Source organism: Scyliorhinus torazame, chromosome 24 (assembly GCF_047496885.1).
Source record: "Scyliorhinus torazame isolate Kashiwa2021f chromosome 24, sScyTor2.1, whole genome shotgun sequence".
Lineage (NCBI taxonomy): Eukaryota > Metazoa > Chordata > Chondrichthyes > Carcharhiniformes > Scyliorhinidae > Scyliorhinus > Scyliorhinus torazame.
This window is the reverse complement of record NC_092730.1, coordinates 39,272,292-39,416,470: the sequence shown is the minus strand read 5'-3', so window position 1 is coordinate 39,416,470 and position 144,179 is coordinate 39,272,292. Positions and strand designations below refer to the sequence as shown.

The window sequence follows — 144,179 nt, the reverse complement described above, 5'->3', positions numbered from 1 at the left end:
TGCGCAAGGTGGACCGGCTCCTCCTGATGTCAGTGCACAGTCCCAGGCCAGTTATTTTCAGCAAATTCTGGAGTCCTCCCACCGGAGGCGGCGCCAGCGAGCAGGTCACACGCCCCGTACGCTGACATCACGTGTTCTGGGCCCGAGCCAGATTCCTCCATTTTGCAGCTGCCAGCAGTGCTGGTGTGAACTCCAGGGCCTCTGGTGAACAACCCATGAAGAAGCTGAAAACAGGAACAAAGCAGCACAATGATGATTATTTGAGGGGTGGGTTTATAAATTGTGCCACTGCAATCAGGAGTCAAATTTCATGGGTGTTACATGCAGGGAATTACTGGCAAATGAATGTTTAAACCTCAAATTGTCAAAGACGTTTGAAGACTAAGCATGGCGAGTTCAAGGACAAACCTCTGTAATTTTTTTCAACGGATGCAGTGAGATCTTCAATCATCAGCTGAAGTCATTATCAGAAATGTAACAGTGAATAACAAAGCAAGTGAGATCGTGGGGACCAAGCAGGCCCACCTGTCACATTAAAGTCAAGTGAAAATGGTGGGTCGCGAAGATCAGCCGGCGATGGTCGCAAAGGCCGCCCAGCGTGGGTCCCGAAGGATGGCCGGTTGGTAAAAATGGGACCCCGGTTAAAAAGTTTGATCCACACTGCCATAGGCTTCCTTAACCATTGTATCCAGCTGCTCTGCTACCTTAACGTACTGGTGTACATGCACACCAAGATCCCTCCGGTCCTTCATGCCTCCCAGCGTCCTGCCATTTATCATGTATTCTCTTGTCTTGTTTGTCCTGCCCAAGTGCATCTCTTCCAGATTGAATTCCGTTTGCCACTGATCAGTCCATCTGTGTCGTCCTGTATTCGGAGGCTATCCTCCTCAATATTTACCACCCCACCAAATTTCATATTAGCAGCAAACTTACTGATCAACCCTCCTATATTCATATCTAAAGCATTTGTATCAACCACAAACAGCAAGGGCCTCAACACTTATCCCTGTGGGAAACCACTGGACATGATCTTCCAATCAGAGGCTAGGGGCTGGTTTAGCACAGTGGACTAAACAGCGGAACAATGCCAGCAGCGCGGGTTCAATTCCCGTACCGGCCTCCCCTAACTGGTGCCGGAATGTGGCGACTTGGTGCTTTTCACAGTAACTTCATTGAAGCCTACTTGTGACAATAAGCAATTATTATTATTATTAGAAAGACACTCCTCCACCAACAGCCTCTGCTTCCTGCCACTCAGCAATTTTGGATCCAATTTGCCAAATTTCCTTCAGTCCCTTGGGCATGTGTCTTCACATCAGTCACCCATGTGGGACCTGATGAAAAGCCTTGCTGAAGTCCAAGTAGATTACGTCAAAGCATTTCACTCATCTACACACCTGTTCACCTCTTCGAAAATTCAATCAAGTTGGTCAGACATGTCCTCCCCTTAACCAAACCACGCTGACCTTTTAATCTCTGCCTCTACAAATGCAGATTAATTCTGTGTCTCAGATTTGCTTCCAATAGTTTCCCCACCACACAGGTTAGACTGACTGGCCTGTCGTTTCCTGGTTTATCCTTTCCTCCCTTCTTCAATAATGGTACCACATTGGCGATCCTCCAGTCTGCCAGCGCCTCTCCTGTGGCCAGAGAGGAATTGAAAATTATTGCCAGTGTCCCTGCTATTTCCTCGCTTGCCTCACTCATCAGCCTGGGATACATTTCATCTGGCCCTGGAGTTTTGTCTACTTTGAAGCCTCCCAGTCAGAACCTCCTCTCTGTCTATATTAATCTCTTTAATATTATTACAAACCTTCTCCCTGGTTTCTATACCCACACTGTCCTTCTCACGGGTGAACACTGACACAAAGTACCCATTTCGAACCCCACCTACATCCCCCGGCTCCACACACAAGTTACCACTATGATCCATCATGGGCCTTACTCTGCCCCAAGTTATCATTTTACCCTTAATGTACTTGTAGAATAGCTTAACAACTTTATTTTACCTGCCAGTATCCTTTCAGTATCTGGTGCGACCGCATTTGGAGTATTGCGTGCAATTTTGGTCGCCGCATTATCCGAAAGATGTGGAAGCATTGGAAAGGGTGCAGAGGAGATTCACCAGCATGTTGCCTGGTATGGAGGGAAGATCTTATGAGGAAAGGCTATGGGACTGAGGCTGTTTTCGTTAGAGACAAGAAGGTTAAGAGGTGACTTAATTGAGGCATACAATAGGGCAGTACAGTGTCGCAGTGGGTTAGCCCTGCTGCCTCACAGCGCTGAGGTCCCAGGTTCGATCCTGGCTCTGGGTCGCTGTCCATGTGGAGTTTGCACATTCTCCCCATGTTTGCATGGGTTTCGCGCCAACAACCGAAAGATGTGCAGGGTAGGTGGATTGGCCCCACCAAATTGCCCCTTAATTGGAAAAAATGAATAGGGTACATTAAAAAAAAATTTTTTTTTTTTTTTTTTTAATAAATTGAGGCATACAAGATGATCAGAGGGTTGGATAGGGTGGACAGTGAGAGCCTTTTTCCTTGGATGGTGCTGTCCAGCACGAGGGGACTTAGATTTGAATTGAGGGGAGATAGATATAGGACAGATGTCAGAGGTAGGTTCTTTACTCAGAGAGTAGTAAGGGCGTGGAGTTCCCTGCCTGCAACAGTAGTGGACTCGCCAACACTAAGAGCATTCAAATGGTCATTGGATAGACTTATGGACGTTAAGGGAATAGTATAGATGGGCTTTAGAGTGGTTTCACAGGTCGGCACAACATCGAGGGCCAAAGGGCATGTACTGCGCTGTAATGTTCTATGTTCATGTCTTTTTTTGCTCTCCTCATTTCCGTTTTAAGTCCCCTCTTGCACATTCTGTACACCTCTAGCACTTCTGCTGTTTTGAGCCCTTGATATCTGCCACAAGCCTCCCCTTTTAGACCATAAGACCATAAGACATAGGAGTGGAAGTAAGGCCATTCGGCCCATTGAGTCCACTCCACCATTCAATCATGGCTGATTTCAACTCTATTTACCCGCTCTCTCTCCATAGCCCTTAATTCCTTGAGAAATCAAGAATTATCACCTTCTGTCTTAAAGACACTCAACGTCCCGGCCTCCACCGCCCTCTGTGGCAATGAATTCCACAGACCCACCACTCTCTGGCTGAAGAAATTTCTCCTCATCGCTGTTCTAAAGTGACTCCCTTTTGTTCTAAGGCTGTGCCCCCGGGTCCTAGTCTCCCCTGCTAATGGAAACAACTTCCCTACATCCACCCTATCTAAGCCATTCATTATCTTGTAAGTTTCTATTAGATCTCCCCTCAACCTCCTAAACTCCAATGAATATAATCCCAGGATCCTCAGACGTTCATCGTATGTTAGGCCTACCATTCCTGGGATCATCCGTGTGAATCTCCGCTGGACCCGCTCCAGTGCCAGTATGTCCTTCCTGAGGTGTGGGGCCCAAAATTGCTCACAGTATTCTAAATGGGGGCTAACTAATGCTTTATAAAGCTTCAGAAGTACATCCCTGCTTTTATATTCCAAGCCTCTTGAGATGAATGACAACATTGCATTTGCTTTCTTAATTACGGACTCAACCTGCAACCTTTCTACTTATCCAACGCTGTATATCCCTCAATATACATGGTTGACTGGATTTGTTTGTCCCACCCGTTTCTTGATTGGAACATGTTGGCCGTGTACTCTCCCTATTTCCTTGTTGAATGTGTCCCACTGTTCTGTCACAGATTTACCTAATGGTGTCTGCTCCCTATCAACTCTGGCTAAATCATATCTGATCTTATTAAAATCAGCCTTCCTCCATCTGTGAACTTTGATCTCAGGTCCATCCATCTCCTTTTCCAGAACTATCTTGAATCTAATGAAGTTATGATCACTGTCTGCAAAATGCTCCCCCAGCGATACTTCAACCACTTGTCCAGCTTCCTTCCTGAAAATGAAGTCCAAGACCGCCCCTCTCTTGTCTGTCCCTCTACGTACTGGCTTAAAACGTTCTCATGGGTGCATTTTAAGAATTCCGCTCCCTCTGAACTGTTCACACTATGACTACCCCAGTTCATATTGAGGAAGTTGCGATCCCCCACTGTTCCCACTATCACGCCCCTATTACTTTTCCACTTCTCTGAAATTTGCCTCCATATTCACTCTTCTATTTCTCTCGGAGGGTTAGGGGGCCAATGGAACACTCCAGCAATGTGATTTCTCCTTTTTGGTTTTTAAGTTCTACTCATTTGGCTTCAGTATAGTTCTAATATCTGGGCCCCGCAAGGTTGCCTACTTAGCTCCTTACTATCCTCCCTGTACACACATGACTGCGTGGCAAAATTTGTTTCCAACCCCATCCACAAGTTTGCTGACGATACGATCATAGTGGGCTGGATCGCGAAAAATGACGTGTCAGAATACAGGAGGGAGATCGAGAACCTAGTGGAGTGGTGTAGCGACAACAACCTCTCCCTCAATGCCAGCAAATCTAAAGAGCCGGTCATTGACTTCAGAAAGCTAAGAACTGGACACACCACTGTCAGCATCGATGAGGCCGAGGTGGAGATTGTTAGCAGTTTCAAATTCCTAGTGGTTCACATCTCCAAAAATCTGTCCTGGTCCACCCACGTCGACGCTACCACCAAGAAATCTCAACAGGGCCTTTACTTCCTCAGCAAACTAAGGAAATTCGGCATGTCCACATTAACTCTTACCAACTTTTACAGATGCACCACAGAAAGCATCCTAGCTGCTGCATCACGGCCTGGTATGGCAACCGCTCGGCCCAAAACCGCAAGACACTTCAGAGAGTCGTGAACACAGCCCAGTCCATCACACGAATCTGCCTCCCATTCATTGACTCCATCTACACCTCCCGCTGCCTGGGGAAAGCGGCAAGCACAATCAAAGACCCCTCCCACCCGGCTGACTCACTCTTCCAACTTCTTCCATCGGGCAGCAGATACAAAAGTCTGGGAACACGCACAAACAAACTCAAAAACAGCTTCTTCCCCACTGTTACCAGACTCCTAAACCACCCTCTTATGGACTGACCTCATTAACACTACACCCTGTATGCTTCACCCGATGCCGGTGTCTATGTAGTTACATTGTGTACCTTTTGTTGCCCTATTATGTATTTTCTTTTATTTCCTTTTCTTTTCATGTACTTGATGATCTGTTGAGCTGATCGCAGAAAAATATTTTTCACTGTACCTCGGTCCACGTGACAATGAACAAAATCCAATCCAGTTGAAGAGCTTTCTAAGATGTCATCTCTCCTTACTGCTGTAATTCATTCTCTGATCAAAATTGTGACACTCCCTCCTCTTTTACCTCCTGCCCTATCTCTCCTGGAGATCCTGCATCCTGGAATATTGAGATCCCAATCCTTCCCCTCTCCCAACCGTGATTCAGTGACAGCAAATACATCATAACCCCATGTTCTCACTTCATCTGCCTTGTTCGTCAAGACTCGCAATCTCGCTGTGATACATAACGCATACTTACTGTTTACTGCTAAGTTAGTGCTTTGTGTGAGTTTTATCCTCAATGTCCCTGTGATATATAATGCATATTTTACTGCTTCCTGCTCAGTTACTGGTGTGTCAGAGTGAGAGAATGTGAGTGTGTGTGCGCGTGTTTTATTTTCAATATCACTCTATGATATATAGCACATATTTTACTGCTTACTGATCAGTTATTGATGAGTGAGTGTGTGTTTGTGTGTGTGAGAGAGTGTGAGTGATCGCATTATTGTGTGTGAAAGTGTGTATTGCCCTCACTGTCTCTCGTTGATACAGAACACATATTTTACTGCTTACTGCGCAGGTACCGGTGTGAGTGTGCGTGAGAGAATGTGTGTGAGAGAGCGAGCGCGTGTGAGAGAGCGAGCGCGTGTGAGAGAGCGAGCGCGTGTGAGAGAGCGAGCGCGTGTGAGAGAGCGAGCGCGTGTGAGAGAGCGAGCGCGTGTGAGAGAGCGAGCGCGTGTGAGAGAGCGAGCGCGTGTGAGAGAGCGAGCGCGTGTGAGAGAGCGAGCGCGTGTGAGAGAGCGAGCGCGTGTGAGAGAGCGAGCGCGTGTGAGAGAGCGAGCGCGTGTGAGAGAGCGTGCGCGTGTGAGAGAGCGTGCGCGTGTGAGAGAGCCAGCCCGTGTGAGAGAGCCAGCCCGTGTGAGAGAGCCAGCCCGTGTGAGAGAGCCAGCCCGTGTGAGAGAGCGAGCCCGTGTGAGAGAGCGAGCCCGTGTGAGAGAGCGAGCCCGTGTGAGAGAGCGAGCCCGTGTGAGAGAGCCAGCCCGTGTGAGAGAGCCAGCCCGTGTGAGAGAGCCAGCCCGTGTGAGAGAGCCAGCCCGTGTGAGAGAGCCAGCCCGTGTGAGAGAGTCAGCCCGTGTGAGAGAGCCAGCCCGTGTGAGAGAGCCAGCCCGTGTGAGAGAGCCAGCCCGTGTGAGAGAGCCAGCCCGTGTGAGAGAGCGAGCCCGTGTGAGAGAGCGAGCCCGTGTGAGAGAGCGAGCCCGTGTGAGAGAGCGAGCCCGTGTGAGAGAGCGAGCCCGTGTGAGAGAGCGAGCCCGTGTGAGAGAGCGAGCCCGTGTGAGAGAGCGAGCCCGTGTGAGAGAGCGAGCCCGTGTGAGAGAGCGAGCCCGTGTGAGAGAGCGAGCCCGTGTGAGAGAGCGAGCCCGTGTGAGAGAGCGAGCCCGTGTGAGAGAGCGAGCCCGTGTGAGAGAGCGAGCCCGTGTGAGAGAGCGAGCCCGTGTGAGAGAGCGAGCCCGTGTGAGAGAGCGAGCCCGTGTGAGAGAGCGAGCCCGTGTGAGAGAGCGAGCCCGTGTGAGAGAGCGAGCCCGTGTGAGAGAGCGAGCCCGTGTGAGAGAGCGAGCCCGTGTGAGAGAGCGAGCCCGTGTGAGAGAGCGAGCCCGTGTGAGAGAGCGAGCCCGTGTGAGAGAGCGAGCCCGTGTGAGAGAGCGAGCCCGTGTGAGAGAGCGAGCCCGTGTGAGAGAGCGAGCCCGTGTGAGAGAGCGAGCCCGTGTGAGAGAGCGAGCCCGTGTGAGAGAGCGAGCCCGTGTGAGAGAGCGAGCCCGTGTGAGAGAGCGAGCCCGTGTGAGAGAGCGAGCCCGTGTGAGAGAGCGAGCCCGTGTGAGAGAGCGAGCCCGTGTGAGAGAGCGAGCCCGTGTGAGAGAGCGAGCCCGTGTGAGAGAGCGAGCCCGTGTGAGAGAGCGAGCCCGTGTGAGAGAGCGAGCCCGTGTGAGAGAGCGAGCCCGTGTGAGAGAGCGAGCCCGTGTGAGAGAGCGAGCCCGTGTGAGAGAGCGAGCCCGTGTGAGAGAGCGAGCCCGTGTGAGAGAGCGAGCCCGTGTGAGTGAGCGAGCCCGTGTGAGAGAGCGAGCGCGTGTGAGAGAGCGAGCGCGTGTGAGAGAGCGAGCGCGTGTGAGAGAGCGAGCGCGTGTGAGAGAGCGAGCGCGTGTGAGAGAGCGAGCGCGTGTGAGAGAGCGAGCGCGTGTGAGGGAGCGAGCGCGTGTGAGGGAGCGAGCGCGCGTGAGGGACCGAGCGCGCGTGAGAGAGCGAGCGCGCGTGTGAGAGCGAGCGCGCGTGTGAGAGCGAGCGCGCGTGAGAGAGCGAGCGCGCGTGAGAGAGCGAGCGCGTGTGAGAGAGCGAGCGCGTGTGAGAGAGCGAGCGCGTGTGAGAGAGCGTGCGCGTGTGAGAGAGCGTGCGCGTGTGAGAGAGCCAGCCCGTGTGAGAGAGCCAGCCCGTGTGAGAGAGCCAGCCCGTGTGAGAGAGCCAGCCCGTGTGAGAGAGCCAGCCCGTGTGAGAGAGCCAGCCCGTGTGAGAGAGCCAGCCCGTGTGAGAGAGCCAGCCCGTGTGAGAGAGCCAGCCCGTGTGAGAGAGCGAGCCCGTGTGAGAGAGCGAGCCCGTGTGAGAGAGCGAGCCCGTGTGAGAGAGCGAGCCCGTGTGAGAGAGCGAGCCCGTGTGAGAGAGCGAGCCCGTGTGAGAGAGCGAGCCCGTGTGAGAGAGCGAGCCCGTGTGAGAGAGCGAGCCCGTGTGAGAGAGCGAGCCCGTGTGAGAGAGCGAGCCCGTGTGAGAGAGCGAGCCCGTGTGAGAGAGCGAGCCCGTGTGAGAGAGCGAGCCCGCGTGTGAGAGCGAGCGCGCGTGTGAGAGCGAGCGCGCGTGTGAGAGCGAGCGCGCGTGTGAGAGCGAGCGCGCGTGTGAGAGCGAGCGCGCGTGTGAGAGCGAGCGCGCGTGTGAGAGCGAGCGCGCGTGTGAGAGCGAGCGCGCGTGTGAGAGCGAGCGCGCGTGTGAGAGCGAGCGCGCGTGTGAGAGCGAGCGCGCGTGTGAGAGCGAGGGCACGTGTGAGAGCGAGCGCGCGTGTGAGAGCGAGCGCGCGTGTGAGAGCGAGCGCGCGTGTGAGAGCGAGCGCGCGTGTGAGAGCGAGCGCGCGTGAGAGCGAGCGCGCGTGTGACAGCGAGCGCGCGTGTGACAGCGAGCGCGCGTGTGACAGCGAGCGCGCGTGACAGCGAGCGCGCGTGTGACAGCGAGCGCGCGTGTGAGAGCGAGCGCGCGTGTGAGAGCGAGCGCGCGTGTGAGAGCGAGCGCGCGTGTGAGAGCGAGCGCGCGTGTGAGAGCGAGCGCGTGTGAGAGAGCGAGCGCGTGTGAGAGAGCGAGCGCGTGTGAGAGCGAGCGAGCGCGTGTGAGAGAGCGAGCGCGTGTGTGAGAGCGAGCGCGTGTGAGAGCGAGCGCGTGTGAGAGCGAGCGCGTGAGAGCGAGCGCATGTGTGAGAGCGAGTGCGCGTGTGAGAGTATGTGTGTGTATGAGCATGTGTGTGTGTGAGCATGTGTGTGTGTGAGCATGTGTGTGTGTGAGCATGTGTGTGTGTGAGCATGTGTGTGTGTGAGCATGTGTGTGTGTGAGCATGTGTGTGTGAGCATGTGTGTGTGAGCATGTGTGTGTGTGAGCATGTTTGCATTTTACCCTCTATCTCTCTTTGATATATTACACATATTTTACTGTTCCTGCCCAGTTACTGGTGTGTGTGAGAGAGTGTGAGCGTGTGTTTTACCATCATTGTCTCTCTGTGATAGATGATGCATATTTTACTGCTTATTACTCAGTAACAGTTGTGTCAGAGAGTGTGAGTATCAGAAAGTGTGTGAATATGAAAGAGTGTGTGTGTGAGGGAGCGTGTGCAAGTGAGTGTGTCAGTCTGTGTGAGGGAGTGTGTGAAATAGTCAGCATGAGTGTGAGTGTGTGGGGAGAGAGTGTGTGTTTTACCTTCATTGTCTCTCTGTGATATATAACATATTTTACTGCTCAGTAACAGGTGTGTGAGTGTTTTATCCTCACTGTCTGTCGATCAGAAATAACATATTTCACTGCTTACTGCTCAGTAACTGGTGTGTGTGTGAGAGAGATTGTCGGGAGAGCGCGTGTGAGCGTGTTTTGTACCCTCATTGTCCCTCTGTGAAATCAGCAAGAAGTCTTGCTGGAGAGGGATAGGGCCATACGGCAGGGCAAGGTTTATAATTGGGGGAGGGGGGGAACTTCCGGTTGCGGCTATGCGGAGCTAAGTCGCACATTCGGCGGCTCCCGCTAAAACTGACTTTTGGGCTCTTTTCAGGGCCCCCAACGGCACTTTTTCGACGTTTCCCAGTGTGGGAAGGAGTCTACAAGAGCTCCCCGTCAGTATATGGCTTCAACTAGGAGCGGGGTGAAAAAAAAGGTGGTGGTGGACCCGAAGAAGGTGCGAGGGAAGAAGGACAAAATGGCGGCGGGCGGAGACCAGGCAGCGTGGAAGAGCAGCAGGAGGGTATCCAGCGCTGCTTCAGAGAGAATAAAACGGACCTGCTAGAGGCGATGAAGGCTTCTATTGATAAGCTGCTGGAGACACAGACGGCCCAGGGAGTGGCGATCCACGAGGCTCGACACAAGATCTCTGACAATGAGGACGAGATCTTAGGCCTGGCAGGAAAGGTGGAGGCGCACGAGGCGCTCCACAAGAAATGGCAGGAGCGGTTCGAGGAGATGGAGAATCAGTCGAGGTGGAAGAATCTGCGGATTCTGGGCCTCCCGGAGGGGCCGGAAGTGGGGGCCTATGTGGTCACCATGTTGAACTCGCTGATGGGAGCAGGGTCCTTCCAGGAGCCCCTGGAGCTGGAAGGGGCCCATCGAGTGCTGGCGAGTAGGCCCAAGGCTAATGAGCCTCCGCGGGCGGTGCTGGTGAGGTTCCATCGGTTCGTCGATCGGGAATGTGTGTTCAGGTGGGCAAAAAGGAGAGGAGCAGCAGGTGGGAGAACGCGGAGGTTCGGATATATCAGGACTGGAGTGCGGAGGTGGCGAAGAGGAGGGCCGGGTACAATCGAGCGAAGGCGGTGCTGCACAGGAAGGGGGTGAAGTTTGGCATGTTACAGCCGGAGCGACTGTGGGTTACCTACAAGGACCGGCACCACTATTTTGAGTCTCCGGAGGAGGTGTGGGCCTTTGTTCAGGCCGAGAAGTTGGACACAGATTGAGGGTCGGGACGAGCGATTGGGGACTATGGTTGATATGCTATGTTTATTTTTGTTTCGAGGGGGGGGGCTTTTGTATTGCTCCGGGATTCTTTTTCTTTGTGTTTTTTCTCTTTTGGGTCGGTGCAGGTGGCTGGGGCGGGTTGGGCACTGTTTTGGTTGGGTTGGCCGGGGGGGGGCGGGGCTCTTGAAGGTGAGATGGGGCCCCGCGGGGGAGGGGGAGGCCCGAGTCAGGGGTGAGGGGAGAGGGCCTGTAAAAGGAGCTGCGTCAGAGGTGGCGGGGCCTGGTAGGTGGAAAGCGCGGGCTTTTTCCCACGTTGAAGACTGGAGGGGGCGGGGCCGGGGCGGGGAAGCGAGGGTTGTTTTCCGCGCTTAGAACAGAAGGGGGAGGGGGAGAGCCTATGGATGGGGACGGGAGAGGAGGGTGTGCCACACAATGGGAGGAGTCGAAGGAGAGGCGGGAGTAGGCGGGAGTGGCCGGGGTCAGCGGGAGTCAGCTGACTTGCGGAAGTGCAATGGGGGGAGTAAATCAGCTAGGATGGGTCCTAGCCGGTGGTTGTGGGGGGTTGGGTGGGGGGGGGGGGAAATCGAGCTGCTGCTGCTGCTATGGTCAAGGAGGAGCTGGAGCGAGTGGGGGTGGGGGGGATCTAGACGGGGGTATGCCGCTGTGGGGAACGTTTTTGGGGTGAGGACAGGTGTGTTAGGTGCTCAGGGAACCCAGCAAACGACACCCATATGTTCTGGGCATGCCCAGTGCTGGAGGAATTTTGGAAGGGCGTAGCGAGGATGGTATCAAGGGTGGTAGGTTCCAGGGTCAAGCCGGGCTGGGGCTCACAATATTTGGGGTGGCAGAGGAGCCGGGAATGCAGGAGGAGAAAGATGCCGGAATTCTGGCCTTTGCGTCCCTGGTAGCCCGGCGAAGGATTCTTCTTCAGTGGAAGGATGCGAGGCCGCCAAGCGTGGAATCCTGGATCAACGATATGGCGGGGTTTATTAAGTTGGAGAGGGTGAAATTCGCCTTGAGAGGGTCGGTACAAGGGTTCTTTAGGCGGTAGCAACCGTTCTTAGACTTCCTGGCAGAGCGGGAGACATTGGTCAATGGCAGCAGCAACTCGGGAGGGGGGGGGGTCACTTTATTTTTTTGTTTTTGTTATTTACACTGGAGGGTCTGAGGGGTTGTATATACTTGTTGTATTAAGTCAGGGTGTCAATGTTAATTTATTATTTATGTACAGGGGGGAGGGGGATATGGAGGGTTGTTTTTCTGGACTGTGTTTTGTACTTAACCCTTTTTCTTTTTCATTTTGTTCTTGATATTTTATGAAAACCTTTAATAAAAATTATTTTTTAAAAAATAATAATTGTGGGAGGGGTAATGATGATGCGATTAGGCAACAATTCGGAAGCATTAGATGGGAACAGAAACTGTCAGGGAAAAGCACAAATGAAAAGTGGAGCTTGGTCAAGGAACAAATACTGCGTGTCCTTGATAGTTATGTCCCTGTCTGGCAGGGAGCAAATGCCCGTGAGAGGGGACCATGGTTCACAAAAGAGGTTGAATGTCATGTCAAGAGGAAAAAGGAAGCGTATGTAAGGATGAGAAAACAAGGTTCAGTAGGGTCGCTTGAGGGTTAGAAGGTAGCAAGGAATGAGCTTAAAAAAGGGCTTAGGAGAGCTAGGAGGGGGCATGAGAAGTCCTTGGCGGGTCGGATCAATGAAAATCCCAAGGCTTTTTCCTCTTATGTGAGAAATAAAAGAATGACCAGGGTGAGGTTAGGGCCGGTCAAGGACAGTAGTGGGAACTTCTGTGTGGCATCAGAAGAGACAGGAGAGGTGTTGAATGAATACTTTTCTTCAGTGTTCACCAAAGAGAGGGGCTATGTTTTTGAGGATGAGTGTGTGAGACAGGCGGGTAGGCTGGAGGAGGTAGATGATCTGAGGGAAGATTTATGAGCTATTTTGAAAAATCTGAGGGGCAACAAGTCCCCTGAGCCAGATGGGATATATCCTCGGTTTCTTTGGGAGGCAAGGGATGAGATTGCAGAGCCTTTGGCTTTGATCTTTGGGTCCTCACTGTCCACGGGGATAGTGCCAGAGGACTGGAGAGTGGCGAATGTTGTTCCTCTGTTCTAAAAAGGCAATAGGAATGACCCTAGTAATTATAGGCCAGTTAGTCTTACTTCGGTGGTCGGTAGGTTAGTAGAAAGGGTCCTGAGGGATAGGTTGAATGACCATTTGGAAAGATGCAGCATAGAGTACCCAATTATTTTTCCCAATTAAGGGGCAATTTAGCGTGTCCAATCCACTTAACTTGCACATCTTTGGGTTGTGGGGGTGAAACCCCCGCAGACACTGGGAGAATGCGCAAACTCCACACGGACAGTGACCCAGGGCCGGGATTCGAACCCGGGTCCTCAGCGCCGTAGGCAGCAATGCTAACCACTGTGCCACCGTGTTGCCCTCGGTGGTCGATAAGTTCATGGAAAGTGTCCTGAGGGATAGGATTAATGACCATGTGGAAAGATGCATAATCCGGGATTGTCAACAAGGATTCGTGAAGGGTCTTGCCTCACAAATTTGATTGAATTCTTTGAGGAGCTAAGGTGTGCAGATGAAAGTAGAGCAGTTGATGTACTATACATGGATTTCAGTAAGGTTTTTGATGAGGTTCCCCATGGTCAGCTCATGAAGAAAGTAAGGAGGTATGGGATCGAGGGAAATTTGGCCAATTCGATAAGTAACTGGCTATCACATAGAAGACAGAGGGTGGTGGTGGATGGAAAATCTTCAGACTGGAGACCAGTTACCAGCGGTGTACCACAGGGAGCAGTGCTGGGTCCTCTGCTATTTGTGATTTTTATCAATGATTTGGAGGAGGGGGCTGAAGGGTGGGTCAGTAAATTTGCTGATGACACCAAGATTGATGGAGTAGTGGATGAGGTGGAGGGCTGTTGTAGGCTGCAAAGAGACATTGATAAGATGCAGAGCTGGGCCGAAAAATGGCAGATGGAGTTTAACCCCTGATAAGTGCGAGGTGATTCATTTTGGTCGGACAAATTTGAATGCGGATTATATGGTCAACGGCAGGGTTCAGAGGATTGTGGAGGAACAGAGAGATTTTGGGGTTCATGTCCACAGATCTCTGAAGGTTGCCACTCAAGTGGACAGAGCCGTGAAGAAGATCTATAGCGTGTTAGTGTTTATTAACAGGGGCTTGCGTTTAAGAGCCGTGGGGTTATGCTGCAATTTACACGACCCTGATGAGACCACATTTGGAGTATTCTATGCAGTTCTGGTCACCTTATTATAGGAAGGATGTGGAAGCATTGGAAAGGGTGCAGAGGAGGTTTACCAGGATACTGCCTGGATTGGAGGGTAGGTTTATGAGGAAAGGTTGATGGATCTAGAGCTTTTCTCATAGGAGTGAAGGAGGATGAGAGGCGACTTAATAGAGGTTTATAAGATGATGAGGGGGATAGATAGAGCGGACGTTCAGAGACTATTTCCTCGGGAGGATGTAGCTGTTACAAGGGGGCATAACTATAAGGTTCGGGGTGGGAGATATAGGAGGGATGTCCGAGGTAGTTTCTTTACTCAGAGAGTGGTTAGAGTGTGGAATGGACTGCCTGCTGTGATAGTGGAGTCGGACATTTAGGAACTTTCAAGCGGTTATTGGATAGGCACATGGAGCACACCAGAATGACAGGGAGTGGGATAGTTTGATCTTGGTTTCGGACAAAGCCCGGCACAACATCGGGCACTGTTCTGTGCTGTACTGTTCTATGTTCTAACAACACCAGGTTCAAGTCCCACAGGTGGTGCTTCGAAACAAACCTTTTGGACTTTAACCTGGTGTTGGAAGACTTCTTACTGTGCTCACCGTAGTCCAACGGCGGCATCTCCACATCATCTCTGTGATATATAACATATTTTACTGCTCAGTAACAGGTGTTGGAGAGTGTGCGAGTGTGTGTTTTATCCTCACTGTCTGTCTATCATATACAAAATATTTTGCTGCTCACTGCTCAGTTGCTGGAGTGTGTGAGTATGTGAGAGTGGCGAGAGTGTGTTTTACCCTCACTATCCCCCTGAGACATACAATGCATATTTAACTGCTTACTGCTCAGTGACTGGTGTGTGAGAGAGCATGAGTGTGTGTGAGAGATAGTGTCTGTATGGAGAGTGTGAAGGTGTGATTTGCCCTCATTGTTTCTCCGTGATATATGATGCTCACTGGTGTGTGAGAGTGTGTGTGTGTGTATGAGTGGGTGCTTTATCCTCACTGTCACTCTATAATACATAACATATATTTTACTGCTTACTGCTCAGTTAATGGTTTATGAGTGTGTGCGTGAGTGAGAGAGTGTGTGAGATTCTCAGTGATGTCTAAAACCTTGTAATATTCAGTTAACGGTGTGTGTGTGAGAGAGAGAGTGTGTGAGCAAAAGAGTGTGTGTGGGTGTCAGTTTTAAGACCATAAGACCATAAGACATAGGAGCGGAAGTAAGGCCATTCGGCCCATCGAGTCCACTCCACCATTCAATCATGGCTGATTTCAACTCCATTTACCCGCTCTCTCTCCTTAGCCCTTAATTCCTCGAGAAATCAAGAATTGATCAACTTCTGTCTTAAAGACACTCAACGTCCCGGCCTCCACCGCCCTCTGTGGCAATGAATTCCACAGACCCACCACTCTCTGACTGAAGACATTTCTCCTCATCTCTGTTCTAAAGTGACTCCCTTTTATTCTAAGGCTGTGCCCCCGGGTCCTAGTCTCCCCTGCTAATGGAAACAACTTCCCTACATCCACCCTATCTAAGCCATTCATTATCTTGTAAGTTTCTATTAGATCTCCCCTCAACCTCCTAAACTCCAATGAATATAATCCCAGGATCCTCAGACGTTCATCGTATGTTAGGCCTACCATTCCTGGGATCATCCGTGTGACTCTCCGCTGGACCCGCTCCAGCGCCAGTATGTCCTTCCTGAGGTGTGGGGCCCAAAATTGCTCACAGTATTCTAAATGGGGCCTAACTAATGCTTTATAAAGCTTCAGAAGTACATCCCTGCTTTTATATTCCAAGCCTCTTGATGTGAAAGTGTACAAACTCGGCAATCGCATGATGGGAAAAATAGCCAATTGATGTAACCAAGTGTGAGACAGCTGTGTCAGCTAAGTGCCAAGATCAGACCCTGACAAACTAGACAAAGCTAAGAATCCACATAATTGTATCATACAAGGCCAGAAGAGGGAAAATAGTGCCTGACCTTATTAAAACCTGATAACAAAGCCACGATCTAGGAATGTCCTAATAACACAACTTCCTCATGACCTAGGTCCATCTGCGTCAAGGCATCATGAGGGCAGAGGTAAAAACAAAATAGGACCACGTCTTAAACCCTCTAAAGACAAAATACTGCAAATAAGCCGAGTCAGGGTCTTTCCATGACAACATGTTTGATCAGAAGTTATGACTGTATTGACATTTTTGAACAAGGTCTGTTTTTGTAAAATGATACAGCTTTTGTATAAATATTGAATGTTTTCTCCATGTCTTTGCGAGCTTGAGAAAGAATGAGCAGGTTTACCTTAACAGCTCTCTCTCTCTCTAACCTGTAGCCATCTGCATGCAGACTTTGGTCAATAAAGACAAAGTTAGTTTTATCGAAACCAAGGTGTAAAGTTGTTTTTTTCACAGTCTTGAAGTAGGAAAGATTTTAAAAGACGACAGTGGCGCTGCGAGCCCTCACCAATATCCTGAGTGGCTTCCGTGGGGGACCGAACAAGTGATCGATCATGAACCCGGAGAGCGGAGACGGACGGCGCAACAAGGTAAGCTTTAACCTTGGTCTCTCTCTCTCTCTCGGATCGGTGCTGTGACCCCTCGTCCCTGATGGATAACGCTGACAGGTGACGGTGTTCGAATCTAAATTTGACTGTGAGTAATGTTCTTAGGGTCTGGGACCCGGTTGTCGTTCAAAGCCTAAGGTCAGGGACCACCTGCTCTTGTTTTTTTTCCCAGGACAGGGATACACAGGCTTGGCTAGGTCAGGGACCAGATTTGGATTTTTGACTTTTAAATTTACAAGGCAGTTTTTCCCCATTTTTTTTCTTCTCTCTCTCTTTTAACTTTTTTTCCACTCCTTAAAAAATCTTGGGCCAGAGCCTGGACAAAACGGAGGACAATTCTCCCTTGCTTTTTATGTGCAAAGTGTTCACTGATCAGGAACGCAATTTACGCCTTTTTTCATAGAATTTACAGTGCAGAAGGAGGCCATTCGGCCCATCAAGTCTGCACCGGCTCTTGGAAAGAGCACTCTACCCAAGGTCCACACCTCCACCCTATCCCCATAACCCAGTGACCCCACCCTACACTAAGGGCAATTTTGGACACTATGGGCAATTTAGCATGGCCAATCCACCTAACCCGCACATCTTTGGACTGTGGGAGGAAACCGGAGCACCCGGAGGAAACCCACGCACACACGGGGAGGATGTGCAGACTCCGCACAGACAGTGACCCAAGCTGGAATCGAACCTGGGACCCTGGAGCTGTGAAGCATTTGTGCTATCCACAATGCTACCGTGCTGCCCCTTGTCTTCAGCTTTAAATAAGAAATTCGGATCTGAAATTTGGCCACTAGGAGGTAGCTGGAATTTAGAAAACTGCACCGCGGCAGAGACAGCCATTTGGTCTCGGAATGCCAGAGCCAAATGGAAGAAATTAATTACCAAATGGCAAAAAGAATCAGACAGACGACACAAACTGTCCTTGTTAATGAGTTGGAGGGACAATGCACGTAGGAGAGGGATTGCTGATTATAAAGACAGAGAAACCAAAGACTGGGAAACGTTGAAATTCGAATGTGAACTATGGGACAGGAAAGATCCTAAGAATCAAGGGGGGGATAATACTGCATCGGGTGTTAAGCAGGTCGGAATAGTCCATCAGATTAAAAATCAGGAGGATCCTCCCACTACCTCTGGCATGCCGTTGTTTCCCTATTTGATTGATACAGAGGAGGAGGAGGAGGAGGAGGAATTAAATCCCACGATGCCCCCATGGCCACCTCTTCCCAGCTCCACGGTGCAGCAGCCCCTTTCTCACCCTCCCCCTTGTAACAACCTTGCTGCCGATAATCTGCCTTCTGCTATTTCTCCCACTGCAACACGCACTCGCTCAAAAGCACCAACCACCTTCCTCGATCAGCCCGTTACCTCTGTTAATCAGGCTTTCCAAGAATTAACTATCAGTACCGCACCGGTAGAGGAGCCTTTTCCACCACCGCCTCCCCCTGCAAATTTTCCAATCCGACGTCTCGTTAACCCTCGAGCGACTGATGACGACGACCAATTTATTGAGACATGGCAGGCTTTTAAACCTCAGGAGCTCCGTTTGATCATGGCTCACTGTCCGTCACATAAAACGGACCCAGAGGGCTTTACTGAATATCTGAGGAGAACTGCGACTGTGTATGGTGCTACCCCTAGGGATCAGTATTCCCTTATTTTTTCATCCCTTCCCCCAGATTTAGGTGAGAAATGGAAACGGGAATTAGGGGATCATGGGACCACATGGGATGCGTTTAAAACCAACAATCCATCAGATGAGGCTCAACTCGCTTTAATGTTCCCAGCACTTAAGCGTGCTCTCCGTAAACCTGTAGATATCTCCAAAATTCTTGATTGTACACCCACTCCGAAGGAGGAGGGTCCTGAATTTTTTGACCGCTTTTGTGGAATTTACACTCTTTATTCCGGTGATGAGACTTTTAATGCGGGCTTGAAATCTCCCCAGTTCAATGCGCTGCTTATGCAGGTCGTGCCTGACCGCATAGCAACCAGTATTAAAACTAATAATATGGATTGGTCTGATAGCTCCAAATCCCACATGCGACGTGCTATCTCTTATTACTGGAGCAATGGCCATGACAGAGCAGCTTTCGGAAGGGACCCTCCTACACCCAAAATAAAGTCGGAGTTTGTCCAGCGACCCCCTCGCAGAAACCCCCCACCCTATGAACGTCACCATGGCCCTCCCCGGCCTTGACCTCCAACCCGAGACAGTGTCACTTGCTTTAATTGCAGACGGACGGGTCACTACGCTAGGGATTGCCCTGCTCCACGCAGAGACAGGGCACTCCCTCCACAGCGGTATGCTCCTTTCACTGACTCCCACCCCTATTGACTGGCCCGCTCCAATTTCCCGGTTCTCTCTGGCGACCACTCTGAGGAACACACAGCTACAATTCACATTGAGGGTATTCCCGTCCCCTTCCTCATTGATACAGGGGCAAATGCTTCTACGTTGAATTTGACGTTAGTTAAACAGTATTGTTTTCCTCTCTCAGACGAATATGTGGAACTTTCTGGTTTTATGGGTGAGAGGGCTACATACCAACTCACGAAACCCCTTCTGGTTCAATTTAATGACCGTCAATGTTGTATTCCCTTCACTGTCACGCATACCCTCGGTGTTAATCTTGCTGGCCGTGATCTGTTATGTCCCTTACAAGTTGAGATTGTTTGCCTTGACGACGGCGTCACGATCTCCACGGCTCCACAAGTCCAGCCTCGAAATTTACCCCTTTTTTTCACTCCCCAATGGTGGTCCGTTGATTTTGATCCCTCCAATTTTTCACCTCCCTTGCATGTTCCTCATCCACACGTGACCCTTTGCTATGACTAGTGGCACCTCACATTACCCTCACCGTCAATGCAGGCTACAGTGCCAGGTCACTGGGCTTTCTGATTGCTACCCTCCAAGGAAAATGTGATCCTTTTTATACTGGACGACAGACCTTCCCTGAAGGCACGTTACAGTATTTTTCACAGCCCTTTTGTGTTGATGGTACATTGAACCACCATCGGACCAACCGTTCCCCATCCCCAGAGATTCCTGCAGACTTATGGGCTGCGTCCAAACACGAAGTTGGTCTTACTAATGTGCCTCCAGTTCTCATTAAGGTTAAGTCCGGTGTGCCCCTGCCCTCCATTTCTCAGTACCCTATTCGCCCTGACGCTGAGGAAGGAATCTCCAGCATGATACAGTCCTTCCTTCAACAGGGAATTTTGGTTCCGTGCAAATCGCCCTGTAACACCCCTATTCTTCCCGTTCCTAAGGTTGGGCGGCCGTCTGAATGGCGTTTGGTCCACGACCTCCGCCGTATCAATCAGATCGTTGAACCCTTGCATCCCCTGGTCCCTAACCCGGCTACAATCCTCAGTAATATCCCGCCTGAGGCAGCTGTCTTTACCCTTGTGGACTTACAACACGCCTTTTTTGCGATACCCCTTGCCGCTGAATCCCAGTATTTGTTTGCCTTCACATTCAAAGGGCACCAGTACACTTGGACTAGGCTACCGCAAGGTTTCATTCATTCACCGACACTCTTCTCACAGGCACTGCACTCCCAATTAGCTACTTTGACACCCCCGGGGGTATCTACTATTATACAGTATGTCGATGACTTACTCCTTGCTAGCCCTGACTTTGCTTCTAACGAACGCGACTCCATTTATCTGCTCACCCGTCTCCCTTCCTGGGGATATGTAATACCACCTAATAAAGTACACAAAGGACAGAGGCAGGTTAAATTTCTGGGCGTTCTGATAAGCGCTACTGAACGTTCCCTTACGCAGGATCGTATTACTCCCATTTTGCAAACCGCACTTCCTACCTCGCCAAAGCAGATGAGAGCCTTTTTAGGTTTAGTGAACTTTTGCAGACAATGGATTCCAAATGTGACTGCTCATACCAAGGAGCTTACTCCTTATTCCTCCCAGAATTCACCCCTTAAGTTTGAACTACCCGATTTAGCACAGCAATCTTTTGTTACTCTCAAGAACGCGCTGGTTTCCGGCTCTAGGATGACCTCTTTATGACAGGCCCTTCCAGTTGTATGTTAGTGTCCTTGACCTATGTGCCACGGGTGTCTTGACACAGGAACATGGTGACCAACGCCATCCGATTGCCTATTATTCTACTAAATTGGATTCAGTAGCTTGTGGTTTGCCCCCCTGCACTCAAATTCTCACTGCTGTACATGTGTTAGCTCAGGCAGCCTCTAATCTAACCCTTCATCAGCCCGTGCATGTGTATACCTCACACTCTGTTGTGGCTCTCCTTCCATCTCAGCAGACCCAGCATCTGACACAGGCCTGCTTGAACCGATATGAGGTCTCACTATTACAGAACCCATATCTGTCTTTCCATTACTGTTCCACTTTAAATCTCGCAGCATTCCTCGAACATCCCCCTAATGTACTTGTTGATCCACCACATGATTGTTTGCTTAGGAATCACTTCCTTACCGCACCTCGTCCCGATTTAACTGACCACCCTCTTGATAATCCTGATCTCACTTTTTATGTTGATGGCAGTTCTTCTATTTCCCAAATGGGGGTCCCGCAATCGGGATATGCCATTGTTACAGACACTGACATTCTGGAAGCAGCTGCTTTCCAGATTCCAGTCTCGGCACAGAAAGCTGAGCTATTCGCCCTTACTAGAGCTTGTGTTCTGGCCAAAGACCAAAGTGCGAATGTGTACACAGACTCTAGGTACGCTTTTGGTGTCATCCACGATTTTGGCTGCCTCTGGCAGCAACGTGGATTCCTTACCTCTGCAGGCTCTCCCATTCTAAATGCTCTTTGGGTTAAAAATCTCCTCGTTGCTATTCAACTTCCTCGTCAATGTGCTGCGCGCACTTCCGGGGACACTCCTGTGCAATTAGGAAACGCCCGTGCGGATTCAGCCGCTAAGGCAGCGTCTGCATCAGCCTCTATGGTTGTTCCCGCAGGGGGTACACAGGCTTTAAATCAGCTACCTATTCTAGCAAAAAAGGGCATGCCAGAGTTAGCTGAAATTCAAAGGTTACAGAGGGACGCCTCTGATTCTGAGCGCACACTATGGAAGTCAATGGGGTGTTCGCACTCGTTGACACAAAACCTCTGGCTTACCCCAGTAGGTCAAGTTTGTGTTCAGATTCGTTATCGCCGATACTTATTGATTATTTGCATTCTTGTACCCATCTTGGCAAGGAGGCAATGGTACAGCTACTTTTGAAAACTTGGTGGCACCCAGATCTGAATACAGCAGCACAAATGCTGTATTCAGATCTGTATTCAGATCAATGTCTTATTTGCATGAAAAATAATAAGGGTAAAGGCATCAAATGCCCTCCCGGAACAACCCCCTTGCCAGATGGTCCTTTTGCCTGCATACAGCTTGATTTTATTGAATTACCTAAAGTACAATGCTATAAATATTGTTTAGTGATCATTGATGTATTTAGTAAATGGATTGAAGCCTTCCCCACCACCAACTGTACTGCACATACGGTGGTAAAATTACTATTGACAGAAATTATTCCCCGATTTGGGATTCCCAGAACGATGAGCTCAGACAATGGGACACATTTTGTGGCTCGAATCAATTCTGAATTATGCAAAGCACTCAAAATTAAACAACAACTGCACTGCGCGTATCATCCACAGGCAGCAGGAATTGTAGAAAGAGCAAATGGGACCTTAAAAGAAAAATTATCTCAATTGACCGAAGAAACTGGATTAAATTGGCTAAAGATATTGCCTTTGGCACTGTTTCACATGAGGGTTACTCCACATTCGCGGTCCGGACTGTCAGCTGCAGAGATAGTCTACGGTCGGCCAATGAGCACTCCCTGGGATGCCCATGAAGAACCCCTAGAGGGAGTAGACCTCCAAGTTATGGGAGATAAAATGCTGAGTTATTTGAAGCAATTAACATTTTCTTTGAAGTTTCTCCACTCGCAGGTAAAACAGGCCCATCTCCCAGCAACAGCCGGAACAAAGATCCCTCGATATCCAGTAGTCAAACCAGGAGACTACGTGCTGATAAAGAATTGGGACAGAGAGAAGTTAGGGCAACGCTGGAGCGGCCCTTTTCAAGTATTGCTGACTACACCGACTGCCGTTAAACTCGAAGGACGTTCGAGTTGGGTACACCTATCGGATTGTAAGAAGATTGGTTCCAGCCCCAACGAGGACGCAGAATGAGGATCTTCATTATCACATTTGGACTATTTGGACTAATTGGTCTTAATGGCCATTCGACAGTAGGCGAACAAACTGACAAAGAGCTGCGTGCTAATAGCTTTCTATATATGTCATATATTTATGCTGACAGATTGAATGTAAGTAACTGTTGGGTTTGTACCCGTATCTCCATCCATTCCAAGGAGGGGCTACCTCTCCAATCACTCCCATTCCACTTAGCAGAAACAGTTGAGTGGATACTGCGTCAAAACCGAACACAGGGGTTCGGTGGAGATATGAAAATTTGGAGATCGGCTGGCTATGGGATGACTAGATTTTTAGCCTGGTATCAACCTGGATACCCCCATGTTTCGAATCCCCCTGCCCTTACCATCCCATCGAGCACTGCGCAGGGATCCCTATGTTTTAGTAAATCAGGAGAAGGACCATCAATGGGGCAGAGTAGGTGTAATCTTACAACTGAATGGCAGGGACCGATACCAAACATCTCCAACAAGGGTATGTTTGTTCTTGATTGGTCCAGGGTGTGGAATAAAACATCAAATAGCTCATGGACGCAGAATTCCCAGGTACCCTGAATGACAATGGCTGAGAATTTTACGGCCTATAACGGGACCTATTTCATATGTGGCACTAAAGCATACTCCTCCTGGCTTCCCAGAAATTGGACAGGGTCCTGTTATCTAGGATATGTCGTACCCTGCGTGCACCACCTACTCTCCCTTAAACAACACTCCTCACGAATCAGGAGGACCATTAGTAAAACCGAGGAGTTCTTTATGACCGCCTTTCCACAATACGGAACAGGCAAGGCAGCAAACAAACTGATCCTTATGGCCTCGGCATTGGAACAACTGTCGAACATAACGGCAGCAGAATCCAGCGCAACCGGACGGGCACTAGCCGAGGTCTCGGCTGAGGTGGTGGCTGTCCGGACTGTGGCATTATAAAATCGAATGGCTCTGGATTATCCGTTAGCCTCGCAGGGAGGAACGTGTGCCATTATACGTCAGGAATGCTGTACTTATATCCCAGATGCCTCTGAAAATATTACCAACCTAGCTGACCATATAAGAAGACAGGCGGATCAACTTCAAGAAATTGGCCAAGAATTTCACAATTATAACCCACCAGGTTGGTTAGGTTGGCTGGGACACGGATTGTTCGATTGGATCTTTAAGGCCTTCATATTATTACTAGTATTACTATTAGCAATAGGATTGCTTGGATGCTTGTGTCAATGTATTTACACCCGCCTCCTGAATATCCCTATTTGAACAAATTGAGTGGTTGTCCTGATGGGACAACAGGAGGGAATGTGAAAGTGTACAAACTCAGCAATCGCATGATGGGAAAAATAGCCAATTGATGTAACCAAGTGTGAGACAGCTGTGTCAGCTAAGTGCCAAGATCAGACCCTGACAAACTAGACAAAGCTAAGAATCCACATAATTGTATCATACAAGGCCAGAAGAGGGAAAATAGTGCCTGACCTTATTAAAACCTGATAACAAAGCCACGATCTAGGAATGTCCTAATAACACAACCTCCTCATGACCTAGGTCCATCTGCGTCAAGGCATCATGAGGGCAGAGGGAAAAACAAAATAGGACCACGTCTTAAACCCTCTAAAGACAAAATACTGCAAATAAGCCGAGTCAGGGTCTTTCCATGACAACATGTTTGATCAGAAGTTATGACTGTATTGACATTTTTGAACAAGGTCTGGTTTTGTAAAATGATACAGCTTTTGTATAAATATTGAACGTTTTCTCCTTGTCTTTGCGAGCTTGAGAAAGAATGAGCAGGTTTACCTTAACAGCTCTCTCTCTCTCTAACCTGTAGCCATCTGCATGCAGACTTTGGTCAATAAAGACAAAGTTAGTTTTATCGAAACCAAGGTGTAAAGTTGTTTTTTTCACAGTCTTGAAGTAGGAAAGATTTTAAAAGACGACATTGCATTTGCTTTCTTAATTACGGACTCAACCTGCAAGTTTACCTTTAGCGAATCCTGGACCAGGACTCCCAAGTCCCTTTGCACTTCAGCATTATGAATTTTGTCACCGTTTAGAAAATAGTCCATGCCTCTATTCTTTTTTCCAAAGTGCAAGACCTCGCACTTGCCCACGTTGAATTTCATCAGCCATTTCTTGGACCACTCTCCTAAACTGTCTAAATCTTTCTGCAGCCTCCCCACCTCCTCCATACTACCTGCCCCTCCACCTATCTTTGTATCATCGGCAAACTTAGCCAGAATGCCCCCAGTCCCGTCATCTAGATCGTTAATATATAAAGAGAACAGCTGTGGCCCCAACACTGAACCCTACGGGACACCACTCGTCACCGGTTGCCATTCCGAAAAAGAACCTTTTATCTCAACTCTCTGCCTTCTGCCTGACAGCCAATCGTCAATCCATGTTAGTACCTTGCCTCGAATACCATGGGCCTTTATTTTACTCAGCAGTCTCCCGTGAGGCACCTTATCAAAGGCCTTTTGGAAGTCAAGATAGATAACATCCATTGGCTCTCCTTGGTCTAACCTATTTGTTATCTCTTCAAAGAACTCTAACAGGTTTGCGAGGCACGACCTCCCCTTACTAAATCCATGCTGATTTGTCCTAATCCGACCCTGCACTTCCAAGAATTTTTCTCCTCATTGTCTCTGTGATACATAAGGCATATATTAGTTTATGCTGCTCAGTTACTGATATGTTTGAGTGGGTGTGCATGAGAGAGAGTGGGCGTGCGTGCGCGAGAGAGAGCGGGTGTGCGCGAGAGAGAGCGGGTGTGCGCGAGAGAGAGCGGGTGTGCGCGAGAGAGCGGGTGTGCGCGAGAGAGAGCGGGTGTGCGCGAGAGAGAGCGGGTGTGCGCGAGAGAGAGCGGGTGTGCGCGAGAGAGAGCGGGTGTGCGCGAGAGAGAGCGGGTGTGCGCGAGAGAGAGCGGGTGTGCGCGAGAGAGAGCGGGTGTGCGCGAGAGAGAGCGGGTGTGCGCGAGAGGGAGTGGGTGTGCGTGAGAGAGAGTGGGCACGCGTGAGAGAGTGTGGGTGTGCGTGAGAGAGAGTGGGCGAGCGTGAGAGAGAGTGGGTGTGCGAGCGAGTGAGCCTATGTGTATTTAACCCTCATTGTCTCTCTTTGATATATAACACATATTTTGCTGTTGCTGCTCAGTTACTGGGGTGTGTGGTGAGTGTGTGAGAGAGAGAGTGAGAATCTATTTGACCATCACTGTCTCTGTGATATATGATGCATATTTTACTGCTCACTGCTCAGTTACTGTTGTGAGAGTGTGTGAATATGAGAGTATGTGAATATGAGAGTGTGTGAGAGAATGTGTCAGTGTGTGTTTGGGAGTGTCTGAGTGTGAGAAATAGTCTGTGTGAGTGTGTGTGTGTTTTACCTTCATTGTCTCGGTGATAAAAAACACATATTTTACTGCTCAGTTACTGGTCTGCGAATGTGTGTTTTACCCCCCACTGTCCCTCTGCGATATAAAACGCATATTTAACTGCTTACTGCTCAGGGACTGGTGTGTATGTGTGTGTGTGTGTGTGAGAGAGTCTGTGAGAGAAGGAACAAGAGTGTGAGAGAGAGAGCGTGAGTGTGTGTGAGAGTTAAAATATGTGAGTGTGTGTGCTTTACCCTCACTGTCCATGATGTATAACACATATTTTACAGCTTACTGCTCAGTTACTGCTGTGTGACTGAGTGAGAGAGTGTGAGTGAGAGAGTGAGTGCGTTTTACCCTCACTGTATCTCTCTGGTATATATCACATATTTAATTGATTACTGCTCAGTGACTGGTGTGTGTGTGAGAGGGAGAGTGTGTGTGTGTGTGTGTGTGTGAGAGAGAGTGTGTGAGTGAGTGAGTATTAACCTCACAGTCTCTCTGTGATATACAATTAATATATTCTTGATTACTGCTCAGTTATTGATTTGTGAGTGTGTGGGAGAGACAGTGCGTGGGTGTGTGTGAGAGTGTATGAGAGACAGAGTGTGAGTGAGTGTGTATAAACCTCTCTGTTTATGTGTGCGATATATGACATATTTTACTGCTTAATGCTCAGTTATTGGTGTGAGAGTCCCTGTGATATACACTGCATAGAAAGTGCTTCCTGCTGAGTTACTTGTCAGTGAGCATGTGCATGAGAAAACGCGAGTGTGTGTTTTACCCTCACTGTCTATTTATGATATATGGCATATTTTACTGCTTCTTGCTCAGTTGTTGGTGTCTGAATGTGTGAGAGTGTGTTTTCCACGGTAGCTGTCTGTCTCTGTTATAAGTGTGAGGGGAAAAATTAATTTGATTCTCTAACTCCTGTCTCTGTGCTTGCCTTTGTAGCTGTCTGTCTCTGTTATGGGATTCTGGGTTTAATCTCCGTCTGTAATATTATTTACAGATACACGATAGGACAGGTAATCTCAGTCTGTCCACCTCTCTGATGTGCAAGATTTTATTGTGTTTTCTGTACTTGTCAATACCTGTTTTGTGAGTTAAGGGTGAACATTCTGTTCAGTATTCATCCTCCATTATTACTTTTAGTGATAACATTGATATGTTAAATGATCTATTTCCATGTCTGTTTCATGAGAATGACACTGTACCATTATATCTGAGATTGTGTGAGATATTTGGATTGGAATTTAATATTTTGTTTTGGGAGGTGTCTGGGTAGAAGTTTATGATTAATTCGGCCCTTTTCAATCAGCTGTACTATCCGACCTTTCACTTGTACCAAAGGTTCACAAATTGTGAGAATGAAGGATGGCCTTACAATTTGATAAGTGTCCCTTTGGAGAACAATGTAAATGCATCATTTTTCTGTTAATGCCTTATTCAAGTGTTTTGCTTCTGATATATTTTAAACTAAGAAAGTTACAAAAAAGTGCCAATGGATACTTGCACATTGATTGCTGAATCTATAGCCTAATTAATACTATACTGATTACTTTATAGTGTTCAATTCTGGTCGCCACACTACCAGAAGGATGTGGAGGCTTTAGAGAGGGTGCAGAAGAGATTTACCAGAATGTTGCCTGGTATGGAGGGCATAAGCTATGAGGAGCGATTGAATAAACTCGGTTTGTTCTCACTGGAACGAAGGAGGTTGAGGGGCGACCTGATAGAGGTATACAAAATTATGAGGGGCATAGACAGAGTGGATAGTCAGAGGCTTTTCCCCAGGGTAGAGGGGTCAATTACTAGGGGGCATAGGTTTAAGGTGAGAGGGGCAAAGTTTAGAGTAGATGTACGAGGCAAGTTTTTTACACAGAGGGTTGTGGGTGCCTGGAACTCACTACCGGAGGAGGTAGTGGAAGCAGGGACGATAGGGACATTTAAGGGGCATCTTGACAAATATATGAATAGGATGGGAATAGAAGGATACGGACCCAGGAAGTGTAGAAGATTGTAGTTTAGTCGGGCAGTATGGTCGGCACGGGCTTGGAGGGACGAAGGGCCTGTTCCTGTGCTGTACATTTCTTTGTTCTTTGTACAGATGAAACGCTGTTGTCAAAAGTTGATCTGACATTCCATGAGAGAGTAGGGGTGAATTGTGGAAAATTATGCCACCTGTCCTCTCGTGTATCTGTAAATAATATTTACATGTTCTCCAGAAGTCCAGATTTACTTGAATTTCTTCAATTGGATAATGAGGACTGTTGGATTGGACATGTTCATCTGGGACTTGAGGTCTCTGCGAATCTGACTGCTTCTGCTCTGTGACGGTGGAGCTGATATTGTGTCTGTGTCTCTGCAATGTTGCATTAATATTGTACTTACAGTCAGTTAGAAGGAGACAGCTGCACATTCATGTTGCTGAGGAATCATCATCATCATCTTGGAACTCATCTTTTCATCTGTTGAACTAGGAAGAAGAAAACAAATTTCATGTAAGTTAGGGTCAGATGAGGCCAATGATAGATCAATCTATTCTTTCAACTGATAATCAGTAAAAGAAAGAAAATACTCTCCAAATCCTAACCCAGAATCAGACAAATAAGCCAGGCCCAGAAAGAGCTCTCCCTTCCCCCCGCTCACTCCAAGTCCCGGAACAAGATCGTGCTCCGCTGCGCCTCTTGCAAACAGCGCCCGATTCTCCCTGAACTCCCCCCGAGTCAGTAATGATCTCTGAGCCTCTTTGCTCACACTCCCAGATGGAGGTGCTGCTGCAATGAGAACGCTGTTTCCTCGCTGACCTGAGCCCTGACATTGACATTTCCCTCAGCTTCAACAAAGCGATTCCACTCACTGACCAAATGGAGAATGTCTAGGTGAGCGGCTGCGCACGCGCTTAATCTCAGAGTGACGTCTCTGGGGCGTGGTTTACCGGGCATGCGCAGATCCCCGCAGCAATTCCGCATTGAGAATCAATGGGAATATTCCCCATTTCACTGTCATCACATGTGGAGCAAAACCTCCTGTAGAGCCCGTGTTGGGGGGACTGTGTGTATGGCTGCAAGTGGCCCTGCGCCCTCCGGCTCAACCAATCACCTTTGTAGCTGTGTGTTTGTCCCAATGAGAGATTCAATTTGCAGTCATTGCCTGCAGCTTGTTTGTTATTACTCTGTCACTCAGCCCCTCAAACTCTCACTTTCTGCAAACTACCATTTCACTGAACCACAGAATTACTACAGTGTGAAGGAGGCAATTCGGCTCATCGAGTCTGCAGCGACCCTCTGAAAGAGCGCCCCAGCTCCGCCCACTCGTCGCCTTATCCCCATAAACCCGTAACCCCACTGAACAGACACACCCTTGGACACAGCGGGAATTCAGCATTGCCGACCAACATAACCTGCACATCTGTGGGAGGAAATCGGAGCACCCGGAGGAAACCCACCTACACACATGGGGAGAACATGCAAACGCCATACAGGCAGTCACTCAACGCGGGTCCCTGCCACAGTGAGGCAGCAGTGGAAATCACTGTTCCACCTCCGGGCTTACTCACTCCCCTAGTTCACTCACTCTCCCGGTTCACTCACTCCCCTGATTTACTCACTCTCCCGGTTCACTCACTCCCCTGGTTCATTCACTCTCCTGGTTCACTCACTCCCCTGGTTCACTCACTCCCCTGGTTCACTTATTCTCCTGCTTCACTCACTCCTCTCGTTCACTCACTCCCCTGGATCACTCACTCTCCTGGTTCACTCACTCCCCTGGATCACTCACTCTTCTGGTTCACTGACTCCACTGGCTCACTCACTCCCCTGGTTCATTCACTCTCCTGGTTCACTCACTCCCCTGGTTTACTCACTACCCTGGTTCACTCGCTCCCCTGGTTCACTCACTCTCCTGGTTCACTAACTCCCCTGGTTCACTAACTCCCCTGGTTCACTCATTCTCCTGGTTCACACACTCCTCTGGTTCACTCACTCCTCTGATTCACTCACTCCCCGGGTTTACTCTCTCCCCGGGTTTACTCACTCCCCTGGTTCACTCGCTCCCCTGGTTCACTCACTCCCCTGGTTCACTCACTCCCCTGGTTCACTCACTCCCCTGGTTCACTCACTCCCCTGGTTCACTCACTCCCCTGGTTGACTCACACTCCTGGTTCACTCACTCCCCTGGTTTACTCCGGTTCCCTTGCTCCCTCGGTTCACTCGCTCCCCCGGTTCACTCGCTCCCCCGGTTCACTCGCTCCCCCGGTCCACTCACTCTCCCGGTCCACTCACTCCCCCGGTCCACTCACTCCCCCGGTCCACTCACTCTCCCGGTCCACTCACTCCCCCGGTCCACTCACTCCCCCGGTCCACTCACTCCCCCGGTTCACTCACTCCCCCACGTCACTCACTCCCCCACGTCACTCACTCCCCCGGGTCACTCACTCCCCCGCTTCACTCACTCCCCCGGTTCACTCACTCCCCCGCTTCACTCACTCCCCCGGTTCACTCACTCCCCCGGTTCACTCACTTCCCCGGTTCACTCACTCCCCTGGTTCACTCACTCCCCTGATTTACTCACTCTCGCGGTTCACTCACTCCCCTAATTTACTCACTCTCCTGGTTCACTCACTCTCCTGATTCACTCACTCCCCTGGTTTACTCCGGTTCCCTTGCTCCCTCGGTTCACTCGCTCCCCCGGTTCACTCGCTCCCCCGGTTCACTCGCTCCCCCGGTTCACTCGCTCCCCCGGCTCACTCGCTCCCACGGTTCACTCGCTCTCCCGGTTCACTCACTCCCCCGGTTCCCTCACTCCCCCGGTTCCCTCACTCCCCCGGTTCACTCACTCCCCCAGTTCACTCACTCCCCCGCTTCACTCACTCCCCCGGTTCACTCACTCCCCCGCTTCACTCACTCCCCCGCTTCACTCACTCCCCCGCTTCACTCACTCCCCCGGTTCACTCACTCCCCCGGTTCACTCACTCCCCCGGTTCACTCACTTCCCCGGTTCACTCACTCCCCTGGTTCACTCACTCTCCTGGTTCACTTACTCCCCTGGTTCACTCACTCTCCAGGTTCACTCACTCCCCTGATTTACTCACTCCCCTGATTTACTCACTCCCCTAATTTACTCACTCTCCTGGTTCACTCACTCTCCTGATTCACTCTCTCTCCTGGTTCACTCACTCCCCTGGTTTACTCACTCTCCTTGTTCACTAACTCCATTGGTTCACTCACTCTCCTGGTTCATTCACTCCTCTAGTTCACTCACTCCACTGGTTCACTCACTCCCCTGGTTCACTCACTCCCCTGGTTCACTCACTCCCCTGGCTCACTCACTCCCCTGGCTCACTCACTTTCCTGGTTCACTAACTCCCCTGGTTCACTCATTCTCCTGGTTCACTCACTCCCCTGGTTTACTCACTCATCCTGGTTCTCTCACTCCCCTGGTTTATTCACTCTCCTGGTTCACTCACTCTCCTGGTTCACTCACTCTCCTGGTTCACTCACTCTCCTGGTTCACTCACGCTCCTGGTTCACCCACTCTCCTGGTTCACTCACTCCCCTGGTTCACTCACTCCCCTGGTTCACTCACTCTCCTGGTTTACTCACTCTCCTGGTTAACTCACTCCCCTGGTTCACTCACTCTCCTGGTTCACTCACTCTCCTGGTTCACTCACTCTCCTGGTTCACTCACTCTCCTGGTTCACTCACTCTCCTGTTTCACTCACTCCCCTGGTTTACACACTCTCCTGGTTTACTCGCTCCCCTGGTTTACTCACTCTCTTGGTTTACTCGCTCCCCTGGTTTACTCACTCCCCCGGTTCACTCACTCCCCCGGTTCACTCACTCCCCCGGTTCACTCACTCCCCCGGTTCACTCACTCCCCCGGGTCACTCACTTCCCCTGGTTCACTCACTCCCCTGGTTCACTCACTCCCCTGGTTCATTCATTCCAATGGTTCACTCACTCCCCTGGTTTACTCACTCCCCGGGTTTACTCACTCCCCTCGTTCACGCACTCCCCTGTTTCACTCACTCCCCTGATTTACTCACTCTCCTGGTTCACTCACTCTCCTGGATCACTCACTCTCCTGGTTCACTGACTCCACTGGCTCACTCACTCCCCTACTTCATTCACTCTCCTGGTTCACTCACTCCCCTGGTTTACTCACTACCCTGGTTAACTCGCTCCCCTGTTTCACTCACTCTCCTGGTTCACTAACTCCCCTGGTTCACTCATTCTCCTGGTTCACACACTCCCCTGGTTCACTCACTCCTCTGATTCACTCACTCTCCTGGTTTACTCACTCCCCGGGTTTACTCACTCCCCGGGTTCACTCACTCCCCTGATTCACTCACTCTCCTGGTTCACTCACTCTCCTGGTTCACTCCGGTTCCCTTGCTCCCTCGGTTCACTCGCTCCCCCGGTTCACTCGCTCCCCCGGTTCACTCACTCCCCCGCTTCACTCACTCCCCCGCTTCACTCACTCCCCCGCTTCACTCACTCCCCCGGTTCACTCACACCCCCGGTTCACTCACTCCCCCGCTTCACTCACTCCCCCGCTTCACTCACTCCCCCGCTTCACTCACTCCCCCGGTTCACTCACTCCCCCGGTTCACTCACTCCCCCGGTTCACTCACTCCCCCGGTTCACTCACTTCCCCGGTTCACTCACTCCCCTAATTTACTCACTCCCCTAATTTACTCACTCTCCTGGTTCACTCACTCTCCTGATTCACTCTCTCTCCTGGTTCACTCACTCCCCTGGTTCACTCACTCTCCTTGTTCACTAACTCCATTGGTTCACTCACTCTCCTGGTTCATTCACTCCTCTAGTTCACTCACTCCACTGGTTCACTCACTTTCCTGGCTCACTAACTCCCCTGGTTCACTCATTCTCCTGGTTCACTCACTCCCATGGTTCACTCACTCCCCTGGTTCACTCCCTCCCCTTGTTCACTCACTCTCCTGGTGCACTCACTCTCCTGGTTTACTCACTCCCCTGGTTTACTCACTCATCCTGGTTCTCTCACTCCCCTGGTTTATTCACTCTCCTGGTTCACTCACTCTCCTGGTTCACTCACTCTCCTGGTTCACTCACTCTCCTGGTTCACCCACTCTCCTGGTTCACTCACTCCCCTGGTTCACTCACTCTCCTGGTTTACTCACTCTCCTGGTTTACTCACTCTCCTGGTTCACTCACTCCCCTGGTTCACTCACTCTCCTGGTTCACTCACTCTCCTGGTTCACTCACTCTCCTGGTTCACTCACTCTCCTGTTTCACTCACTCCCCTGGTTTACACACTCCTGGTTTACTCGCTCCCCTGGTTTACTCACTCTCCTGGTTTACTCGCTCCCCTGGTTTACTCACTCCCCCGGTTCACTCACTTCCCCGGTTCACTCACTCCCCTGGTTCACTCACTTCCCCGGTTCACTCACTCCCCTGGTTCACTCACTCTCCTGGTTCACTTACTCCCCTGGTTCACTCACTCTCCAGGTTCACTCACTCCCCTGATTTACTCACTCCCCTGATTTACTCACTCCCCTGATTTACTCACTCCCCTAATTTACTCACTCCCCTAATTTACTCACTCCCCTAATTTACTCACTCTCCTGGTTCACTCACTCTCCTGATTCACTCTCTCTCCTGGTTCACTCACTCTCCTGGTTCACTCACTCTCCTGTTTCACTCACTCCCCTGGTTTACACACTCTCCTGGTTTACTCACTCCCCTGGTTTACTCACTCTCCTGGTTTACTCGCTCCCCTGGTTTACTCACTCTCCTGGTTTGCTCACTCCGCTGATTCGCTCACTCCCCTGATTCACTCACTCTCCTGGGTTACTCACTCCCCTGATTCACTCACTCTCCTTGGTTACTCACTCCACGGGTTTACTCACTCTCCTGGTTCACTCACTCTCCTGGTTCACTCACTCTCCTGGTTCACTCACTCTCCTGGTTCACTGACTCTCCTGGTTCACTCACTCCCCTGGTTTACTCACTCTCCTGGTTTACTCGCTCCCCTGGTTTACTCGCTCTCCTGGTTGAGAGGCAGCATGGTTTTGTGAAGGGGAGGTCATGTCTCACTAACTTGATAGAGTTTTTCGAAGAGTTCACAAAGATGATTGATGCAGGTAGAGCAGTGAATGTTGTCTATATGGACTTCAGTAAGGCCTTTGACAAGGTCTCTCATGGAAGACTGACACAAAAGTTGAAGTCACACGGGATCAGGGGTGAGCTGGCAAGGTGGATACAGAACTGGCAAGGTCATAGAAGGGAGAGAGTAGCAATGGAAGGGTGCTTTTCTAATTGGAGGACTGTGACTAGTGGTGTTCCACAGGGATCTGTGCTGGAACCTTTGCTGTTCATCGTATATATAAATGATTTGGAGGAAAATGTAACTGGTCTGATTAGTAAGTTTGCAGATGACACAATGGTTGGTGGAGTTGCAGATAGTTATGAGGACTATCAGAGGATACAGAAGGAGTTAGATCGTTTGGCGGCTTGGGCGGAGAGATAACAGTTGGAGTTTAATCCAGACAAATGTGAGGTAATGCATTTTGGAAGGTCTAATGCAGGTCGGGAATATTCAGTGAATGGTAGAACCCTCAAGTGTATTGAAAGTCAAAGAGATCCAGCAGTACAGGTCCACAGGTCATTGAAAGGGGCAACACAGGTGGAGAGTTGTCAAGAAGGCATACGGCATGCCTGCGTTCATTGGCCGGGGCATTGAGTACAAGAATTGGTCAGTCATGTTGCAGCTGTATAGAACCTTAGGCCACACTTGGAGTTCAGTGTTCAATTCTGGTCGCCACACTACCAGAAGTATGTGGAGGCTTTAGAGAGGGTGCAGTAGAGATTTACCAGGATGGTGCCTGGTATGGAGGACATTTGCAATGAGGAGCGGTTGAATAAACTCGGTTTGTTCTCACTGGAACGGCGGAGGTTGAGGGGCGACCTGTTAGAGGTCTATAAATTTATGAGGGGCATAGTCAGAGGCTTTTCCTCAGGGTAGAGGGGTCCATTACTAGAGGGCATAGGTTTAAGGTGCGAGGGTCAAAGTTTAGAGTAGATGTACGTGGCAAGTGTTTTTACACAGAGCACAGTGGGTGCCTGGAACTCGCTGTCGGAGGACGTGGTGGAAGCAGGGACGATATTGACATTTAAGGGGCATCTTGACAAATACATGAATAGGATGGGAATAGAGGTATACGGACCCAGGAAGTGTTGAAGGTTGTAGTTTAGTCGGGCAGCATGGTTGGCACGGGCTTGGAGGGCCGAAGGGCCTGTTACTGTGCTGTACTTTTCTTTGTTCTCCTTTCGATTGACACACTTCTCTGGTATCACCATTCTCATGATTCACACAATCTTCTGATGAATACACTCCCTGCTTTATACATTCCCCTGTTGTACACACTGCCCTGGTTTACACACTCTCTGGTTTACAAACTCTCAGGTTTACATAATTTTTAGTGTGCACATTCTCATGGTTTTGCACACTCTCCTGGTTTACACTCACTAATTTTAAACACTCTCCTGGATGGAAACTCCCCTGGTTGTAAACATTCCTCTGATTTCCTGGTGCCCGGATTGTGGAAGTGCCTCCCCTCCACACAGAAAGTCCAGCTCTATGAGTTCATCCTTATCCTTGTTTCTCTGTCACACTCTCTATTTTTCTTGTCTTTCTCTCTCATTTTCAATATGTCATCAGGAGTGTTGTGGACACAGTGATAACACGTGTAACACTGGTCCTCACTGTGAACACTGGACACAGTGATAACACGTGTAACACTGGCCCTCACTGTGAACACTGGACACAGCGATAACACGTGTAACACTGGCACTCACTGTGAACACTGGACACAGTGATAACACGTGTAACACTGGCCCTCACTGTGAACACAGCTGCCGTGTTGTGGGTGAGTCGGTCACTGTCCCACCTCCACACAGAAAGTTCGGCTCTGTGAGTCAATCTTTATTTTTAAAATTTGCTGTTGGGATCAGAATGGTCAGAATGTGTGTGTCACTGTGAAAATCTCCACTCTCAGAGGGGGTGGGATTATGCTTTAACTGGGTGTCCCTGCTTGTTGAGTTTGGGGTTCAGTGTTACCCGGCAGTGCAGGAGGATCACATCAAGCAGGAAAATCTCCACTGATAGAGAGGAGATCAATTTTATTTTCACCTTCACGAAAGGTGGGCCATCAATGAATTTAGTTTTTAAAATATGACTGGCTGCTGCCGGGTATTTAGGTAAACAGAAAACTCAGAGAGTTGAACAGTAATTAAGACACGGATTGGGAACAAGTGTTGAGAAGAGGGAGAATTCTGCCCTGGGAAATGTCATTTCCAAACCTTGTGTGTGGATGTGAATATTGTGGAAGAGAGAGTGTGTGAAAGGGGCGGGCCAAACAGGAGAAACCAACTGTGTTTGTGTGTCCGCTCTGACCAGGAGATCTCCCAATCCCTCTGGGACTAAATGGAAATATTTTTCATTCCAACAATCCCCCTGTTCCCCATCTACTTTTCCAAGTTGGATTTCAGGGCAGTTTCGATGCTGCTTTCCAGATTTCTGTGGAAAGGTTGGGAAAATGAGAGTGATCGGGTGAGAGAGCGCGAACAGTGCATCAGTAAAACGGGTTTAAATGCAAAATGGAGCCTTCAAATCGCGTGAAACCTTTTCTACAGCAAACATGAGAGTGTGAGAGACAGGAAGGAATTATCCTGGGACACTGTGGAGCTGGAATTTGAGTGGAATTGGAGAGTTTGGGACGAGAGAAAAACACAGAGAGGCAGCAGCAGCCTGGAGCTGAGAGCAGGTTGTCTCCGCCCCGTCCGCTCGCTGCCTTTAAGTTGCTCAGTGCCGCCACCAGAGGCTTCATTTCTCACCCACATTGACGGAGAGATTTTGTGCAGAGTCTCGGACATGAGCGATAGTGCAGCCGCCGAAACGGCTCCTCCAGCCGCCGCCCCAGTCAAGGCTGTCAAGAAGCAGAAGGCGGTTCCCCGGAAGAAACAAGAAGGTCCCGGGCTGGGCGAGCTGATCCTCCAGATTGTGGCGGAAAGCGGCGATCGCAAGGGGGTTTCCTTCCAGGCCATAAAGAAGGCGCTGCGGAGCAAAGGGGTCGATGTGGATAAACGGGGGGCCCAGATCAAGCAAAGTGTCAGGAGGGAATTGGCTAAAGGCACCTTGGCTCAGGTCAAGGGCACGGGCGCCTCCGGCTCTTTCAAGATCGTTAAGAAGACAAGCGGGGGGAAAGTGATGAAGACCGGAGCAGGCAAGAAACCATCAGTGAAGAAAACAGCAGCCAAGAAATCTCCCAAGAAACCAGCAGCCAAGAAATCTCCCAAGAAAACATCAGCCACGAAAACTTCAGTGAAGAAACCAGCAGCCAAGAAATCTCCCAAGAAACCAGCAGCCAAGAAATCTCCCAAGAAACCAGCAGCCAAGAAATCTCCCAAGAAACCAGCAGCCAAGAAGGCGGCAACTCCCAAAAAGAGCGCGAAGAAAGCAGCCCCGAAGAAAAAGTCACCTGTGAAAAAGACCACTGGCAGAATAAATCCGACCCAATTGAAGGCCAAGCCCAAAGTCAAATCAGCAACGGCTAAGAAACCAGCAAAGAAGTGAAAGAAGGCGAGCAAATTGTAAACCTCTGAACCCAAAGGCTCTTATCAGAGCCACCCACATCTCTCAGGAAAGAGCTGATCCCCCGACCAATGAATCGCTGTCCCGGTGCTGGGAGCAGATTTCAGATAGAAATGTCAATCCAGTATTACCGCTCACTCGCTGACATGCTCTGCACCGGGCCTCTCCCCCCATTCTGCACTAAAACACAGGGATGTTGCTGCCTCTTCCTAACCGGGGATGTGTCCGGGGGAACAGTCACAGTTTGTGTTAGTTTCATCATTCACAGATTCAGGGGAGAGTCTGTAAAAGAGGTAACAGGGCGGAGAAATCCCGCCTCACAACATAAACACTTTATATCAGCTGGAAGGGGTGTTAGTAAAATTCCCAACCCGTCTGGGAGAGGAGTTGTGGGGATGGAATCGGAGCTGGGGTTGAAATAGGAGCAGATAGTTGGGCTGGTTCTAGAAAGGAGTGAACTTAGGCGGGAATATTACTGACAAGTCTGGATTTAATAGATCTGCGTTTCTAACTAGCTGCTGTCTGATGTTGCAGTTTGTACGTGTTGTTCAGCGCCCTCTTTTCACTTCTGTTTGGAATATAAAATGTGGGTTGGAGCAGGCAGGAGGCGGAGCTGGATGATCAAAGACATTTCACTGCTCTGTCTGTCACTCAGTCCGCTCCCGCCTCTCTCTCAGTCAGGTCGGGGCGGGCTGTATAATAAGGGAAAGAGCAGCAGCTCGTCTCATTCAGCAACGATTTGACTGAACAAGCATCATGTCTGGCAGAGGGAAAGGAGGCAAAGGACTGGGTAAAGGCGGAGCAAAGCGGCACCGCAAAGTGCTTCGTGATAACATCCAGGGCATCACCAAACCAGCAATCCGCCGCCTGGCTCGCCGTGGCGGGGTTAAGCGCATCTCGGGTTTGATCTATGAGGAGACTCGCGGGGTGCTGAAGGTTTTCCTGGAGAATGTGATCAGGGACGCGGTCACCTACACTGAACACGCGAAGCGCAAGACCGTCACCGCCATGGATGTGGTTTACGCTCTCAAACGCCAGGGCCGCACTCTCTATGGATTCGGCGGCTGAGAAAATCAATTTGACAATTTAACAAAATCCAAAGGCTCTTTTAAGAGCCGCCCAAATCCTCACAATGAGACCACTGACCTTAGAATGGTAGCAGAATAACTCATCGAGCTGCTTTAGCGACTCATAGCTTGGAAACCTCGATTTCCTGTTAAAACGGGTGGCGTTAGAGCAGGAAATCCTTTCCGAGCATTGATTTCTGTTTTCACTCTTTTGAAGAGCCGGTGCAGATTCGATGGGCCGAATGGTCTGCAGTATAAATTCTATAATTCGGCGACATAGTTGTACAGTCTGAAACACGAAACCATTCTCCGAGGTCAAACCTGTAACTGCGCACAATGAACACTGACATTGATCAGAGACACTATTTACATAACTGATCTGTAAACACCGCCTCCTCCTTCCATCTCCCCCAGAACAGTCGCTGAACGAATCAGCCAATTTTCCCTTTAATACCTATCGCTCTTTGCATTGAAAGAACCGATATCGCTGATCAGATAAAAATGAGACAGAATTCCGCCCCTCAATAGGAGCTTTATCCCAGTCTGTTGTAGAAAAATCGGAGTGAATCTGAATTTGATCCGGGTGCTCAGGCAGTGGGTCGAATCTGAGACAAAAATGGGACCAGGAATCATTGAGAAGTTTTTCACATTTACAACTTGAGATTGAGTTTTGATTTTTTCGGTTTTGTCAAATATCCGTTCCTGGTCCCTGTGAAATTGGCGGGCTTTTTGAAATTGATGGGGTGTCAGTTGCAGGTCCACCAATCAGGCCCCTGATATTCTTCCCAATCATCGCTCTTTTCAAACTTGTCCACGGGATCGGGCTGCATCCAATGAGGAGAAGTGGGCGGTCACTATAATGTCTTAAATAGGCAGCGAGAGAGCGGCTCCAGCATTCTCAGCGTGTGCGTTTCCCCCAGTTTCACATCATGGCCAGGACCAAGCAGACAGCGCGCAAATCGACCGGAGGCAAAGCTCCTCGCAAACAGCTGGCTACCAAAGCGGCCCGCAAGAGCGCTCCAGCCACGGGCGGAGTGAAGAAGCCCCATCGCTACAGACCCGGCACTGTGGCTCTGAGGGAGATCCGCCGCTACCAGAAATCCACCGAGCTGCTGATCCGCAAACTGCCCTTCCAGCGCCTGGTGCGAGAGATCGCTCAGGACTTCAAGACAGACCTGCGCTTCCAGAGCTCCGCCGTCATGGCCCTGCAGGAGGCCAGCGAGGCTTACCTGGTGGGGCTCTTTGAGGACACCAACCTGTGCGCCATCCACGCCAAGCGAGTCACCATCATGCCCAAAGACATCCAACTGGCCCGCCGCATCCGCGGGGAACGCGCCTAAAACTCGGCTTCAGCACCAACAGCAACAAAGGCTCTTTTAAGAGCCACCAAGTCTGTCAGGAAGGGAGCTTCACCACCCAATACTCATTTGACGTGATTTCGAATATAAGCATGGGCTTTAGGAAGCTTTATTGAAATCACATACCAGAATTAATAGCATGGAATGCATTTATGAAATGAACATCGCTTATTGTCACTAGTAGGTTTCAAATAAAGTTACTGTGAAAAGACCACATTCCGCCGCCTGTTCGGGGACGCTGGAAGGGAAGTAGCAGAACAAAATATAGTGTCAAAAAATAATTCGCTCTTTTTCAGATCAAGTGAGTGGCTCTGAAAAGAGCCTTTGGGTTATTAGATTAAAGAATGGTCGCTTCACTTCTTGCCGGCGCCAGCGCTGGTTTTCTTGGGCAGCAGCACGGCCTGGATATTAGGCAGCACCCCGCCCTGAGCGATGGTCACCCCTCCCAGCAGCTTGTTGAGCTCCTCGTCATTGCGGACGGCCAGCTGCAGGTGCCTGGGGATGATGCGGGTGTTCTTGTTGTCCCGGGCCGCGTTGCCGGCCAGCTCGAGGATTTCAGCGGTCAGATACTCGAGCACAGCAGCCAGATAGACCGGGGCTCCGGCCCCCACACGCTGGGCATAGTTGCCCTTTCTCAGGTGCCTGTGAACACGACCCACCGGGAACTGCAGTCCAGCCCGGGAGGAGCGAGACTTGGCCTTGGCCCGAGCTTTACCGCTGGTCTTTCCTCTTCCAGACATTGTCACAATCTCACAAACGCTTTCACACAGAATGAGGAAACCTGCCCACATTCACTTCTCTTGTAGCTTCAGGAGGAATGGCGGTGCACACATTGCTGATTGGTTATCTGAACAACATTGCGGAGTCTGCTTCAACGTGACCAATCAGATATCTGTTTGAAGCACCAATCAGGGGGATCCCGGGTACTGAGGTCGGAAAGTTTGGGCGCCAAATGTTCAGATTCCAACCGAAGATTGATTTCAAAGCTTAAAAGAGCGCGAAAAGATTTAAAAAAGAGAAAATTGAATAGGGACCGTAAAAAATGTGAATACATCGATGAATTTTGAGTGTAAGAATGTTGGATTCTCTCTCTATCCCTAGACCACAGTTTCTCTTCATCTGTCAGTTTCTGATTTCGTGCTTTCTCTGTAACTGACAACAAACCCAAAATAAATTAAAGCAAAATAATGCGTTGTTGCAATAGTGAATTAAGGAGAACGTGCTGGATAAACTCAGCATGTCCGGGGGCATCTTTGTAAACGTTTTGAATCTGCAGAACGTGGATTTAGATCCGAAACTGTCTTCAAAAATTTTTACAATTTGCAGTCCAGTCGGGTTTAATCTGGCTGCTGTTTAAAACGCTCTCAGTCGCCGACAGAATGTCAAATATACGGCCAAGTGAAAATTTTATAATTTGTTTCCATATTGTATACTGCTTCCTCAGTGGTAAAAGTGGAGTGAGCAATTTGGAGCTCGTGTCAGTATTGAAATGGAGTTTTCCCACACCACTGGTGTGCTCTCAATAAACTGATCGATTATTGAGTAAACCTGAACATAAATGGAAAGGGAGGTTTTTCGGAACCTGAACACAAATTGAAAGGGAGGTTTTGGAGTTCTATTGTCTCTCCAAATCTAGCGACAGGGACCGAATATGACCAAGTCAGAAACCAAAGACACACAGCGTCACCGAGCAGTCACAAAATGATGGGACTTTATTATCAAGGCACGAAGGATGTTATGTTCCAGTGAAACGGTATTTGAACGGATTTGGCTATTCTTAAACTGATACTTGAAAATATGATAGTTTGGCTGCTTTGCAGAAATTGTGGGTGGCTCTTAAAAGAGCCGTTGGGTTTTGATGAGTTTGAGAACAGTTTTACTTGGAGCTGGTGTACTTGGTCACCGCCTTTGTCCCTTCCGACACGGCGTGCTTGGCCAGTTCCCCGGGCAGCAGCAGGCGCACGGCGGTCTGGATCTCCCGGGAGCTGATGGTGCTGCGCTTGTTGTAATGGGCCAGGCGGGAAGCCTCACCCGCGATGCGCTCGAAAATATCGTTGACGAACGAGTTCATGATGCTCATGGCCTTGGAGGAGATGCCGGTGTCGGGGTGAACCTGCTTCATCACTTTGTAGATGTAGATGGAGTAACTCTCCTTCCTGGCTCGTCTCCTCTTCTTGTTGCCCTTCACTGGTACCTTCTTCTGGGTTTTCTTAGCGCCCTTCTTGGGAGCTGGAGCTTTCTTGTCCTCAGCCATGGTCAGAGCAAACTGCAGACACACAATAACTGAGAATTGCCACACAACTGTTCTTTTCTCGACTAACTCAGTGAACTATGTTAATGAAGGATGGGTGAGAGACCAAGTCACCATTGGTGAATTTAGAATGCTGAGACATCTACGAGCATCTGATTGGTTGTTTCAGGTACCCAATTAGAGCAACTGCCCCGCCCATCCACAAACTTCTGTGGCCAGTCAGATTCCCCTAATTGACACATTGCTCTGACTCTGGGCCTCCCTCTGCCGGCAGCAGCACATTCTCTCTGCTGGTAATAACACGTCACTCTCCAGGGGCTGTCCCGGGTGCCGGCTATACCGCGCATGCGTGCCCACTCAGCCCGATCAGGCGGTGCGCATGCGCGGTACACAGCGGGCCGGACCGCCTCCTCCTGACGTCACCGGGCTGTCCAAGGGCAGCTTCTTTGAAGCAACAGCAGGTTGAAGCGGCGCCAGAGAGCAGATCCTCCATTTTGTAGCTGGCAGCTGTGAAGAATTGAAAATGGACGGTTTTGTAATAAGGAAGAGAGGGTCAGAGACTCAAACAGGCCCGGATCACACATCTAAATCTGTGGGAGAGAGTCGCTGAGGAGAGTCCACAGCAACACAAAGCAGAGCTGGGGTGAGCTCCACGGCCTCTGCTCAACAACCCATTAAGAAGAAGCTGGAAACAGGAACACAGCAGAATAAAGGTGATATTTGAAGGTATGTCTTTATAAATTGTGCCAATGCAAATCAGGATCCCCTCTGGCTGATTTGTTTGCTGATGAAACGTGGAAGCTCTCTATGCCTTACCTTGCAGACATCTTTTCAATTCTAAACACACTGAACCGCAAATTGTCAGGGAAGGAGGATGATTGCTTTTGGCGCGGTGAAGAATTTGATGCTTTCCAAAAGTAATTGAACGTTAGGCAACTGCGCGTAGAAAGCCAAACCTACTACATGTTCCCCACACTGCAATGACATCTCGAAGAAAACGGTTAGGATGGGAACTGTCGATAGACTGGCTGCACTGAACAACAGTTTATATCGCTATTTTCCAGAGGAGAAGTTTCAGATTTTGAGAGAGAATTAGTTGGTGAAAACTCCCTTTGAGTTCGAGACCCCAGACTCAATTTACTGATTTATAGCTGACTCCAAATGTACAAACTGAGCTTCTGCACCTTACCTGTGACAGCACATTAAAAATACGGCACAACTCCATGAGGTTTTCAGAATTCTGGCATAGCGTCTCCGAGGAGTATCCAGTACGGAGTAAAACAAGCATTCTTTTGCTATTACACATCACAAGGATCTACATGTTCAAGGTTGGATTTTTCATCCTCAAAAGGATGAAGACAGCACACAGGAACCAGCTGAACTCTGCACCTGATACACGCACTGCCCTCTCCTCTAAACCTGATTGGAGTGAGATCATAAGGACCAAGCAAGTTCACCTACTGGATTAAAGGTAAGAGAACATAGTGGGTCACGGAGGTCAGCTGGTGTGGGTCCCAAAGGCTGGCCAGCATGGGTCCCAAAGGATGGCCGGTTGGTTAAAATGGGTCGCAGGTTAAAACAGTTTAAAAGTACTGCTCTGTAAAATTCTGCTGATTCAGTTCATCCACTTTTCCTTCATTTACCAGGACTAACTGATCGAATGTCATTGATGTAGTACATATGTTACAGATAAGAATATTTATAACTGAAGCAGAATGGAAAAGGCAGTTTCAGACATCAGGACAAGACCAGGTCTCATGCTACAAGAAGAGACCTGCACACTGATACATTGTTCGAATTATTATTGGTAAACATGCAGTTACTGAAGAAGAATTTTAAAATCCAGGTTTGGCAGTATGTCATGGTGCTCATTACAGAGAAAGTGCTGCAAACTGCTCCGAACTGTTTGTCAACAATTCAAGTGGAGACTGGAGAAGCTTTCAACTGGAGCTGAGTTCATAGATTTCATCGAGCCTACAGTGGCCATTCGGCCCATCAAGTCTCCAACGGCCCTTGGAAAGAGCATATTAATAATAATAGATTGTCACAAGTAGGCTTCAATGAAGTTACTGTGAAAAGCCCCAGTCGCCACATCGCGGGAGGCCGGCACGGGAATTGAACCCACGCTGCTGGCCGTGTTCTGCATTACAAGCCAGCTGCTTAGCCCACTGTGCTAAACCAGCCCTCCCCAACTACCTAAGCTCACACCTAAACCCTATCCCCACACCTCCACCCTCCCCGGAAACCTTCCCTCACCTTTTTTGGGCACTAAAGACAATTTAGCACAGCCAATCCACATAACCTGCACATCTTTGGACTGGGAGGAAACCGGAGCACCCAGAGGAAACATGGGGAGAACGTGTGACTCAGTTGACTGTGTAAACCAGGGGAGTGTTCAAATCAAATTCAATTTCAAATTGGAAAGGGGTGAAAATGAAGCCAGTCAGTGAAATGTTAGTTTGCAGAAAGTGAGAGTTTCAGGGGCTGAGTGACAGCGTAATAACAAACAAGCTGCAGGCAATGACTGCAAATTGAATATCTCGTTGGGACAAACACACAGCTACAAAGGTGATTGGTTGAGCCCGAGGGCGCAGGGCCACTTGCAGCCACACACACACAGGGTCTCAGACTTGCGGGAGTGGAGCAGCTGCTTTGCTGCTGGAGGTGGGAGTGAGACTACCTGTGGCCTGTTGCTGCTCCCTCCCGGGGTGAAGGCCCTGACCTCTGTCCTCCCACCCTTCTCCCTGAGGTGGGACCCCATGGGGCCTGGTGCTGTTTCCCCTCCCGGGGTGAAGACCCTGCCTTTGGTCCTCCCGCCCCTCTGCCTGAGGTGGGAGTGGGACCGCTTGCGGCTGCTGTTAAGAAAAGGACTTTGTTTCGGGCCCCCACAGGGCTGAAGAGCGCCGTCTGCCCACCATTCCCACCCCCTGTGGCGGGTGTGGGGCAGCTTGGGACATTGATTTCGGCCCCTCCAGGGCTGAAGAACGCTGCCCCGCTTACAGTGACTATCTGCTGTTGCCCTGCAGCTCCTTCCCTTGTGGCACCTGCTGTTGTGGGGCCACGTCGTTCCCCATGTACCCTGATCTCAGTTACAAGGCCATGCCGTACCAGGGCCAGTAACCCAGGGGCATCCTCCACTCTGCTGGGGGCAGGGCGGACAAGTCACTCTGCGGGGAAGACAGCCTCCTCGCCCTTCCGCCTCCTAACGCAGCAACTTGGGGTCAAATGTTATGCCCACCCAACCATGGCCATCGAGGCGTGCACTCGTGCGATGGCCGGGGTCATCAGCCCTTTGGCCATCGTAGCCGCCTCTAGGATGTACGGTAAGGCCGTGTTTTTCCTGCGGGCCGAGCAGGCGGTCTACCGTGTCCTGGAAAGGGGGCTCACAGTGGGTGTGGGACACGTGGCGCTGGACCCACTGGAGGCCACTGCCGAATGTGTCGTTCCTTCAAACGTCCCGCTCTACCTCCCCACCGAGCTCCTCCTCCCCCATCTCAACTTCCTGGGGGAGGTCTGGTCCGGGGTGGCGCCGCTGACACTCGGCCTGCGGGACACTTCCCTCTGTCATGAATACTCCTTCCGGCGTCAGGGTTTTGTCTGCCTGACCCGGGAGGAGGTCATGGAGGGAGGATTTGTGGCTCCCCACCAAGGGAAGGATCACAAAGTGATCTGGTCTGCGGATGGCATGCGGTGCCATGCCTGAAGTGGGCTGGGGCATATTCGCCGGAACTGCCCCACCCTAACGGCCACTGCCAACACCATCTCCAGGCCGGCCATGGCTGGCACTGCCCCCCTCTCCTCTACCACCTCTGTCTGCCCAGCAGCCGGCCCCTGACAACACCTCGGCTGTTGGCGGCCTAAAAAGGCCAAACGGAAGACGGCGCGATGGTCGGACCGGGCCCACCCACACCTTGGCCCCATCACGAGTACTGACCCCGTGCCCGTCCCAACCAACACAGAGGCCGCAGCCTCACCTCGCGATGCCGCCGCCACCTCACAACAACATGAGGGGCCTGGAGAGACCAACACACGGGCTCCGGAGGGCGGTGGGGACCCTGTGTACAGTCCCGAGCTGGATGCTGTTCCGGCCCCACCACAGTACCAGGGGCTCGGCGATGCGGAGGGGGGGGGCATTGCAGAGGGTGGGGGGGGGGGGATGCTGCCGAGGGCCCTCCAGCAGTGGTGGCCCCGCAGCAACATCAGCTTGCCCCCCGCAAGCGTCAGCGGCCTGGGTTGCAGGTTGTGGTGGATCTCGCTCCCCCCTCCCCAGGCGAGCGGGGTTGAGTATCTCCTGTGTTTATTTCCATCACCCTGATGCCCAGCCCCGTTAAAAAGGCCAAAGCAGCCTCCAGTGCCGCCGAGGCGACCGAGCTGCCATCGTCCCCCGAGCAGGGAGGCCTGGGGGCGGGCGGAGACGAGACCCCCCACCCCCAATGCTTACATTACTCCCCAATTACCTTTTGTTCATCGCTGGGGGCCGGCGGCAGCCATCAGAGCCCCTATATCTTCGGGTCGTGGGTGGGCGACAGGGAGGAAGGCTCCCCGCTCACAAGGCCCAAGCAGACGATGCGAAGGTGCCCAGAATCCATCCCGGAGCTGTTCCCGGGGATCTTTCCGGGTCTGTCAGAGGGCCCGGCATCGACGGCGGGGTCGGTGTAGCCACGGACTCTGAATCGAGGGGGGGGGGGGGGGCCTGCGAGGAACCCGCCTGAGAGATCCTGGGGTGGGATCGACTCGGACGAGAGGGAGCAGCGCCAAGCTGTTCTGTTCCTCGCGGGGCTCCTCAGGGAGTGGAGGGGGCAACAACCCTCTACTCCCTCTGAGCAGAGTTATGGGTGATTGGTGAAGGACACACGCTACAACTGACTTGGAGGTAACCATAGCCAGCCTCAACATCCACGGCAGCAGGGACGCGCATCACCGTTTCCAGTGCTTCTCTGTCCTCCCGGACGCAAAGTACGGGGTGTGCTTCCTGCAGGAAACCCACGCCATTCCGGGGGACAAAGCTAAGTGGACCCTGGAGTGGCAAGGGGGAGTCTTCATGAGTCACTTGGCCCCACGTTCGGGCGGGGTGGCTATCTTGATGATTTCTCATTTTCAGCCGGAGATCTTGATGGTCAAGGAGCCAGTGCCAGGCCGTCTGTTGCATTTAACGGTCCTCGACGGGGACGTGGTGCGTCACTTTGTGAATGTATACGCTCCCTGGCCGGGCCGCAGCAAACAACTTTCTTTGACAAAGTGTCCACTCTTCTTGGCACCATTCCTGTGGGCGAGTGCATCATCCTTGGAGGGGATTTCAATTGCACCCTCCAGGACAAGGACCGTGGTAGAGTCCAGTGCAGCACGCAGGCGGTGATGAAGTTAAGGGACCTGGTCAGGTCCTTCGACTTGGTGGGCGCCTGGAGAACTCTCCATCCTGAATCGCAGGTGGACACATTTGTGGGCCCTCTGTTGGGAGCGTCCAGAATCGACCGTCTTTACATGTCTAGGACGTACTTGCCCAGCGTTCAGACGGCCTCTGTGGAGCAGGTGCCGTGCTCGGATGACCACCTGGTGTGGGCGGGGCTCTGCCAGCTCCGCGCTCAGGCACGATCCGCGTACTGGCACTTTAACAACCTGCTGCTGGAGGACAAGAGGTTCCTGAAATTGCTTCGCCATTTCTGGGCCGGCTGGAGAAAGAAGCAGGGTGGCTTCCCCTCCTTGAGGCTATGGTGGGACGTGGGCAAGACTCATGTCCGCGCCTTCTGTCAGGGGTACACAAAGTGGTCGATGCCGGGGCGGAAATCCACGATCGCCAAATTGGCTGAAGAAGTCTTCCATCTGGAGTCACGTCTCGCTCAGCCCGATGAGGACCCACCCTGGGGCTGCTGTACGGGGAGAAGACTGGCGTGCTGCGGGACCTGCAACTTTTCGGGTCCCACGGCGCGTATGTGAGGTCACGGATCCGTCTCCTGACAGACATGGACCGTGGCTCCCCCTTCTACTCGTTGGAAAGAAGATGCAGGGCCAGTCGGCCGACGACAGTCCCTCATCTCGGATCCGGAGGGGGTCAGGACCCTAATCAGGGACTTTTATTCTGACCTCTTTACTGCAGATCCGTGCAGCGAGGACGCTTGCAGAGTTCTGTGGGAGGACCTGCCGCAGGTCGGCCCGGAGGGCGTCGGGGTCTCGACCAAACCGTCAATCATCAAGACCGGCGCCCTCGACAGCAAGACCCCAGGGCTGGACGGGCTGACCGTGGAGATCTTCAGTGCGTGCTGGGACGTCCTGGGGAGCGACTACGCGGGGGTCCTGGGGAATGTATCGTGACCGGGGAGATGCCCCTTTTGTGGCGCAGGGCCGTTATTGCCCTGCTGCCCAAGAAAGGGGATCTCCGCCGACCCAAAAACAGGCGAGCGGTCTCCCTCCTCAGCACGGACTACAAAATAATTGCCAAGGTCATGTCTTTGCACCTTGGCCCTGTGCTGGACCACATGATCCACCCTGACAGTCCTATACCGTCCCGGATCGCACCATTTACCATGATGCACCCTGACAGTCCCACACCGTCCCGGACCGCACCATTTACCATGATCCACCCTGACAGTCCCACACCGTCCCGGACCGCACCATTTACCATGATCCACCCTGACAGTCCCACACCATCCCGGACCGCACCATTTACCATGATCCACCCTGACAGTCCCACACCGTCCCGGACCGCACCATTTACCATGATCCACCCTGCAGTCCCACACCGTCCCGGACCGCACCATTTACCATGATCCACCCTGACAGTCCCACACCGTCCCGGACCACACCATTTACCATAATATCCATCTGGTCCGGGACATCCATCATTCCCAGACGGCTGGGATGTTGAGCGCCTTCCTGTCTCTTGACCAGGAGAGGGCGTTCGACAGGGTGGGGCACGAATATTTGCTCGGGCCTCTGCGAGCCTTCTGGTTCAGGACGCACTTTGTCACCCGGATCCGATTACTGTACACTGCCTTGGAGTGTCTGATTAAGGTTAACCTCTCCCTGACGCGCCCCTTCGCTTTGGGAGAGGAGTGCGTCAGAGCTGCCCCTTGCCCGGCCAACTTTATTCTCTCTGCGTGGAGCTTTTCCTGCGCCTCCTGTGGAGGAGGTTGTCGGGGCTGGTTCTGCGTGAGCTGGGCATGGCGGTGGTCGTTTTGGCTTAGGCTGATGATGTGCTGCTCATGTTCGTTGACCCCGGTGACCTGCGGAGGATGCGAGAGTGCCAGGCTGTGTACTCCGCCTCATCTTCTGCTGGGATCAACCGGGCTAAAATGTTCCGGACACCTGGTCGGTCCGTGGCAGATGGACCCCCTCCCAGAGGAGCTCAGGCCTTCAGCTGGAGCCGGTCCAACATCGACTTGGACCAACATCCTCGACCTGGGAGCCCACCTTTGCCCGGCAGAGGAAGCCTGGCCGGTGAACTGGCAGGAGTTGGAGACCAAGATCACCGCTCGCCTGGGACGCTGGCCAGGACTGCTCCGAGTGATGTCCTACAGGGGTCGAGTTCTCATCATAAACCAGCTGATAGCTTCCATGTTGTGGTACCGGCTGGTCACTTTGACCCCTCCCCCTGACTTTGTGACAGGCATACTGAGAACTCTGATTCGGTTCTTCTGGGACAATGGATTGCACTGGGTCGCTGCGGAGGTCTGGAGTCTCCCGCTTGCGGAGGGCGGTCAGGCGCTGGTGTGCCTTCGCATCCAGATCACGACTTTCCACCTTCAGACTCTGCAGCGATACCTGGACGTTGAGCCTCCTCCACGATGGTGTGCCTTGGCGACATATTTCTTCTGCCAGGTGCACGGCCTGAACTACGACGTTGACCAGCAAGGTCTTCAGAATTCTTTGTTGGCGCTGCCCGTCTTGTACCAGGACCATCTCAAAGTCTGGAACAGAGTCCCCACGTGCCACAGCTCTCTGCTGTCAGGAGTAGTGGCTCTCGTAAAGGAGCCGCTGCTCAGGAATCCGCACCTCCGCCAATATCCATTCCGGTGGCTGGCGGAGCGGAGGGCTGTGGATGTCGGGGTGACCAGGATCTGGGACGTGCAGGGTGGCAGAGTAGTGGACTGGATGACGCCCTACGAGCTCGCCGAGCACTGTGCTGTGTCCACCCAGCACGCGGCCAAGCCCATCCGAGGCCTCAAAATGGTTGTGCTCGGCCCCTTGGACTCGAGACGGCGCAGTTGTGCGGTGGCATCCCGTCTGAGCGGACCCCTGCTCGGACGGAATGCCACGTTGGTCCCAGGCCCCGGAACCCCTTCCGGGCGCCGGTACCCCACAACCCCAGTCGCTTCATGTAGACACCCCCCGTGCCTTTTCGTACCGCGCAGATGTGTTTCCTGTACGGCCTGCTGCTGCACACCTTCCACCTCCTTGCCTTCGCCCGCCATCCGGACACGGCTTGGCGTGCCTTGCTGCAGTCCGGCAGCGGAGGTCCCAACTGGAGTTCCCTCTACGGAGGCGTCTTCCCTATAAGACTTGGGGACCTGGGATGGAGGGTGCTGCACAAGGCAGTGTCGTGCAACCATCGGTTAAATCACCACACGGCCTCCCCAGAGACCTGCCACGTTTGCGGCCTGGTGGAGACCGTGGAGCATGTGTTTGTTGTCTGTCTTAGGCTGCACTCCTTTTTTAGTTTTTTTGACAATATTGTTGTTGAGATTTTCTTTGCACTTAAGCCCCACGCTCCTGATCTATGGACATCTGGTGTGGGAAGGTGGGGAAGCGGGGAAGGCGGAGGACCTCCTTGTGAACCTGCTCCTGGGCCTGGCCACACTTGCCATTAATAGGTCCAGGCAGCGGGCGACCGAGGGGGTCGTCCGGCCTGACTGTCTGCCCCTCCTCCGCAGCCTCGTTCGCGGCCGGGTGTCCCTGGAGTGGGAGCTTGTGGTGACCACGAGCACACTTGAGGCCTTCCGTGCTCGGTGGCCACCGTAGGGGTTGGACTGCCTCATCAACCCTGATTTTCACACTTTAATTTAACGGGTTTTGTTCCGTTTCCGTTTCCTTTCTGATTCCTTTTTGGGCTCTGCTCCAGTTGCTTTCTTTTTGGAGCACCCCCCGGTTTGCTTTTGTCCCTCAGTTAATTTTTGTATTTTTTCTTTAGTTGTCACGCCGTGCATCACTCCAGAATAGTCGGTGGATGCAGGGTTTTAATTCTGCTGCGTGGAGATAAATGCAGCAGGTCATCACTCACAAGGGAAAAAAACACAAGAAAAAAAAACCAACACAAAAATATTATGACAGTTGTTAAACCCAATAAAACCCCCCACACACAGTGCCCCCAACACGGGCTCTATAGGAGGTTTTGCTCTATATGTGATGACAGTGAAATGAGGAATATTTCCATTGATTCTCAATGCGCAATTACTGCGGGGATCTGCGCACGCCCAGCGTAACCCCGCCCCCTGCCTGTCGTCACTGAGGGTGAGAGCGCATGTGCAGCCCCTCCAGCCCAGGAACAGCGTTCTCATTGCAGCAGCACATCCATCTGGGAGTGTGAGCAAAGAGGCTCAGAGATCATTACAGACTCGGGGGGAGTTCAGGGAGAATCGGGGGCTGTTTGCAAGAGGCGCAGCGGAGCACGATCTTGTTCCGGGACTTGGAGTGAGCGGGGGGGAAGGGAGAGCTCTTCCTGGGCCTGGCTTATTTGTCTGATTCTGGGTTAGGATTTGGAGAGTATTTTCTTTATTTTACTGATTATCAATTGAAAGAATAGATTGATCTATCATTGGCCTAATCTGATCCTGATTTACAAGAGAGATGGTATCTTCCGCCCAGTTCAACAGATGAAGAGATGAGTTCCAAGATGATGATTCCTCAGCAACGTGAATGTGGCGACTTGGGGCTTTTCACAGTAACTTCATTTGAAGCCGACTTGTGACAAGAAGCGATTTTCATTTCATTTCACATGGTTAGGTGGGGTTACTGGGTCAGGGTGGAGGCGTGGAACGCTCTTTACAAAGATGGGCTCGATGAACAGAATGGCCTCCTTTTGCACTATCAATTCTGTGATTATCAGTTGAAAGAATAGACTGATCTATCATTGGCCTCATCTGACTCTGATTTACAAGAGTAATGCTTTCTTCCCCCTAGTTCAACGATGAAGAAATGAGTTCCAAGAACAAGGTGATGATTCCTCAGCAAAATGTATGTGCCGCCGTCTCCTTCTATCTGACAGTAAGTACAATATTAATCCAACATTGCAGAGACACAGACACATCATCATCTCCACCGTCACAGAGAACAGAAGCAGTCACACTCACATTGACCTCAAGTCCCAGATAAACATGTCCAATCCAACAGTGATACACGAGAGGGCAGGTGGAATCATTTTCCAGAATTCGCCCCCCCCCCGCCATATCATGGAACGTTGGATCAACTTGTTGTGATAATAGCTTTTCGTAAAGTAATCAGTATAGAATTAATTAGGTACAGATTCAGCAATGTGTAAGTATCCATTTGCCCTTTTTTGTAACTTTGTTGGATTAAAATGTGTCAGAAGCACTTTAACCTCACAAGTTGTGAACCTTTGGTGCAAGTAAAAAGTCAGATAGTACAGCTGATTTAAAAATACAGAATTATTCGTAAGTTTCTACTGAGACAAGTCAGAAAACAAAATATTGGGGGAATGTCCAATTCACAGAACAAGCATGTCTTTCGGGACTTGTGGGAGGAAACCGGAGCATCCGGAGGAAACCCACACAGTCACAGGGAAAACGTGCAGACTCTGCATAGGCAGCGACCCAAGCGGGAATAAAACCTTGGAACCTGGCACTGTGAAGCAATCCCCTGATTTACACAATCCCATGGTGTACACCACGCTAGTTTCACACACTCCCCTGGTTTACATGCTCTCCTGGTTTCTCACTCATCTGGTTTGAACACTCAACTGCTGTACACACTCCTCATTTTACACACACTCCTGTTGTGCATCCTCCCCTGGTTCCATACACTCACCTGGTTTATACACACCCCTGGTTTATACACCCCCCTTGCTTTATACACTCCCCGGCTTTATACACCCCCCGGCTTTATACACCCCCCGGCTTTATACGCCCCCCTGCTTTATACGCCCCCCTGCTTTATACGCCCCCCTGCTTTATACACCCCCCTGCTTTATGCACCCCCCTGCTTTATACACCCCCCTGCTTCATACACCCCCCTGCTTTATACACGCCCCTGCTTTATACACGCCCCTGCTTTAGACACTCCCCTGCTTTAGACACTCCCCTGCTTTATACACTCCCCTGCTTTATTCACCCCCCTGCTTTATACACCCCCCTGCTTTATACACCCCCCTGCTTTATACATCCCGCTTTTAGATACATCCCCCTGCTTTATGCACTCCCCTGCTTTATGCACTCCCCTGCTTTATACACTCCCCTGCTTTAGACACTCCCCTGCTTCATACACTCCCCCTGCTTCATACACCGCCCCTGCTTTATACATCCCCCCTGCTTTATACATCCCCCCTGCTTTATACACCCCCCTGCTTTATACACCCCCCTGCTTAATACACCCCCCTGCTTTATACACCCCCTGCTTTATACATCCCGCTGTTTGATACATCCCCCTGCTTTATGCACTCCCCTGCTTTATACACCCCCTGCTTTATACACCACCCTGCTTTATACACCCCCCTGCTTAATACACCCCCCCTGCTTAATACACTCCCCTGCTTTGTACATCCCCTGCTTTATACACCCCCCTGCTTTATACACTCCCCTGCTTTATAGACTCCCCTGCTTTATACACTCCCCTGCTTTATTCACCCCCCTGCTTTATACACCCCCCTGCTTTATACACCCCCCTGCTTTATACATCCCGCTTTTAGATACATCCCCCTGCTTTATGCACTCCCCTGCTTTATGCACTCCCCTGCTTTATACACTCCCCTGCTTTAGACACTCCCCTGCTTCATACACTCCCCCTGCTTCATACACCGCCCCTGCTTTATACATCCCCCCTGCTTTATACATCCCCCCTGCTTTATACACCCCCCTGCTTTATACACCCCCCTGCTTAATACACCCCCCTGCTTTATACACCCCCTGCTTTATACATCCCGCTGTTTGATACATCCCCCTGCTTTATGCACTCCCCTGCTTTATACACCCCCTGCTTTATACACCACCCTGCTTTATACACCCCCCTGCTTAATACACCCCCCCTGCTTAATACACTCCCCTGCTTTGTACATCCCCTGCTTTATACACCCCCCTGCTTTATACACTCCCCTGCTTTATAGACTCCCCTGCTTTATACACCCCCTGCTTTATACACCACCCTGCTTTATACACCCCCCTGCTTAATACACCCCCCCTGCTTAATACACTCCCCTGCTTTGTACATCCCCTGCTTTATACACCCCCCTGCTTTATACACTCCCCTGCTTTATAGACTCCCCTGCTTTATACAACAACCTGCTTTCATCCCCCTGCTTTATACACTCTGCGGTTTTTTCACTCCCCTGCTTTATAAATCACCCCGCTTCATACACTCCCCCTGCTTCATACACCCCCCCTGCTTTATACACCCCCCTGTTTATACACCCCCCGCTTTATACATCCCGCTGTTTGATACATCCCCCTGCTTTATACACCTCCCTGCTTCATACACTCCCCCTGCTTCATACACTCCCCCTGCTTCATACACCCCCCCTGCTTTATACACCCCCCTGTTTATACACCCCCCGCTTTATACATCCCGCTGTTTGATACATCCCCCTGCTTTATACACCCCCCTGCTTTATACACCCCCCTGCTTTATACACCCCCCTGCTTTATACACCCCCCTGCTTTATACACCCCCCTGCTTTATACACCCCCCTGCTTTATACACCCCCCTGCTTTATACAACCCCCCTGCTTTATACACTCCCCTGCTTTATACACCCCCCTGCTTGATACACCCCCCTGCTTGATACACCCCCCTGCTTGATACACCCCCCTGCTTGATACGCCCCCCTGCTTGATACACCCCCCTGCTTGATACACCCCCCTGCTTGATACACCCCCCTGCTTGATACACCCCCCTGCTTGATACACCCCCCTGCTTGATACACCCCCCTGCTTGATACACCCCCCTGCTTCATACACCCCCCTGCTTTATACACCCCCCTGCTTTATACACTCCCCTGCTTTATACACCCCCCTGCTTTATACACCCCCCTGCTTTATACACCCCCCTGCTTTATGCACTCCCCTGCTTTATGCACCCCCCTGCTTTATGCACCCCCTCCTTTATGCACCCCCTGCTTTATACACGCCCCTCCTTTATGCACCCCCTGCTTTACACACTCCACTGCTCTACACACTCCCCTCGTTTACAAATCCCACTGCTTTATACGTCTTCCTGCTTTAGACACTCCCCTGCTTTGTACAGTCCCCTGCTTTATGCATCTCCCTGCTTCATGCAATCCCCTGTTTTATACACCCCCCTGCTTTATACACCCCCCCCTGCTTTATACACCCCCTGCTTTATACACCCCCCTGCTTTATACACCCCCCTGCTTTATACACCCCCCTGCTTTATACACCCCCCTGCTTTATACACCCTCCTGCTTTATACACCCCCCTGCTTTATACACCCGCCTGCTTTATACACCTCCCTGCTTTATACATCCTGTTGTTTGATACATCCCCCTGCTTTATGCACTTCCCTGCTTTATACACCCCCCTGCTTTATACACCCCCCTGCTTAATACACCCTCCTGCTTTATACACCCCCCTGCTTAATACAACCCCCTGCTTGATACACTCCCCTGCTTGATACACTCCCCTGCTTGATACACTCCCCTGCTTGATACACCCCCCTGCTTGATACACCCCCCTGCTTGATACACCCCCCTGCTTGATACACCCCCCTGCTTGATACACCCCCCTGCTTGATACACCCCCCTGCTTGATACACCCCCCTGCTTGATACACCCCCCTGCTTGATACACCCCGCTGCTTGATACACCCCGCTGCTTGATACACCCCCCTGCTTGATACACCCCCCTGCTTGATACACCCCCCTGCTTGATACACCCCCCTGCTTGATACACCCCCCTGCTTCATACACCCCCCTGCTTCATACATCTCCCCTGCTTCATACTCTCCCCCCCCGGCTTTATACACTCCCCTGCTTTATACACCCCCCTGCTTTATACACCCCCCTGCTTTATACACCCCCCTGCTTTATACACCCCCCTTCTTTCCCCCCCCTGCTTTATACACCCCCCTGCTTTATACACCCCCCTGCTTTATACACCCCCCTGCTTTATACACCCCCCTGCTTTATACACCCCCCTGCTTTATACACCCCGCTGCTTTATACACCCCCCTGCTTTATACACCCCCCTGCTTTATACACCCCCCTGCTTTATACACCCCCCTGCTTTATACACCCCCCTGCTTTATACACCCCCCTGCTTGATACACCCCCCTGCTTTATACACCCCGCTGCTTTGTACACTCCCTGCTTTGTACATCCCCCTGCTTTACACCCCCCCCTGCTTTATACACTCCCCTGCTTTATAGACTCCCCCCCGGCTTTATACACTCCCCTGCTTTATACACCCCCCTGCTTTATACACCCCCCTGCTTTATACACCCCCTGCTTTATACACCCCCTGCTTTATACACCCCCCTGCTTCATACACTCCCCCTGCTTCATACACTCCCCCTGCTTCATACATCCACCTGCTTCATACACCCCCCTGCTTGATACACCCCCCTGCTTGATACACCCCCCTGCTTGATACACCCCCCTGCTTGATACACCCCCCTGCTTGATACACCCCCCTGCTTGATACACCCCCTGCTTGATACACCCCCCTGCTTGATACACCCCCCTGCTTTATACACTCCCCTGCTTTATACACCCCCCTCCTTTATACACCCCCTGCTTTATACACCCCCCTGCTTCATACACTCCCCCTGCTTCATACATCCCCCTGCTTCATACATCCCCCTGCTTCATACACCCCCCTGCTTGATACACCCCCCCTGCTTGATACACCCCCCTGCTTGATACACCCCCCTGCTTCATACATCTCCCCTGCTTCATACACTCCCCCCCCCCCGGCTTTATACACCCCCCTGCTTTATACACCCCCCCTGCTTTATTCACCCCCCTGCTTTATACACCCCCCTGCTATATACACCCCCCTGCTTTATACACCCCCCTGCTTTATACACCCCCCTGCTTTATACACCCCCCTGCTTTATACACCCCCCTGCTTTATACACCCCCCTGCTTTATACACCCCCCTGCTTTATACACCCCCCTGCTTTATACACCCCCCTGCTTTATACACCCCCCTGCTTTGTACACCCCCCTGCTTTGTACACTCCCCTGCTTTGTACATCCCCCTGCTTTACACCCCCCCCTGCTTTATACACTCCCCTGCTTTATAGACTCCCCCCCCCCGGCTTTATACACTCCCCTGCTTTATACACCCCCCTGCTTTATACACCCCCCTGCTTTATACACCCCCCTGCTTTATACACCCCCCTGCTTTATACACCCTCTGCTTTATACACCCCCCTGCTTCATACATCCCCCTGCTTCATACACCCCCACCTGCTTGATACACCCCCCTGCTTGATACACCCCCTGCTTGATACACCCCCCTGCTTTTTACACCCCCCGGCCTTTTACACCCCCCGGCTTTTTACACCCACCGGCTTTGTACACCCCCCGGCTTTGTACACCCCCCGGCTTTGTACACCCCCCCGGCTTTGTACACCCCCCGGCTTTGTACACCCCCCGGCTTTGTACACCCCCCGGCTTTGTACACCCCCCAGCTTTGTACCCCCCCCAGCTTTGTACCCCCCCCAGCTTTGTACCCCCCCCAGCTTTGTACCCCCCCTGCTTTGTACCCCCCCTGCTTTGTACCCCCCCCTGCTTTGTACCCCCCCCCTGCTTTGTACCCCCCCCCTGCTTTGTACCCCCCCCCTGCTTTGTACCCCCCCCCTGCTTTGTACCCCCCCCCCTGCTTTGTACCCCCCCCTGCTTTGTACCCCCCCCTGCGTTTTACACCCCCCTGCGTTTTACAGCCCCCTGCTTTTTATACCCCCCTGCTTTACACACTCCACTGCTCTACACACTCCCCTCGTTTACAAATCCCCCTGCTTTATACGTCTTCCTGCTTTAGACACTCCCCTGCTTTGTACAGTCCCCTGCTTTATGCATTCCCCTGTTTTATACACCCCCCCTGCTTCATACACCCCCCTGCTTCATTCACTCCCCTGCTTTATACACTCCCCTGCTTTATACACTCCCCTGCTTTATACACTCCCCTGCTTTATACACCCCCCTGCTTTATACATCCCGCTGTTTGATACATCCCCCTGCTTTATGCACTCCCCTGCTTTATACACCCCCTTGCTTTCATCCCTCTGCTTTATACACTCCGCGGTTTTTTCACTCCCCTGCTTTATACATCCCTCTGCTTCATACACTCCCCCTGCTTCATACACCCCCCTGCTTTATACATCCCCCTGCTTTATACATCCCCCCTGCTTTGTACATCCCCCTGCTTTACACCCCCCCCTGCTTTATACACTCCCCTGCTTTATAGACTCCCCCCCGGCTTTATACACTCCCCTGCTTTATACACCCCCCTGCTTTATACACCCCCCTGCTTTATACACCCCCTGCTTTATACACCCCCTGCTTTATACACCCCCCTGCTTCATACACTCCCCCTGCTTCATACACTCCCCCTGCTTCATACATCCACCTGCTTCATACACCCCCCTGCTTGATACACCCCCCTGCTTGATACACCCCCCTGCTTGATACACCCCCCTGCTTGATACACCCCCCTGCTTGATACACCCCCCTGCTTGATACACCCCCTGCTTGATACACCCCCCTGCTTTATACACTCCCCTGCTTTATACACCCCCCTCCTTTATACACCCCCTGCTTTATACGTCTTCCTGCTTTAGACACTCCCCTGCTTTGTACAGTCCCCTGCTTTATGCATTCCCCTGTTTTATACACCCCCCCTGCTTCATACACCCCCCTGCTTCATTCACTCCCCTGCTTTATACACTCCCCTGCTTCATACACTCCCCTGCTTTATACAATCCCCTGCTTTATACACCCCCCTGCTTTATACATCCCGCTGTTTGATACATCCCCCTGCTTTATGCACTCCCCTGCTTTATACACCCCCTTGCTTTCATCCCTCTGCTTTATACACTCCGCGGTTTTTTCACTCCCCTGCTTTATACATCCCTCTGCTTCATACACTCCCCCTGCTTCATACACCCCCCTGCTTTATACATCCCCCTGCTTTATACATCCCCCCTGCTTTACACATTCCCCTGCTTTACACACTCCCCTGCTTTATACACCCAGCTGCTTCATACACCCCTCTGCTTTATACACCCCGCTGCTTTATACCCCCCCTGCTTTATACCCCCCCTGCTTTATACACCCCCCTGCTTTATACACCCCCCTGCTTTATACACCCCCCTGCTTTATACACCCCCCTGCTTTATACACCCCCCTGCTTTATACACCCCCCTGCTTTATACAACCCCCTGCTTTATACACTCCCCTGCTTTATACACCCCCCTGCTTTATACACCCCCCTGCTTTATACACCCCCCTGCTTTATACACCCCCCTGCTTTATACACCCCCCTGCTTTATACACACCACTGCTTTATACACCCCCCTGCTTTATACACCCCACTGCTTTATACACCCCCCTGCTTTATACACCCCCCTGCTTTATGCACCCCCCTGCTTTATGCACTCCCCTGCTTTATGCACTCCCCTGCTTTATGCACCCCCCTGCTTTATGCACCCCCCTGCTTTATGCACCCCCTCCTTTATGCACCCCCTGCTTTATACACGCCCCTCCTTTATGCACTCCCTGCTTTACACACTCCACTGCTCTACACACTCCCCTCGTTTACAAATCCCACTGCTTTATACGTCTTCCTGCTTTAGACACTCCCCTGCTTTGTACAGTCCCCTGCTTTATGCATCTCCCTGCTTCATGCAATCCCCTATTTTATACACCCCCCTGCTTTATACACCCCCCCTGCTTTATACACCCCCTGCTTTATACACCCCCCTACTTTATACACCCCCCTGCTTTATACACCCCCCTGCTTTATACACCCCCCTGCTTTATACACCCTCCTGCTTTATACACCCTCCTGCTTTATACACCCCCCTGCTTTATACACCCCCCTGCTTTATACACTCCCCTGCTTTATACACCCCCCAGCTTTATGCACTTCCCTGCTTTATACACCCCCCTGCTTTATACACCCCCCTGCTTTATACACCCCCCTGCTTAATACAACCCCCTGTTTGATACACTCCCCTGCTTGATACACCCCCCTGCTTGATACACCCCCCTGCTTGATACACCCCCCTGCTTGATACACCCCCCTGCTTGATACACCCCCCTGCTTGATACACCCCGCTGCTTGATACACCCCGCTGCTTGATACACCCCCCTGCTTGATACACCCCCCTGCTTGATACACCCCCCTGCTTGATACACCCCCCTGCTTGATACACCCCCCTGCTTGATACACCCCCCTGCTTCATACATCTCCCCTGCTTCATACACTTCCCCCCCGGCTTTATACACTCCCCTGCTTTATACACCCCCCTGCTTTATACACCCCCCCTGCTTTATTCACCCTCCTGCTTTATACACCCCCCTGCTTTATACACCCCCCTGCTTTATACACCCCCCTGCTTTATACACCCCCCTGCTTTATACACCCCCCTGCTTTATACACCCCCCTGCTTTATACACCCCGCTGCTTTATACACCCCGCTGCTTTATACACCCCCCTGCTTTATACACCCCCATGCTTTATACACCCCCCTGCTTTATACACCCCCCTGCTTTATAGACTCCCCCCCTGCTTTATACACCCCGCTGCTTTGTACACTCCCCTGCTTTGTAGATCCCCCTGCTTTACACACCCCCCTGCTTTATACACTCCCCTGCTTTATAGACTCCCCCCCGGCTTTATACACTCCCCTGCTTTATACACCCCCCTGCTTTATACACCCCCCTGCTTTATACACCCCCTGCTTTATACACCCCCTGCTTTATACACCCCCCTGCTTCATACACTCCCCCTGCTTCATACATCCCCCTGCTTCATACATCCCCCTGCTTCATACATCCCCCTGCTTCATACACCCCCCTGCTTGATAGACCCCCCTGCTTGATAGACCCCCCTGCTTGATAGACCCCCCTGCTTGATACACCCCCCTGCTTGATACACCCCCCTGCTTGATACACCCCCCTGCTTCATACATCTCCCCTGCTTCATACACTCCCCCCCCCCCCGGCTTTATACACCCCCCTGCTTTATACACCCCCCTGCTTTATTCACCCCCCTGCTTTATACACCCCCCTGCTTTATACACCCCCCTGCTTTATACACCCCCCTGCTTTATACACCCCCCTGCTTTATACACCCCCCTGCTTTATACACCCCCCTGCTTTATACACCCCCCTGCTTTGTACACCCCCCTGCTTTGTACACTCCCCTGCTTTGTACATCCCCCTGCTTTATACACTCACCTGCTTTATAGACTCCCTCCCCGGCTTTATACACTCCCCTGCTTTATACACCCCCCTGCTTTATACACCCCCTGCTTTATACACCCCCCTGCTTCATACACTCCCCCTGCTTCATACATCCCCCTGCTTCATACATCCCCCTGCTTGATACACCCCCCCCTGCTTGATACACCCCCCTGCTTGATACACCCCCCTGCTTGATACACCCCCTGCTTGATACACCCCCCTGCTTTTTACTCCCCCCGGCTTTTTACACCCCCCGGCTTTTTACACCCCCCGGCTTTTTACACCCCCCTGCTTTTTACACCCCCTGCTTTGTACACCCCCCTGCTTTGTACACCCCCCTGCTTTGTACACCCCCCTGCTTTGTACACCCCCCAGCTTTGTACACCCCCCAGCTTTGTACACCCCCCAGCTTTGTACACCCCCCAGCTTTGTACACCCCCCAGCTTTGTACACCCCCCAGCTTTGTACACCCCCCTGCTTTGTACACCCCCCTGCTTTATACACCCCCCTGCTTTATACACCCCTCTGCTTTATACACCCCCCTGCTTTATACACCCCCCTGCTTTATACACCCCCCTGCTTTATACAGCCCCCTGCTTTATACAGCCCCCTGCTTTATACAGCCCCCTGCTTTATACACCCCCCTGCTTTATACACCCCCCTGCTTTATGCACCCCCCTGCTTTATGCACTCCCCTGCTTTATGCACCCCCCTGCTTTATGCACCCCCTCCTTTATGCACCCCCTGCTTTATACACGCCCCTCCTTTATGCACCCCCTGCTTTACACACTCCACTGCTCTACACACTCCCCTCGTTTACAAATCCCCCTGCTTTATACGTCTTCCTGCTTTAGACACTCCTCTGCTTTGTACAGTCCCCTGCTTTATGCATCTCCCTGCTTCATGCAATCCCCTGTTTTATACACCCCCCTGCTTTATACACCCCCCCTGCTTCATACACCCCCTGCTTTATACACCCCCTGCTTTATACACCCCCCTGCTTTATACACCCCCCTGCTTTATACACCCCCCTGCTTTATACACCCCCCTGCTTTATACACCCCCCTGCTTTATACACCCTCCTGCTTTATACACCCCCCTGCTTTATACACCCACCTGCTTTATACACCCCCCTGCTTTATACATCCTGTTGTTTGATACATCCCCCTGCTTTATGCACTTCCCTGCTTTATACACCCCCCTGCTTTATACACCCCCCTGCTTTATACACCCCCCTGCTTAATACAACCCCCTGCTTAATACAACCCCCTGCTTGATACACTCCCCTGCTTGATACACCCCCCTGCTTGATACACCCCCCTGCTTGATACACCCCCCTGCTTGATACACCCCCCTGCTTGATACACCCCCCTGCTTGATACACCCCCCTGCTTGATACACCCCCCTGCTTGATACACCCCGCTGCTTGATACACCCCCCTGCTTGATACACCCCCCTGCTTGATACACCCCCCCTGCTTGATACACCCCCCCTGCTTCATACACCCCCCTGCTTCATACATCTCGCCTGCTTCATACACTCCCCCCCCGGCTTTATACACTCCCCTGCTTTATACACCCCCCTGCTTTATACACCCCCCCTGCTTTATACACCCCCCTGCTTTATACACCCCCCTGCTTTATACACCCCCCTGCTTTATACACCCCCCTGCTTTATACACCCCCCTGCTTTATACACCCCCCTGCTTTATACACCCCCCTGCTTTATACACCCCCCTGCTTTATACACCCCCCTGCTTTATACACCCCGCTGCTTTATACACCCCCCTGCTTTATACACCCCCCTGCTTTATACACCCCCCTGCTTTATACACCCCCCTGCTTTATACACCCCCCTGCTTTATACACCCCCCTGCTTTATACACCCCCCTGCTTTATACACCCCCCTGCTTTATACACCCCGCTGCTTTGTACACTCCCCTGCTTTGTACATCCCCCTGCTTTACAGCCCCCCCCTGCTTTATACACTCCCCTGCTTTATAGACTCCCCCCCGGCTTTATACACTCCCCTGCTTTATACACCCCCCTGCTTTATACACCCCCCTGCTTTATACACCCCCCTGCTTTATACACCCCCCTGCTTTATACACCCCCCTGCTTTATACACCCCCCTGCTTTATACACCCCCTGCTTTATACACCCCCTGCTTTATACACCCCCCTGCTTCATACACTCCCCCTGCTTCATACATCCCCCTGCTTCATACATCCACCTGCTTGATACACCCCCCTGCTTGATACACCCCCCTGCTTGATACACCCCCCTGCTTGATACACCCCCCTGCTTGATACACCCCCCTGCTTGATACACCCCCCTGCTTGATACACCCCCCTGCTTGATACACCCCCTGCTTGATACACCCCCTGCTTGATACACCCCCCTCCTTTATACACTCCCCTGCTTTATACACCCCCCTGCTTTATACACCCCCCTGCTTTATACACCCCCCTGCTTCATACACTCCCCCTGCTTCATACATCCCCCTGCTTCATACATCCCCCTGCTTCATACATCCCCCTGCTTCATACACCCCCCTGCGTGATACACCCCCCCTGCTTGATACACCCCCCTGCTTGATACACCCCCCTGCTTCATACATCTCCCCTGCTTCATACACTCCCCCCCCCGGCTTTATACACCCCCCTGCTTTATACACCCCCCCTGCTTTATTCACCCCCCTGCTTTATACACCCCCCTGCTTTATACACCCCCCTGCTTTATACACCCCCCTGCTTTATACACCCCCCTGCTTTATACACCCCCCTGCGTTTTACACCCCCCTGCGTTTTACACCCCCCTGCGTTTTACACCCCCCTGCTTTTTATACCCCCCTGCTTTACACACTCCACTGCTCTACACACTCCCCTCGTTTACAAATCCCCCTGCTTTATACGTCTTCCTGCTTTAGACACTCCCCTGCTTTGTACAGTCCCCTGCTTTATGCATTCCCCTGTTTTATACACACCCCCTGCTTCATACACCCCCCTGCTTCATTCACTCCCCTGCTTTATACACTCCCCTGCTTTATACACTCCCCTGCTTTATACAATCCCCTGCTTTATACACCCCCCTGCTTTATACATCCCGCTGTTTGATACATCCCCCTGCTTTATGCACTCCCCTGCTTTATACACCCCCTTGCTTTCATCCCCCTGCTTTATACACTCCGCGGTTTTTTCACTCCCCTGCTTTATACATCCCTCTGCTTCATACACTCCCCCTGCTTCATACACCCCCCTGCTTTATACATCCCCCTGCTTTATACATCCCCCCTGCTTTACACATTCCCCTGCTTTACACACTCCCCTGCTTTATACACCCAGCTGCTTCATACACCCCTCTGCTTTATACATCCCCTGCTTTATACCCCCCTGCTTTATACCCCCCCTGCTTTATACACCCCCCTGCTTTATACACCCCCCTGCTTTATACACCCCCCTGCTTTATACACCCCCCTGCTTTATACACCCCCCTGCTTTATACACCCCCCTGCTTTATACACCCCCCTGCTTTATACACCCCCCTGCTTTATACACTCCCCTGCTTTATACACCCCCCTGCTTTATACACCCCCCTGCTTTATACACCCCCCTGCTTTATACACCCCCCTGCTTTATACACCCCCCTGCTTTATACACACCACTGCTTTATACACCCCCCTGCTTTATACACCCCCCTGCTTTATACACCCCCCTGCTTTATGCACCCCCCTGCTTTATGCACTCCCCTGCTTTATGCACTCCCCTGCTTTATGCACCCCCCTGCTTTATGCACCCCCCTGCTTTATGCACCCCCTCCTTTATGCACCCCCTGCTTTATACACGCCCCTCCTTTATGCACCCCCTGCTTTACACACTCCACTGCTCTACACACTCCCCTCGTTTACAAATCCCACTGCTTTATACGTCTTCCTGCTTTAGACACTCCCCTGCTTTGTACAGTCCCCTGCTTTATGCATCTCCCTGCTTCATGCAATCCCCTATTTTATACACCCCCCTGCTTTATACACCCCCCCTGCTTTATACACCCCCTGCTTTATACACCCCCCTACTTTATACACCCCCCTGCTTTATACACCCCCCTGCTTTATACACCCCCCTGCTTTATACACCCTCCTGCTTTATACACCCTCCTGCTTTATACACCCCCCTGCTTTATACACCCCCCTGCTTTATACACTCCCCTGCTTTATACACTCCCCTGCTTTATACACCCCCCATCTTTATGCACCCCCCTGCTTGATACAACCCCCTGTTTGATACACTCCCCTGCTTGATACACCCCCCTGCTTGATACACCCCCCTGCTTGATACACCCCCCTGCTTGATACACCCCCCTGCTTGATACACCCCCCTGCTTGATACACCCCGCTGCTTGATACACCCCCCTGCTTGATACACCCCCCTGCTTGATACACCTCCCTGCTTGATACACCCCCCTGCTTGATACACCCCCCTGCTTGATACACCCCGCTGCTTGATACACCCCCCTGCTTGATACACCCCCCTGCTTGATACACCTCCCTGCTTGATACACCCCCCTGCTTGATACACCCCCCTGCTTCATACATCTCCCCTGCTTCATACACTTCCCCCCCGGCTTTATACACTCCCCTGCTTTATACACCCCCCTGCTTTATACACCCCCCCTGCTTTATTCACCCTCCTGCTTTATACACCCCCCTGCTTTATACACCCCCCTGCTTTATACACCCCCCTGCTTTATACACCCCCCTGCTTTATACACCCCCCTGCTTTATACACCCCGCTGCTTTATACACCCCGCTGCTTTATACACCCCCCTGCTTTATACACCCCCCTGCTTTATACACCCCCCTGCTTTATAGACTCCCCCCCCTGCTTTATACACCCCGCTGCTTTGTACACTCCCCTGCTTTGTAGATCCCCCTGCTTTATAGACTCCCCCCCGGCTTTATACACTCCCCTGCTTTATACACCCCCCTGCTTTATACACCCCCCTGCTTTATACACCCCCCTGCTTTATACACTCCCCTGCTTTATAGACTCCCCCCCGGCTTTATACACTCCCCTGCTTTATACACCCCCCTGCTTTATACACCCCCCTGCTTTATACACCCCCTGCTTTATACACCCCCTGCTTTATACACCCCCCTGCTTCATACACTCCCCCTGCTTCATACATCCCCCTGCTTCATACATCCCCCTGATTCATACACCCCCCTGCTTGATACACCCCCCTGCTTGTTACACCCCCCTGCTTCATACACCCCCCTGCTTCATACATCTCCCCTGCTTCATACACTCCCCCCCCCCGGCTTTATACACCCCCCTGCTTTATACACCCCCCTGCTTTATACACCCCCCTGCTTTATACACCCCCCTGCTTTATACACCCCCCTGCTTTATACACCCCCCTGCTTTGTACACCCCCCTGCTTTGTACACTCCCCTGCTTTGTACATCCCCCTGCTTTATACACTCACCTGCTTTATAGACTCCCTCCCCGGCTTTATACACTCCCCTGCTTTATACACCCCCCTGCTTTATACACCCCCCTGCTTCATACACTCCCCCTGCTTCATACATCCCCCTGCTTCATACATCCCCCTGCTTGATACACCCCCCCTGCTTGATACACCCCCCTGCTTGATACACCCCCCTGCTTGATACACCCCCTGCTTGATACACCCCCCTGCTTTTTACTCCCCCCGGCTTTTTACACCCCCCGGCTTTTTACACCCCCCGGCTTTTTACACCCCCCTGCTTTTTACACCCCCTGCTTTGTACACCCCCCTGCTTTGTACACCCCACTGCTTTGTACACCCCCCTGCTTTGTACACCCCCCAGCTTTGTACACCCCCCAGCTTTGTACACCCCCCAGCTTTGTACACCCCCCAGCTTTGTACACCCCCCAGCTTTGTACACCCCCCAGCTTTGTACACCCCCCAGCTTTGTACACCCCCCAGCTTTGTACACCCCCCTGCTTTGTACACCCCCCTGCTTTGTACACCCCCCTGCTTTATACACCCCCCTGCTTTATACACCCCCCTGCTTTATACACCCCCCTGCTTTATACACCCCTCTGCTTTATACAGCCCCCTGCTTTATACAGCCCCCTGCTTTATACAGCCCCCTGCTTTATACACCCCCCTGCTTTATACACCCCCCTGCTTTATACACCCCCCTGCTTTATGCACTCCCCTGCTTTATGCACCCCCCTGCTTTATGCACCCCCTCCTTTATGCACCCCCTGCTTTATACACGCCCCTCCTTTATGCACCCCCTGCTTTACACACTCCACTGCTCTACACACTCCCCTCGTTTACAAATCCCCCTGCTTTATACGTCTTCCTGCTTTAGACACTCCCCTGCTTTGTACAGTCCCCTGCTTTATGCATCTCCCTGCTTCATGCAATCCCCTGTTTTATACACCCCCCTGCTTTATACACCCCCCCTGCTTTATACACCCCCTGCTTTATACACCCCCTGCTTTATACACCCCCCTGCTTTATACACCCCCCTGCTTTATACACCCCCCTGCTTTATACACCCCCCTGCTTTATACACCCCCCTGCTTTATACACCCCCCTGCTTTATACACCCTCCTGCTTTATACACCCCCCTGCTTTATACACCCACCTGCTTTATACACCCCCCTGCTTTATACATCCTGTTGTTTGATACATCCCCCTGCTTTATGCACTTCCCTGCTTTATACACCCCCCTGCTTTATACACCCCCCTGCTTTATACACCCCCCTGCTTAATACAACCCCCTGCTTAATACAACCCCCTGCTTGATACACTCCCCTGCTTGATACACCCCCCTGCTTGATACACCCCCCTGCTTGATACACCCCCCTGCTTGATACACCCCCCTGCTTGATACACCCCCCTGCTTGATACACCCCCCTGCTTGATACACCCCCCTGCTTGATACACCCCGCTGCTTGATACACCCCCCTGCTTGATACACCCCCCTGCTTGATACACCCCCCCTGCTTCATACACCCCCCTGCTTCATACATCTCGCCTGCTTCATACACTCCCCCCCCGGCTTTATACACTCCCCTGCTTTATACACCCCCCTGCTTTATACACCCCCCCTGCTTTATACACCCCCCCTGCTTTATACACCCCCCTGCTTTATACACCCCCTGCTTTATACACCCCCCTGCTTTATACACCCCCCTGCTTTATACACCCCCCTGCTTTATACACCCCCCTGCTTTATACACCCCCCTGCTTTATACACCCCCCTGCTTTATACACCCCCCTGCTTTATACACCCCCCTGCTTTATACACCCCGCTGCTTTATACACCCCCCTGCTTTATACACCCCCCTGCTTTATACACCCCCCTGCTTTATACACCCCCCTGCTTTATACACCCCCCTGCTTTATACACCCCCCTGCTTTATACACCCCCCTGCTTTATACACCCCGCTGCTTTGTACACTCCCCTGCTTTGTACATCCCCCTGCTTTACACCCCCCCCCTGCTTTATACACTCCCCTGCTTTATAGACTCCCCCCCAGCTTTATACACTCCCCTGCTTTATACACCCCCCTGCTTTATACACCCCCCTGCTTTATACACCCCCCTGCTTTATACACCCCCCTGCTTTATACACCCCCCTGCTTTATACACCCCCCTGCTTCATACACTCCCCCTGCTTCATACATCCCCCTGCTTCATACATCCCCCTGCTTCATACATCCACCTGCTTGATACACCCCCCTGCTTGATACACGCCCCCATGCTTGATACACCCCCCTGCTTGATACACCCCCCTGCTTTTTACACCCCCCTGCTTTTTACACCCCCCTGCTTTGTACACCCCCCAGCTTTGTACACCCCCCAGCTTTGTACACCCCCCAGCTTTGTACACCCCCCAGCTTTGTACACCCCCCAGCTTTGTACACCCCCCAGCTTTGTACCCCCCCTGCTTTGTACCCCCCCCTGCTTTGTACCCCCCCCTGCTTTGTACCCCCCCCTGCTTTGTACCCCCCCCCCTGCTTTGTACCCCCCCCCTGCGTTTTACACCCCCCTGCGTTTTACACCCCCCTGCGTTTTACACCCCCCTGCTTTTTATACCCCCCTGCTTTACACACTCCACTGCTCTACACACTCCCCTCGTTTACAAATCCCCCTGCTTTATACGTCTTCCTGCTTTAGACACTCCCCTGCTTTGTACAGTCCCCTGCTTTATGCATTCCCCTGTTTTATACACCCCCCCTGCTTCATACACCCCCCTGCTTCATTCACTCCCCTGCTTTATACACTCCCCTGCTTTATACAATCCCCTGCTTTATACACCCCCCTGCTTTATACATCCCGCTGTTTGATACATCCCCCTGCTTTATGCACTCCCCTGCTTTATACACCCCCTTGCTTTCATCCCCCTGCTTTATACACTCCGCGGTTTTTTCACTCCCCTGCTTTATACATCCCTCTGCTTCATACACTCCCCCTGCTTCATACACCCCCCTGCTTTATACATCCCCCCTGCTTTATACACCCCCCTGCTTTATACATCCCGCTGTTTGATACATCCCCCTGCTTTATGCACTCCCCTGCTTTATACACCCCCTTGCTTTCATCCCCCTGCTTTATACACTCCGCGGTTTTTTCACTCCCCTGCTTTATACATCCCTCTGCTTCATACACTCCCCCTGCTTCATACATCCCCCTGCTTGATACACCCCCCTGCTTGATACACCCCCCCTGCTTGATACACCCCCTGCTTGATACACCCCCCTGCTTTTTACACCCCCCGGCTTTTTACACCCCCCGGCTTTTTACACCCCCCTGCTTTTTACACCCCCCTGCTTTGTACACCCCCCTGCTTTGTACACCCCCATGCTTTGTACACCCCCCAGCTTTGTACACCCCCCAGCTTTGTACACCCCCCAGCTTTGTACACCCCCCAGCTTTGTACACCCCCCAGCTTTGTACACCCCCCAGCTTTGTACACCCCCCAGCTTTGTACACCCCCCTGCTTTGTACACCCCCCTGCTTTATACACCCCCCTGCTTTATACACCCCCCTGCTTTATACACCCCCCTGCTTTATACACCCCCCTGCTTTATACACCCCCCTGCTTTATACACCCCCCTGCTTTATACACCCCCCTGCTTTATACACCCCCCTGCTTTATACACCCCCCTGCTTTATGCACTCCCCTGCTTTATGCACCCCCCTGCTTTATGCACCCCCTCCTTTATGCACCCCCTGCTTTATACACGCCCCTCCTTTATGCACCCCCTGCTTTACACACTCCACTGCTCTACACACTCCCCTCGTTTACAAATCCCCCTGCTTTATACGTCTTCCTGCTTTAGACACTCCCCTGCTTTGTACAGTCCCCTGCTTTATGCATCTCCCTGCTTCATGCAATCCCCTGTTTTATACACCCCCCTGCTTTATACACCCCCCCCTGCTTTATACACCCCCTGCTTTATACACCCCCCTGCTTTATACACCCCCCTGCTTTATACACCCCCCTGCTTTATACACCCCCCTGCTTTATACACCCTCCTGCTTTATACACCCCCCTGCTTTATACACCCACCTGCTTTATACACCCCCCTGCTTTATACATCCTGTTGTTTGATACATCCCCCTGCTTTATGCACTTCCCTGCTTTATACACCCCCCTGCTTTATACACCCCCCTGCTTTATACACCCCCCTGCTTTATACACCCCCCTGCTTAATACAACCCCCTGCTTAATACAACCCCCTGCTTGATACACCCCCCTGCTTGATACACCCCCCTGCTTGATACACCCCCCTGCTTGATACACCCCCCTGCTTGATACACCCCCCTGCTTGATACACCCCCCTGCTTGATACACCCCCCTGCTTGATACACCCCCCTGCTTGATACACCCCGCTGCTTGATACACCCCCCTGCTTGATACACCCCCCTGCTTGATACACCCCCCTGCTTGATACACCCCCCTGCTTCATACACCCCCCTGCTTCATACATCTCGCCTGCTTCATACACTCCCCCCCCGGCTTTATACACTCCCCTGCTTTATACACCCCCCTGCTTTATACACCCCCCCTGCTTTATACACCCCCCTGCTTTATACACCCCCCTGCTTTATACACCCCCCTGCTTTATACACCCCCTGCTTTATACACCCCCCTGCTTTATACACCCCCCTGCTTTATACACCCCCCTGCTTTATACACCCCCCTGCTTTATACACCCCCCTGCTTTATACACCCCGCTGCTTTATACACCCCGCTGCTTTATACACCCCCCTGCTTTATACACCCCCCTGCTTTATACACCCCCCTGCTTTATACACCCCCCTGCTTTATAGACCCCCCTGCTTTATACACCCCGCTGCTTTGTACACTCCCCTGCTTTGTACATCCCCCTGCTTTACACCCCCCCTGCTTTATACACTCCCCTGCTTTATAGACTCCCCCCCGGCTTTATACACTCCCCTGCTTTATACACCCCCCTGCTTTATACACCCCCCTGCTTTATACACCCCCTGCTTTATACACCCCCTGCTTTATACACCCCCCTGCTTCATACACTCCCCCTGCTTCATACATCCCCCTGCTTCATACATCCACCTGCTTCATACACCCCCCTGCTTGATACACCCCACTGCTTGATACACCCCCCTGCTTGATACACCCCCCTGCTTGATACACCCCCCTGCTTGATACACCCCCCTGCTTGATACACCCCCTGCTTGATACACTCCCCTGCTTTATACACCCCCCTGCTTTATACACCCCCCTGCTTTATACACCCCCTGCTTTATACACCCCCCTGCTTCATACACTCCCCCTGCTTCATACATCCCCCTGCTTCATACATCCCCCTGCTTCATACATCCCCCTGCTTCATACATCCCCCTGCTTCATACACCCCCCTGCGTGATACACCCCCCCTGCTTGATACACCCCCCTGCTTGATACACCCCCCTGCTTCATACATCTCCCCTGCTTCATACACTCCCCCCCCCCCCGGCTTTATACACCCCCCTGCTTTATACACCCCCCCTGCTTTATTCACCCCCCTGCTTTATACACCCCCCTGCTTTATACACCCCCCTGCTTTATACACCCCCCTGCTTTATACACCCCCCTGCTTTATACACCCCCCTGCTTTATACACCCCCCTGCTTTATACCCCCCCTGCTTTATACACCCCCCTGCTTTATACACCCCCCTGCTTTATACACCCCCCTGCTTTATACACTCCCCTGCTTTATACACTCCCCTGCTTTGTACATCCCCCTGCTTTACACCCCCCCCTGCTTTATACACTCCCCTGCTTTATAGGCTCCCCTGCTTTGTACATCCCCTGCTTTGTACACCCCCCTGCTTTATACACTCCCCTGCTTTAAACATCCCCCTGCTTTATACACCCCCCTGCTTTATACACCCCCCTGCTTTATACACCCCCCTGCTTTATGCACCCCCCTGCTTTATGCACTCTCCTGCTTTATGCACTCTCCTGCTTTATGCACTCTCCTGCTTTATGCACTCCCCTGCTTTATGCACTCCCCTGCTTTATAGACTCCCCTGCTTTATACAACCACCAGCTTTCATCCCCCTGCTTTATACACTCTGCGTTTTTTTCACTCCCCTGCTTTATACATCCCCCTGCTTCATACACTCCCCCTTTTTCATACACCGCCCCTTCTTCATACACCCCCCCTGCTTTATACATCCCCCTGCTTTATACACTCCCCTGCTTTAAACATCCCTCTGCTTTATACCACCCCCTGCTTTATACACCCCCCTGCTTTATGCACTCTCCTGCTTTATGCACTCCCCTGCTTTATGCACTCCCCTGCTTTATGCACTCGCCTGCTTCATGCACCCCCCTGCTTCATGCACCCCCCTCCTTTATGAACCCCCCTGCTTTATACACCTCCCTCCTTTATGCACCACCTGCTTTATGCACCCGCTGCTTGATACACTCCCCTGCTTGATACATCCCCCTGCTTGATACACCCCCCTGCTTTATACACCCCCCTGCTTTATACACCCCCTTGCTTTCATCCCCCTGCTTTATACACTCCGCGGTTTTTTCACTCCCCTGCTTTATACATCCCTCTGCTTCATACACTCCCCCTGCTTCATACACCCCCCTGCTTTATACATCCCCCCTGCTTTACACACTCCCCTGCTTTACACACTCCCCTGCTTTATACACCCAGCTGCTTTATACACCCCCCTGCTTTATACCCCCCCTGCTTTATACCCCCCCTGCTTTATACACCCCCCTGCTTTATACACCCCCCTGCTTTATACACCCCCCTGCTTTATACACCCCCCTGCTTTATACACCCCCCTGCTTTATACACCCCCCTGCTTTATACACCCCCCTGCTTTATACACTCCCCTGCTTTATACACCCCCCTGCTTTGTACATCCCCTGCTTTGTACACCCCCCTGCTTTATACACTCCCCTGCTTTAAACATCCCCCTGCTTTATACACCCCCCTGCTTTATACACCCCCCTGCTTTATACACCCCCCTGCTTTATACACCCCCCTGCTTTATACACCCCCCTGCTTTATGCACCCCCCTGCTTTATGCACTCTCCTGCTTTATGCACTCTCCTGCTTTATGCACTCTCCTGCTTTATGCACTCCCCTGCTTTATGCACTCCCCTGCTTTATAGACTCCCCTGCTTTATACAACCACCTGCTTTCATCCCCCTGCTTTATACACTCTGCGTTTTTTTCACTCCCCTGCTTTATACATCCCCCTGCTTCATACACTCCCCCTGCTTCATACACCGCCCCTTCTTCATACACCCCCCCTGCTTTATACATCCCCCTGCTTTATACACTCCCCTGCTTTAAACATCCCCCTGCTTTATACACCCCCCTGCTTTATGCACTCCCCTGCTTTATGCACTCCCCTGCTTTATGCACTCGCCTGCTTTATGCACCCCCCTGCTTCATGCACCCCCCTCCTTTATGCACCCCCCTGCTTTATACACCTCCCTCCTTTATGCACCCCCTGCTTTATGCACCCGCTGCTTGATACACTCCCCTGCTTGATACATCCCCCTGCTTGATACACCCCCCTGCTTTATACACCCCCCTGCTTTATACACCCCCCTGCTTTATACACCCCCCTGCTTTATACACCCCCCTGCTTTATACACCCCCCTGCTTTATACACCCCCCTGCTTTATACACCCCCCTGCTTTATACACCCCCCTGCTTTATACACCCCCCTGCTTTATACACCCCCCTGCTTTATACACCCCCCTGCTTTATACACCCCCCTGCTTTATACACCCCCCTGCTTTATACACCCCCCTGCTTCATACACTCCCCTGCTTCATACACTCCCCTTGCTTCATACACTCCCCCTGCTTCATACACTCCCCCTGCTTCATACACCCCCCCTGCTTCATACATCCCCCTGCTTGATACACCCCCCTGCTTGATACACCCCCCTGCTTGATACACCCCCCTGCTTGATACACCCCCCTGCTTGATACACCCCCCTGCTTGATACACCCCCCTGCTTGATACACCCCCCTGCTTGATACACCCCCCTGCTTGATACACCCCCCTGCTTGATACATCCCCTGCTTGATACATCCCCTGCTTGATACACCCCCTGCTTTATACAAATCCCTGCTTTATACACCCCCCTGCTTTATACACCCCCCTGCTTTATACACCCCCCTGCTTTATACAAATCCCTGCTTTATACACATCCCTGCTTTATACACCCCCCTGCTTTATACACCCCCCTGCTTTATACACCCCCCTGCTTTATACACATCCCTGCTTTATACACATCCCTGCTTTATACACCCCCCTGCTTTATACACCCCCCTGCGTTATACACCCCCCTGCGTTATACACCCCCCTGCGTTATACACCCCCCTGCTTTATACACCCCCCTGCTTTATACACCCCCCTGCTTTATACACCCCCCTGCTTTATACACCCCCCTGCTTTATACACCCCCCTGCTTTATACACCCCCCTGCTTTATACACCCCCCTGCTTTATACACCCCCCTGCTTTACACACCCCCCTGCTTTGTACACTCCCCTGCTTTATACATCCCCTGCTTTATACACCCCCCTGCTTTATACACCCCCTGCTTTATACACCCCCCTGCTTCATACACTCCCCCTGCTTCATACATCCCCCTGCTTCATACATCCCCCTGCTTGATACACCCCCTGCTTCATACACCCCCCTGCTTCATACACCCCCCTGCTTCATACACCCCCCTGCTTGAAACACCCCCCTGCTTGATACACCCCCCTGCTTGATACACCCCCCCTGCTTGATACACCCCCCCTGCTTGATACACCCCCCTGCTTGATACACCACCCTGCTTTATACAACCCCCTGCTTTATACATCCCGCTGTTTGATACATCCCCCTGCTTTATGCACTCCCCTGCTTTATACAACCCCCTGCTTTCATCCCCCTGCTTTATACACTCCGCGGTTTTTTCACTCCCCTGCTTTATACATCCCTCTGCTTGATACACCCCCCTGCTTCATACACCCCCTGCTTCATACACCCCCCTGCTTCATACACTCCCCCTGCTTCATACACTCCCCCTGCTTCATACACTCCCCCTGCTTCATACACTCCCCCTGCTTCATACGCTCCCCCTGCTTCTTACGCTCCCCCTGCTTCATACGCTCCCCCTGCTTCATACGCTCCCCCTACTTCATACGCTCCCCCTGCTTCATACGCTCCCCCTGCTTCATACGCTCCCCCTGCTTCATACGCTCCCCCTGCTTCATACGCTCCCCCTGCTTCATACGCTCCCCCTGCTTCATACGCTCCCCCTGCTTCATACGCTCCCCCTGCTTCATACACTCCCCCTGCTTCATACACTCCCCCTGCTTCATACACCCGCCCTGCTGCATACACCCCCCTGCTTTATGCACCCCCCTGCTTTATACACCCCCCTGCTTTATACACTCGCATGCTTTATACACTCCCCTGCTTTATACATTCCCCTGCTATATACACCCCCCTGCTTTATGCACTCCCGTGCTTTATGCACCCCCCTGCTTTATGCACCCCCCTGCTTTATACACTCCCCTGCTTTATACACCCCCCCCCCGGCTTTATACACTCCCCTGCTTTATACACCCCCCTGCTTTTTACACCCCCCTGCTTTATACACCCCCCTTAATCATACGCCCCCCTGCTTCATACACCCCCCTGCTTCATACACCCCCTGCTTCATACACTCCCCCTGCTTCATACACTCTCCCTGCTTCATACACTCTCCCTGCTTCATACACTCCCCCTGCTTCATACACTCCCCCTGCTTCATACACGCCCCCTGCTTCATACAACCCCCCTGCTTCATACAACCCCCCTGCTTCATACACCCCCCCTGCTTCATACATCCCCCCTGCTTCATACACCCCCCCTGCTTGATACACCCCTCTGCTTGATACACCCCCCTGCTTGATACACCCCCCTGCTTGATACACCCCCCTGCTTGATACACCCCCCTGCTTGATACACCCCCCTGCTTGATACACCCACCTGCTTGATACACCCCCCTGCTTGATACACCCCCCTGCTTGATACACCCCCCGCTTGATACACCCCCCTGCTTGATACACCCCCCTGCTTGATACACCCCCCTGCTTGATACACCCCCCTGCTTGATACACCCCCCTGCTTGATACACCCCCCTGCTTGATACACCCCCCTGCTTGAAACACCCCCCTGCTTGAAACACCCCCCTGCTTGATACACCCCCCTGCTTGATACACCCCCCTGCTTGATACACCCCCCTGCTTGATACACCCCCCTGCTTGATACACCCCCCTGCTTGATACACCCCCCTGCTTGATACACCCCCCTGCTTGATACACCCCCCTGCTTGATACACCCCCCTGCTTGATACACCCCCCTGCTTGATACACCCCCCTGCTTGATACACCCCCCTGCTTGATACACCCCCCTGCTTGATACACCCCCCTGCTTGATACACCCCCCTGCTTGATACACCCCCCTGCTTGATACACCCCCCTGCTTGATACACCCCCCTGCTTGATACACCCCCCTGCTTGATACACCCCCCCTGCTTGATACACCCCCCTGCTTGATACACCCCCCCTGCTTGATACACCCCCCTGCTTGATACACCCCCCTGCTTGATACACCCCCTGCTTGATACACCCCCCTGCTTTTTACACCCCCCTGCTTTTTACACCCCCCTGCTTTACACACTCCACTGCTCTACACACTCCCTTCGTTTACAAATCCCCCTGCTTTATACGTCTTCCTGCTTTAGACACTCCCCTGCTTTGTACACCCCCCTGCTTTGTACACCCCCCAGCTTTGTACACCCCCCAGCTTTGTACACCCCCCAGCTTTGTACACCCCCCCAGCTTTGTACACCCCCCAGCTTTGTACACCCCCCAGCTTTGTACACCCCCCTGCTTTGTACACCCCCCTGCTTTGTACACCCCCCTGCTTTGTACACCCCCCTGCTTTGTACCCCCACCCTGCTTTGTACCCCCACCCTGCTTTGTACCCCCCCCTGCTTTGTACCCCCCCCCTGCTTTGTACCCCCCCCCGCTTTGTACCCCCCCCTGCTTTGTACCCCCCCCTGCTTTGTACCCCCCCCCTGCTTTGTACCCCCCCCCTGCTTTGTACCCCCCCCCTGCTTTGTACCCCCCCCCCTGCTTTGTACACCCCCCCTGCTTTGTACACCCCCCCCTGCTTTGTACACCCCCCCCTGCTTTGTACACCCCCCCCTGCGTTTTACACCCCCCCTGCGTTTTACACCCCCCTGCGTTTTACACCCCCCTGCTTTTTATACCCCCATGCTTTACACACTCCACTGCTCTACACACTCCCCTCGTTTACAAATCCCCCTGCTTTATACGTCTTCCTGCTTTAGACACTCCCCTGCTTTGTACAGTCCCGTGCTTTATGCATTCCCCTGTTTTATACACCCCCCCTGCTTCATACACCCCCCTGCTTCATACACCCCCCTGCTTCATTCACTCCCCTGCTTTATACACTCCCCTGCTTTATACAATCCCCTGCTTTATACACCCCCCTGCTTTATACATCCCGCTGTTTGATACATCCCCCTGCTTTATGCACTCCCCTGCTTTATACACCCCCTTGCTTTCATCCCCCTGCTTTATACACTCCGCGGTTTTTTCACTCCCCTGCTTTATACATCCCTCTGCTTCATGCACTCCCCCTGCTTCATACACCCCCCTGCTTTATACATCCCCCCTGCTTTACACACTCCCCTGCTTTACACACTCCCCTGCTTTATACACCCCGCTGCTTCATACACCCCTCTGCTTTATACACCCCCCTGCTTTATACCCCCCCCTGCTTTATACCCCCCCTGCTTTATACCCCCCCTGCTTTATACCCCCCCTGCTTTATACACCCCCCTGCTTTATACACCCCCCTGCTTTATACACCCCCCTGCTTTATACACCCCCCTGCTTTATACACCCCCCTGCTTTATACAAATCCCTGCTTTAACACATCCCTGCTTTATACACCCCCCTGCTTTATACACCCCCCTGCTTTATACACCCCTCTGCTTTATACACCCCCCTGCTTTATACACCCCCCTGCTTTATACACCCCCCTGCTTTATACACCCCCCTGCTTTGTGCACCTCCCTGCTTTGTGCACCTCCCTGCTTTGTGCATCTCCCTGCTTTGTGCACCCCCCTGCGTTTTACACCCCCCTGCGTTTTACACCCCCCTGCGTTTTACACCCCCCTGCGTTTTACACCCCCCTGCGTTTTACACCCCCCTGCGTTTTACACCCCCCTGCGTTTTACACCCCCCTGCGTTTTACACCCCCCTGCGTTTTACACCCCCCTGCGTTTTACACCCCCCTGCGTTTTACACCCCCCAGCTTTTTACACCCCCCAGCTTTTTACACCCCCCAGCTTTTTACACCCCCCTGCGTTTTACACCCCCCTGCGTTTTACAACCCCCTGCGTTTTACACCCCCCTGCGTTTTACACCCCCCTGCGTTTTACACCCCCCTGCGTTTTACACCCCCCTGCGTTTTACACCCCCCTGCGTTTTACACCCCCCAGCTTTTTACACCCCCCTGCTTTTTACACCCCCCTGCTTTTTACACCCCCCTGCTTTTTACACCCCCCTGCTTTACACACTCCACTGCTCTACACACCCCCCTGCTTTATACACCCCCCTGCTTTATACACCCCCCTGCTTTATACACCCCCCTGCTTTATACACCCCCCTGCTTTATACACCCCCCTGCTTTATACACCCCCCTGCTTTATACACCCCCCTGCTTTGTACACCCCCCTGCTTTGTACATCCCCCTGCTTTACACACCCCCCTGCTTTATACACTCCCCTGCTTTATACATCCCCTGCTTTATACACCCCCCTGCTTTATACACCCCCTGCTTTATACACCCCCCTGCTTCATACACTCCCCCTGCTTCATACATCCCCCTGCTTCATACATCCCCCTGCTTGATACACCCCCTGCTTCATACACCCCCCTGCTTCATACACCCCCCTGCTTCATACACCCCCCTGCTTGAAACACCCCCCTGCTTGATACACCCCCCTGCTTGATACAACCCCCCTGCTTGATACACCCCCCTGCTTGATACACCACCCTGCTTTATACAACCCCCTGCTTTATACATCCCGCTGTTTGATACATCCCCCTGCTTTATGCACTCCCCTGCTTTATACAACCCCCTGCTTTCATCCCCCTGCTTTATACACTCCGCGGTTTTTTCACTCCCCTGCTTTATACATCCCTCTGCTTGATACACCCCCCTGCTTCATACACCCCCTGCTTCATACACCCCCCTGCTTCATACACTCCCCCTGCTTCATACACTCCCCCTGCTTCATACACTCCCCCTGCTTCATACGCTCCCCCTGCTTCATACGCTCCCCCTGCTTCTTACGCTCCCCCTGCTTCATACGCTCCCCCTGCTTCATACGCTCCCCCTACTTCATACGCTCCCCCTGCTTCATACGCTCCCCCTGCTTCATACGCTCCCCCTGCTTCATACGCTCCCCCTGCTTCATACGCTCCCCCTGCTTCATACGCTCCCCCTGCTTCATACGCTCCCCCTGCTTCATACGCTCCCCCTGCTTCGTACACTCCCCCTGCTTCATACACTCCCCCTGCTTCATACACCCGCCCTGCTGCATGCACCCCCCTGCTTTATGCACCCCCCTGCTTTATACACCCCCCTGCTTTATACACTCGCCTGCTTTATACACTCCCCTGCTTTATACATTCCCCTGCTATATACACCCCCCTGCTTTATGCACTCCCGTGCTTTATGCACCCCCCTGCTTTATGCACCCCCCTGCTTTATACACTCCCCTGCTTTATACACCCCCCCCCCGGCTTTATACACTCCCCTGCTTTATACACCCCCCTGCTTTTTACACCCCCCTGCTTTATACACCCCCCTTAATCATACGCCCCCCTGCTTCATACACCCCCCTGCTTCATACACCCCCTGCTTCATACACTCCCCCTGCTTCATACACTCTCCCTGCTTCATACACTCTCCCTGCTTCATACACTCCCCCTGCTTCATACACTCCCCCTGCTTCATACACGCCCCCTGCTTCATACAACCCCCCTGCTTCATACAACCCCCCTGCTTCATACACCCCCCCTGCTTCATACATCCCCCCTGCTTCATACACCCCCCCTGCTTGATACACCCCTCTGCTTGATACACCCCCCTGCTTGATACACCCCCCTGCTTGATACACCCCCCTGCTTGATACACCCCCCTGCTTGATACACCCCCCTGCTTGATACACCCCCCTGCTTGATACACCCCCCTGCTTGATACACCCCCCTGCTTGATACACCCCCCTGCTTGATACACCCCCCGCTTGATACACCCCCCTGCTTGATACACCCCCCTGCTTGATACACCCCCCTGCTTGATACACCCCCCTGCTTGATACACCCCCCTGCTTGATACACCCCCCTGCTTGAAACACCCCCCTGCTTGAAACACCCCCCTGCTTGATACACCCCCCTGCTTGATACACCCCCCTGCTTGATACACCCCCCTGCTTGATACACCCCCCTGCTTGATACACCCCCCTGCTTGATACACCCCCCTGCTTGATACACCCCCCTGCTTGATACACCCCCCTGCTTGATACACCCCCCTGCCTGATACACCCCCCTGCTTGATCCACCCCCCTGCTTGATACACCCCCCTGCTTGATACACCCCCCTGCTTGATACACCCCCCTGCTTGATACACCCCCCTGCTTGATACACCCCCCTGCTTGATACACCCCCCTGCTTGATACACCCCCCTGCTTGATACACCCCCCTGCTTGATACACCCCCCTGCTTGATACACCCCCCTGCTTGATACACCCCCCCTGCTTGATACACCCCCCTGCTTGATACACCCCCCTGCTTGACACACCCCCCCTGCTTGATACACCCCCCTGCTTGATACACCCCCCTGCTTGATACACCCCCTGCTTGATACACCCCCCTGCATTTTACACCCCCCTGCTTTTTACACCCCCCTGCTTTACACACTCCACTGCTCTACACACTCCCTTCGTTTACAAATCCCCCTGCTTTATACGTCTTCCTGCTTTAGACACTCCCCTGCTTTGTACACCCCCCTGCTTTGTACACCCCCCAGCTTTGTACACCCCCCAGCTTTGTACACCCCCCAGCTTTGTACACCCCCCCAGCTTTGTACACCCCCCAGCTTTGTACACCCCCCAGCTTTGTACACCCCCCTGCTTTGTACACCCCCCTGCTTTGTACCCCCCCCTGCTTTGTACCCCCCCCTGCTTTGTACCCCCACCCTGCTTTGTACCCCCCCCCTGCTTTGTACCCCCCCCCTGCTTTGTACCCCCCCCTGCTTTGTACCCCCCCCTGCTTTGTACCCCCCCCTGCTTTGTACCCCCCCCCTGCTTTGTACCCCCCCCCCTGCTTTGTACCCCCCCCCCCTGCTTTGTACCCCCCCCCCCTGCTTTGTACACCCCCCCTGCTTTGTACACCCCCCCTGCTTTGTACACCCCCCCCTGCTTTGTACACCCCCCCCTGCTTTGTACACCCCCCCCTGCGTTTTACCCCCCCCCCTGCGTTTTACACCCCCCCTGCGTTTTACACCCCCCTGCGTTTTACACCCCCCTGCTTTTTATACCCCCATGCTTTACACACTCCACTGCTCTACACACTCCCCTCGTTTACAAATCCCCCTGCTTTATACGTCTTCCTGCTTTAGACACTCCCCTGCTTTGTACAGTCCCGTGCTTTATGCATTCCCCTGTTTTATACACCCCCCCTGCTTCATACACCCCCCTGCTTCATACACCCCCCTGCTTCATTCACTCCCCTGCTTTATACACTCCCCTGCTTTATACAATCCCCTGCTTTATACACCCCCCTGCTTTATACATCCCGCTGTTTGATACATCCCCCTGCTTTATGCACTCCCCTGCTTTATACACCCCCTTGCTTTCATCCCCCTGCTTTATACACTCCGCGGTTTTTTCACTCCCCTGCTTTATACATCCCTCTGCTTCATGCACTCCCCCTGCTTCATACACCCCCCTGCTTTATACATCCCCCCTGCTTTACACACTCCCCTGCTTTACACACTCCCCTGCTTTATACACCCCGCTGCTTCATACACCCCTCTGCTTTATACACCCCCCTGCTTTATACCCCCCCCTGCTTTATACCCCCCCTGCTTTATACACCCCCTGCTTTATACACCCCCCTGCTTTATACACCCCCCTGCTTTATACACCCCCCTGCTTTATACACCCCCCTGCTTTATACACCCCCCTGCTTTATACAAATCCCTGCTTTAACACATCCCTGCTTTATACACACCCCTGCTTTATACACCCCCCTGCTTTATACACCCCCCTGCTTTATACACCCCCCTGCTTTATACACCCCCCTGCTTTATACACCCCCCTGCTTTATACACCCCCCTGCTTTGTGCACCTCCCTGCTTTGTGCACCTCCCTGCTTTGTGCATCTCCCTGCTTTGTGCACCCCCCTGCGTTTTACACCCCCCTGCGTTTTACACCCCCCTGCGTTTTACACCCCCCTGCGTTTTACACCCCCCTGCGTTTTACACCCCCCTGCGTTTTACACCCCCCTGCGTTTTACACCCCCCTGCGTTTTACACCCCCCTGCGTTTTACACCCCCCTGCGTTTTACACCCCCCAGCTTTTTACACCCCCCAGCTTTTTACACCCCCCAGCTTTTTACACCCCCCTGCGTTTTACACCCCCCTGCGTTTTACAACCCCCTGCGTTTTACACCCCCCTGCGTTTTACACCCCCCTGCGTTTTACACCCCCCTGCGTTTTACACCCCCCTGCGTTTTACACCCCCCAGCTTTTTACACCCCCCTGCTTTTTACACCCCCCTGCTTTTTACACCCCCCTGCTTTTTACACCCCCCTGCTTTACACACTCCACTGCTCTACACACTCCCCTCGTTTACAAATCCCCCTGCTTTATACGTCTTCCTGCTTTAGACACTCCCCTGCTTTGTACAGTCCCCTGCTTTATGCATCCCCCTGCTTCATGCAATCCCCTGTTTTATGCAATCCCCTGTTTTGTACCCCCCCTGCTTTATACACCCCCCTGCTTTATACACCCCCCGCTTTATACACCCCCCCGCTTTATACACCCCCCCTGCTTTATACACCCCCCTGCTTTATACACCCCCCTGCTTTATACATCCCGCTGTTTGATACATCCCCCTGCTTTATGCACTCCCCTGCTTTATACAACCCCCTGCTTTCATCCCCCTGCTTTATACACTCCGCGGTTTTTTCACTCCCCTGCTTTATACATCCCTCTGCTTGATACACCCCCCTGCTTCATACACCCCCTGCTTCATACACCCCCCTGCTTCATACACTCCCCCTGCTTCATACACTCCCCCTGCTTCATACACTCCCCCTGCTTCATACGCTCCCCCTGCTTCATACGCTCCCCCTGCTTCATACGCTCCCCCTGCTTCATACGCTCCCCCTGCTTCATACGCTCCCCCTGCTTCATACGCTCCCCCTGCTTCATACGCTCCCCCTGCTTCATACGCTCCCCCTGCTTCATACGCTCCCCCTGCTTCATACGCTCCCCCTGCTTCATACGCTCCCCCTGCTTCATACGCTCCCCCTGCTTCATACGCTCCCCCTGCTTCATACGCTCCCCCTGCTTCATACGCTCCCCCTGCTTCATACACCCGCCCTGCTGCATACACCCCCCTGCTTTATGCACCCCCCTGCTTTATACACCCCCCTGCTTTATACACTCGCCTGCTTTATACACTCCCCTGCTTTATACATTCCCCTGCTATATACACCCCCCTGCTTTATGCACTCCCGTGCTTTATGCACCCCCCTGCTTTATGCACCCCCCTGCTTTATACACTCCCCTGCTTTATACACCCCCCCCCGGCTTTATACACTCTCCTGCTTTATACACCCCCCTGCTTTTTACACCCCCCTGCTTTATACACCCCCCTTAATCATACGCCCCCCTGCTTCATACACCCCCCTGCTTCATACAACCCCCCTGCTTCATACAACCCCCCTGCTTCATACATCCCCCCTGCTTCATACACCCCCCCTGCTTGATACACGCCCCCTGCTTCATACAACCCCCCTGCTTCATACAACCCCCCTGCTTCATACACCCCCCCTGCTTCATACATCCCCCCTGCTTCATACACCCCCCCTGCTTGATACACCCCTCTGCTTGATACACCCCCCTGCTTGATACACCCCCCTGCTTGATACACCCCCCTGCTTGATACACCCCCCTGCTTGATACACCCCCCTGCTTTATACACCCCCCTGCTTGATACACCCCCCGCTTGATACACCCCCCTGCTTGATACACCCCCCTGCTTGATACACCCCCCTGCTTGATACACCCCCCTGCTTGATACACCCCCCTGCTTGATACACCCCCCTGCTTGATACACCCCCCTGCTTGAAACACCCCCCTGCTTGAAACACCCCCCTGCTTGATACACCCCCCTGCTTGATACACCCCCCTGCTTGATACACCCCCCTGCTTGATACACCCCCCTGCTTGATACACCCCCCTGCTTGATACACCCCCCTGCTTGATACACCCCCCTGCTTGATACACCCCCCTGCTTGATACAACCCCCTGCTTGATACAACCCCCTGCTTGATACACCCCCCTGCTTGATACACCCCCCTGCTTGATACACCCCCCTGCTTGATACACCCCCCTGCTTGATACACCCCCCTGCTTGATACACCCCCCTGCTTGATACACCCCCCTGCTTGATACACCCCCCTGCTTGATACACCCCCCTGCTTGATACACCCCCCTGCTTGATACACCCCCCTGCTTGATACACCCCCCTGCTTGATACACCCCCCTGCTTGATACACCCCCCTGCTTGATACACCCCCCTGCTTGATACACCCCCCTGCTTGATACACCCCCCTGCTTGATACACCCCCTGCTTGATACACCCCCCTGCTTGATACACCCCCCCTGCTTGATACACCCCCCTGCTTTTTACACCCCCCTGCTTTTTACACCCCCCTGCTTTTTACACCCCCCTGCTTTTTACACCCCCCTGCTTTTTATACCCCCCTGCTTTATACACCCCCCTGCTTTACACACTCCACTGCTCTACACACTCCCCTCGTTTACAAATCCCCCTGCATTATACGTCTTCCTGCTTTAGACACTCCCCTGCTTTGTACAGTCCCCTGCTTTATGCATCCCCCTGCTTCATGCAATCCCCTGTTTTATACACCCCCCTGCTTCATACACCCCCCCTGCTTTATACACCCCCCTGCTTTATACACCCCCCTGCTTTATACACCCCCCTGCTTTATACACTCCCCTGCTTCATACATCGCCCTGCATTGTGCACCCCCCTGTTTTGTGCACCCCCCTGCTTTGTGCACCCCCCTGCTTTGTGCACCCCCCTGCTTCGTACACCCCCCTGCTTTGTACCCCCCGCTGCTTTGTACACCCCCCTGCTTTGTACATCCCCTGCTTTTTACACCCCCCTGCTTTTTACACCCCCCTGCTTTGTACACCCCCCTGCTTGATGCACCCCCCTGCTTGATGCACCCCCCTGCTTGATGCACCCCCCTGCTTGATGCACCCCCCTGCTTGATGCACCCCCCTGCTTGATGCACCCCCCTGCTTGATGCACCCCCTGCTTGATGCACCCCCCTGCTTGATGCACCCCCCTGCTTGATGCACCCCCCTGCTTGATGCACCCCCCTGCTTGATGCACCCCCCTGCTTGATGCACCCCCCTTCTCGATACACCCCCCTGTTCGATACACCCCCCTGCTCGATACACCCCGCTGCTCGATACACCCCGCTGCTCGGTACACCCCCCTGCTCGGTACACTCCCCTGCTCGGTACACGCCCCTGCTTGGTACACGCCCCTGCTTGGTACACGCCCCTGCTTGGTACACTCCCCTGCTTGGTACACTCCCCTGCTTTACACGCTTCCCTGCTTTACACGCCCCCCCCCTCCACACCCCCCCCTCCACACACCCCCCTCCACACCCCCCCACCCCACACCCCTACCCCACACCCCCACCCCACACCCCCACCACACACCCCCACCCCACACCCCCACCCCCACCCCACACCCCCCCCACCCCACCCCCCCCCACACCACCATCCCACCCCCCACCACTTCCCCCTGCTTTACGCACTCCCCTGCTATACGCACTCCCCTGCTTTACGCACTCCCCTGCTTTAGAAACTCCCCTGCTTTAGACACCCCCCCTGCTTATACACTCCCCTGCTTTGTACACTCCCCTGCTTTGTACACCCCCCTGCTTGATACACCCCCCTGCTTGATACACCCCCCTGCTTGATACACCCCCCTGCTTGATACACCCCCCTTCTTTACACACTCCCCTGCTTGTGCCGGAATGTGGCGACTAGGGGTTTTCCACAGTAACTGCATTTGAAGCCTACTTGTGACAATAAGCGATTTTCATTTCATTTATGCACTCCCCTGCTTGAACCACTTCCAATCGTTTAGAAGCTCCACTGGTTTCCACACTTTCTTGTTGCGCACATCCCTCTGTTTTCACACTTTCAAAAAACAAAAAAAATTGCCGTTCGTTTTCATTTATTGTCCAGAAACAAAGGCTTCTTCTTCGCTTTCTCTAATAACAGTCTGTCGCCATCTGGCTCAGCAAACAATCCTCCCTATTCCCCCCCCCCACCCAGCTCCCCTCTCCCTGACCCCCCCCCCCCGCCCAGCTCCCCTCTCCCTGACCCCCCCCACCCAGCTCCCCTCTCCCTGACCCCCCCCCCGCCCAGCTCCCCTCTCCCTGACCCCCCCCCCACCCAGCTCCCCTGTCCCTCCCCCCCCCCCCGCCCAGCTCCCCTCTCCCCGACGCCCCCCCACCCACCCAGCTCCCCTCTCCCTGACCCCCCCCACCCAGCTCGCCTCACACTGACCCCCCCCCCGCCCAGCCCCCCTCCCCCTGACCCCCCCCACCCAGCTCCCCTCTCCCTGACCCCCCCCCGCCCAGCTCCCCTCTCCCTGACCCCCCCCACCCAGCTCCCCTGTCCCTCCCCCCCCCGCCCAGCTCCCCTCTCCCCGACGCCCCCCCACCCACCCAGCTCCCCTCTCCCTGACCCCCCCCCGCCCAGCTCCCCTCTCCCTGACCCCCCCACCCAGCTCCCCTCTCCCTGACCCCCCCGCCCAGCTCCCCTCTCCCTGACCCCCCCCACCCAGCTTTCCTCTCCCTGACCCCCCCCACCCAGCTCCCCTCTCCCTGACCCCCCCCACCCAGCTCCCCTCTCCCTGACCCCCCCCACCCTGCTCCCCTCTCCCTGACCCCCCCGCCCAGCTCCCCTCTCCCTGACCCCCCCCGCACAGCTCCCCTCTCCCTGACCCCCCCCACCCAGCTCCCCTCTCCCTGACCCCCCCCCCCGCCCAGCTCCCCTCTCCCTGACCCCCCCACCCAGCTCCCCTCTCCCTGACCCCCCCCATCCAGCTCCCCTCTCCCTGACCCCCCCCACCCAGCTCCCCTCTCCCTGACCCCCCCGCCCAGCTCCCCTCTCCCTGACCCCCCCCGCACAGCTCCCCTCTCCCTGACCCCCCCCACCCAGCTCCCCTCTCCCTGACCCCCCCCCCGCCCAGCTCCCCTCTCCCTGACCCCCCCCCACCCAGCTCCCCACTCCCTGACCCCCCCCACCCAGCTCCCCTCTCCCTGACCCCCCCCACCCAGCTCCCCTCTCCCTGACCCCCCCCCCCCCCCCCCGTCCAGCTCCCCTCTCCCTGTCCCCTCCCCCTGTCCCCTCCCCCCCTCCATTTGGAGAAATTCCGATCGGCCGGGAAGCCAGTCTGCAGTTTTAGGTGGTGCTGCTGATCGCCAGCCGAGCAAAATTTTACGGCGGCCGATCAGAGAGGTAAAGGCATCCGCCCTCCTCCCCATGAAGAGATCTGGCTGGTCTGATGCCCCAGAGACTGCCACTTTCGGGCATGTCTTCACTCTCATCCCTAACACTTTGGACATTGCCTCGAAGAAGGCTGTCCAGTACCCACCAAGTCTGGGGCAAGAGCAGAACATGTGGGCGTGGTTGGCCAGGCCTCCTTGGCAGGGTTCACCTCTATCCTCCACCTCTGGGAAGAACCTGATCATTCGGGTTCTGGTCAAGTGGGCTCTGTGTACCAATTTTAGCTGCGTTAGGTTGAGCCTCGGAGGGAGAGTTGACCCTGTGCAGTGCGTCGCTCCAGAATCCCCACCCTATTTCGAACCCCAAGTCGTCTTCCCATTTCCTCCTTGTCGTGTCCAGTTCGGTGTCGGTCCTCTCTAGCAGTTGTTCGTACATGTCACTACAGTTCCCTCTGCCTAGGATGTCTGCGCCCAGTAGCTCTTCCAATAGTGTCTGTCATGGTGGTCGTGGTTATGTCCTTGTCTCCTTCCTTGAGGAAGTTTTGTCGCTGCAGGTATCTGAGTTTGTTGCCTTTAGCTGGTTGGAATCTCTGCGTCAGTTCTTCCAGTGTTGTGACCCTACCGTCAGTGTATAGGTCCCTGACTGTCAATGTCCCCCACATCCTGTCTCCACCTTTTGAAGGTGGCGTCGGTGAGTGCTGGTGTGAACCTGTGGTTATTGCAGATGGGGGCTTTGTCGGATATTTTGGTCAGTCCGAATTGCTGCCGTAGTTAGTTCCACGTCTGGAGGTGGCTATCACCACTGGGCTGCTGGAGTGTTTCTTGGGAGAGCCGCCTTGGCGACGGCCCGGGGGGCGGTCCCCTTGAGGGGGTCTCCTCTGCGTGCATCCACTCGGCTTCTGCCTCCTTTGTCCATCCCATCTCTCTTGGATTGGATTGGATTTGTTTTCACTGTACCGAGGTACAGTGAAAAGTATTTTTCTGCGAGCAGCTCAACAGATCATTAAGTACATGAGAAGAAAAGGGAATAAAAGAAAATACATAATTGGGCAACACAACATATACAATGTAACTACATAAGCACTGGCATCGGATGAAGCATACAGGGTGTAGTGTTAATGAAGTCAGTCCATAAGAGGGTCATTTAGGAGTCTGGTGACAGTGGGGAAGAAGCTGTTTTTGAGTCTGTTTGTGCGTGTTGTCAGACTTCTGTATCTCCTGCCCGATGGAAGAAGTTGGAAGAATGAGTAAGCCGGGTGGGAGGGATCTTTGATTATACTGCCCGCTTTCCCCAGGCAGCGGGAGGTGTAGATGGAGTCAATGGATGGGAGGCAGGATCATGTGATGGACTGGGCGGTGTTCACGACTCTCTGAAGTTTCTTGCGGTCCTGGGCCGAGCAGTTGCCATACCAGGCTGTGATGCCGCCTGATAGGATGCTTTCTATGGTGCATCTGTAAAAGTTGGTAAGAGTCAATGTGGACATGCCGAATTTCCTTAGTTTCCTGAGGAAGTATAGGGGCTGTTGTGCTTTCTTGGTGGTAGTGTCGACGTGGGTGGACCAGGACAGATTTCTGCAGATGTGCACCCCTAGGAATTTGAAACTGCTAACCATCTCCACCTCGGCCCCGTTGATGCTGACAGGGGTGTGTACAGTACTTTTCTTCCTGAAGTCAATTACCAGCTCTTTAGTTTTGCTGGCATTGAGGGAGAGATTGTTGTCGCTATACCACTCCACTAGATTCTCTATCTCCCGCCTGTATTCGGACTCGTCGTTATTCGAGATCCGGCCCACGATGGTCGTATCATCAGCAAACTTGTAGATGGAGTTGGAACCAAGTTTTACCACGCAGTCGTGTGTGTACAGGCAGTAGAGTAGGGTGCTAAGTACGCAGCCTTGTGGGGTGCCGGTGTTGAGGACTATTGTGGAGGAGGTGTTGTTGTTCATTCTTACTGATTGTGGTCTGTTGGTAAGAAAATCGAGTATCCAGTTGCAGAGTGGGGAGCCAAGTCCTAGGTTTTGGAGCTTTGATATGAGCTTGGCTGGGATTATGGTGTTGAAGGCGGAGCTGTAGTCAATAAATAGGAGTCTAATGTAGGAGTCCTTGTTTTTGAGATGCTCTGGGGATGAGTGTAGGGCCAGGGAAATGGTGTCTGATGTGGACCGGTTGCAGCGGTATGCGAATTGCAGTGGATCAAGGCGTTCTGGGAGTCTGGAGGTGATGCGCTTCATGATCAACCTCTTGAAGCACTTCATTACGACTGAAGTCAGGGCCACTGGTCGGTAGTCATTGAGGCACGTTGCCTGGTTCTTCTTTGGTACCGGTATGATGGTGGTCTTCTTGAAGCAGGTGGGGACCTCGGAGTGGAGTAGGGACAGGTTAAAGATGTCCGTGAATACCTCTGCCAGCTGCTCCGCGCAGGCTCTGAGTGCACGACCAGGGATCCCATCTGGGCCCGTCGCCTTCCGAGGGTTCACTTTCAGGAAGGCCAATCTGACTTCGGAAGCTGTGATGGTGGGTATGGGTGAATTATGGGCTGCTGGGGCACTCGCCAGCGGATTGTTGGTTACCTGCTCGAACCGAGCATAGAATGCATTAAGTTCATCGGGGAGGGGTGCGCTGCTGCCAGAGATACTGTTCGGCTTCGCTTTGTAGCCCGTTATATTGTTTAGTCCTTGCCACAGCCGCCGAGAGTCTGTCTGACTCTAGCTTGGTTTGATCTTCTCTCTTGGCATTCCGGATGGCTTTGCGGAGGTCGTACCTGGATTTCTTGTATAGGTCAGGGTCGTCTACCTTGAACGCCTCAGATCTGTCCTTCAGTAGGGAGTCAGTCTCGCGATTGAGCCATGGTTTCCGGTTGGGGAACGCACGTACTGCTTTCTTTGGCACGCAGTCGTCCACACATTTGCTGACGAAGTCTGTGACGGTGGTGGCATACTCATTTAAGTTGGGCGCTGAGTTCTTAAATATGGACCAGTCCACTGTCTCTAAGAGCTCTTCTGTCTCCTCGGACCAGCACTGCACAACCTTCTTAGCTGGATTCTCCCGCTTGAGTTTCTGCTTGTATGCCGGGAGAAGGAGCACCGTCTTATGGTCTGATTTCCCAAAGTGCGGTCGGGGGATGGAACGGTAGGCACCCTTGATTTTTGAGTAGCAGTGGTCAAGAGTGTTGTCGCCCCTGGTGGGACAGGAGATGTGCTGGTAAAATTTTGGCAGTACACTCTTGAGGTTGGCCTTGTTGAAGTCTCCGGCCACGATGAACAAGGCCTCCGGGTGTTCTGTTTCGTAGTTGTTTATTACTGTGTATAGTTCGTCCAGCGCCTTCCTCACTACTGCCTGGGGTGGGATGTAGACCGCTGTGATAATGGCTGAAGTGAACTCCCGTGGAAGATAATATGGGCGGCACTTCATCGTCAGGTATTCCAGGTCTGGGAGCAGTGGGTCGCCAGAGTCATCACATCCAAGCACCAGGAGGAATTGATGAGGAGGCAAACCCCTCCACCCTTCGCTTTGCCTGATGATGCAGTGCGGTCCACCAGGTGAATTGAGAAGCCTTCAGGTTGTATGGCACAGTCCGGTGAGGCAGGGGTGAGCCATGTCTCTGTGAAACACAGCACACAGCAGTCTCTTACTTCCCTCTGAGAGGTAAGTCTGGCGTTAAGTTCATCCAGCTTGTTTTCGATCGCTTGGACGTTTGCCAGGAGTATGCTGGGGAGCGGGGTCTTGAAACCGCGTTGCTTCAGTCTAACCTGCAGACCGCCGCGTTTCCCTCGCTTCCTCGGTCGGCGGCTGCTGCTGGATGATCCTCGGATCCGATGGCAGATGTCAGTTCTTGTGGAAGGTAGGTGGTTGTGTCTGGCGGGGTCCAGGGCGCTGGAGGGGACCAGGGTGCTGGCGGGGACAAGGGCGCTGTTTACGTAACTGGGGTCGCGTCTGGCAGGGTCCCGGGCACTGGTTGAGGTAGAGGGGTTGCAAGGGGGCACGTTTGCGATCCGGATGGGCCCCGGCCTTCTGCGGGCACGGGAATACCTTGCAGCGCTTTTGGGTCCTCGCACGGGGTCTCCGCCATTTCGGGAGTCCTGGGTCGTGGGCAGGGGCTTCCTGAGGCAGGTTGGGCTGGGTCCCGTGGTCTGTTCCCTCCCTGGGTGCTGCTATGGTAGGATCTTGAAGTGGGCCCGTTCGGGCCTCCACGTGGATTTTTCTTTCTTCCATCACCAGGTAGGTTGGGTTGTTGGGCGGGCCTCTCAGGGCCGGGTCGCTGGGCGGGTCTCTGGGGGTCGCGTTGGGCCGGGTCTTGCCGTCGGGGGTCGGGAGCTCCGGGGACTGGGCAAGGCAATCCGGGGGCTGGCGTCAGTAGTTTGGCCGGGTTTGGAGCTCCGAGGTCCGATTCGGCTCCAAATCGAGGTTGGGGCTTCACTTCCGGTTTGGGCCCGATCTTCTTCCAGGTCGCGGAGGTCAGGTCGGGTCGGGTCAAAAGGTCTCCAAGGGCTTCGGAGGATGTTCAAGCCTGCAAGAGAAGATAAAAGAGAGAGGTTAGTAATAATGTTAGTTTTAGAATTAATTGTTAAAAGATTAGAACGAGTATAAGTTAAGTAAAAAGTGGATCTGTTTGGGAGAGCTCGCTGAGAGTTGCCTCGCTACGGCGCCATCTTGGTAAAAGATGCCGCTGTCGTTGCCCAGTGTTAGAATTGAAGGTTTGGGAGGGCTAGCACTCCCCTGGATTTTGGTTTCTGTAGGACCTTCTTTGTGATCCTAGCATTCTTTTCCCCCTATACAAACGCCATGATTAACTTGTCCAGTGAGTTAAAAAAGGCCTTGGGGATATAGATTGGGATCAATCTGAATAGGAAGAGGTACCTGGGCAGTACGTTCATTTTGATTGTCTGTATTCTCCCCAACAGGGAGAGTGGGAGTGTGTTCCATCTCTGCAGGTCCTTTTTGACTTCCTCTGCCAGACTGGTCAGGTTCCATTTGTGGATCCCCATCCAGTGATGAGCGATTAGGATCCCCAGGTAGTGGAATTTGTGTTGGGATTGTTTAAACGGCAGTCCCACCAGTGCTGCCCCTCCCCCTTGCGGGTTCACCGGGAAAATCTCACTTTTGCTCATATTGTGTTTAATCGGCCGAGACGGCACCAATCTCTTTCAGGAGCGCAATGATTCCTTTCATGCTGCTTTGTGGGTCCGAGATGTAGAGGAGCAGGCCATCTGCAAAGAGTGAGACTCTATGCTCTCTGCCTCCTCTTTGGATCCCTCTCCAGTTCTTTGCTGTTCTGTGAGCGATCGCTAATTATTCGATCGCTGGAACGAACAGCAGCTGTAACAGCGGGCATCCCTGCCTTGTGCCCTTGTGGAGCTGGAAGTACTGGGAGCTGGTGTTGCTTCGCCATACGCTCGCCATTGGAGCGTTGTACAGGAGCTCCACCCAGGAGGTGAACCCTGATCCGAGCCCGAACTGCTCCAGCACCTCTATAAGGTACTTCCACTCGACTCTGTCGAAGGCCTTTTCTGCATCCAGGGAAACGATCACCTCAGGTGCTCTGACCCCAGATGGGATCATGATCACGTTCAGCAGGTGCCTGATGTTCAATGTTAGCTGTCTACCTCTGACAAAGCCCGTTTGATCCTCTGCGACCACCTCTGGTACGCAGTCTTCCAGTCTTTTGGCTAGAATCTTGGCCAATATTTTGGTGTCTACTTTTCGTAGCAAAATGGGTCTGTATGAAACGTATTCAGTTGGGTCTTTCTTAGGTATTAGCGAGATTGAGGCTTGTGTTAGCAATGGTGGCAGTGTGCCCCTTGCCAGCGAGTCTGTGAACATCTTCCTCAGGTGTGGGGCCAGTGCTGTCACAAATGTTTCGTAGAAGTCCGCCCGGAACCTGCCTGCATGTAGCTTATACTCTCCATGATCTCTCCCAGTTCTAGCGGTGCTCCCAGGCCCCATTTTCTGTCCTCCCCCACGACTGGCATGTCTAGTCTATCAAGGAACTGTTTCATCCCTGAGCCCCCTGTTGTGGGCTCTGAGGTGTACAGTCGCCAGTCAAAGTCCTCGAAGGTCTTGTTAACCTTGTTTGGGTCTGTTTCTAGTGTTCCTCTGTTGTCCCTAATTTGCACGATCACTCTGGTGGCTGCCTGCTTTCTCAGCTGGTGTGCCAACAGGTGGCTGGCTTTGTCCCTGTTTTTTTATAGCGGTCCCCGTGCCTGGCGGAGTTGGTGCACTGCTTTCCTCGTGGAGAGCAGGTCAAAGTCCATTTGTAGCTTTTTCCTTTCCGCCAAGAGCTCTGCTGTTGAGGCCTAGCCGCTCTCTCCTCTCTCTCCCTTTGCACTTTAAAGGCAATAATTTCCCCAATTTTGTTTTTAAACTTAGAGTACCCAATTCATTTTTTACTTTTTTTTCCAATTAAGGGGCAATTTAGTGTGGCCAATCCACCTAACTTGCACATCTTTGGGTTGTGGGGGCGAAGCCCACACAAACACGGGTAGAATGTGCAAACTCCACACACAGTGACCGAGAGCCGAGATCAAACCTGGGACCTCGGCGCAGTGAGGCCACAGTGCTAACCCACGGCGCCACCGTTCTGCCCAATTTCCACTCTAATCACGGCCTTCAGCGTCTCCCAGAACGTGGAGGATGAGACCTCTCCCAATCTTGTTTGTCGTATACTCCGCTATGGCCTGTGATAACCTCTCACTGAAGTCCTTCTCGGCCAATAGGGCAGTGTCCAACCTCCTTGTGGGGCATTGGGTAGAGCCCGTCCCCGACCTCACTTCCATATAATGTGGAGCGTGATCGGAGATTACGATTGCGGAGTACTCTGCCTTGACCAGCCCTTGGTGCACCGATTTTCCAACCACAAAGAAGTCAATCATCGAGTATACGTTGTGGACTGAGGAGAAGAAGGAGAACTCCTTCTCCCCTGGGTGGGTGATCCTCCATGTGTCCACCACCCTCTTCTGCCCCATGAAGCGACCGGGTTCCTTCTCCATGTTCAAGGTCTTCCCTGCTCTGGGGTTTGACCTGTCTGTCCTTGGGTCCTGGACACAGTTAACGTCCCCCCACCCCTCACCATGATCAGTCGGTGCGTCGCTATGTAGGATATTTCTGCCATGGTCTTTTTCATGAATTTTACGTTGTCCCAGTTGGGAGCAGGCCGTACAGGAAACCCATCTGCGCGGTACGAAAAGGCACGGGGGGTGTTTCCGTGTGGCGGCTGGGGTTGTGGGGTACCGGCGGCCGGAGGGGGTTCCAGGGCCTGAGACCAACATGGAATTCCGTCACAGCAGGGGTCCGCTCAGACGGGATGCCACCGCACAACTGCGCCGTCTCGAGTCCAAGGGGCCGAGCACAACCGTTTTGAGGCCTCGGATGGGCTTGGCCGCGTGCTGGATGGACACAGCACCGCGCTCGGTGAGCTCGTAGGGCGTCATCCAGTCCACTCCTCTGCCACCCTGCACGTCCCCGATCCTGGTCACCCCGCCATCCACAGCCCTCCGCTCCGCCAGCCACCGGAATGGATATTGGCAGAGGTGCGGATTCCTGAGCAGCGGCTCCCTTACGAGAGCCACTGCTCCTGACAGCGGAGAGCTGTGGCACGTGGGGACCCTGTTCCAGACTTTGAGACGGTCCTGGTACAAGACTGGCAGAGTCAACAAAGAATTCTGAAGACCTTGATGGTCACCGAACAGGAGCTGCACATCGTAGTTCAGGCCGTGCACCTGGGGGAAGAAATACTTCGCCCGGGCACACCATCGTGGAGGAGGCTCAACGTCCAGGTATCGCTGCAGAGTCTGAAGGCGTAAAGTCGTGATCTGGATGCGAAGGCACACCAGCGCCTGACCGCCCTCCGCAAGCGGGAGACTCGAGACCTCCTCAGCGACCCAGTGCAATACATTTTCCCAGAAGAACCGAAACAGAGTTCTCTGGATGCCTGTCACAAAGTCAGGGGGAGGGGTCAAAGTGAACAGCCGGTACCACAAGATGGAGGCTATCAGCTGGTTTATGATGAGAACTCGACCCCTGTAGGACATCACTCGGAGCAGTCCTGTCCAGCGTCCCAGGCGAGCGGTGACCTTGGTCGCCAACTCCTGCCAGTTCGCCGGCCAGCCTTCCTTTGCTGGGCAAAGATAGACTCCCAAGTCGAGGATGTTGGTCCAAGTAGAGGATCTTGGTCCGGCTTCAGCTGAAGGGCCTGAGCTCCTCTGGGAGGGGGTCCATCTGCCACGGACCGACCAGGAGTCTGGAACATTTAGCCCGGTTGATCCCAGCAGAAGATGCGGCGGAGTACACAGCCTGGCACTCTCGCATCCTCCGCAGGTCACCGGGGTCAGTTAACATGAGCAGCACATCATCAGCGTAAGCCGAAAGGACCACCGTGTTGCTCTGTTTATCTGGTTATAAATATGGCGGTCAATATGGTCGCCTTCCTTAATCCTAATTATGTTTACGTTAGAGTCGCCAGGTATCTCTCGATACCACCACAAGGTTCAAACCCGAATACTGATCAAAGAGCCAATACACCAGTTAGTTAGTTCAAAGTCAATACTATATATTTACACACACAGTAAGATCTACTCATGCACAACAGTACTACAAACTAAACTATCTCTAACGCTAACGCCTGTACTTAACTTTGGGTGCCCACTTAGTCAGAGGAACAATGGCCGTTGTTTGGATCTGAGGCTGTTGGGTTTGAAGATACACAGGAGAACAGCGAAGGTCGTCCGTCTGGTAGCGAGCGTTGACCTTGAACTTACTTGCTTCTGGTGATGCTGGTGGATGGGTCTCTGTGCTTTGAGAGCCAAGTCCAAGAGAGTGAATCTCTCCTGGGGGTTCCTTCTTATCCTTGGAGGGGCTTCGCGCGCTTTTAGGTGGGCCTTAAACTTGGTCCCAATTAATTGGGCCGCTTCTCGATCACTGTTATCGATCTTGACCAATAAAGGGGTGGGTGCCCTGATGGCTGGGCGTGTCTCAGGTGGCCGTTGGCCTTGCTTTGTTTGTGCTTTTCGGTTGGGGAACTGGCGCCGGGATGCCTGCAATAGTATCGGTGACCTGAGTGTCATTCCTTTGTTTCCCGGAGATGGGCCATCAATATGCTAATCGACCCATAGTTTCAATTCCGTCTGGGAGCTGTTTCCCAAATATCCATTCAGGCTCTGTGCCTGCTTGTTTTCTAGCATTGTCCACAGTTCCCTATATTCTTTGCGAGCGTCCATTTTGTATTCTGGAAGTGGCCATCCCAGATGGCTACAACCGCCATGCCCGGCTCGCACAGAACCAGCCCCGACAACCTCCTCCGCAGGAGGTGCAGGAAAGGCTCCACGCAGAGAGAATAAAGTTGGGCAGCCCTGACGCACTCCTCTCCCAAAGCGAAGGGGCGCCGTCAGGGACAGGTTAACATTAATCAGACACTCCGAGGCAGCGTACAGTAATCGGATCCGGGCGACAAAGTGCGTCCTGAACCAGAAGGCTCGCAGAGGCCCGAGCAAATATTCGTGCCCCACCCTGTCGAACGCCCTCTCCTGGTCAAGAGACAGGTAGGCGCTCAACATCCCAGTCGTCTGGGAATGATGGATGTCCCGGACCAGATGGATATTATGGTAAATGGTGCGGTCCGGGACGGTGTGGGACTGTCAGGGTGGATCATGGTAAATGGTGCGGTCCGGGACGGTGTGGGACTGTCAGGGTGGATCATGGTAAATGGTGCGGTCCGGGACGGTGTGGGACTGTCAGGGTGGATCATGGTAAATGGTGCGGTACGGGACGGTGTGGGACTGTCCGGGTGGATCATGGTAAATGGTGCGATCCGGGACGGTGTGGGACCACGAAAGGGGCATCTCACCGGTCACGATACATTCCCCAGGACCCCCGCGTAGTCGCTCCCCAGCACGCACTGAAGAACTCCACGGTCAGCCCGTCCAGCCCTGGGGTCTTGCTGTCGAGGGTGCCGGTCTTGATGATTGACGGTTTGGTCGAGCCTCCCGACTACCTCCGGGCCGACCTGCAGCAGGTCCTCCCACAGAACTCTGCAGGCGTCCTCGCTGCACGGATCTGCAGTAAAGAGGTCAGAATAAAAGTCCCTGATTTAGGGTCCTGACCCCCTCCGGATCCGAGACGAGGGACCGTCGTCGGCTGACTGGCCCTGCATCCTCTTTCCAGCGAGTAGAAGGGGAGCCACGGTCCATGTCTGTCAGGAAACTGATCCGCGACCTCACGTACGCGCCGTGGGACCCGACAAGTTGCAGGTCCCGCAGCACGCCCGTCTTCTCCCTGTACAGCAGCCCCAGGGTGGGTCCTCATCAGGCTGAGCGAGACGTGACTCCAGATCGAAGTCCTCTTCAGCCAACTTGGCGATCGTGGATTTCCGCCCCGCCGTCGACCGCTTTGTGTACCTCTGACAGAAGGCGCGGACATGAGTCTTGCCCAAGTCCCACCATAGCCTCAAGGAGGGGAAGGCACCCCGCGTCTTTCTCCAGCCGGCCCAGAAAAGGCGAATCCAGTCCAGGAACCGCTTGTCCTCCAGCAGCAGGTTGTTAAAGTGCCAGTACGCGGACCGTGCCTGAGCGCGGAGCTGGCCGAGCCCCGCCCACACCAGGTGGTCATCCGAGCACGGCACCTGCTCCACAGAGGCCGTCGGAACGCTGGGCAAGTACGTCCTAGAAATGTAAAGACGGTCGATTCTGGACGCTCCCAACAGAGGGCCCACAAATGTGTCCACCTGCGATTCAGGATGGAGAGTTCTCCAGGCGCCCACCAAGTCGAAGGACCTGACCAGGTCCCTTAACTTCACCACCGCCTGCATGCTGCACTGGACTCTACCACGGTCCTTGTCCTGGAGGGTGCAATTGAAATCCCCTCCAAGGATGATGCACTCGCCCACAGGAATGGTGCCAAGAAGAGTGGACACTTTGTCAAAGAAAGTCGTTTGCTGCGGCCCGGCCAGGGAGCCTATACATTCACAAAGTGACGCACCACGTCCCCGTCGTGGACCGTTAAATGCAACAGACGGCCTGGCACTGGCTCCTTGACCCTCCAGCTCTCTGGCTGAAAATGTGGAGCCAGCAAGATAGCCACCCCGCCCGAACGTGGGGCCAAGTGACTCATGAAGACACCCCCTTGCCACTCCAGGGTCCACTTAGCTTTGTCCCCCGGAATGGCGTGGGTTTCTTGCAGGAAGCACAGCCCATACTTTGCGTCCCGGAGGACAGAGAAGCACTGGAAACGGTGATGCACATCCCTGCTGCCGTGGATGTTGAGTCTGGCTATGGTTACCTCCAAGTCAGTTGTAGCGTGTGTCCTTCACGAATCACCCATAACTGCTCAGAGGGAGTAGAGGGTTGTTGCCCCCTCCACTCCCTCAGGAGCCCCCCGAGGAACAGAACAGCCTGTCGCTGCTCCCCCTGGTCTGAGTCGATCCCACCCCCAGGATCACCCTTAGGCGGGTTCCTCGCAGGCTTCCCCCTCGATTCAGAGTCCGTGGCAACCCCGCCTCCACTGTCGTAGCCGGCCCCTCGGAGAGACTCGGAAAGACCCCCGGGAACAGCTCCGGGATGGATCCTGGGCTCCTTGGCATCGTCTGCTTGGGCCTTGTGAGCGGGGAGCCTTCCTCGCCGTCGCCCGCCCACGACCCGAAGATATAGGGGCTCTGGTGACTGCCGCAGGCCCCTGGATGGGCACGGGGTCAGTACTCGTGATGGGGCCAAGGTGTGGATGGATTCGGTCTGACCGTCACGCCGTCTTCCGTTTGGCCTTTTTAGGCTGCCTCTGGTCTAGTGGAGTCTCCCTCTCCCCCGCCAGCAGCCGCGGTGTTGTCAGGGGCCGGCTGCTGGGCAGACAAAGAGGTGGTAGAGGAGAGGGTGGCAGAGCCAGCCACGGCCGACCTGGAGATGGTGTTGGCAGCGGCCGTTAGGGTGGGGCAGTTCCGGCGAATATGCCCCAGCCCTCTTCAGGCATGGCACCGCAGACCAGATCACTTTATGATCCTTCCCTTGGTGGGGAACCACAAAACCTCCCAGCGTGACCTCCTCCCGGGTCAGGCGGGCAAAAGCCTGACGCTCCGAGTATACATTACGGAGGGAAGGGTCCCGAGGCCGAGTGTCAGCAGCGCCACCCCGGACCTGACCTCCCCCAGGAGGTTGAGATGGGGGAGGAGGAGACACGTTCGGCGATGGCCTCCAGCGGGTCCACGGCCATGTGTGTCCCACCCACTGTGAGCCCCTTTCCAGGACACGGTGGACCGCCTGCTCGGCCCGCAGGAAAAACACGGCTTTGCCGTACATCCTAGAGGCGGCTACGATGGCCAAGAGGCCGATGACCTCGGCCATCGCACGAGTGCACGCCTCGATGGCCATGGTGGGGAGGGCATAACATTTGACCCCAAGTTGCCGCGTTAGTAGGCGGAAGGGCGAGGGGGCCGCCGAGGGTCGAGAGGCTGTTGCCCCCGCATAGGTTCTTTGGCGCCCTGCCCCCAGCAGAGTGGAGGATGCCCCTTGGGTACTGACCATGCCCACACTTGGTACGGCACAGCCATGTAACTGAAATCCGAGTACTGGGGGAAGGACGTGGCACAACAACAGCAGGTGCCACAGGGGAAGGTGCTGCAGGGCAACAGCAGATAGTCACTGTAAACGGGGAGCGCTCTTCAGACCCGGAGGGGCCTAAAGCAAAGTGGCAACTGCCACACACCCGCCACAGGGGGTTAAAGAAGTGGGCGGACGGCGCTCTTCAGCCCTGTGGGGGCCCAAGACAAAGTCCTTTGTCTTCACAGCAGCCCCAGGCGGTCCCACTCCCACTTCACCCCGGGAGGCGGAACAGCACCAGGCCCCAGGTGGTCCTACCTCAGGCAGAGGGGTGGGAGGACAGAAGTCAGGGCCTTCACCCAGTGAGGGGGCACAGCAACAGTCCCCAGGTGGACCCACTCCCACCTCAGGCACGGCGGTGGAAAGACAAAAGGCTGGAGGCAGGGTCTTCACCCCGGGAGGGGGCAGCAACCTGCCCCAGGTGGTCCCATTCTCTCCTCCAGCAGCAAAACATTTCATTGATTGACTTCATTTTCACCCCTTTCCAATTTGAAATTGAATTTGGTTTATACACTATCCTGGCTCACACAGTCCGCTGGTTGATACATTTCAGTGGCTTTGGACAATTGGCTGGTCTTGGACAGTCCGCTGGTTTGAAACACTCCCCTGATTTCCACACTCCCTGGTTTACCCACACCACTGATGTAGTCACTCCCCTGGTTTCCAATTTGTAATTGAATATGATTTGAACACTCCCCTGGTTTACACAGTCAACTGAGTCACACGTTCTCCCCATGTTTCCTTTGGGTGCTCCGGTTTCCTCCCTGTCCAAAGATGCGCAGGTTATGTGGATTGGCTATGCTAAATTGTCCTTAGTGTCCAAAAAAGGTTAGGGAAGGTTTCCGGGGAGAGGGTTGAGGTATTGGCTTAGGTAGTTGTGGGGCTGGTTTAGCACAGTGAGCTAAACAGCTGGCTTGTAATGCAGAACAAGGCCAGCAGCGTGGGTTCAATTCCCGTACCGGCCTCCCCGAACAGGCGCCGAAATGTGGCTACGAGGGGCTTTTCAGTAACTTAATTGAAGCCGACTTGTGACAATAAGCAATTATTATTATTAGTTTGCTCTTTCCAAGGGCCATTGCAGACTTGATGGGCCGAATGGCCACCTTCTGCACTGTAAATGCTATGAAATCTATGAACTCCGCTCCAGTTGAAAGCTTCTCCAGTCCCCACTTGAATAGTTGACATCCAGTTCTGAGCAGCTTGCAGCACTTTCTCTGTAAGGTGCACCATGACATACTGCCAAACCTGGATTTTAAAATTCTTCTTCAGTTTCTTCTTCCGTTACTGCATGTTTACCAATAATAATTCTTATAATATGTCATTGCTCAGGTCTCTTGTAGCATGAGACCTGGTCTCGTCCTGATGTCTGAAACTGCCTTTTCCATTCTGCTTAAGGTATGAATGTTCTTATCTGTAACGTATGTACTACATCAATGACATTAGTATGTACTACATCAAGCACCGATACTGTCTATGGCACAGTGATGGAGCTGGATTTTGCTGACATTTTTTGTATAATTGAAAAATACATTCCAGCCGTAATACATTGAGAATATCTTTAATATCTGCAACTCCAGTTCATGTATTCCAAGAAGTTTTCATAGTAAACTTACACACATCGATTAGGAGCTGCCAGATGTGTACAACTATCATATTCATTTTAAAGCCACGCAGAATACACGGGCAAAATGCTGGAGTTAAAATAAATCATTCTCTGCCAGAATCTGAGCATTATGGAATAGTGTAATAAACAAAAAATGTGTATTACAGATGAATCCATACATATGGATTGTAAACAGACAGGTGGCCCATAAACCCACAGCAGGGTTTTATTTCAGTCAGGTTTTTCTCAATTTTGTTGTCACTGCTCTTCTCACATTTTATCCAAAACATTCACAGCAATGTTCACATGAGCCCCAGTTGTAAATCAAACATTCTGGATTCTACTTCCGGATGAAGGGCGGGATTAATAAACATCAGTTAGTCCTGGTAAATGAAGGGTAAATGAATGAACTGAATCAGCAGTATTTTACAGAGCAGTACTTTTAAACTGTATTTTACCTGCGACCCATTTTAACCAACCGGCCATCCTTTGGGACCCATGCTGGCCAGCCTTTGGGACCCACACCAGCTGACCTCCGCGACCCACTATGTTCTCTTATCTTTAATGCAGCAGGTGAGCTTGCTTGGTCCTTATGATCTCACTCCAATCAGGTTTAGAGGAGAGGGCAGTGCGTGTATCAGGTGCAGAGTTCAGCTGGTTCCTTTGTGCTGTCTTCATCCTTTTGAGAATGAAAAATCCAACCTTGAAGATGTAGATCCTTGTGATGTGTAATAGCAAAAGAATGCTTGTTTTACTCCGTACTGGGTACTCCTCGGAGACGCTATGCCAGAATTCTGAAAACCTCATGGAGTTGTGCTGTATTTGTCATGTGCTGTCACAGGTAAAGTGCAGAAGCTCAGTTTGTACATTTGGAGTCAGCTATAAATCAGTAAATTGAGTCTGGGGTCTCGAACTCAAAGGGAGTTTTCACCAACTAATTCTCAAAATCTGAAACTTCTCCTCTGGAAAATAGCGATATAAACTGTTGTTCAGCGCAGCCAGTGTATCGGCAGTTCCCTTACTAACCGTTTTCTTCGAGATGTCATTGCAGTGTGGGGAACATGTAGTAGGTTTGGCTTTCTACGCGCAGTTTCCTAACGTTCAATTACTTTTGGAAAGCATCAAATTCTTCACAGCGCCAAAAGCAATCATCCACGTCAGGAGGAGGCGGTCCGGCCCGGTGTGTACCGCGCCTGCGCACTGCCTGATCGGGCTGAGTGGGCACGCATGCGCGGTATAGCCGGCACCCAGGACAGACCCTGGAGAGTGACGTGTTATTACCAGCAGAGAGAATGTGCTGCTGCAGAGGGAGGCCCAGAGTCAGAGCAATGTGTCAATTAGGGGGAATCTGACTGGCCAGCTTCCACCCTACTTCCACCACCTCCTCTGGCAGCGCGTTCCAGGCACCCACTACCCTCTGTGTAAAAAAACTTGCCTCGTACATCTCCTCTAAACCTTGCCCTTCACACCTTAAACCTATGCCCCCTCGTAATTGACCCCTCTACCCTGGGGAATAGCCCCTGACTATCCACTCTGTCTATGCCCCTCATAATTTTGTAGACTTCTATCAGGTCGCCCCCAACCTGTCGTTCCAGTGAACAAACTGAGTTTCCTCAACCGCTCCTCATAGCTAATGCGGATTATTCTGGAAAAGAGCAGGTGTGGCAGTTCTCAGTTATTGTGTGTCTGCAGTTTGCTACGATCATGGCTGAGGACAAGAAAGCTCCAGCTCCCAAGAAGGGCACTAAGAAAACCCAGAAGAAGGTACCAGTAAAAGGCAACAAGAAGAGGAGACGAGCCAGGAAGGAGAGTTGCTCCATCTACATCTACAAAGTGATGAAGCAGGTTCACCCTGACACCGGCATCTCCTCCAAGGCCATGAGCATCATGAACTCGTTCGTCAGCGATATTTTCGAGCGCATCGCGGGTGAGGCTTCCCGCCTGGCCCATTACAACAAGCGCAGCACCATCAGCTCCCGGGAGATCCAGACCGCCGTGCGCCTGCTGCTGCCCGGGGAACTGGCCAAGCACGCCGTGTCGGAAGGGACAAAGGCGGTGACCAAGTACACCAGCTCCAAGTAAAACTGTTCTCAAACTCATCAAAACCCAACGGCTCTGTTAAGAGCCACCCACAATTTCTGGAAAGCAGCCAAACCATCGTTTTTAAATTATTATTAGATTATGAATAGCCAAATCGGTTCAATAGGGTTTCACTGGAACATAACATCCTGGGTGATGTCCAGTGATCGCCCGGTCGATCTTCGTGCCTTGAAAATAAGTCTCATCATTTAGTGACTGCTCGGTGTCCGTGTGTGTCTTTGGTGTCTGACTTGGTCATATTCGGTCCCTGTCGTTAGATTTGGAGAGACAATAGAACTCCAAAACCTCCCTTTCAATTTGTGTTCAGGTTTCCAAAAACCTCCCTTTCTCTTTCAGGCTTCCTCAATAATCGATCAGTTTATTGAGAGCACACCAGTGTTGTGGGAAAACTCCATTTCAATACTGACACGAGCTCCAAATTGCTCACTCCACTTTTAACACTGAAGTAGTCTACAATATGGAATTTTTAAAATAAGTTTTGTAGTTGGCTGTAAATTAGACATTCTGTCTGCGGCTGAGACCGTTTTAAACAGCAGCCAGATTAAACTCGATTGGAATCCAGATTGTAAAAATCTGTGGAGACAGTTTCGGATTAAATGCCCCTTTTATAAATCCGAAACTTTTCCACAGATGCTCCCAGACATGCTGAGTTTATCCAGCATTTCTCTTCAATTCACATTTGCAGCATCCACATTATTTTGCTTTAATTCATTTTGGGTTTGTTCTGTTAGAGAGAAAACCCGAAATGAGAAACTGACAGATAAAGGGAAACTGTAGATTACGGACAGAGAATCCAACAATCTTATACTCAGTGATTTAGTCTCGTTTTTACGGTCCCAATTCAATTTTCTCTGTTTTATCTTTTCGCGCTCTTTTAAGCTTTGAAATAAATATTCGGTTGGAATCTGAACATTTGGCGCCCAAACTTTCCGCCCTCAGCACCGTGGAGTCTCCTGATTGGTGCTTCAAACAGATATCTGATTGGTCAGTTTGTGCCAGGCGCCACAATGTTGTTCAGATAACCAATCAGCAATGTGTGCACCGCCACTCCTCCTGAAGCGAAGTGAATGTGGGGGTGCTGCCTAATATCCAGGCCGTGCTGCTGCCCAAGAAAAGCAGCGCTGGCGCCGGCAAGAAGTGAAGCGACCATTCTTTAATCTAATAACACAAAGGCTCTTTTCAGAGCCACTCACTTTATCAGAAAAAGAGCGAATTGTTTTGTGTCACTCAGATTCTGTTCTGCTACTTAATGTGTAGATGTTTCTGCAATAACCACCTGGGTTAATGTATGTGACTCGTTTCTTACTCGGAGCCATGAGAGACGAGAGAAACTCCATTACAATGAAGCGTTAATTGTAACTTGGAGGCATTGGAATCAGTAACAGGAGGTCGCAGCTTTTATTTGTCGATTGAGCGGCTCTGAACCAGCGCTGGGACCGGGAAGAATCCAATAACCCAAAGGCTCTTTCAGAGCCACCCACTCCCTCCGGACAAGGGCGACCTGTTGTCCATTCGCTTAATTCTGTCACTAAAGCTTCCGAATGCAGAGATACTGCCGATGATAATATTCTAAATCACCGCATCTCAACTGGGGGAATTGGGTGTTGAAGCTCTTTTCCTGACAGACTTGGTGGCTCTTAAAAGAGCCTTTGTTGCTGTTGGTGCTGAATCCGGGCTTTAGGCGCGTTCCCCGCGGATGCGGCGGGCCAGCTGGATGTCTTTGGGCATGATGGTGACTCGCTTGGCGTGGATGGCGCACAGGTTGGTGTCCTCAAAGAGCCCCACCAGGTAAGCCTCGCTGGCCTCCTGCAGGGCCATGACGGCGGAGCTCTGGAAGCGCAGGTCTGTCTTGAAGTCCTGAGCGATCTCTCGCACCAGGCGCTGGAAGGGCAGTTTGCGGATCAGCAGCTCGGTGGATTTCTGGTAGCGGCGGATCTCCCTCAGAGCCACAGTGCCGGGTCTGTAGCGATGGGGCTTCTTCACTCCGCCCGTGGCTGGAGCGCTCTTGCGGGCCGCTTTGGTAGCCAGCTGTTTGCGAGGAGCTTTGCCTCCGGTCGATTTGCGCGCTGTCTGCTTGGTCCTGGCCATGTTGTGAAACTGGGGGAAAGGCACACGCTGAGAATGCTGGCGCCGCTCTCTCGCTGCCTATTTAAGACATTATAGTGACCGCCCACTTCTCCTCATTGGATGCAGCCCGATCCCGTGGACAAGTTTGGAAAGAGCGATGAGCGGCAAGGATATCAGGGCCCTGATTGGTGGACCTGCAACTGACAAACCATCAATTTCAAAAAGCCCGCCAATTTCACAGGGACCAGGAACGGATATTTGAGAAAACTGAAAAAATCAATCTCAAGTTGTAAGTATTAAAAACTTCTCAATGATTCCTGGTCCCATTTTTGTCTCGGATTGGACGCAACCGAGAGAAGATGAATAAAATCGAGCAGGTACATAATTCCCGCTCGCATTACAATGTCAGTGTTCACTATGTGCGGTTACAGGTTTGACTTTGGGGAATGATGGTTTCAGACTGTACAACGCATCTATGTCGCCTTGTAATGAGAAAACAAATCAATGATGGGAAAGGATTTCCTGCTCTAACGCTACCCGTCTTAACAGAAAACCGCGGTTTCCAAGCTGACTCGCTAAACCAGCTCGATGAGTTATGCTGCTGCCATTCTAAGGTCAGTGCTCTCAATGTGAGGATTTGGGCGGCTCTTAAAAGAGCCTTTGGGTTTTGTTAAATTGTCAAATGGGTTTCCTCAGCCGCCGAATCCATAGAGAGTGCGGCCCTGGCGTTTGAGAGCGTAAACCACATCCATGGCGGTGACGGTCTTGCGCTTGGCGTGTTCAGTGTAGGTGACGGCGTCCCTGATCACATTCTCCAGGAAAACCTTCAGCACCCCGCGAGTCTCCTCATAGATCAAACCCGAGATGCGCTTGACGCCGCCACGGCGAGCCAGGCGGCGGATTGCTGGTTTGGTTATGCCCTGGATGTTATCACGAAGCACTTTGCGGTGCCGCTTTGCTCCGCCTTTGCCCAGTCCTTTGCCTCCTTTCCCTCTGCCAGACATGATGCTTGTTCAGTCAAATCGCTCCTGAATGAGACGAGCTGCTGCTCTTTCCTTTATTATACAGCCCGCCCCGACCTGACTGAGAGAGAGAGGCGGGGAGCAGACTGAGTGACAGACAGAGCACTGAAATGTCTTTGATCATCCAGCTCCTCCTCCTGCCTGCTCCAACCCACATTTTATATTCCAAACAGAAGTGAAAAGAGGGCGCTGAACAACACGTACAAACTGCAACATCAGATAGCAGCTAGTTAGAAACGCGGATCTATTAAATCCAGACTTGTCAGTAATATTCCCGCCTCAGTTCATTCCTTTCTAGAACCAGCCCAACCATCTGCTCCCATTTCAACCCCAGCTCCTATTCCATCCCCACAACTCCTCTCCCAGACGGGTTGGGAATTTTACTAACACCCCTTCCAGCTGATATAAAGTGTTTAAGTTGTGAGACGGGATTTATCCGCCATGTAACTCTTTTACAGACTCTCCCCTGAATCTGTGAATAAGGAAACTAACACAAACTGTGACTGTTCCCCCGGTTCGGAAGAGGTTCTAGAAAGGTGTGAACTGAGGCGGGAATATTACTGACAAGTCTGGATTTATAAGATCCGCGTTTCTAACTAGATGCTGTATGATGTTGCAGTTTGTACGTGTTGTTCAGCGCGCTCTTTTCACTTCTGTTTGGAATATAAAATGTGTGTTGGAGCAGGCAGTGTTTTAGTGCAGAGTGGGGGGAGAGGCCCGGTGCAGAGCATGTCAGCGAGTGAGCGGCAATACAGGATTGACATTTCTGTCTGAAATCTGCTCCCAGCACCGAGACAGCGATTCATTGGTCGAGGAATCGGCTCTTTCCTGAGAGATGTGGGTGGCTCTGAGAAGAGCCTTTGGGTTCAGAGGTTTACAATTTGCTCGCCTTCTTTCACTTCTTTGCTGGTTTCTTAGCCGTTGCTGATTTCACTTTGGGCTTGGCCTTCAATTGGGTCGGATTTATTCTGCCCGTGGTCTTTTTCACAAGTGACTTTTTCTTCGGGGCTGCTTTCTTCGCGCTCTTTTTGGGAGTTGCCGCCTTCGTGGCTGCTGGTTTCTTGGGAGATTTCTTGGCTGCTGGTTTCTTGGGAGATTTCTTGGCTGCTGGTTTCTTGGGAGATTTCTTGGCTGCTGGTTTCTTGGGAGATTTCTTGGCTGCTGGTTTCTTGAGAGATTTCTTGGCTGCTGGTTTCTTCACTGAAGGTTTCTTGCCTGCTCCGGTCTTTCTCACTTTCCCCCCGGTTGTCTTCTTCACGATCTTGAAGGAGCCGGAGGCGCCCGTGCCCTTGACCTGAGCCAAGGCGCCTTTAGCCAATTCCCTTCTGACACTTTGCTTGATCTGGGCCCCCCGTTTATCCACATCGACCCCTTTGCTCCGCAGCGCCTTCTTTATGGCCTGTAAGGAAATCCCCTTGCGATCGCCGCTTTCCGCCACAATCTGGAGGATCAGCTCGCCCAGCCCGGGACCTTCTTGTTTCTTCCGGGGAACCGCCTTCTGCTTCTTGACAGCCTTGACTGGGGCGGCGGCTGTAGGAGCCGTTTCGGCGGCTGCACTGTCGCTCATGTCCGGAACTCTGCACAAAATCTCTCCGTCAATGTGGGTGAGAAATGAAGCCTCTGGTGGCGGCACTGAGCAACTTAAAGGCAGCGAGCGGACGGGGCGGAGACAACCTGCTCTCAGCTCCAGGCTGCTGCTGCCTCTCTGTGTTTTTCTCTCGTCCCAAACTCTCCAATTCCACTCAAATTCCAGCTCCACAGTGTCCCAGGATAATTCCTTCCTGTCTCTCACACTCTCATGTTTGCTGTAGAAAAGGTTTCACGCGATTTGAAGGCTCCATTTTGCATTTAACCCCGTTTTACTGATGCACTGTTCGCGCTCTCTCACCCGATCGCTCTCATTTTCCCAACCTTTCCACAGAAATCTGGAAAGCAGCATCGAAACTGCCCTGAAATCCAACTTGGAAAAGTAGGACGGGAACAGGGGGATTGTTGGAATGAAAAATATTTCCATTTAGTCCCAGAGGGATTGGGAGATCTCCTGGTCAGAGCGGACACACAAACACAGTTGGTTTCTCCTGTTTGGCCCGCCCCTTTCACACACTCTCTCTTCCACAATATTCATATCCACACACAAGGTTTGGAAATGACATTTCCCAGGGCAGAATTCTCCCTCTTCTCAACAAACAAAGAAATGTACCCAACAGGAACAGGCCCTTCGGCCCTCCAAGCCCTCCAAGTGCCGACCATGCTGCCCGACTAAACTACAATCTTCTACACTTCCTGGGTCCGTATCCTTCTATTCCCATCCTATTCATATATTTGTCAAGATGCCCCTTAAATGTCCCTATCGTCCCTGCTTCCACTACCTCCTCCGGTAGCGAGTTCCAGGCACCCACTGTGCTCTGTGTAAAAACACCTGCCTCGTACATCTACTCTAAACCTTGCCCCTCTCACCTTAAACCTATGCCCCCTAGTAATTAACCCCTCTACCCTGGGGAAAAGCCTCTGACTATCCACTCTGTCTATGACCCTCATAATTTTGTATACCTCTATCAGGTCTCCCCTCAACCTCCTTCGTTCCAGTGAAAACAAACCGAGTTTATTCAATCGTTCCCCATAGCTAATGCCCTCCATACCAGGCAACATTCTGGTAAATCTCTTCTGCACCCTCTCTAAAGCCTCCACATCCTTCTGGTAGTGTGGCGACCAGAATTGAACACTATACTCCAAGTGTGGCCTAACTAAGGTTCTATACAGCTGCAACATGACTTGCCAATTCTTATACTCAATGCCCCGGCCAATGAAGGCAAGCATGCCGTATGCCTTCTTGACTACCTTCTCCACCTGTGTTGCCCCTTTCAATGACCTGTGGACCTGTACTCCTAGATCTCTTTGACTTTCAATACTCTTGAGGGTTCTACCATTCACTGTATATTCCCTACCTGCATTAGACCTTCCAAAATGCATTAGCTCACATTTGTCCGGATTAAACTCCATCTGACATCTCTCCGCCCAAGTCTCCAGACAATCTAAATCCTGCTGTATCCTCCGACAGTCCTCATCGCTATCCGCAATTCCACCAACGTTTGTGTCGTCTGCAAACTTACTAATCAGACCAGTTACATTTTCCTCCAAATCATTTATATATACTACAAAGAGCAAAGGTCCCAGCACTGATCCCTGTGGAACACCACTGGTCACAGCCCTCCAATTAGAAAAGCATCCCTCCATTGCTACTCTCTGCCTTATATGGCCTAGCCAGTTCTGTATCCACCTTGCCAGCTCACCCCTGATCCCGTGTGACTTCACCTTTTGTACTAGTCTACCATGAGGGACCTTGTCAAAGGCCTTACTGAAGTCCATATAGACAACATCTACTGCCCTACCTGCATCAATCATCTTAGTGACCTCCTCGAAAAACTCTATCAAGTTAGTGAGACACGACCTCCCCTTCACAAAACCGTGCTGCCTCTCACTAATACGTCCATTTGCTACCAAATGGGAGTAGATCCTGTCTCGAAGAATTCTCTCCAGTAATTTCCCTACCACTGAAGTAAGGCTCACCGGCCTGTAGTTCCTGGGATTATCCTTGCTACCCTTCTTAAACAGAGGAACAACATTGTCTATTCTCAAGTCCTCCGGGACATCCCCTGAAGACAGCGAGGATCCAAAGATTTCTGTCAAGGCCTCAGCAATTTCCTCTCCAGCCTCCTTCAGTATTCTGGGGTAGATCCCATCAGGCCCTGGGGACTTACCTACCTTAATATTTTTTAAGACACCCAACACCTCGTCTTTTTGGATCACAATGTGACTCAGGCTATCTACACCCCCTTCTCCAGAACACTTGTTCCCAATCCGTGTCTTAATTACTGTTCAACTCTCTGAGTTTTCTGCTCCCTATTTTCTGTTTACCTAAATACCCGGCAGCAGCCAGTCATATTTTAAAATCTAAATTCATTGATGACAAACCTCCCTTGAAGGTGAAAATACAATTGATCTCCTCTCTCTCAGTGGAGATTTTCCTGCTTGATGTGATCCTCCTGCACTGCCCGGTAACACTGAACCGCAAACTCAACAAGCAGGGACCCCCAGTTAACGAATAATCCCACCCCCTCTGAGAGTGGAGATTTTCACAGTGACACAGATTCTGACCATTCTGATCCAAACAGCAAATTTTAAAAATAAAGATGATCTGATAGACCAGGACTTCCTGTGTGGAGGAGGGACAGTGACCGTTTCACCCACAACACGGCAGCTGTGTTCACAGTGAGGGCCAGTGTTACAGGTGTTATCACTGTGTCCAGTGTTCACAATGAGGGCCAGTGTTACACGTGTTATCACTGTGTCCAGTGTTCACAGCGAGTGCCAGTGTTACACGTGTTATCACTGTGTCCAGTGTTCACAGTGAGGGCCAGTGTTACACGTGTTATCACTGTGTCCAGTGTTCACAGCGAGTGCCAGTGTTACACGTGTTATCACTGTGTCCAGTGTTCACAGCGAGGGTCAGTGTTACATGTGTTATCACTGTGTCCAGTGTTCACAGTGAGGGCCAGTGTTACACATGTTATCATTGTGTCCAGTGATCATACTGAGGGCCAGTGTTACACGTGTTATCACTGCGTCCAGTGTTCACAGTGAGAGCCAGTGTTACATGTGTTACCACCATGTCCAGTGTTCACAGTGAGGGTCAGTGTTACACGTGTTATCACTGTGTCCAGTATTGACAGTGAGGGCCAGTGTTACACGTGTTATCACTGTGTCCACAACACACCGAATGACAGATTGAAAATGAGAGACAGAGAAAAATAGAGCGAGCGACATAGTAACGCAGCAATGTGGAGCGGGAGAGAGGGAGTGAGATACTCATATTGAAGTAGACAGATATTGAGGACAGAGACACATAAAGGAAACTAGAGAGAAACAGAGAGAGAGAGAACAATGGAACCAGTGGCACATAACACAGAGATGTAGAGCGGAAGAGAGGGAGTGAGATAATCATATTGAAGGAGAGAGACATTGAGACACTTAGACAGAGACAGAAAGGGAAGGAGAGAGAGACAGAGTGAGAGACAGAGAGAGGGAGAGACAGAGAGAGGGACAAAGAGAGAGACACACAGGGAGACAAAGAGAGAGAGACACAGAGAGATAGAGAGTGCATAAGTCTGCAGCTCCTAATCGATGCGTGTATGTTTAATCTGAAGGGAAATAAAGTAAAGCGAAGATCCGGAACACATGGAACATGGACACAGAGGCTGATGAAAGATAATGGACAACCGTTTTCATCTCGTTTGGAACTTAACATTCATGCTCAATTATTTATCATGAAAACTTCTTAAAATTTGTGAACTGGAGTCATAAACATTAAATATATTCTCAACCTGACACAAAAGCAAATCAGTTTTCTATTATTCAAAAACCCCCAGCACAATCCAGCTCCATCACTGTGCCATAGACACTGTCGGTGCTTGATGAAGTTCATACTAATGTCATTGATGTAGCCCAGATGTTACAGATAAGAACATTCATAACTTAAGCAGAATGAAAAAGGCAGCTTCAGACATCAGGACCAGGTCTCATGCTTCAAGAAGAGACCTAAGCAATGACACACATTATAAGAAGTATGATTGGTAAACATGCAGACTTCTATATTAGACAAACTGAATAAGAATTTTAAAATCCAGCTTTGACAATATGTCATGGTGCCTATTGCAGAGAAAGTGCAGTAAGCTGCTCAGAACAGGATGTCAGTTATTCAAGTGGAGACTGGAGAAGTTTACAACTGGAGCTGAATTCTTTGACAAGAGTATTAGATTTGTTCAGAGATTGTGTTGAGCATGGGAGCTCAATAAGGAAGCTTTTACTATTTCCCCCCAGTACAATATGTCCCACACCAACACAAGGAGATACCTTGATACATTTGGTATTGAAATATTGAGTCAGATGTGCTTCATTTTCTAACGGAAAGAGTGGAATTCAATCAAAACTATCATAATATAATGGAATTATGTAAACTGGGAATGTGTAAAGCTGGGAATTTGGTACAACCAGAGGAGAGTGTAAAGCCAGGGGTGTAAGTGTGTTAATGAGGGGAGTGTGTAAAATGAGGTGATTGTGCAATATCGATGTCTGTAAACCTGGAGGCTGTAAAATCAGGGGTGTGTTTGAGTGGATTGTGACAAAGAAGGAAAACACAATGTGGGCATGTATAAATCAGTGGCGTTTAAATCCAGGAGTGTGTAAAATTAGTGTGAGTGTAAACCAGGAGTGTGGGCATATCAAATAGTGTGTAAACCTGTGTGCACAAAAGTAGGTGAATGTGCAAAACAAGGTGAGTGTGGAAAGCCACACATAACAAATGAGTAGATAAAGCAGGTAGTGTGTCAGCCAGGGAAGTGTACGCACACAGGGGAGTGTATGGATCAAATGGAGTATACACTGTGTAAAGCAAGAAGTGTGCAAAACCAGTGGATGGTTTAAACCAGTTGAGTGTGTGAAATCAGGGGAGCGGCAAACCAGGGGAGTGTGGAAACCAGGGTGGTGTGTAACATCTTCGCTGTATCCAAACCCGTAGTGTGGGTAAATCAGAGGAGTGTAAACCAGGGTGTGTGTAAAATCTTTGCTGTATCCAAACCCATAGAGTGTGTAAATCAGGGGAGTGTGTAAACCAGGGTGTGTGTAAGATCTTTGCTGTATCCAAACTCATAGAGTGTGTAAATCAGGAGAGTGTGGAAACCAGGGGAATGTGTAAATCAGGGGAATGTGTAAATCAGGGGAATGTGTAATTAGGGCAGTGTGTAAATCAGGGGAGTGTGTAATACAGGGGAGTGTGTAAACAGGGCAGTGTGCAAACTGGGGGAGGGGGGTTGTAACCAAATAATGTGCAATTCGAGGCTGCGTATAAATCGGGCGAGTGTGTAAAAGATGGTGCTTGGGAAAACTGCCGTGAACCAGGAGAGTGAGCAAACCAGGAGAGTGAGTGAACCAGGAGAGTGAGTGAACCAGGAGAGTGAGTAAAACAGGGGAGTGATTAAACCAGGAGAGTGAGTAAAACAGGAGAGTGAGTAAAACAGGAGAGTGAGTAAAACAGGGGAGTGAGTGAACCAGGAGAGTGAGTAAAACAGGAGAGTGAGTAAAACAGGGGAGTGAGTGAACCAGGAGAGTGAGTAAACCAGGGGAGTGAGTAAACCAGGGGAGTGAGTAAACCAGGGGAGCGAGTGAACCAGGAGAGTGAGTGAACCAGGAGAGTGAATTATCCAGAGGAGTGAGTGAACCAGAGGAGTAAGTGAACCAGGAGAGTGAGTGAATCAGGAGAGTGAGTAAAACAGGGCAGTGAGTGAACCAGGGGAGTGAGTGAACCAGGAGAGTGAGTGAACCAGGAGAGTGAGCGAACCAGGAGAGTGAGTGAACCAGGAGAGTGAGTGAACCAGGAGAGTGAGTAAAACAGGGGAGTGAGTAAACCAGGAGAGTGAGTAAAACAGGAGAGTGAGTAAAACAGGAGAGTGAGTAAAACAGGGGAGTGAGTGAACCAGGAGAGTGAGTAAAACAGGAGAGTGAGTGAACCAGGAGAGTGAGTAAACCAGGGGAGTGAGTAAACCAGGGGAGTGAGTAAACCAGGGGAGCGAGTAAACCAGGAGAGCGAGTGAACCAGGGGAGTGAATTATCCAGAGGAGTGAGTGAACCAGGAGAGTGAGTGAATCAGGAGAGTGAGTAAAACAGGGCAGTGAGTAAACCAGGGGAGTGAGTGAACCAGGGGAGTGAGTGAACCAGGAGAGTGAGTGAACCAGGAGAGTGAGTGAACCAGGAGAGTGAGTGAACCAGGAGAGTGAGTGAACCAGGAGAGTGAGTGAACCAGGGGAGTGAGTGAACCAGGGGAGTGAGTGAACCAGGAGAGTGAGTGAACCAGGGAAGTGAGTGAACCAGGAGAGTGAGTAAACCAGGGGAGTGAGTAAACCAGGGGAGTGAGTAAATCAGGAGAGTGAATTATCCAGAGGAGTGAGTAAACCAGGGGAGTGAGTGAACCAGGGGAGTGAGTGAACCAGGGGAGTGAGTGAACCAGGAGAGTGAGTGAACCAGGAGAGTGAGTGAACCAGGGGAGTGAGTGAACCAGGGGAGTGAGTGAACCAGGAGAGTGAGTGAACCAGGGAAGTGGGTGAACCAGGAGAGTGAGTGAACCAGGAGAGTGATTGAACCAGGGGAGTGAGTGAACCAGGAGAGTGAGTGAACCAGGTGAGTGAGAGAACCTGGAGAGTGAGAGAACCAGGAGAGTGAGTGAACCAGGGGAGTGAGTGAACCAGGGGAGTGAGTGAACCAGGAGAATGAGTGGACCAGGGGAGTGAGTGGACCAGGGGAGTGAGTGAACCAGGGGAGTGAGAGAACCAGGGGAGTGAGTGGACCAGGAGAGTGAGTAAACCAGGGGAGTGAGTGAACCAGGAGAGTGAGTGAACCAGGGGAGTGAGTGAACCAGGGGAGTGAGTGAACCAGGAGAGTGAGTGAACCAGGAGAGTGAGTGCAGCAGGAGAGTGAGTGCAGCAGGAGAGTGAGTGAACCAGGAGAGTGAGTGAACCAGGAGAGTGAGTGAACCCGGGGAGTGAGTAAATCAGGAGAGTGAGTGAGCCAGGAGAGTGAGCAAACCAGGAGAGTGAGTAAAACAGGGGAGTGAGTAAACCAGGAGAGTGAGTAAACCAGAGGAGTGAGTAAACCAGGGGAGTGAGTAAACCAGGAGAGTGAGTGAAACCGGGGTGTGAGTGAAACAGGGGAGTGAGTGAACCAGGAGAGTGAGTGAACCAGGAGAGTGAGTGGACCAGGAGAGTGAGTGGACCAGGGGAGTGAGTAAACCAGGGGAGTGAGTAAACCAGGAGAGTGAGTAAACCAGGGGAGTGAGTAAACCAGGGGAGTGAGTAAACCAGGAGAGCGAGTGAACCAGGAGAGTTAATTATCCAGGGGAGTGAGTAAACCAGGGGAGTGAGTAAACCAGGAGAGCGAGTGAACCTGGAGAGTTAATTATCCAGGGGAGTGAGTAAACCAGGGGAGTGAGTGAACCAGGAGAGTGAGTGAACCAGGGGAGCGAGTAAACCAGGAGAGCGAGTAAACCAGGAGAGTGAGTGAACCAGGGGAGTGAGTGAACCAGGGGAGTGAGTGAACCAGGGGAGTGAGTGAACCAGGGGAGTGAGTGAACCAGGAGAGTGAGTGGACCAGGAGAGTGAGTGGACCAGGAGAGTGAGGGGACCAGGAGAGTGAGGGGACCAGGAGAGTGAGTGAACCAGGGGAGTGAGTGAACCAGGGGAGTGAGTGAACCAGGGGAGTGAGTAAACCAGGGGAGTGAGTGAACCAGGGGAGTGAGTGAACCAGGGGAGCGAGTAAACCAGGAGAGCGAGTAAACCAGGGGAGTGAACCAGGGGAGTGAATGAACCAGGGGACTGAGTGAACCAGGGGAGTGAGTGAACCGGGAGAGTGAGTAAACCGGGAGAGTGAGTGCAGCAGGAGAGTGAGTGAACCAGGAGAGTGAGTGAACCAGGAGAGTGAGTGAAGCAGGACAGTGAGTGAACCAGGAGAGTGAGTGAACCAGGGGAGTGAGTGAACCAGGAGAGTGAGTGAACCCGGAGAGTGAGTGAATCAGGAGAGTGAGTGAACCAGGGGAGTGAGTGAACCAGGAGAGTGAGTGAACCAGGAGAGTGAGTGAACCAGGGGAGTGAGTGAACCAGGTGAGTGAGTGAACCAGGTGAGTGAGTGAACCAGGAGAGTGAGTGAACCAGGAGAGTGAGTGAACCAGGAGAGTGAGTGAACCAGGGGAGTGAGTGAACCAGGAGAGTGAGTGAACCAGGGGAGTGAGTGAACCAGGGGAGTGAGTGAACCAGGAGAGTGAGTGAATCAGGGGAGTGAGTGAACCAGGGGAGTGAGTGAACCAGGAGAGTGAGTGAACCAGGGGAGTGAGTGAACCAGGAGAGTGAGTGAATCAGGGGAGTGAGTGAACCAGGGGAGTGAGTGAACCAGGAGAGTGAGTGAACCAGGAGAGTGAGTGAACCAGGGGGGTGAGTGAACCAGGAGGGTGAGTGAACCAGGGCAGTGAGTGAACCGGGGGAGTGAGTGAACCGGGGGAGTGAGTGAACCAGGGGGGTGAGTGAACCAGGGGGGTGAGTGAACCAGGGGAGTGAGTGAACCAGGAGAGTGAGTGAACCAGGAGGGTGAGTGAACCAGGAGGGTGAGTGAACCAGGGGGGTGAGTGAACCAGGGGGTTGAGTGAACCAGGAGAGTGAGTGAACCGGGGGAGTGAGTGAACCGGGGGAGTGAGTGAACCAGGGGAGTGAGTGAACCAGGGGAGTGAGTGAACCTGGAGAGTGAGTGAACCTGGAGAGTGAGTAAACCTGGAGAGCGAGTGAACCAGGGGAGTGAATACATTTGGAGGGGGAACATTGGTTTCACTGCTGCCTCACTGTGCCAGGGATCCTGGTTCAATTCCAGCGTTGGGTGACTGTCTGTGTGGAGTTTGCATATTCTGCCTGTGTCTGTGTAGATTTCCTCCGGGTGCTCTGTTTTTCTCCCACAAGCCAAAGATGTGCAGGTTAGATGGATTGGCGATGCTGAATTACCGCTTTGTATCCAAGGGTGTGTAGATTACGTAGGGATACAGATTTATGGTGGTCGGGTGGGGAGTGGTCCTAGGTGGGCTGCCCTTTCTGAGTGTCGGTGCAGACTCGATGGGCCAGATTGCCTCCTTCTGCACTGTGGTAATTCTATGGTTCAGTGGAAAATGAGGTAAATCAGTGGAAAGGTAGTTTGCAGAAAGTGTGAGTTTGAGGGGCTGAGTGACAGTGTAATAACAAACAAGCTGCAGGCAATGACTGCAAATTGAATCTCTCATTGGGACAAGCACACAGCTACAAAAGGTGATTGGTTGAGCCCGAGGGCGCAGGGCCATTTGCAGCCACACACACAGTCCCCCAACAAGGGCTCTATCGGAGGTTTAGCTCCACATGTGATGACTATGAAATGGGGAATGTTCCCATTGATTCTCAATGCGGGATTGCTGCGGGGATGTGCGCATGCCCGGTGTAACCCCGCCCCTGCTAGTCGCGATGTGGAGATGCCGGCGTTGGACTGGGGTGAGCACAGTACGAAGTCTTACAACACCAGGTTAAAGTCCAACAGGTTTGTTTCGATGTCACTAGCTTTCGGAGCGCTGCTCCTTCCTCAGGTGAATGAAGAGGTATGTTCCAGAAACATATATATAGACAGATTCAAAGATGCCAGACAATGCTTCGAATGCGAGCATTAGCAGGTGATTAAATCTTTACAGATCCAGAGATGGGGTAACCCCAGGTTAAGGAGGTGTGAATTGTGTCAAGCCAGGACTGTTGGTAGGATTTTGCAGGCCAGGTGGTGGGGGATGAATGTAATACCTGGGATTCATGTCGCATTACATTCATCCCCAAACATCTGGCCTGCGAAATCCTACCAACTGTCCTGGTTTGAGACAATTCACACCTCCTTAACCTGGGGTTACCCCATCTCTGGATCTGTAAAGATTTAATCACCTGCTAATGGTCACATTCGAAGCATTGTCTGGCATGTTTGAATCTGTCTCTATATATATTTCTGGAACATACCTCTTCATTCACCTGAAGAAGGAGCAGCGCTCCGAAAGCTAGTGACATCGAAACAAACCTGCTGGTCTTTAACCTGGTGTTGTCAGACTTCTTACTGTGCTCACCCCAGTCCAACGCCGGCATCTCCACATCATTCTGAGATTGGGAGCGCATGCGCAGCCCCTCCCCCACACACTCCATTTGGTCAGTGAGTGGAATCGCTTTGTTGAAACTGAGTTAAATGTCAATGTCAGGGCCCAGGTCAGCGAGGAAACAGCGTTCTCATTGCAGCAGCACATCCATTTGGGAGTGTGAGCAAAGAGGCTCAGAGATCATTACTGACTCGGGGGGAGTTCAGGGAGAATCGGGGGCTGTTTGCAAGAGGCTTAGCGGAGCACGATCTTGTTCCGGGACTTGGAGTGAGCAGGGGGAAGGGAGAGCTCTTTCTGGGCCTGGCTTATTTGTCTGATTCTGGGTTAGGATTTGGAGAGTATTTTCTTTCTTTTACTGATTGGGGGCAGCAAGGTAGCATAGTGGTTAGCACGGCTGCTTCGCTGCTCTATGGTACCAGGTTCAATTTCCAGGCTTTTGTTGCTATCTGCGGAGTCTGCACGCTCTCCCCGTATCTGCGTGGGTTTCCTCCGGGTGCTCCGGTTTCCTCCCACAGTCCTAAGATGTGCAGGTTAGGTGGATTGGCCCTAATAAATTGCACTTAGTGTCCAAAAAGGTTAGGTGGGGTTACTGGGTTAGGGTGGAGGCATGGGTTACTGGGTTAGGGTGGAGGCATGGATTTCTGGGTTAGGGTGGAGGCGTGAGATGCTCTTGACAAAGATGGACCCGATGGACCAAATGGCCTCCTTCTGCACTGTAAATTCTGTGATTATCAGTTGAAAGAATAGATTGATTTATCATTGGCCTCATTTGACCCTGATTTACAAGAGATATGCTTTCTTCCCCCTAGTTCAACAGATGAAGAGATGAGTTCCAAGAACAAGATGATGATTCCTCAGCAAAATGTATGTGTCGCTGTCTCCTTCTAACTGACAGTAAGTACAATATTAATCCAACATTGCAGAGACACAGACACAACATCATCTCCACCGTCACAGAGAAAAGAAGCAGTCAGACTCACATTGACCTCAAGTCCCAGATAAACACACTCGCACGACTGTCACACACACTTACACTCTCTCTCACACACACTCAGTCACTCTCACTCACACACATACCAGTCACTGAGCAGTAAGCAGTTAAATAAGTTTTATATATCACAGATACATAGTGAGGGTAAAACTCACAAACACCTGTAAGTGTAAATTATGTGTTATATATCACAAATACATAGTGAGGGTAAAACTCACACACACACCTGTAAGAGGAAAATATGTGTTATATATCACAGATACATAGTAAGGGTAAAACACACACACACCTGTAAGAGTAAAATATGTGTTATATATCACAGATACATAGTGAGGGTAAAACACACACACAGACCTGTACGAGTAAAATATGTGTTATATATCACAGATACATAGTGCGGGTAAATCACACACACACCTGTAAGAGTAAAATATGTGTTATATATCACAGATACATAGTGAGGGTAAAACACACACACACCTGTAAGAGTAAAATATGTGTTATATATCACAGATACATAGTGAGGGTAAAACACACACACACCTGTAAGAGTTAAATAAGTTTTATATATCACAGATACATAGTGAGGGTAAAACTCACACACACCTGCAATAGTAAAATATGTGTTATATATAACAGATACATAGTGAGGGTAAAACACACACACACCAGTAAGAGTAAATTATGTGTTATATATCACAAATACATAGTGAGGGTAAAACTCACACACACACCTGTAAGAGTAAATTATGTGTTATATATCACAAATACATAGTGAGGGTAAAACTCACACACACACCTGTAAGAGTAAAATATGTGTTATATATCATTGATACATAGTGAGGGTAAAACTCACACACACCTGTAAGAGTAAAATATGTGTTATATATCACAGATACATAGTGAGGGTAAAACACACACACACCTGTGAGAGTAAATTATGTGTTATATATCACAGATACATAGTGAGGGTAAAACACACACACACACCTGTAAGAGTAAAATATGTGTTATATATCACAGATACATCGTGAGGGTAAAACACACACACACCTGTAAGAGTAAAATATGTGTTATATATCACAGATACATAGTGAGGGTAAAACACACACACAGACCTGTAAGAGTAAAATATGTGTTATATATCATAGATACATAGTGAGGGTAAAACACACACCTGTAAGAGTAAAATATGTTTTATTTATCACAGATACATAGTGAGGGTAAAACACACACACACCTGTAAGAGTAAAATATGTGACTGAACAGGTAGACAAGGGTAGAGCAGTTGATGTGGTGTATATGGATTTCAGCAAAGCGTTTGATAAGGTTCCCCACGGTAGGCTATTGCAAAAAATACGGAGGCTGGGGATTGAGGGTGATTTAGAGATGTGGATCAGAAATTGGCTAGCTGAAAGAAGACAGAGGGTGGAGGTTGATGGGAAATGTTCAGAATGGAGTACAGTCACAAGTGGAGTACCACAAGGATCTGTTCTGGGGCCGTTGCTGTTTGTCATTTTTATCAATGACCGAGAGGAAGGCGCAGAAGGGTGGGTGAGTAAATTTGCAGACGATACTAAATTCGGTGGTGTTGTCGATAGTGTGGAAGGATGTAGCAGGTTACAGAGGGATATAGATAAGCTGCAGAGCTGGGCTGAGAGGTGGCAAATGGAGTTTAATGTAGAGAAGTGTGAGGTGATTCACTTTGGAAGGAATAACAGGAATGCGGAATATTTGGCTAATGGTAAAGTTCTTGAAAGTGTGGATGAGCAGAGGGATCTAGGTGTCCATGTACATAGATCCCTGAAAGTTGCCACCCAGGTTGATAGGGTTGTGAAGAAGGCCTATGCAGTGTTGGCCTTTATTGGTAGAGGGATTGAGTTCCGGAGTCGGGAGGTCATGTTGCAGCTGTACAGAACTCTGGTACGGCCGCATTTTGAGTATTGCGTACAGTTCTGGTCACCGCATTATAGGAAGGACGTGGAGGCTTTGGAGCGGGTGCAGAGGAGATTTACCAGGATGTTGCCTGGTATGGAGGGAAAATCTTATGAGGAAAGGCTGATGGACTTGAGGTTGTTTTCGTTGGAGAGAAGAAGGTTAAGAGGAGACTTAATAGAGGCATACAAAATGATCAGGGGGTTGGATAGGGTGGACAGTGAGAGCCTTCTCCCGCGGATGGATATGGCTGGCACGAGGGGACATAACTTTAAACTGAGGGGTAATAGATATAGGACAGAGGTCAGAGGTAGGTTCTTTACGCAAAGAGTCGTGAGGCCGTGGAATGCCCTACCTGCTACAGTAGTGAACTCGCCAACATTGAGGGCATTTAAAAGTTTATTGGATAAACATATGGATGATAATGGCATAGTGTAGGTTAGATGGCTTTTGTTTCGGTGCAACATCGTGGGCCGAAGGGCCTGTACTGCGCTGTATTGTTCTATGTTCTTTGTGTTATATATCACAGATACATAGTGAGGGTAAAATACACACACACCTGTAAGAGTAAAATATGTGTTATATATCACAGATACATAGTGAGGGTAAAACACACACACACCTGTAAGAGTAAAATATGTGTTATATATCACAGATACATAGTGAGGGTAAAACTCACATTCTCTCACTTACACACTCTCACTCACCAGTACCTGAGCAGTAAGCAGTAAAAGCTGTTATACATCACAGAGAGACAGCGACAATAAACACACACACACTCACTCATATACTCACACACACACTCCCAAACACACTGTCTCACTCACACACACACTCCCAAACACACTGGCTCACTCAAACACACTCCCAAACACACTGTCTCACTCACACACACACTCCCAAACACACTGTCTCACTCACACACACACTCCCAAACACACTGTCTCACTCACACACACACTCCCAAACATACTGTCTCACTCACACACAAACTCCCAAACACACTGTCTCACTCACAAACACACTCCCAAACACACTGTCTCACCCACACACACACTGCCAAACACACTGTCTCACTCCCAAACACACTCCCAAACACTGTCTCACTCACACACACACTCCCAAACACACTGTCTCACTCACACACACACTCCCAAACACACTGTCTCACTCACACACACACTCCCAAACACACTGTCTCACTCACACACACACTCCCAAACACACTGTCTCACTCACACACACACTCCCAAACACACTGGCTCACTCCCAAACACACTCCCAACACACTGCCTCACTCACACACACACTCCCAAACACACTGTCTCACTCACACACACACTCCCAAACACACTGTCTCACTCACACACACACTCCCAAACACTGTCTCACTCACACACACACTCCCAAACACTGTCTCACTCACAAACACACTCCCAAACACACTGTCTCACTCACACACACACTCACAAACACACTGGCTCACTCCCACACACACTCCCAAACACACTGTCTCACTCACAAACACACTGTCTCACTCACACACACACTCCCAAACACACTGTCTCACTCACACACACACTCCCAAACACACGGTCTCACTCACACACACACTCACAAACACACTGTCTCACTCACACACACACTCCCAAACACACTGTCTCACTCACACACACACTCCCAAACACACTGTCTCACTCACACACACACTCCCAAACACACTGTCTCACTCACACACACACTCCCAAACACACTGGCTCACTCACACACACACTCCCAAACACACTGGCTCACTCACACACACACTCCCAAACACACTGGCTCACTCCCACACACACTCCCAAACACACTGTCTCACTCCCAAACACACTGTCTCACTCATACACACACTGTCTCACTCACACACACACTGTCTCACTCACACACACACTCCCAAACACACTGTCTCACCCCAAAAACACTGTCTCACTCCCAAACACACTCCCAAACACACTGTCTCACTCACAAACACACTCCCAAACACACTGTCTCACTCACAAACACACTCCCAAACACACTGTCTCACTCACACACACACTCCCAAACACACTGTCTCACTCACACACACACTGCCAAACACACTGTCTCACTCACACACACACTCCCAAACACACTGTCTCACTCACACACACACTCCCAAACACACTGTCTCACTCACACACACACTCCCAAACACACTGTCTCACTCACACACACACTCCCAAACACACTGTCTCACTCACACACACACTCCCAAACACACTGCCTCACTCACACACACACTCCCAAACACACTGCCTCACTCACACACACACTCCCAAACACACTGTCTCACTCACACACACACTGTCTCACTCACACACCCACACAGCAGTAAGCAGTAAAATATTCATTATATATCACAGAGAGACAGTGAGGTTAACACATACACACAGATATGACTCTATCTTATAATAATCTTTATTGTCACAAGTAGGCTTACATTAACACTGCAATGAAGTTTCTGTGAAAAGCCCCAAGTCGCTACATTCTGGCACCTGTTTGGGTACAGGGAGGGAGAATTCAGAATGTCCAAATTACCTCACAGCTCGTCTTTCGGGACAATCGACCTATGAGTGTGTGTAGTAACCTCTGTGATAGTAACCACTGTCTCTCTGCGATATATATTGAATATTCTACTGCTTATTGCTCAGTAACTGGTGTGTGTGAGAGAGAGAGAGAGTGCGTGTGTATGAGAGATGGTGTGAGAGAGAGAGTGTAAGTTTGTGTTAACCCTCACTGTCTCTGTGCTATATAACTCGTATTTCACTCTCTCTCACACATTCTCTCTCACACACACTCATACACTCTCTCATTCACACACACACACCAGTAACTGAGTGGTAAATTATGCTTTATCTTTCACAGAGGGACAATGAGAGACAGTGTGACACACACTCACTATTTCTCTGGCAAACACTAACTCTCACACACACTCACACACACTCACTCTCTCTCACTCCTAGTCCCTCTCTCTCAGACTGCCTCACACATGGACACACCAGTCACTGAGCAGTAAGCAGTTCAATATGTGTTATATATCACAGAGGGACAGTGAGGGTAAAACACACTCTCGCCACTCTCACACTTAAGTAACTGAGCAGTAAGCAGTAAAATATATTATATATGATAGCCAGACAGTGAGGATAAACACACTCGCACACCAGTAACTGAGCAGTAAAATGTGTGAAATATCACAGAGACAATGAAGGTAAAACACACACACACTCACGCAGACTATTTCTCACACTCGTACACTCTTGCAGACATAGTGACACATTCCCTCGCACACACTTCCTCACACACACTCACATATTCACAAACTTTGATATACACACACTCTTTGACACAACAGTAACTGAGCAGTACACAGTAAAATATGCATCATATATCACAGAGACCGTGATGGTATAACACACTCTCTCTCTCTCACACACACACACCCCAGTAACAGAGCAGCAAGAGTAAAATATGTGTTACATATCAAAGAGTGACAATGTAAAATACAGAGGCTCACTCGCTCACACACGCACTCTCTCACACACCCACTCTCTCTCTCACAAACGCACTCTCACACACACCCACTCTCTCACAAACACACTCACACACACATCCACTCTCTCTCTCTCACACACCAACTCTCTCACTCACACACACATCCACCCACTCTCTCTCACACACACCCACTCTCTCACACACCCACTCTCTCACACACCCCGACTCTCTCTCACACACACACACACTCTATCACATGCACCCACTCTCTCTCACACGCACCCACTCTCTCTCACACGCACCCACTCTCTCACACACACCCACTCTCTCTCTCACACACCCACTCTCTCTCTCACACACCCACTCTCTCTCTCACACACCCACTCTCTCTCACACACACACACTCTCTCACACACACCCACTCTCTCACACACACCCACTCTCTCTTGCACACATGCACTCTCACACACACCCACTCTCTCACAAACACACTCACACACACATCCACTCTCTCTCACACACACACACTCTCTCTCACACACACCCACACTCTCTCACACACACCCACTCTCTCTCACATGCACCCACTCTCTCTCACACGCACCCACTCTCTCTCACACGCACCCACTCTCTCTCACACCAACTCTCTCTCACACACCCACTCTCTCTCTCTCTCACACACCCATTCTCTTTCACACGCACCCATTCTCTCTCACACACAGACACCCACTCTCTCTCTCACAGACCCACTCTCTCTCACACACACCCACTCTCTCTCTCACACACACCCACTCTCTCTCACACACACACACTCTCTCTCACACACAAGCACTCTCTCTCGCACACACCCCCTCACTCACACACACCCACTCTCTCTCACACACACCCACTCTCTCTCACACACCCACTCTCTTTCACACGCACCCATTCTCTCTCACACACACCCACTCTCTCTCACACACACCCATTCTCTCTCACACACAACCACTCTCTCTCACACACAACCACTCTCTCACACACAACCACTCTCTCACACACACCCACTCTCTCTCGCACACACCCACTCTCTCTCACACACACCCACTCTCTCTCTCACAGAGCCACTCTCTCTCACACCCACCCACTCTCTCTCACACACACCCACTCTCTCTCACACACACCCACTCTCTCTCACACACACACACTCTCTCTCACACACAACCACTCTCTCACACACACCCACTCTCTCTCACACACACCCACTCTCTCACACACACCCACACTCTCTTGCACACATGCACTCTCACACACACCCACTCTCTCACAAACACACTCACACACACATCCACTCTCTCTCACACACACACACTCTCTCTCACACACACCCACACTCTCTCACACGCACCCACTCTCTCTCACACGCACCCACTCTCTCTCACACGCACACACTCTCTCACACACGCACCCACTCTCTCACACACCAACTCTCTCTCACACACCCACACCCATTCTCTTTCACACGCACCCACTCTCTCTCACACACAGACACCCACTCTCTCTCTCACAGACCCACTCTCTCTCACACACACCCACTCTCTCTCACAGACACACACTCTCTCTCACACACACCCACTCTCTCTCACACACAACCACTCTCTCACACACACCCACTCTCTCTCACACACACCCACTCTCTCTCACACACACCCACTCTCTCTCACACACCCACTCTCTTTCACACGCACCCACTCTCTCTCACACACACCCACTCTCTCTCACACACACACACTCTCTCTCACACACACCCACTCTCTCTCGCACACACCCACTCTCTCTCACACACACACCCACTCTCTCTCTCACAGAGCCACTCTCTCTCGCACACACCCACTCTCTCTCGCACACACCCACTCTCTCTCACACACACACCCACTCTCTCTCACACACACCCACTCTCTCTCACACACACCCACTCTCTCTCACACACACCCACTCACTCTCACAGAGCCACTCTCTCTCTCACAGAGCCACTCTCTCTCACACCCACCCACTCTCTCTCGCACACACCCACTCTCTCTCACACACACACCCACTCTCTCTCACACACACACCCACTCTCTCTCACACACACCCACTCTCTCTCACACACACCCACTCTCTCTCACACACACCCACTCTCTCTCACAGAGCCACTCTCTCTCTCACAGAGCCACTCTCTCTCACACCCACCCACTCTCTCTCGCACACACCCACTCTCTCTCACACACACACCCACTCTCTCTCTCACACACACCCACTCTCTCTCACACACACACCCACTCTCTCTCACACACACCCACTCTCTCTCACACACACACTCTCTCTCACACACAACCACTCTCTCTCACACACACACCCACTCTCTCTCACACACACCCACCATTTTCACTTGCCTTTCATGTGACAGGTGGGCCTGCTCGGTCCCCACGATCTCACTTGCTTTGTTATTCAATGTTACATTTCTGATAATGACTCCAGCTGATGATTTAAGATCTCACTGCATCCATTGAAAAAAATACAGAGGTTTGTCCTGGAACTCGCCCTGCTTACTCTTCAAATGTCTTTGACATTTTGAGGGTTTTAAACTTTCACTTGCCAGTAATTCCCGACATGTAACACCCATGAAATTTGACTCCTGATTGCAGTGGCACAATTTATAAACCACCCCTCAAATACTCATCATTGTGCTGCTTTGTTCCTGTTTTCAGCTTCTTCATGGGTTGTTCCCCAGAGACCCTGGAGTTCACACCAGCACTGCTGGCAGCTGCAAAATGGAGGAATCTCACTCGCGCCCAGAACACGTGATGTCAGCGTACGGGGCGTGTGACCTGCTCGCTGGCGCCGCCTCCGGTGGGAGGACTCCAGAATTTGCTGAACAAAACTGGCCTGGGACAGCGCACTGACATCACGAGGAGCCAGTCCAACTTGCTGGGCTCCGGACCTGCGCACTACTTGATAAGAGACACATGCGCGGAATGGCCGACAATCTCAAACGTCCATCATGGTTGGCATTTGTAAACACTAGTCGTGACCATTGGCCATTCCTTCCGCGATCTGGATAACTACCACCCTCCTGAAGCCTTCCCGAGATCCACCCACAGGCCACGACCCTGAGCTTGAAAACCCCGGGCCTATGATATCCTTGTCTCTATTCGCCGAGGCACAGAGTTCAAGAAAAGGCAGGTTATGCTGGAACTGTATAAAACATTGGTTAGGCCTTAGCTAGAGTAATACTCACACTCACACTGTATCAGAGAGTTAGTAAATCCCACACTCACACACTGTATCAGAGAGTGAGTAAATCCCACACACACACACTGTATCAGAGAGTGAGTAAATCCCACACTCACACTGTATCAGAGAGTGAGTAAATCCCACACTCTCACACTGTATCAGAGTGAGTAAATCCCACACTCACGCACTGTATCAGAGTGTGAGTAAATCCCGCACACACTGTATCTGAGAGTGAGTAAATCCCACACACACACTGTATCAGAAAGTGAGTAAATCCCGCACACACTGTATCAGAGAGTGAGTAAATCCCACACTTGCACACTGTATCAGAGTGAATAAATCCCACACTCACACATTATATCAGACAGTGAGTAAATCCCATACTCACACTGTATCAGAGAGTGAGTAAATCCCACACTGTATCAGAGAGTGAGTAAATCCCACACTCACACACTGTATCAGAGAGTGAGTAAATCCCACACACACACACTGTATCAGAGAGTGCGTAAATCCCACTCTCACACACTGTATCAGAGTGAGTAAATCCCACACACACACACTGTATCAGAGAGTGAGTAAATCCCACACTCACACACTGTATCAGAGTGAGTAAATCCCACACTCACACTGTATCAGAGAGTGAGAAAATCCCACACACTCACATATTACAAGGCACTCACAGTTCCTGAAGGAATCCCAGTCTCTCTGTGCTGAAGGGTCCCTCTCACCGACAGCCAGGTACTTTTCCCGGTGGATCTTTACACACTGACAAACTGGGACTGGAGACATTCTTTCTGAAATGTATTTCCTGTTTGTAATATGATTGTAATTTGAGGTTTATGATTGGTGCAAAATCCTAATTCTGATTGGTCTGTTTTTTTATCCAGTCAAATAAACAGAATATAACTGGCTGTCCTCATTCTTACAATGTCCAATCACAATCATTCCTTTCCCCATTCCTCATTAGCATAGATGTGAGGCTCTGTCTATTTAATCAGCGCTCGGAAGGGGTTTGCTTTATTTCTGGTTGATATTGACAATGGCTGACGAGAAGAAACCAACATCGAAACCAGCTTCCAAGAAGGGAGCCAAGAAAGTCATTAAGAAACCGGCAGTAAAGGGCGGCAAGAAGCGGCGAAGGTCGAGGAAGGAGAGTTACTCCATCTACATCTACAAAGTGATGAAGCAGGTTCACCCCGACACCGGCATCTCCTCCAAGGCCATGAGCATCATGAACTCGTTCGTCAACGATATTTTCGAGCGCATCGCGGGTGAGGCTTCCCGCCTGGCCCATTACAACAAGCGCAGCACCATCAGCTCCCGGGAGATCCAGACCGCCGTGCGCCTGCTGCTGCCCGGGGAACTGGCCAAGCACGCCGTGTCGGAAGGGACAAAGGCGGTGACCAAGTACACCAGCTCCAAGTAAAATGTTCTCAAACTCATCAAAACCCAACGGCTCTTTTAAGAGCCACCCACAATTTCTGGAAAGCAGCCAAACCATCGTTTTTAAATTATTATTAGACTATGAATAGCCAAATCGGTTCAAATAGGGTTTCACTGGAACATAACATCCTGGGTGATGTCGTTATCGCTCGGTCGATCTTCGTACCTTGAAAATAAGTCTCATCATTTAGTGACTGCTCGGTGTCCGTGTCTTTGGTTTCTGACTTGGTCATATTCGGTCCCTGTCGCTAGATTTGGAGAGACAATAGAACTCCAAAACCTCCCTTTCAATTTGTGTTCAGGTTTCCAAAAACCTCCCTTTCCATTTCAGGCTTCCTCAATAATCGATCAGTTTATTGAGAGCACACCAGTGTTGTGGGAAAACTCCATTTCAATACTGACACGAGCTCCAAATTGCTCACTCCACTTTTAACACTGAAGTAGTCTACAATATGGAATTTTAAAAATAAGTTTTGTAGTTGGCTGTGAATTAGACATTCTGTCTGCGGCTGAGAGCGTTTTAAACAGCAGCCAGATTAAACTCGATTGGACTCCAGATTGTAAAAATCTGTGGAGACAGTTTCGGATTAAATGCCCCTTTTATAAATCCGAAACTTTTCCACAGATTCTCCCAGACATGCTGAGTTTATCCAGCATTTCTCTTCAATTCACATTTGCAGCATCCACATTTACTCCACTTTTAACACTGAGGAAGCGGGAGCAGTCTACAATGGGAACAAATGTTATTGTTTGCAGATGGCTATAAATTAGACACTGCCGACGGCTGAAAGCGTTTTAAACAGCAGCCGGATTAAACCTGTGGAGACAGTTAACGTTTCGGATCTAAACGTCCCTTCTACAGATCTTAAACGTTTCTCTCCACAGATTCTCCCAGATATGCTGAGTTTTTCCAGCATTTTCTCATTAATTCACATTTGCGGCATCCGCATTATTTTGCTTTAATTTATTTTGGGTTTGTTCTGTTAGAGAGAAAACCCGAAATCAGAAACTGACCGATAAAGGGAAACTAGACTCGGGAAAGAGAGAAAATCCAACAATCTTATACTCAAAACTCAAATGATTTATTCACATGTTTTACGGTCCCTGTTCAATTTATCTCTTTTATCTTTTCGCGCTCTTTTAAGCTTTGAAATAAATATTCGGTTGGAATCTGAACATTTGGCGCCCAAACCTTCCGCCCTCAGCACCGTGGAGTCTCCTGATTGGTGCTTCAAACAGACTGGTCAGTTTGTGGCAGGCTCCACAATGTTGTTCAGATAACCAATCAGCAATGTGTGCACCGCCATTCCTCCTGAAGCGAAGTGAATGTGGGGGTGCTGCCTAATATCCAGGCCGTGCTGCTGCCCAAGAAAACCAGCGCTAGCGCCGGCAAGAAGTGAAGCGACCATTCTTTAATCTAATAACCCAAAGGCTCTTTTCAGAGCCACTCACTTTATCGGAAAAAGGGTGACCTGTTCTCGATCCGCTTAGTGCCGTGTTTGTGAGAATTTCCCAGAGGCTTCCGGCTGGAATGAGCTTCCCCTGTATGGTTGGTATTTACCGGGGGACGGCAGTTTTTAGCCGGCAGGCTTTCCTAAACAGACCATTTATGTGCAATGGGTGAGCGGGGTTTCAGATTTCATTCCCGCTCTCATTACTATGTTCACTATGTGCGGTTCAGGTCTGACTTGGGAGAAAGCTTTTGTGATTCAGACTCTACAGCAGGTTCATGTCGCCTTGGAATGTGAAAAGAGAGATCAATGATAGGAAATATTGGTCTATTTTAACGCTACACTGCCTCCTTACTCGTAAACCAGCTCGGTACATTATGCTGCTGCCATTCTCAGGTCAGTGCTCTCACTGTGAGGATTTGGGCGGCTCTTAAAAGAGCCTTTGTGTTTTGTTAAATTGTCAAATGGATTTCCTCAGCCGCCGAATCCATAGAGAGTGCGTCCCTGGCGTTTGAGAGCGTAAACCACATCCATGGCGGTGACGGTCTTGCGCTTGGCGTGTTCAGTGTAGGTGACGGCGTCCCTGATCACATTCTCCAGGAAAACCTTCAGCACCCCGCGAGTCTCCTCATAGATCAAACCCGAGATGCGCTTGACGCCGCCACGGCGAGCCAGGCGGCGGATTGCTGGTTTGGTGATGCCCTGGATGTTATCACGAAGCACTTTGCGGTGCCGCTTTGCTCCGCCTTTGCCCAGTCCTTTGCCTCCTTTCCCTCTGCCAGACATTATGCTTCTTGAGTCAAATCGCTGCTGAATGAGAGAGGAGCTGCTGCTCTTTCCTTTATTATACAGCCCGTCCCGACCTGACTGAGAAAGAGAGAGGCGGGGAGCAGACTGACTGACAGACAGAGCAGTGAAATGTCTTTGATCATCCAGCTCCTCCTCCTGCCTGCTCCAACCCACATTTTATATTCCAAACAGAAGTGAAAAGAGCGCGCTGAACAACACGTACAAACTGCAACATGATGGGCTGCACAGTGGTCAGCACTGCTGCCTCACAGCGCCAGGGACCCTGGTTCACTCTGACCCTGACATTCTGTGTCTGTGTGGGTTTCCTCCCACAGTCAAAGATACGCAGGTTCGGTGGATTGGCCATGCTAAATTAGCCCTTTGTGTCTCGGCGTGTGTGTTAGGTGGAGTTGCGAGGGAGTGGGCCTGGGTAGGTTTGCTCTTTCAGAGAGTCGCTGTGGACTCGATGGACTGAATAGCCTCCTGCACTGTAGTAATTATATGGGAAGGATCTCGGTGTTGCTGGACGTGGCGCAGGTCTGGCCCATTCCCCAGTCCTGTGCGCAGCAGTCACCCGAGCCATCATCAAGTTCATCTGGAGATCACAGGGACCCATATACAAACAGAAGGGACAGCATGTACAAATCTCTGGATAAGGGAGGGAGACACATACCCAAGGCCGTCCTCCCCGATAGCCACCTTTGTCTGTGGCTACATCAAGCTGTGCGTGGACCCCCAGTACACAAGCACCAAGTGTCACTACGTACTGAGGTTCTACCTGTCCCCGGTGTTACGAACGATGGGTCTGGCCTCATTGCCGCAGGATGCTCTGGTAGTTGGACCATATCGTAACACCTGTCCCTCATGGAAACATTTGTTCAGGAAAACACCTTTGACCACAAGGCGATCAAGCAGTGGTCTGCACGTAATGTCCTCGAGGCCCTTAGGGAAAAAGAGATGGTGGATCATGTCAGATGGTTCCCCTGAGCGGACTCTCAGAGGCATCTGGCAGATCATCTCATCACCAGAACTTTTAAACAAGCACCAAGCCCCAGCTTGGCTGGTGGTGAGCAGGACTCTCCCGGCAGATCCTTCCTGCACTCCCGAAGTCTCAACGCCGTCACACGCTGCCCTCGAAGTGGCTGGGAAGGGGGGGGGGGGGGGGGGGGGCGGGGCAAAATGGTCACTCGCCTCCATGTGGAATGTGCCTTTCCAAATAAGGTCTGGAGAGTGAAAGTTCATGGATGACACCAAGGTTGGTGGAGTGGCAGAGAGTGTTGAGGATTGTCAGAGGATACAGCAGGACATACATAGGATGGAGACTTGGGCAGAGAAATGGCAAATGGAGTTTAATCTGGACAAACGGGAGGTAATGCATTTTGGTAGGTTTAACATAGAGGGGAAATATACCGTAAATGGCAAAACTCTTAGGAATATAGAAAGTCGGAGAGATCTGGACACGCAGGTCCACAGATCTTTGAAGGTGGCAATGGAAGTGGACAAGGTCGTCAACAAAGCAGACGGAATGCCAGCTTTCATTGGACGGGGCATTAAGTAAAAAACTGGCAAGTTATGCTACAGCTGTATAGAACCTTGGTAAGGACGCACTTGGAATATTGTGCACAATTCAGGTCGCCACCTTACCAGAAGGCTGTGCAGGCTTTGGAGAGGATGCAGAGGAGGTTTAACAGGCTGTTGCCTGGTCTGGAAAGTGAGCTTTATGGAGAGGCTGAATAGACTCGGACTGTTTTCATTAGAAAGACGGAGATGTGATCTGATAAAGGCCGACCAAATTATGAGGGGCATGGATAGAGTGAATGGGCAGGCAATCTTTCCCAGGGTGGAGGGGCCAGTCTCCAGGGGGCATAGATTTAAGGTGTACAGGGTAAAGTTTACAGAGGATGTGCGAGGCAGGTTTTTTTACACAGACAGTGGGGAGAGCATGGACCGCGTTGCCAGGGGAGGTTGTGGAAGCAGCTACATTACGGCGGTCAAAAATCATCTTGACAAACACATGGATCGGATGGGTAGAGAGGGATACGGCACAAGGAAGTGCTGAGGGTTTTGGCAAAGTTTGGTATCATGACCGGTACAGGTTTGGACGGCCGAAGGTCCTGCTCCTGTGCTGTATTGTTCTTTGTTTGAGAGATGCAGTGGGATTTGTCCAGGTTCAGCCCGAGCAGCTCTGTGACACAGGACTCTGTGCTCTACGGGCTATTCCCAGGTACACACTGAGACAAACATCAACTGCTGCTGGAGGATCATAAACTCGGTGAAAGACTCTCTTTGGTCTGCCCGTAACCTGTTGATCTTCCAGGGTAAAGAATTGGCCTCGACTGAGTGTTGCAGACTGGCACATTCCAAAGTCCAGGACTACGTGTTGAGGGACGCACTCAAGCTTGGGGTACCCAGCACCAAGGCTCAATGGGGAAAGGCCACTGTGTAAGTTCTTGCAGCAAATGTACACCGAGAGGCTGGTAACCGGGTAAAACCCCGGGTCTGTGTGAGTAACACTAAAGAGGGGCTGGTAACTGTGTAAAATCCACCTCGTATGTGTGATTAACACTAAATGTTTAAAATTATTGAAGCTTTACAGGGTGGAACATGACTGATGTAAATATTTTGAGAAGAATTGTAATGTAAATATTGAAATGTGTGTAATGTCCTCATTATCCAACTGAAGAAATTCAAGTGAATCTGGAGCTCTGGAGAAAATGTAAATATTATTGTACGAAACGATGTTATTGTGATGACAATTTGAAATGTTTGACCATGTTTATTTCAAGGGATTTTATAAATGAAGTATATTTTTGAAAATAAATTCTGTGCTTCTATGAAAAATGAAGTCAGTCAGTGAAATGGTAGTTTGCAGAAAGTGTGAGTTTGAGGGGCTGAGTGACAGAGTAATAACAAACAAGCTGCAGGCAATGACTGCAAATTGAATCTCTCATTGGCACAAACACACAGCTACAAAGGTGATTGGTTGAGCCCGAGGGCGCAGGGCCATTTGCAGACACACACACACAGTCCCCCCAACACGGTTTCTATAGGAGGTTTTGCTCCATTTGCGATGACAGTGAAATGGGGAATTGATTCTCAACGCGTAATTGCTGGGGGATGTGCGCATGCCCGGCGTAACCGCTTTCCTGTCGTCATTCAGATATTTAGAGCGCATGCGCAGCCCCTCTCCCGCACACTCCTTTTTGTCAGTGAGTGGAATCGCTTTGTTGAAGCTGAGGGAAATGTCAATGTCAGAGCTCAGGTCAGCGAGGAAACAGCGTTCTCGTTGCAGCAGCACATCCATCTGGGAGTGTGAGGAAAGAGGCTCAGAGATCATTACTGACTCGGGGGGAGTTCAGGGAGAATCGGGGGCTGTTTGCAAGAGGCGCAGCGGAGCACGATCTTGTTCCGGGACTTGGAGTGAACCGGGGGGGGGGGGAGGGAGAGCTTTTTCTGGGCCTGGCTTATTTGTCTGATTCTGGGTTAGGATTCGGAGAGTATTTTCTTTATTTTACTGATTATCAGTTGAAACAATCGATTGATCTATCATTGGCCTCATCTGACCCTAACTTACAAGAAATTTGTTTTCTTCTTCCTCGTTCAACAAATGAAAAGATGAGTTCCACGATGATGATGATGATTCCTCAGCAACATAAATGTACAGCCGTCTCCTTCTAACTGACTGTAAGTACAATATTAATGCAACATTGCAGAGACACAGACACAACATCAGCTCCACCGTCACAGAGCAGAAGCAGTCAGATTCGCAGAGACCTCAAGTCCCAGATGAACATGTCCAATCCAACAGTCCTCATTATCCAATTGAAAAATTCAAGTAAATCTGAACTTCTGGAGAAAATGTAAATATTATTTACAGATACACGAGAGGGCAGGTGGGATAATTTTCCACAGTTCACCCCTACTCTCTCATGGAATGTTGGATCAACTTTTGACAACAGCGTTTCATCTGTAAAGTAATCAGTATAATATTAATTAGGCTATAGATTCAGCAATCAATGTGCAAGCATCCATTGGCACTTTTTTGTAACTTTCTTAGTTTAAAATATTTCAGAAGCAAAGCACTTGAATAAGGCATTAACAGAAAAATGATACATTTAAATTGTTCTCCAAAGGGACACTTATCAAATTGTCAGGCCATCCTTTATCTCACAAGTTGTGAACCTTTGGTACAAGTAAAAGGTCGGATAGTACAGCTTATTGAAAAGTGCAGAAATAATCATAAACTTCTACCGAGACACCTCCCAAAACAAAATATAAAATTCCCATCCAAATATCTCACACAATCTCAGATATAATGGTACAGTGTCATTCTCATGAAACAGACATGGAAATAGATAATTTAACATATCAATGTTATCACTAAAAGTAATAATGGAGGATGAATACTGAACAGAATGTTCACCCTTAACTCACAAAACAGATATTGACAAGTACAGAAAACACAGTAAAATCTTGCACATCAGAGAGGTGGACAGACTGAGATTACCTGTCCTCTCGTGTATCTGTAAATAATATTACAGATAGAGATTAAACCCAGAATCCCATAACAGAGACAGACAGCTACAAATGCAAACACAGAGACAGAGTGTTAGTGAGTCAAATTAAGTTTCCCCCTAACACTTGACCCATAACAGAGACAGACAGCTACCGTGGAAAACACACTCACACATTCAGACACCAACAACTGAGCAAGAAGCAGTAAAATATGCCATATATCATAAATAGACAGTGAGGGTAAAACACACACTCACGTTTTCTCATGCACATGCTCACTCACAAGTAACTTAGCAGGAAGCACTATATATGCAGTGAATATCACAGGGAGTCTGAGGGTGAAACACACACACACACCAATAACTGAGCATTAAGCAGTAAAATAAGTCATATATCGCACACAGAAACAGAGAGGTTTATACACACTCACTCACACTCTGTCTCTCATACACTCTCACACACACCCACGCACTGTCTCTCCCACACACTCACAAATCAATAACTGAGCAGTAATCAAGAATATATTAATTGTACATCACAGAGAGACTGTGAGGTTAATACACACTCACTCACACTCTCTCTCTCACACACACATTCTCCCTCTGTACACACACACACACACACCAGTCACTGAGCAGTAATCAATTAAATATGCAATATATACCACAGAGATATAGTGAGGGTAAAAAATGCACTCACTCTCTCACTCATACTCTCTCACTCAGTCACACAGCAGTAACTGAGCAGTAAGCTGTAAAATATGTGAGTGTGTGTGCTTTACCCTCACTGTCTCTCTATGACGTATAACACAGATTTTACAGCTTACTGCTCAGTTACTGCTGTGTGACTGAGTGAGTGTGAGTGAGAGAGTGAGTGCATGTTTTACCCTCGCTGTATCTCTGTGGTATATATTGCATATTTAATTGATAATTGCTCAGTGACTGGAGTGTGTGTGTGTGAGAGGGAGAGAGTGTGTGTGTGTGTGCTGTAAGCAGTAAAATATTTGATAGGAATCAGTCAGGGTCTTTTTTTTTTAATCATTGAATTTACAGTGCAGAAGGAGGCCATTCAGCCCATCGAGCCTGTACCAGCTCTTGGAAAGAGCATCCTACTTAATCCCACACCTCCACCCTATCCCCATAACCCAGTAACCCCACCCAACACTAAGGGAAATTTTGGACACTAAGGGCAATTTATCATGGCCAATCCACCTAACCTGCACATCTTTGGATTTTGGGAGGAAACCGGAGCACCCGGAGAAAACCCACGCACATACGGGAAGGATGTGCAGACTCCGCACAGACAGTGACCCAAGCCGGAATCGAACCTGGGACCCTGGAGCTGTGAAGCAATTGTGCTATCCACAATGCTACCGTGCTGCCCTTTTTAAGAAACAGATAGATTTAGCACTCAGGACGAAGTGTATCAAAGGAGATGGGGGGGCGGGGGGGGAGGGGGTAAAACACTCTCTCTCATAGGAATCCTACAGTGCAGCAGGAGGCCATTCAACCCATCGAGTCTGCATTGACCTTTTGAATGAGCATGCTACCCGAAGACCAATCTCCCACCATCTCCTTGTAACCCTACCAAGGGACAGTTTAGCATATTGAATCCACCTAACCTGTATATCTTTGGACTGTGGGAGGAAACTGGAGCACCCGGAGGAAACCCAAACTCCGCACAGACAGGCGCCTGAGATCAGAATCAAACCGAGCCTCTGGTGCTGTGAGGCAGCAGTGCTAACCACTGTGCCACCCTGCTGCCCATCAGCAGCACATCCACTTTTCACCCTGTTGCTCTCACACACATTCACCATCCCTCACACATACTCACAGACTCATCCTCTCACACCAGGAATTGAGCCATAAGCAGTAAAATATGTGTAATACATCACAGAGAGGCAGTGAGGATAAAACTTCCACTCAATGTCTCCCACACACACACTGGCACTCACACACACCATTAACTGAGCAGTACGCTGTAAAATATGTGTCTATATCATAGAGAGACAGTGAGGATAAAAATCTCACCCACACTCCCTCCATCTCACACACACTATCGCACTCATGCTCTCCCACACACACACACACACATTAATTGAGCAGTAAGCTGTAAAATATTTGTTATATATCACAGAAAAACACACACTCGCACACTGTCTCACACACGCTATCTCTCACACACAGATGCTCCCTCTCTCATACACACTCACAGACTCTCTTTCACACACACTCAGTCACTCTCACTCACACACATACCAGTCAGTAAGCAGTTAAATATGTCTAACACATTAACACAACAATAACTGAGCAGTAAGATATGTTTTATTTCATAGAAACACTGAGCATAAAACTCACACTTTCACTCACACACTCTCACTCACCAGCAACAGTGGTACAATAATCATTAAATATCAACTCTGTCTCTCTCTCACGCTCTCTCACTCTCTCTCACTCTCTCTCACACACACCCATTCACTCTCACACACCAGTAACTGAGCAGTAAGTATTAAAATATGTGATATATATCATGGGGAGACATTAAGGATAAAACTCGCACACACTCTCTCTCACACGCCAGCAACTGAACAGTAAGAATAAACACACAAAAAGTCACTAATATACTCACACACTCTCGCTCACACACCCACACACCAGTAACTGAACAGTAAGCAGTAAAATATTCATTATATATCGCAGAGAGACATTGAGGTTAATATGACTCTATCTTCTAATAATCTTTATTGTCACAAGTAGGCTTACATTAACACTGCAATGAAGTTCCTGTGAAAATGCCCGAGTCGCCACATTCTGGCACCTGTTTGGGTACACGGAGGGAGAATTCAGAATGTCCAAATTACCTAACAGCACGTCTTTTGGGACTATCTATCCATGAGTGTGTGTAGTAACCTCACTGTCTCTCTGTGATATATAATGAATATTCTTGTGCTTCCTGCTCAGTTACAGGTCTATGTGTGTGTCTGTGTGTGCGAGAGATAGTGAGTGTTGAGAGTGTGTCTTTACCCTCACTGACTCTTTATGCTATATAACTCATATTTACTTCTCTCACACACATTCTGTCTCTCACACACTCATACGCTATCTCATTCACACACTCACACCAGTAACTGAGCGGAAAAATATGCATTATATATCGCGGCGAGACAATGCGGGTAAAACACACACTCACACTCTATTTCTCTTGCAAACACTAACTCTCCCACACACTCACGCTCGCTCTCTCTCACTCTTGCTGCTTCTTTCGCAGACTCTCTCTCACACACACATACACACCAGTCACTGAGCAGTAAGCAGTTAAATATGCGTTTTATATCGCAGAGGGTCAGTGGGGGTAAAACACACATTCGCACACCAGTAACTGAGCAGTAAAATATGTGTTTTTTATCACCGAGACAATGAAGGTAAAACACACACACACTCACACAGACTATTTCTCCCACTCAGACACTCCCAAACACACAGTGACACATTCTCTCACACACTCTCATATTCACATACTCTCATATTCACACACTCTCACAACAGTAACTGAGCAGTGAGCAGTAAAATATGCATCATATATCACAGAGACAGTGATGGTCAAACACATTCTCACTCTCTCTCTCACACACTCACCACACACCCCAGTAACTGAGCAGCAACAGCAAAATATGTGTTATATATCAAAGAGAGCCAATGAGGGTTAAATACACCTATACTCACTCGCTCGCATACCCGCTCTCTCTCACGCACACCCGCTCTCTCTCACGCACACCCGCTCTCTCTCACGCACACCCGCTCTCTCTCACGCACACCCGCTCTCTCTCACGCACACCCGCTCTCTCTCACGCACACCCGCTCTCTCTCACGCACACCCGCTCTCTCTCACGCACACCCGCTCTCTCTCACGCACACCCGCTCTCTCTCACGCACACCCGCTCTCTCTCACGCACACCCGCTCTCTCTCACGCACACCCGCTCTCTCTCACGCACACCCGCTCTCTCTCACGCACACCCGCTCTCTCTCTCACGCACACCCAGTCTGAAACATATCAGTGACTGAGCAGCAGACACTAATATATGCATTATATATCACAGAGACAGTGAGGAGAAAAGTGATATCCACACACACACTTCTGCTCACAGTCTCTCGCTCACACACACACCGGTAACAAAATATTACAATGTGTTAGACATCACTGAGAGATCTCACACACTCTCTCACTCACACACACTCTCACACACACCAGTAAGCATCATATATCACAGAGAAACAATGAGGGCAAATCACACCTTCACACTCATACAGGCACTATCTCTCACACACGCCAGTCACTGAGCAGTAAGCAGTTAAATATGCATTGTATGTCTCAGGGGGACAGTGAGGGTAAAACACACTCTCGCCACTCTCACATACTCACACACTCCAGTAACTGAGCAGTGAGCAGCAAAATATGTTGTATATAATAGACATACAGTGAGGATAAAACACACACTCACAGACTCTCCAACACCTGTTACTGAGCAGTAAAATGTGTTATATATCACAGAGATGATGTGGAGATGCCACCGTTGGACTAGGGTGAGCACAGTAAGAAGTCTTACAACACCAGGTTAAAGTCCAAAAGGTTTGTTTCGAAGCACCACCTGTGGGACTTGAACCTGGTGTTGTTAGAACATAGAACAGTACAGCACAGAACAGGCCCTTCGGCCCTCGATGTTGTGCCGGGCTTTGTCCGAAACCAAGATCAAGCTATCCCACTGCCTGTCATTCTGGTGTGCTCCGTGTGCCTATCCAATAACCGCTTGAAAGTTCCTAAATGTCCGACTCCACTATCACAGCAGGCAGTCCATTCCACACTCTAACCACTCTCTGAGTAAAGAAACTACCTCGGACATCCCTCCTATATCTCCCACCCCAAACCTTATAGTTATGCCCCCTTGTAACAGCTACATCCTCCCGAGGAAATAGTCTCAGAACGTCCACTTTATCTATCCCCCTCATCATCTTACAACCTCTATTAAGTCGCCTCTCATCCTCCTTCGCTCCTATGAGAAAAGCTCTAGATCCATCAACGTTTCCTCATAAACCTACCCTCCAATCCAGGCAGTATCCTGGTAAATCTCCTCTGCACCCTTTCAAATGCTTCCCCATCCTTCCTATAATGAGGTGACCAGAACTGCATACAATACTCCAAATGTGGTCTCATCAGGGTCTTGTACAGTTGCAGCATAACCGCACGGCTCTTAAACTCAAGCCCCCTGTTAATAAACACTAACACGCTATAGGTCTTCTTCACAGCTCTGTCCACTTGAGTGGCAACCTTCAGAGATCTGTGGACATGAACCCCAAGATCTCTCTGTTCCTTCACATTCCTCAGAACCCTGCCGTTGACCCTGTAATCCGCATTCAAATTTGTCTGACCAAAATGAATCACCTCGCACTTAGCAGGGGTTAAACTCCATCTGCCATTTTTCGGCCCAGCTCTGCATCTTATCAATGTCTCTTTGCAGCCTACAACAGCCCTCCACCTCATCCACTACTCCACCAATCTTGGTGTCATCAGCAAATTTACTGACCCACCCTTCAGCCCCCTCCTCCAAGTCATTTATTAAAATCACAAATAGCATAGCCCCTCTCTTCGGTGAATACTGAAGAAAAGTATTCATTCAACGCCTCTCCTATCCCGATGCCACACAGAAGTTGCCACTACTGTCCTTGACCGGCCCTAACCTCACCCTGGTCATTCTTTTATTTCTCACATAAGAGTAAAAAGCCTTTTGCTTTTCCTTGATTCGACCCGCCAAGGACTTCTCATGCCCCCTCCTAGCTGTCCTAAGTCCTTTTTTAAGCTCATTCCTTGCTACCTTCTAACCCTCAAGCG

At 51.3% G+C, this 144,179-nt stretch overlaps 1 protein-coding gene and 1 long non-coding RNA gene across 2 annotated transcripts; both read left to right on the top strand.

Annotated features, from left to right (window-relative positions):
* Positions 1-42,635: 42,635 nt before the first annotated feature.
* Positions 42,636-131,018, top strand: LOC140400019 (uncharacterized). Its single transcript, XR_011937974.1, has 4 exons — positions 42,636-43,701; positions 52,344-52,427; positions 121,177-121,261; positions 129,572-131,018. It is a non-coding gene; the product is annotated as an uncharacterized lncRNA (long non-coding RNA).
* On the top strand, positions 105,053-105,523 carry LOC140400118 (histone H2B 7-like). The gene has a single exon (XM_072489595.1). It carries the CDS (start codon positions 105,146-105,148, stop codon positions 105,521-105,523), a length of 378 nt encoding a protein of 125 aa, XP_072345696.1. The 5' UTR covers positions 105,053-105,145.
* Positions 131,019-144,179: the final 13,161 nt, after the last annotated feature.

Coding starts and splice junctions, on each gene's coding strand:
- LOC140400118 (XM_072489595.1), top strand. CDS start 105,146: ATGGCTGAGGACAAGAAAGCTCCAGCTCCCAAGAAGGGCACTAAGAAA.